The 142,870-nt window shown below is 48.2% G+C and overlaps 1 protein-coding gene across 1 annotated transcript; it reads left to right on the top strand.

Moving 5' to 3' along the window:
* The first annotated feature begins 64,558 nt into the window (after window positions 1-64,558).
* Window positions 64,559-142,541, top strand: EML1 (EMAP like 1). Its single transcript, XM_047079778.1, has 21 exons — window positions 64,559-64,736; window positions 77,066-77,201; window positions 92,150-92,284; window positions 104,410-104,438; window positions 107,796-107,925; window positions 110,833-110,982; window positions 112,253-112,322; window positions 114,097-114,207; window positions 115,041-115,136; window positions 116,738-116,872; window positions 117,558-117,657; window positions 118,580-118,734; window positions 120,467-120,592; window positions 120,832-120,963; window positions 123,928-123,995; window positions 126,238-126,326; window positions 136,997-137,094; window positions 137,200-137,287; window positions 138,678-138,773; window positions 140,223-140,353; window positions 141,004-142,541. Exons 1-21 carry the CDS (start codon window positions 64,580-64,582, stop codon window positions 141,127-141,129), a joined length of 2,358 nt encoding a protein of 785 aa, XP_046935734.1. The 5' UTR covers window positions 64,559-64,579; the 3' UTR covers window positions 141,130-142,541.
* Window positions 142,542-142,870: the final 329 nt, after the last annotated feature.

Here is a 142,870-nt window from a genome sequence, read left to right as displayed (position 1 = left end):
CCACAGGGCCCTCTTCCTGGCTGTGGACAGCAGACTTCTCACTGTGTCCTCACATGGTGGAGAGGGAGAGGGATTGGGGGGGCGGTGTGGAGAGAGAGATCTTCCTCTTCTTATAACGCCACAATCCTATCAGATTAGGGCCCACCACTATGACCCCAATTAACCCTAATTACTCCCTTAAGCCCTATCTGCATATACAGCCACGATGAGGTTAGGGCTTCAACATAGGCATTCAGGGAGACGTGATTCAGTCCGTAGTAGCTTCCTAAGCATACTTTTGGCTAATCCTCCTGTTTCCAGCGTCTCCTGTGCCCCTCATTCCCATAGGTGCTGGTGCTGTCAGTCCTTGAACCTTTGGGGGGCTCTGTGGTAGCAGATGGGGTGCTTCTTGGTTGCCCCAGCCTTACTGGCTTCAGTGGCAGCTTGTTGGGGGCAGATGAGCCCATACCTGTCCTGTCCTGCTCCCCAGCCTGTGGTTCTGTGGACATCCTCTCCTTCCATCCCCTCTGCCCGTGGGCATGAGAAGCTTCAGCAGAACGTGCTCGGTCCACCGCCTTTCCCTAGAAGGCCGCTGTTAGGTCTCCATCACAAGGGCGATTATGTTGCCAACAAAATATCTGTTGAACAAATAAAGGAAACCTCACGTTTTTTGTGGCTTTCCATGCATCTCGTCCTTCTGACCCTCCCTCCCAGAAGACGTGCCCTCCATCCTTCTGTCCAAGGAGACTCCCCCCGCACACCACGTCCTCAGGAAGCCTGTCCCAGCAGCCGTCTCTTGCCTCCTTGAATTGTCACCAACTTCCCTTCCTCTGACTCTTCCCACCCTGACAAAGTACCCTTCCCCCCACCCTGGCCATGCTGCCCATGAGGGAGTCACACGGTCTCCCTGTGTGACTGCTTGATCCTGGCCACTTCTAGCCCTCTGGCCTTGTCACTACTCAGCTGTCCAGCCTCTGGGTCCCCAGTGGTATCCTCATTGCCCAAACCATGGCCTTCTCCCCATACCCACCTCACTTCCTGCACCGCCCCCCCAACTCCCTTTCCCTTAGAAGACATCCTTCCTTGGTGTCCTCTGAATCAGCAGCCTGGTCTGGCCAGCCCATTCCTGACCCACCTGGGAGGCCGGTGCCCAGGGTCTTACCACTTCACCCAGAGGTACGCCAGGGGTCCATTAGATTGTTTTCGTGTCCCCGTGTCCCCTGGTCCAGTTTACCCACCTTTTCCAATCAGCCTTCCTAAGGCACAGCCTAACTGTGTGGCGTCCAGGGACTTCTTGTTACCCATGGGCCAAGCCAACCCCTTAGTAGGGGCGCCCAGACCTTCCACAGTGGGGCCTCCAGTTTGACCTCCTTGTCCCATGCTTGGATTGAATAGAGCTGGGCGGCCCATCATTTCCCAGACATGCTAGCCTCTTCTTGGACAGCTTCCCCTTGTTCTCCCACTGTCTCATCTCCCAGGCCATCAGGGCTGGAGCTCTGGGCCCATCCACCCCTGGCTCGTCTCCATCTGCCCAGCCTCCGGGGATGCAGGGATGTCAGCTTTTATTATCCAGCTTCTTGGGTAAAGTCTTCCCTTCCTTCCCCCTCGGCTCTCAAATGTCTTCCTGAGCTGCAGAGATGGTCGTTGAGAACAGTACAATGAGGGTCTGGACTTGAAAGCACCAGTTTTAAACCTTGCCTCCACCACTCACCAGCCCCGTGACCTCAAGCGAGGCACCTGCCCCTCTGCTCCCAGGGGAGTTTCCTATGTGTAAAACTGAGGCAGTACTACCCACCCTACAGACATGTAGCATGGGCTGGAGTTCATGCATGGGTGGCAAGTGGCACATTTCCCCAGTGAGCCTTGGTCCCCTCCTGTGTGTTTGGTGTGTTCCTGTGCATATGCTTCCTCCTGGACCATGAGACCCCCAGGGTTGGGCTGGGGCTTTATTCCCCCTCGTGTCCTCTGTTCCCAGCCCAGAGTGGTCACTCAGTGTGTGCAAAGGAGTGAGCCAATGGTCAGCACCCTGTCTGTGAGCAAGCCATGAGTGAGGAAGGAGCAGCAGTGTCTCACCACTGATCTCTCATCAGAAGACCCTTTAAACCTTTGCCTTAATCAGTGGGATAGCTGGAGTCTAAAGTCCAAAGGCAAACATTTTAGCAAGGCTTCCAGGACCCTGGGCTAATTACAAACAAGTGTTACGCGTCCAGCCCACAGAAATGTAAAAGCCTGTGATGGAAGTGGTGGGAAGGGACAAGGCAAACTTCAGAAGCAGGTCTTTTACTTGGCTTTCCAGATAAATAACTCAGATTTCTGGCAACTTTATTTTTTGCAACTTTGAGGCCATGAGGCAGCTTAAGGTAGCGCTTTAAATATACTTGTGTGAATCTCAATAATTTTTAAAATATACAATATGGAGAGATTCTAAGTCTTTCCATGCTAGCTAGGACTGCCATATAATTTGTCTTCCAAACCAGAACACCCCAGGGCCACAGGGGGGCTACTGCTGATCACCTAGGACACAGGCACAAATCCGGCTGCCCCAGCACTCTGGGATGAACAGCCGACCTGATATTGGTGTATTTACTCTGCGGTTAGTCGGTGGTATGCCAAAAACTGCCATAAAACCTTGCAAATATTCCTGAAAATGACACTGTTGAGTGGAGACGTTGCAACGGGGATTTTGTTTGTAATCTATTGCAACACCTGCAAGACTGTATGAATTACAGACAGTCACAATGTCGAGTTTCCTAAATCACACGTAACTCTAGAAAGGGAAAGCCAATCGAACATTACTCTAAATTTTCCACTTCAATTCAGACGCTTCAAAACTTGTAGATCATTTTGATGAATCCAGATCATCAAGAATACTTTTGAGTGACGGGGCGCCTGGGTGGCTCAGTCGGTTGAGCGCCCAACTTCGGCTCAGGTCACGATCTCACGGTTTGTGGGTTGGAGCCCCGCGTCAGGCTCTGTGCTGACAGCTCGGAGCCTGGAGCCTGCTTCAGATTCTGTGTCTCCCTTTCTCTCTGCCCCTCCCTCCCCCACTCTCTCTCTTTCTCTTTCTTTCAAAAATAAATTAAACACACACACACAAAAAGAACACTTTTGAGCAAATAACCTTCTGAGAGGAGAAAAGCCATGGGTTTCTCGGATAGTAAGAAGTTTTCAAATCCATTGGACTATTAACAAGTCAAGTGTGGACGGCTCAGAAGTTCATGATTCTCTGGTGCCGACAGTCCTGTGATAGCGGAATGAGGCTGGAGAGAGGCCCCTGATAAGGCTGTGTGTGCTGTTTCCCAGCCAGTGCGTCTGACCCGCCCCAGCCCGTCCAGGACAGGATGTGCACAGGTAGTCAGCAGCCAGCTTCCCCGAGTTACAGCCGACTCACCTTTGTGTCTGCAAACGTGAGGACCAGGTTCCCGGGCGTGAGACCAAGGAGAACGCTATGAGGACTCCACATTGGCTGCTGGGGGGGGGCGGGGAGGTGTTGGGGGGACTGAGGCGTGGGGGCGGGGCAGGTGAACAGACACAAAGCCAAGAGCAGAAGCCCAGCTCCCATGGTGTCAATGGTCCAGTTTCTACAGAGTTTCAAAAGGCAGGTTTGTTTGGCACACGTGGACGTGTTGCGTGCCCTAAGCAGCGGAGGAGGTGGGGACTCTGGCAGGACTCTGAGGTTATTGTATCTCGTTCAGGAGAAAAGAGCCCAGTGGAGCAGAGCTTACAGACTGAGTGGAAGGACACTTGCCGCAGTGGGAACCACACAGGGGGAGCCCCAGGGACAGCTCACTAGGGAGGGTCTGGGGCAACGTGAGCTCATTGGGGCGGCAGATGCATGAGCAGGGGGACCAGGGGCCTTGAAAGACTCTGAAAGCTGTCTGCATATTCTGCACTCTGCCTTGTGGGTTTCTTTTTCTCCCACAGGGAGAACAGTTGTAAAACTGGAGAGTGTAGAAGAAACATCCCCAGAGGAATTGCCAAGAGCCCAAAGATGGTGAGAAATGGTGGGCGCTCCTTAGTTACCGCGACCGCCTTCTCTGGGCCTTGACAAACCATCTCGAACCTCACCAGATGGGCATTGCAGAAAACTGGGAAGGGAAAAATGTCATAATTTTCCCCAACATGGAAGAAGTTGGCTTCTGGAAAATAACGGCTGATAAATTTGATGGGTTTAATATGGGTTCCGAGCAAACATTTTAACAGATCTTTGAAGAGGTAGCATGTATGATCTTGGAAGGAGATGCAGTTCCTAAGAGCCAAACCAACTTTGTTCTCTCTTTTCGTGGCGTTACCAGACTGGATTTACAAAGCACTGGTAAAGATCCTTCACAAAACACTGTGCATACTCAAGAAAAATAGGCTGGGTGAACAAACAATTGGGGCAATTGCATATTTAGTTGGACAAACATTAGAGTATTGATAAATACAGCAACGGAGATGCGGCTGGTGAGGCATCTGGATGGGTGCACGGAGCCCCACCCCCTCCTGTGCTGCTAACGTGTCTGTTGATTACAAGGATGAAAGAGGGCATTAAAGAGTTTGTTATGGCACACGCCCCATCGTCAGAAAGCTGATGCCTTAGATGCCAGATATCAGAGCTTAAAGATTTGGGTTGGCTAAGAGGATGGGTTGAAACCAACAAAATGACATTTAACAGCGTAAAGATAAATCCTGTCTTTAGATTTTTCTTTTTTTTTAATCGATTAGCTCAGTACAAGATGGAGAAGACCCAACAGCAGTTCATTTGAAAAGACTGATAGGTTTGTAATTGACCGGAAGTTCAACATGAACCAAGAGTATACATCCTGACTGCTCAAAAAAAAAAAAAAAAATCAATACAAACTTCAGTTGCATTAATAGAATCATAACATCCAAGTTGTTAAAGGGAAAGGCCACACCGGTCGGTCTGCTGAGGTTATTGTATTCAGTTCTCGGTCCAGGATTCAGGAGAAAAGAGCCCGTTTGAGCGAGGTGGTCATCTATTCAGACAAGGGGTTGAGAGACTACATCACAGGATGGATAGGGGGCTTCAGCCTGGAGAATGCAAGAGCTCTCTACAAAGCATTTGGAAGCTTATCGTGTGTTATGAGCAACCGATGTTGTCTAGCGGGTTCATTCATTCATTCATTCACTCAGCATTCACTCAGCGCCAACTACTTTCAACATTATGTCCAGCATGACCAGTGTCTGGAGCATCTAATCTCCTGGGAGAGATGGATGGACACACACACACACACACACGCACACTGGTTAAGGCAAGGCCAACTTAACATAAGGGATACAGTAAAGTACCAGCAGATGTTGGAAGTGTAGCAGACGGGATTACTCAGCCTCTAAGCTGGCGGGAGGGGAAGGCAAAGGCACACTGGGCTGGGGCATGGGCAGGGGTCCAGAGCAGTCAAGTGCATGGCATGACTGAGAGTCATGAACGTTAGCTGCCGATAGCATGGTGTGGCAGGAGCGTGTCAGAGGCCAAGGACAGCATTTGCAGCAGGAACACAGACACACTTGAGAGTCTGTGCCAAGATGCTTGCCCTTCATGGGGTAGAGGCCACAGAGAATGAAATGACATCGTTAACCCCTCTCTGGGCAAGTTAACCCTGGAGTCACAGAATGGAGCTGGGGAAACTGGGACACAGGCTGTTACTGCACGATTCCTGAGCAGACAGCCTACACCGGGACACCGGAGATTCAATCAACCGGACAAAAGTGCGGTCTATGAAGAATGCTTTGCGAAAGGCGATTCGGGATAAAAATAACCAACAATCTTTTCAATAATTCAAGCTCTTCCGCTCTGAGGTGGCCAAGAGACCATTTGTCAGGGACGTTGTAGAAAAAGTACAGGCAGGTTGGAGACCGAAGAGTTTAATGTTCTTTACTGATGCCAAGAATCTCTGATTACCTCTCATTTTATGGAGTGACAATCTTATCATAGAGTGTATTTTATATTTTGATATCAGTAGTGAATGGTGTCTTGAATCCATGGAAGAACCAACCCTTGACTTTGGGATTCTATATTATGTCAATTTGCCAGGGCGGCTGTAACCAAGTAGCATGCACTGGGGGGTGGGGGGAGTGGGGGAGAGGGTCTTAAGCAGCAGAAATTGATCACTTCATTGGTCTGGAGGCTAGAAGGCCAAAATCAAGGGCTTGTCAGGCTTGCCTCCTTCCGAGGGCCACAAGGGGAGGATCCGTCCCAGGCCTCCCTCCTTGGTTTCTGGACAACTGTCTTTTTCCTCTGTCCACTTTTCCTGTGTCCTAACCTTCTCTTCGTATATGGCCATCAGTCCTATTGGATTAGGGCCCACCCTAATGACCTCAATTTTTAGAAAATGTTTATTTATTTTGAGACAGAGAGGGAAAGTTAGAGAGCAAGGAAGGGAGGGGCAGAGAGAGGGAGACAGAGAATCCCAAGCAGGCTTCTCATTGTCACCCAGGAGCCCCACGAGGGGCTTGAACTCATAAACTGTGAGATCATGACCTGAGCTGAAATTAAGTGTCAGACGCTTAACCATCTGAGCCACCTTGGCACCCCCCTAATGACCTCAGTTTGACTTCATGACCTCTGTGAAGACCCTGCATCCAAATAAGGTCACATTCCGGGGTAGTAGAGGTTAGTCCTTCAACGTACGAATTTTGGGCTGACACAGTTTAACCCACAACACTAAGTGAAGGGCAACTTCTCTTTGCTCTTAGAATATAATCAGACCCTCCCAATTTTCAGTGCAGGGGTCAGCAGCAGTAAATACAATGATGCGGTCACGCGGCCATCACGAACATCTATCTCTAGAACTTTCTGATCATTCCAAACTGAAACTCTGTTCCTGTTAAACACTAACTTCCCACACCCCTCAGCCCCTGGCACCCCCAAGTCTACTTTCCGTCTCTATGAATTTGACTCCTCTAGGGACCTCATACAAGTGGAATCATGCAATATTTGTCCTTCTGTGTCTGGCTTATTTCACTCGGCATAAGGTCCTCAAGGTTCATCAGTGTTGTCGCAGGTGTCAGATTTTCCTTGCTTTTAAAAACTGAATAATATTCCATTGTACATATATATCACATCTTGTTTATTCATTCGTCTGTGACAGACACTTGGGTTGTTTCCACATTTTGGCTGTTGTGAATGTTGCTGCTATGAACAGGGCTGTGCAAATATCTCTTCAAGACCCTGCTTTCAATTCCTCTAGGTACATGCCCACTAAAGTAGAATTTTCTACTTTATTCTTTGAAGTGCACATATGACTCTTTAAATTGAGTACACGGCCACGCTGGCAGTTTGGAAAACACTGTGTTCTGTGGCTATATTCCCAGCCCCAAGCACGGTGCCTGGTACTGGATTAACTATTTTTGGAGAAATGCTGAATTAAACAATAGACACACGAGGCCTACGTTTCTGGGCAATTTCGTTTTTTATTACTTCTCTATGAATAAAGGCTACAGAGCTTCTATTTTCCTATCTGTTTTCCACACATTGTACGGTATGCTTCTATTAATGCCACGGAATGCTTTGGTTCTATTGTCCTTGAGAGTATACATCGCTTAGTACAATGGCAACAGTTTCTGGTCTTGGGCCACCAAGTATTTCAAAATGACACAGAACAACAGACTGTTTAAGTGTTTGGGTGCAAAACCCATACATCATTAATTAAGTGCTCAGAGATCTTTCTTGGACTCTCCCCATGGATCTTTTTCTTAAGTTGTTTTTTTTTTTAATGTTTATTTATTTTTGAGAGAGAGACAGAGCATGAGCGGGGGAGGGGCAGAGAGAGAGGGAGACACAGAAGGCTCCAGGCTCTGAGCCATCAGCACAGAGCCCGACGCGGGGCTTGAACTCACAAACCGTGAGATCATGACCTGAGCCGGAGTTGGAAGCTCAATCGACTGAGCCACTCAGGCGCCCCCAAAACATTGCTGTTTCATATTCTAGGTTAAGAGCGTAATAACGATCTTTATCATCTCTAAAGCAAGTGGACTGAGCTCCTGTTAATTTTAATTTTGCTCTAGTGCAAGTAACATCTTCTCTGAAAATCTCCAGCTCAATTTTTCTCCTGCCCCACTTCTGAATTTTCTTTATTCTTAACTCTCCTTAGTTGTGGTCAAAGATCATTATCTTTAAAGTCATAAATGAAGAATATTAACATTAATATTAATATTAATAGTAAGGGTAGGGTTAAGATGGGATTCGAAGGCGGAAGGGTGGGAAACGGGAAGACAGACAAGGGTAAAGGTCACAGTGCACCTGTGTTAAGTCTTGTCCTCTAAAACCCCCTTCTCTACAGCACCTGCCTCTTTTTTTCATGCACATATTTTATTGATTGCTTGATTTGATTTGATTTTTTATCATTAATTTTATGTTGTATTTATTTATTTTTTTAAATATGAAATTTATCGCCAAATTGGTTTCCATTATAGCACCTGCCTCTTGCAGTCTAGCTGTGCTGGTCGGTGGCCGGGGTGGCTTTCTGTGACCCTGCTGCCTCCATTGCCCTCTGTATTTGGCCCGCATTTCCTTTTCCTACCAAAATTCTCAAACACGCATCTACGTGTGCTCATCTTTTGATGACCAGCAGGCCCTGGCTCCTGTCCCCACTGGTCACCAAGATGCTCCTGGCCACCCAGCAAGCTCTTTGCTACCAGATGGAGGCCTTGCCGTTCTGCAGAGAATTCTGTGAAAGCGCCCACCTCTTTGCAACGCTCAGCGCTTACAGTTTCTTCATTTATTTTTTTCAGATGCTTGTGTTTTTTTTTTAAATTAGATATAATCTATTGTCAAATTGGTTTCCATACAACACCCAGTGCTCATCCCAACAGGTGCCCTCCTCCATGCCCATCACCCACTTTCCCCTCTCCTCCGCCCCCCATCAGCCCTCAGTTCTCCGTATTTAAGAGTCTCTTATGGTTTGTCTCCCTCCCTCTCTGTAACTTTTATTTTTCCCCCCTTCCCCTCCCCCATGGTCTTCTGACAATGTCCCGTTAGGTTTCCCTGTTTCTCTTTCCTGATGCTCCTTTGGAATTTCTTTCTCTCGTAGCTACCGCTACCAGTAGTCTCTGCCCTGCTTCTGTTGACTTTCCATTTTCACCTTTAGAAAGTTCGTTAACAACTTCTACCCAAATCCCATTCGTTCACTGGCAGGCCACCTCCTATCTCCATTTGCTCCAGGCATTTTGAGTGGGATGCTTGCTATCTGTCTTGGCTTCCCCGCCTCTCCAGCTGTCTGCCCTACAGGCACGTCCCTCTGGCCCATCCCTCTGGCCCACCCTCAGTCTCTGTTTCTTCCCTCTGGCCTGGCCTCACCCTGGGCCACTCCAGCTCCAGGCCCTGCTGTCCTGTCCACACACAGACTCATCTCTCTAATGCAGTCTTAGCAGCCACTGGCTTGTGTGCAAGCCTCCCACCCTCCTCCTGCCGGCTGTGTTCAGGCTCCTCCTCCGGCCCTCCGGGCCTCTCCTACCTGGCTCTCCCCCGCCTCTGTGCAATCTCATTTCCCACCTGTCTGCAATACAAGCCGTTCATTCCTATCAGACCAGCCCTTCGGCCCGTAGCAGACCCCAGATCACTCATGCTGTCTGTCCTTCCCATCGTCCTTCAAGCACTGGGACGGTCAAACCAGCAGTGTCCAGAGCCCTTCAGGGTCCCACACGTGTTTTTCCTGTGAACAATCCCTCTTGTCCCCCTGTGCTTGGTCTTCCTGACCAGGTCCGGGGTAAGGTCTTCAACCTCCCTTCTGCCCATGATGTCCAGTGATGTCTACTGCCAGTTGTCACTTGCAGGGACACTTGCAGGGACAGAGCCCCGGCCCTCACCACGCCCTCTGCTTCTGCCTCTGAACCCAGTGAGGCCCACACACCGCCCTGATGGAAACTTTTTACTCATTTCACCTAGTGTGTTCAACCCGTACAGGCGAATACTAACAACTTGCAACCCTTCAGACATGTAAGTGAATTAGAACATGTAAGGGAATCACATGTGGTTATATCATCTAAGTGAATTGTGACAATTGTGTGACAAGGAGCTCAAATGTTGGCAGTCTCTCCTGCGCCCGGGGGACCATCCAACGGAGACATTCTTCTCTCCTGCTTCCTCCTATGTTATTTACCAGCACCGGTACTTGACGCGGAGCGTGGTGGAACTCCAGTCATTAATGCAGTGTGTGAGTGTGTGTGAGTGTGTGTGCGTGTGTGCGCGCGCGCTGGGAAAGTTACACACTGGTGGGCCCGGGTGCCTCTCCTGCTATGGAACTTGTTCGGAACTCGCTGTCTTCCCGAGACGGAATGCACACGGCTCTCTGGGCTCCTGGAACCAGTTAACAAGTGTGTAATGTGACAAATCTGTACCGCAGGGGCCGATCAGAGGGGAAGGAGCAGAGCAGATGTTGTGGCTCCTTCCCAGGCCGCCCAGACTGTGCGGCCCCAGGTGCCCCGGCCTCCATTTGCAGCGGCAGGCCGCCTCTCTCCCCGCCCGCGAGCCGACGGCCGAGCGGAGTCACCACCCCGCGCTAATCCTCCCCGGAGGCCGGGCCTCGTGGCGGCGGAAAACGTGTGGGGAGAGGGGCGCGCCGCGGCCGGAGGACGCGGCCAAAAGCGGCGCGGCTGCGAGGGGGAAACGCGGCCGAAATGGGCTGGCCCGCAGTCCATGTTTGGGCCTGGAGCTGCGGGCGGGCGCGGGGACGGGGCCTTCGGGGAGCGCGGGCCTCCGCGCCCGCAGTGGGGGTGGGGAGAGGCTCCCCCCGGCCCGGCTCCCCGCGCGCCCGCCCCGCCGCTGCCTTTGTCCCCCGCGCCCCCCCCACCCCTGCGTCCCGCCCTCCCGGGGACGCCGCGGTCCCGAGAGGCGGCGGGGTCCGGCCCCGGCGCCCCCGCAGGCCCCCGGCGCTCGGGCACCCGGCCGCCCGGCCGCGTCCCCGGCCCCCGGCCCCCGGCCCCGCCCCGCCGCCCCGCCGAGGCCGCCCCCTGGCGGGCAGCGCCGGCAGCGCCGGCGTCGGGCCCGCGCGGCGGCGACGGCGGCGGCGGCGGCGGCAGCGGCGGCGGCGGGCCCGGGGTTGCCATGGTAACCGGCCGCGGCCGCCGCCACAGCAGGGCCGGCCCCAGCGCCAGCGCCGGCCGCGGCTCGGCTCGGCTCAGTGTGGGGGTGAGCGGCGGCGGCGCGGCCGGGCCGGGGGGGAGCGGGCGCGGCCCGGCGGCCTCAGCATGGAGGACGGCTTCTCGAGCTACAGCAGCCTGTACGACACGTCCTCGCTGCTCCAGTTCTGCAACGGTGAGGGGCGGCGGCCGGGAGGGCGGGGGCCGCGGGGCGGCGGGGGCCGGGGCCGGCGCGGGGGCGAGGCCGGGGCCGGGAGGCCGCGCAAAGTTGCGGCGGAGGCGCGCGGTTCCCGCCGCCGCGGGCGCATTGTGCAGGCCCGCGGGCCGCGCCCGGCTCGCCCCCGCCGCCCGCGCCCCGCGCCCCGCGCCCCGGGCCCCGCGTCCGCGCCCGCGCCGGGCCCGCCAGGGCGCGCGGGCGGCGGCCGGGGGTGCCGGGGACCCGCGGAGCGCACGGGGCCGGGCGGCGCGTGGGGAGGCCGGGGCGGCCGCGGGCGCGGGGACGTGTTGCTCGGGGCCGCCCGGTTCGCGTCCGCCTGGGAGGGTCCGCGGGAGGAACTCGGAAAACAGACCGCCGAGTAGCACAGCACTCCCTGGGGAGGTGCGCGGTGCTCGTGGCGGCCGCAGCCTGCGAAGCCGGTCAGTTCTACTTTGGGGAAACCGCCGCCGTGCAACGCGGTGCACAGGAGCGGCGAACCTGGCTGGAAAGTGCTCGCACTGTTTTGTTTACGGGCTGGTAGATCTTGTTGCATTAAAAAAAAAATTTTTTTTTACAGGAAGGAAACGGTAAATAACTACCAATATGACATCTTCAAAAGAAAAATGTAATATTCTCGTGCTTGAAAGGCTTTATTTAGTCTCACTAGCAGGGTTGAAAAAGATTTTCACACCACAGCATATTTTACGAGAACCCGACGTATGATAATTCATGCACAAAAGTTAACCAGTTTTTTTTTTTTGACGTCGGATTTATTGCTTTATCAGAGGGTCCCAAAAGTTTGGCAACGAAGAAACAATGTGTGTTGTATAGAATTTGCGAATAATTTGGCATTCTAGGTGCTTTGACAACTTGAGCAATTTATTTTTGCCATTGTAATTGTGGTTTAGGGAAACTTTTCTAGCTCATCAACACCTGCCTGCAAATAGGAGGTATTAGCTGTAGCAATGAAGATCCCTGGGTGTGTTGATTCTTCCTCTATAATGATAGTTTAATTCCTGGTGGAATCGATCTGTTTTTCGTGGAAGCGTTTTCCTGATGGTTTTAGCAGCCTATAATTTTCATGTTAATCACATGCAGGCCTTCATTAACTTAGTAATGCGCTCTTCAGTGGAATGAAAGTTTTGACTCTCCAGATGTAACAGCAGTTTCCCAGAGCAGAAGCCCTGTGTTTTCGGTCCTCAGGAGGTGTTGAAGGCAGATAGAGTGTATCTGATGCTCTGGGAGCCACTGGAATCCCTCACAGTTTGCAGTCGTGGGTCTGATTTTGCTCTCCCATAGGTTGAATAGAGTTCTCGGCAAAATTTTGAATAGTTTCCTTAAATGACCTACAATCAATCTTTTGAATTGCTATTTTTTAAGTAATGTTTATTTATTTTTGAGAGAGAGAGAGAGAGAGAGAGAGAGAGAGCGCGCGCGCGCGCGCGCGCGCGCGTGCGTGGGGGAGGGGCAGAGACAGAGAGAGGACACAGAACTTGAAGCAGGCTCCAGGTTTCCCTTGTCAGCACAGCGCCCGATGTGGGGCTCGAACCCACGACGGTCAGACACATAACCGACTGAGCCATCCAGGTGCCTCTTGAATTGCTGTTTTTGATGTGAAGGTAGTACAGCCTCCTACATGTTTTCGATAAAAATCCTTTTATGTTAGTTGTGAAAAGCATGTGGCTGAAAATTACATTAAGTGAATTTCAGGCAGGAAGGGTTTTGAAACATTAATATGTGGGCATATATGCTGACAGTTTGATTTAGGTTATGAAAACGAGCCTAGATATTTTTATTTGAGCAGTTGTTTGGGGGCCTGGTCATATGTTCCTAAATAGCAGCTCAGTTGTAAAGTTGACCTACACATCTATTCATGAGTGTTTTGGTTTTCTGCCTTTTTTTTTTTTTTTTTTGCTGTTAATTGCTCGTTTAGCAGTATTGATAAAGTATTTTACTGGAAATGATGTCTAGAAGCAAGTAAAGGCCAGCTCTTATATGTTGCATGGGTAACAGTTTAAGAAAAAATCACATTAAAATAGCTAAACTCCAACAGTAAGATCATTTCATCACACAAGTGAATGAATCATAACTGTTGAATTTCTTTCCTCAGACAGTTCTTAGCTCTGTTTTTATTATGTTTTGGTTACCATATGAATAAACTTTACAGCACGAGTAGTTTATGGGGGCAGAAATGGACGTGAACGGATGATGTCTTAAGCAACAGATGTTTTGCTGTGAAATTCTTCACTTTAAGAGGCTTCCATTAAGTGAAAATATAAATGAATACAATTCAGTTAATGACTATGATGATTCGATTAAAACACTGGATCGTAGCAACACTGTTTCCCCAAGAACTAAATTAAACGTGTGGGTATTTCATTAGCTGCCTTGAAAAACAGATTTTTTTTTTCTTTTTAAATTAGAGATTTACACGACAATGGCCAGGCTACAACAGTGTCATAGATGAACTCCTCTGTTTTCGTATGTTGCTGAAGCTTCCAGCTTTTGATGGTGACAGGAGCTGAAAAGTCATAGTTCGGTATTAGCTTCAGAAAATCCAGGCCATCCCTCTTCGTTGGGGGACGGTCACAGTTAGCATCCTCCTGGCAAGATAAATATATAAACGAGCGGGAAAAGAAAGCTTTGTTCGAATGAATGAAATTTCCGTCTTCCCCTGATCTGTTTTTCCTTGCTGTGCCCCCTAATTTGCAGCAGATACTACCTGTAAAGCCAGGCGATGTGTAGCTCATTCTCTTCTTTCAGATATTGGTACCCTGACTTTAGGAGAAAACTTGGGCAGCGTTTTTTTTTTGTGTGTTTTTGTTTCTCTCTCTCTTTTTTTTTTCTCCCAAGTACTTAGAACTCTTGTCAAACGAGCTAAAAACCGCAGACTTCTTTTACTGCTCCGGGAAAAACCTCACCAGTTGAAAAGTGAAGAAAAGTTATCATTGATAAGCCAGTTTAGGATTTGGGAAATACTTAACCGTTCTCTACTCCCTGGTTTCTCCAAAGCCTCTCGTTGAGGTAAGTGGTGTTACCGCCCTTTCTGGCACAGGAGGAAACTGAGGCTCAAAGAGATTTGGTGACTTTATAAAGCCACACGACTCGAAAGGCTTGGTTCTGAATCTTTTTTTTGTTTCACTAGCAGCTTTACTGAGATATCACTGACGTACCTTTGAAAGTATACAATGAAGAGCCTTTTCACGTCACAGAATTGTGCCCGCTTCACCGGTATCTAATTTTAGAACATGTTCATCAGCCCAGAAAGAAACCCCCTTGTCACTTGTCCCCCCCCCCCCTTGCCCGAGACCCTGATGACCAGTAATCTGCTTACTGTCTCTGTTGATTCTGAATGTTCTAATGTAAACGGAATCACCCCGACATTCGACCTTTTGTGTCGGGCTTCTCTCACTAAGCATCGTGTTTTAAGGTTTGTCCAAGGTGGTAGCATTTGTCAGTTCTTTGTTCCTTTTTATGGCTGAATAATATTCCATTTTATGGATGTACCGCATTTTGGCGATCCATTGTCCAGCTGATGGGGTTTGGGGCTGTTTCCACTTTCTGACTATTACAGAGAATGATGCTCTGAACGTTCCTATACAGGCGTTTGTGTAGACCTGTGTTTTCACTTCTCTGGGGCAGATGCCCAGAAGCGGAACTGCTGGGTCGTACGGGAGCTCTGGCTTTAATATTTTTAAGGAACCAATCTGAATCTTTTGACTTCGAAACTGTCTACCTCTTTTTACATCGCAGCACCTTGCGGATGAGAGAGGAGCAGAACTGGGGGAAAGAGGGAAGTGGGAGCAAAGAATAAAATGTTGCTATTTCATTGAGTCGCTTTGGATGCTTTCCATCAGTTGGGGCTCACCAGGAAGCATTGTGCACACCCTTGCTGAGAGGCCATGGGTTGGAAGATCTCAGCCTTTGAGGGGACCTAACAGGTTACTTCATCTTGTGGTTGACCTTCTTAAGCCTTTGACCTGCTTCTTCAAAGCACAGCTCACCCAGGAACCCAAATGGAAAGCAGATGAACACAGAGCTGCTTCCGCCGAGGTGGCACGAGTACAGCACCCTGGCCCTCCTCGCCTGCCCCCTGCCCTTACCCTGGTCCGGTGCCCCCCTCCCTCCAGGGCTTGAAATCTTGGTTGGATGGGAGGATGCTTCAGAAGGTATATAGCTACTGTTTGAGCCGTTCCGAGGGACTGGAAAGTCCTCTCTCTCCATGCAGTCCATTCCTTCTTTGGATAGTTCAGGATGCCGGTTCCTATGTACGCTCACAGTTCGGCCCAAGTGCTGCATCTTGGATCCACAGAGAATAGGTTTAATCTCTTTTCCATACACTAGGTTGTCACATGTTTGAAAACAATTGTGGCTGCTCTTTCTGAAGTCTTCTTCTAGCTAAACATTACCATCGGAAAAAAATAAGATACAATTTTAATCATTTTGGATTGCCTGATCTACATGTGTTTCCTTTTGTCTGTATGTCTTTTAAACTTGGACATGACTGAATGTGGTATTCTAGACATGGTTTTTAAGCAGAGCAGAATAGAGTAGGATACTTCACCTCCCTTATTCTAAAGTTTATACTTCTTGTAATGCAGCCTAAGATAATAGCTCTTTTGTTTTGTACTTCTTAATGATCTTCACCTAAAATTCTTGTCTGTTTTATATGTGTGATGGGTAAACTCTTTCTTTTCTTGGTTTTACCTTTGCTTTTTGAGGGTGAGTTTCCTCTAGCACGCAGAGCCCTATCAAGTTACAACACCGTTGTAGCCTGGGGTGTGATGCTGTAAATAATCCTGGTGCTCAAAAAAGATATTTCAGCGTTATCATAATATGGAAGTTGGTCATTGCCTTAAAGGGTTATGATTCTGGATAGTAGCCTTGTCTCTGTCTTCCCTTGGAAGGTGTCATGAGAGACCATCAAATTCCTTCTAAAGCCAGTACATAGTTTAACTACCGGTTCCCTGATCTTCTTCTCCTACAAGTGTTACTTTTTTTTTTTTTTAAGTTTATTTATTTTGAGAGAGAGAGAGAGCGAGCGCAAGGAGGGGAGGGGCAGCAAGAGAGGGAGGGTCCCAAGCAGGCTCTGCACTGTCAGCACAGAGCCCAGTGTGAGGCTGGAACTCGGGAAACTGAGGTCATGACCTGAGCCGAAATCAAGAGTCGAATGTTCAACCGACTGAGCCACCCAGGCACCCCCGGTGTTACTTTTTAATAACCGTGGCGGGTCAAGTCGATGGTACCTGCTACTTCCAGTCGTGTTGTGAAATCACCATTATTAGTCTTTTGAGCTACTGCTGTTTATATTTTCTAGTTTTGAAACAGAAAATCTTTTTAATTTCTAAGGATTTATATTTTGAAAATTAAGAATAATTTGTTTAAAATCTTGAACATCTTTAACAAAAATTTTTTTTAATGTTTATTTTTGAGACAGAACAAGCGGGGGAGGGAGGGGCAGAGAAAGAGGGAGACAGAGAATCCCAAGCAGGCTCTGCGGTTGTCAGCGCTGAGCCTGATGTGGGGCTCGAACCCACGAACCGTGAGATCATGACCTGAGCCATAACCGAGTCAGACGCTTAACCGACTGAGCCACCCAAGCGCCCCAAGAATTTCTTACTGGTACATTTGGTTCTCCACCCGGCAAGGAATTTATTTTATAGCCAAACCACAAGCATTTATGACATTATAAACAAACCCAAGCGTTTTGGTGGAAAATTCACAAAACTATGCTTAAAAAGTAACCGTTAGTTGGTTATTGCTTATTTCTGAGATAGTGTGAGCCTTTTTATATATTCTCTTAAAAAATAAACACTTTAGTTGGGTGGAAGGTAGATAAGGAAAGAGGAGTAACATCTTTGTTGGTAGTGTTGTAATCAGGTCAGGCCATAAAACTAGTAACGTGAAAAACTTAATCACAGCGGCATTAAAAACCGTACATTAAAGCGTTGACTTTATTAGTAAGGGCTTAAAATCGATGGTATTTGGTACTACTTATAAAAATCTCTTTCAGGAAAAAAATCTTTAAGCTTATTTTGAGAGAGAGCGCGTGCTCGCACGCACGTGAGCGGGGGAGGGCCAGAGAGCGAAAATCCCAAGCAGGCCCCACTCTGTCAGCACAGAGCCTGACACTGGGCTTGAACCCACGAACCTCGAGATCGCGACCTAAGCCGAAGTCAAGAGCCAGGTGCTTAACTGAGCCACCCAAGCGCCCCGCTTTTGGAAAAAAAATATTTCTTATTCATCTTTAAAGTCCTAGCTTATTAATAGGGGGTTTCTAGTATTAGCAAAATGTTTTAAACGCCAGCAGAAACTTCAGTAATCAAACAAAGTGTGCTGTAACCTCGCAGTGCTATGGAACTGTCAGTCCAGCATCCCGCCCCCAGAAGCTTCATGCTTTTCTCACTAGATGTTTGACACATAGATTTAATACTCTGCTGGAAGCAGCAAGTGGCTTGAATGCAGTCCAGGACTGGGGGTGTCCTGGGGTGCACACAGGAGCAAGTGCACATCCTCTTTGGTTTACTTTAAAGAAATGGCTCCTTGCAAGAGTTTCTCTTTCTTTAAAGAACTAATTTCTAAAAGAAGAGTTAGGGAGACCTACTTCCAATTTTGTTTCCTCTAAAGCTGTGTCCTTGTTGGAAAATACTCTTGGTGTGGAAAGCCACCTTTTTGCAGAATACTTAGTTGTGTCTTAAATTGCAATATTTATTCTGCCAGCTGTCTGGAAAAGAACTGAACTCTCCGGGCTTAATAAACGACCCTAGATTTCCCTGATAATCATCCTGGACTCTTCTCTCCCCGCTTCTCCAGTCTCATTTGGCGTCGTGGATTCTGCTGATCATCCATCCATCCCCACCGCTCCGTTCAAAAGCTCGTCGTTCTCAGCTGGGTTTTTGTTTGTGTTTTTGAATGGCCGCCCGAAGGGGGTACCTGGGTGGCTCGGTTGGTGAAGCATCCGACTTTGGCTCGGGTCATGATCTCGCGGTCTGTGAGTTTGAGCCCCACATCGGGCTCTGCAATATCAGCGTGGAGCCCACTTCGGATCCTCTCTCTCTCTCTCTCTCTCTCTCTGCCCCTTCCTGCTGGTTCTCTCCCTCTCTCTCTTTCTCTCTCAAAAATAAATAGATTAGAAAAAAATGGCAGCCCCAAACTTGTCTTTCTGCCAGTCTCAGCCCCCTTCAAGGTGTTCCAAGGGTGCACATTGTCAACGTGTTGCTCATCGGGAGCTAGACATTCAGTGCTGCCTTCACAGTGAGTTACTTAATGACCCCAGGGATAGAAGGTGCTAGGAAGTCTAAGGAACCTCGTAGAGGGTTGCAGGGCCTTGGACTCAGGGCATGAGTATTGGCGTCTCCTAAGGAAGGCCTGTGTGAGTTCTTCTTTCCAGGATGAGTGGAAGTCAGACACTGCAAGGGGGTGGGGGGAGTGGGCAGGGTCGGGAGGAGAAGAGCCCTCCAGACCAGGGCGAGGGATTAGGAAGTGGAGAGTGGAAGGTCCTTTTGGAAACTGAAAGGTCTCCTACGGAGAAAGAAAAAGGAGCAGAGTGGCTTGAGATGAAGGAGGGAGGGTCCAGTGGGGCTTCTCGGCCACACTGAGGGGTTTGATCTTCTTCTGAGGAGCAGAGAGAACGTGGCAGAGAATTTTGAGGCAAGGGAGTGACGTGGTCAGAGCCTCAGGGAGTTTTGAAAGGGGGCTCCCCCTGCAATGTGGAGGGTAGGCTAGAAGCAGAGGGGGAGGGGGCCGGAGCCCACTGTGTGAAGCCAGGGGATTGTGGTGGTGATTTCCACTCGAGGGGCACTTAGGGCCACCTCACCAGGACGTGCGTCATCGGGGTCAGGGAGAAGAGGGAGCCGGGGATGACACCGAGACTCTGGCTCATCTGAGCGCCATTTGCAGAGCTAGAAGGAGCTAGAAGGATGGGCAGGCAGATGATGGTGCGGCTTGCGGGTGTGAGGGACTGTGGGCCATACAGGCTGAAGGGCTGCGTGGGCTGTGAGCTGTGGGCTGTGGGGCGCGGAGCTGGGGAGGCGTCCGGAATAGGGATACAAAATTCGAGAGCCATCAGTACATAGCAGCTGAAACCACGGTAGAGATGAGCTCACCTAGGGAAGAATTTGACACTTGGAATGCTCTTTCTGGAAGGCAGACCTGATCGCAACAGCCTCCTGATTGAAAGTCTTTGGTGCCCCCCTGCCTCCCCGGGCACCCAAGGCCCTTAGCGGGGGCTGCTGGCTGAGCCAGCTCCTTCCGCCCCCCCACCTGCCTGAGTCTGGTGAGGCCTTTCCCCGGTGGCCACGTGGTCATCTAGTCCATAAATCTCTGTTACCACGATTATCCCAGAGGCCCGTCACTGTGGCTTATTTTCACGTGTCATTAGGCTGTCACCACCTTCTGGGCAGAGTCTTCTGGTGATCATCTCGGTAGCTGTGTTTCAGCAATGCCCTCCTGGTCCCTAATGGCTCTCCTGGTCAATGCTGGTTAAGTGGGATCAGGGACCACCTTCCTGGCCCCATCGCACCTCCTCAGACACATGCACGGGTACCCTAAATCGTGGTTGGAGAAAGCTGTCAGGCCACTTCTCTGTTTGCTTGAAATAAAGTCTGTGTTTATGTGTTCTTTATCGCATGTGTTTATAGATGACCCCGTGGCCACCGGGGAAAGGCCTCACCAGACTCAGGCAGGTGGGGGGGGCGGAAGGAGCTGGCTCAGCCAGCAGCCCCCCCTAAAGGCCTTGGGTGCCCGGGGAGGGAGGGGGGCACCAAAGACTTTCAGTTAAGAGGCCGTTATGCAGTGTGGGTGTATGACATCGTGTGACATCCAACTCTTCCCCTCATCAAAGAACGAGCGGACTGAGGCATTCAGAAGACAAGGCATTTCAGGCGAGGGACCTTACCGGCAAAAGGCCAGACACGCCACTGGCCCGGTGGCGTCCCACTCGTCTGCACAAACATCACAGAATGCCACTAGCTGGACGCCGGCTCTTGAATCCACAAGGAGAAACATTTGTCAAAAGCCCTTTGCGGTGCAGCGGGCTCCAAACGCATTATTTTCAGCCGAAGTAATTGACACGACGAGGTAGTTCTTGGCACAACCAGCATTTTTTAACATTACACGCGATTTGGCTCTTAAATCAGCCCCCCCCCCCCGCCCCAAAGTTGTTTTATGTAACGAGAATTTCACCATTCCTGGAAAAATACGCTCCAGTCGAGAAACCATCGGGTGGACTTCGGACTTGCTTCTGCTAGAGCATCCTTCCACATCTTAGCCGGAGTTACGGTGCCATCAACAGCTTGCAGATCCTAGGAGGCGAACTGAGGGAGGAGGCTTCGTCCGCTGGGGAGTCACTCGCGGTGCTTAACCGTTCCGGGCGTAAGCCGCGCAGACTGCTCCTCGGGGACCGCGTGGGAGCTCTAATACAGATAATCATTTGTTAGCGCGGCTCCACCAAATTAGTCCTTTAGAAAGTAATTAAGCAGGACTGCCCACACACCAGTGCTCCCAAAGACTGAGATCTGGCTCCGTGTGTGATAGCTCTGCCTTCCTTGAAAATGGGCTTTTGCTGAGTCGCTGTAATTTAATTAGATACAGATATGTGTTCATACCGCATCTTGTACATAATTATTACGCTCTCACCCCACGCTTGTCATTCCCAGACCGGACCTTGTGCTCTGGGAGGTGGGGCCGGGGCCCCTGCGTCTCTGGCTGCCCGGGTAGGCCCCGCTGTCCTGTGTAGTAGACCGTGGGGGGAGGGGAAGGGAAGCTCTCGGCAGGCAGCAACAGGCGGCTCGGGCCTGAGCGCTTTGCAAGTGTCCCCTTTGTCCTCGCCGTACCCCTTTGACGTGGTGCCTGTGATGATCCCCGTTTTGACAGGCCAGGAGCAGAGGCCCCGAAGTTTGGGTGACTTTCTTAAGGTCCCCGAGGGGCGCCCGGGTGGCTCAGTTGGTAAAGCGACTGACTCTTGATTTTGGACCAGGTCATGATGTCACGGTTTGTGAGTTCGAGTCCTGCATCAGGCTCTGCGCTGCCGGTGAAGAACCTGCTGGGGATTCTCTGTCTTCCTCTCAAAAGAAACTTAAATAATAATAATAAAAAAAAAAGGTCCCCTGGCTGACACTTTTCAGAGCTGGGATTTGAACCCAGGCACTCAACACAGCGTTGCCGAGTGCCCAGTTACACTTGATGCATAGTGATGGGAACCATCATGGACACAGAGGGGGCTTAGGAGACGGGTTCATCGTGTGCCTTGCGTGCCACGTACTGGCTCAGACCTGCGGGCCCTTCCCTGGCTCGCGGTGGGGTCTCCGGACATGTTTCCTTGTCTTCACCCCCGTTTCCCTTCCCATCGCCCCACTTCACTTTCTGAGACAAATCCCATTTATCTCTGATTTTCTCAAAGTCCCACGGAAGTTCCCCCATAGCTTGGAGGACAGGCCCAAATCTGGAACCGCCTCCCACCTGCCTCCCTGGCCCCCGGGGGCCGCCTCCTCCCCTCCCCCCCCAGCACCCTTGGATTCTGAAAAAGCCCAAAGGTGCTTGACATGCATCCTCACAGGCTGCGGCCCTGCCTTCCACGACCTTCTTCACCTGACTGCTCCTCACGTCCTTTAGAACCCAGCTCCCTGCCCGGGGAGGCCTGCCCAGCTCAGAGCTGCTTGAGGCCAGTTCACGTGGTGCCCCCGGGCCTCCGGTCTGAGTCTCGTGCACTCCAGACCAGCAGCTTCTTTTCTAGAGGTTGCTGTTACACATTCGGCACAATCCACTGACACGAGGGCCCACACCGCGGGCCTTGACCCAAGAGTGGGTCGTTTCAGGCTGGTAACTGCCTACTTAGGAAGTTTTAACCGTCTCCCTGAGTAGCCCCTGCAGCTGCGTCCAGTCTTTGTGTGAACAGCTCTGTTACCTTCAGGAGCTCCCCAGCACCCTTATCCTGTCATTATTTCCGTCCTTTTCCCGGAACAGCTTTTAAGAACTTGTAATCGTGGTAAAATACACATGGCGTGAAGTGCCCCCGCCTAACCGCTTTTCAGCCTACAGCTCAGGGGCACTAATCACTCTCCCACTGCTGTGTAGCCGTCACCACTGCCCATCCCCTGGACTCTGTCATCCTGCAGAACTGAAACTCCCGAGCCCCGCCCCCAGCCCCTGGTGCCACCCTCCCCCTCCCCCCCCCCCCCCCTCCCCCGCATTCACTTTCTGTCTCTGCGAGTTTGACTACCCTACAGATGAGTGGAATCCTGCCGGATTTGACCTTTTGTAACTGGCTTATTTCACTTGCTGAACCCTTTTTAAAACTATTGTTTCATGAAGTTCTAGAATCCCAAACTGAACAACGTCTAACTAAGGGTTCAAAGCTGGGCTTAAAAAAAAATGGGATTATTACCTCGAAGTTCAAGGCTGTCAGAGCCCCTGCTGGGTGTCACCTGATCCCCCCTGCATGGGATCTAGCAGCTCTCCTGTCTGTGTAAAGTCTAAGCTTCTTATCTCTGGAATCCGTGTAATAAAAAGTGTGTTCTTTCCCGGAGCTAGCATCAGTACAAGGCCAGGCTCCAGAAGGGCGGTGCAGAATTCGGGAAACAGGGCTCAGACTCTGGGCTGTCCTGTAAAGCCATCGAACAGCCACAGAGGCCCCTCTGACACGCAGAGAATGGTGACAAGTGTCTAAGCTCTCTCAGGGATGGAGGAGGTGGGAAAAAATGTTAGAGCAGTTTAGAAAAATGATGAGGGGCATATGTTTGCTACAGAAATTCCGTGACATATGCCTTCTGATCACCAATAGCATGCATTCTCTCGCAACTAGCTAAGAATCTAAGAAAGGAAACAGCAGATGTGAGACCCATGATCTAGGAAGGATTTGGGCGGGAGTCTTGGAATATCTCTTGAGTTTTTTCTTTTTTAGAGATTGCTGTTACACATTTGGCACAGTCCACTGACATGAATGTCTGGTTGAGCATCTCATTTGCAGGACTGTTTAAAAAGATAAGCAAGCATAGGCTGCCTGTGTGTAAAGTGGATCGTTAGCTCTTGCAAATTAGCACCAACGATCATGTGCATCTCTTTCGAGACCCTCTGTAGCCTATCAACAAATCACTTTTCCCAGGGTCCAGAGCGTGGGCTTTGGAGACGGACAGGTCTGGGTTGGACCTTCAAAGGAGCATGTTGCAGCACCCCGGTGCCCCCAGCAGCCTGCCAGCACAGAGAACGGGACGGAAGCGTGGAGGGAGGGTCTGGAGGGCAGGCGCCAGAGGTCCTGCAGCGTGGTCTAGAATGGAGAGGTTAATGCTGAGTGGTGAGTGTTGCCGTCCCGTTCTCTTGATGGTTGCAACACTGTTGATCTATCTTGGTTCCTGATGCTAAGCAGGCGTCCCATCGATGTTGGATTTGGGGTCTTAGCACATCCCTCTACCTACCATTGCGTTCCTCCAAGATGCCGAGAATTGCCACGGCTCAGTAGTCAAGCCTTGTCGACCCTCATCCCCTCCTGTTTCCGTGCTGAAATACAGTTCATCCCGGGCCCGGCCGAGACGGTCTCCTTCCGCCTTCCTTCAACTTTCCTTTGCACTTGCAGATTACGATACGTGCACCTCTGAGTGGCGCTTGGTTCACTCCATCTTGCACTGTGGCCGCCTCTGGTGCGGTCTTTGTTTCTGCCACCAGCTCGTGAGATCCTTTAGGGCAGGGTCCCTGCGTTGTCTGTTTATTTTGCTTCCTTCCTTTGTTGTGCAAGGTGCCTCACACGTAGGGTAGGTTCAGTAGACGCTGCTGAATGAAAACTCAGTAGTAAAATTTTACAAAGGGCCTCGCTATCTTTACATTATCATGAAAGGCGAAGGGAGAACTTCCTGGTGCTGAAAAGCTTTTCAGTAATACCAAAAACCCCTTCTTTGTTGTTCACAGTAGTGAAATAAGTGAGTCGTGTGTAGCAAAGCCCCTGGATGATGGCCATCAGCGTGCAAACTTCCAACACGCATGGCTTACACATATCGGTGCACCTGGTTGGTGAAACACTAGACCTGCGACTGAAACTGCATACGTGTGCAACTTGAGTTTGTTTCTTACCCGGTTGTTATTCGCCGTGGCCTCTACACAGCGTCCAACCACCGGAGTCTGTTCTCACACCGGAGGGACTTATGGAGAGACGGTGCACTGTGGACTAAGGGATTTTTCAAGGGTCATCGCGAGGCGATCTTCATCTCATTGACCGACCCGAAAGCGTAGCCCCCAGTGTAACACAGTCCCTGCTCTAGTGTAGAGTGCTTCAGATCTGTGTCTCAGTGAATACGGCCACACTCTAAGGTGAGTAAGACTCTATCACACTCATTTCAGAGAGGATCAGGTAGACGGAGGGATGCTGGGGAGACTCACCGCGGCCACGCAGGCAAGTCTCCCACAAAACCCAGGGCTCTCTGAACCCTGCCCCGCTGCCTTTTGTTCATTGTCTCCGTGTTAGCATCTACGTCCAGCTGGTCGTGTACCTCTTTAAGAGTGCTTAACTGAAAAAAGAAGATAAGACCTAGATAATTGCACCTTTTATTCTGCAAGTTTTGGTGTTTTCCTGGATCTCGGAAATTATTTATAGATACACTCTGCTTTAAGAAAACCTGACATTTAGAAATCCGGATGTATGAAACATAAGGCATTGTAAGATTATTTACAGGATTCTATCTCAGTTTCTTTTTAATTTTTGTTTTAAGTTTATTTTTGAGGTGGGGGGGCAGAGTGTGAGCGGGGGAGGGGGCAGAGAGAGAGGGAGACACAGAATATGAAACAGGCTCCAAGGCTCTGAGCTGTCAGCACAGAGCCCGACACGAGGCTCGAACTCACGGACTGCGAGATCATGACCTGAGCCAAAGTCGGATGCTTAACTGACTGAGCCACCCAGGCGCCCCCGTGCATTTTCTTAAATGTGTGAATTTCCCTATCTTTTTAATTTTTTTTTTCAACGTTTTTTTATTTATTTTTGGGACAGAGAGAGACAGAGCATGAACGGGGGAGGGGCAGAGAGAGAGGGAGACACAGAATCGGAAACAGGCTCCAGGCTCCGAGCCATCAGCCCAGAGCCTGACGCAGGGCTCGAACTCACAGACCGCGAGATCGTGACCTGGCTGAAGTCGGACGCTTAACCGACTGCGCCACCCAGGCGCCCCAATTCCCTATCTTTTTAAATACCATATTTACCAAATGTTGACCTTCACCGTCACGTTTAGGTAAAGTGCTATGCCTTTTTTTTTTTTTAACTCCTGTTCCCCTGAAATCACAATCCAGTGTTTCTTTCCTAAAGAGGTGGAGAAACCACCGGTCTCACAGTAGCACATCCTTATGCGTGCAGTTTTCCGTTCTCACCCTGAGGTGTGTCGGGCGCTCGGCCTGGTGCCCCGGGGCCTAGGCTGGTGCTCTGTCTGTTGGCCAGCTTCTGACCCTCGCGCGGTGCCCTGAGATCCGGTAGCCCTGAGGGAGCAGAGGCCGCTAACTCAGCCCACATCCCTTATCTGGGATTTCAAAATCCGCAAGGCTCTGCACACCAGATGTTTTTTGGTAACTTGTTACTTAGACTTGGCCTGATCTGAAATCATTTGGCGAAGGGGGAAAAAACAAACAAACAAACAAACAAAAAGACTACAACTCCTCTGAATTGAAGCATGTGGTTTTAATGGTTTATGTGTATTTCTTTTTGTGTGAGAGTTCTGCTTTTCTGTGCTTTTGAGCGTGTTTTTATGGGTGCTGCCCCAGGAGCTTCTGGGGATATTGGGTAATACATGTACCTGTTCCATGCTTCTGTTCCCAGGTCGGAATCTGAATTCAGAAGCGTTCAGGCACCAGGGGGTTGGGGGGGAGGGTTTGTGTGCCTGTGGGACCTGACGGCCAACCTGGCCCTGTGCACGGGGAGGTTGCTGCCGAGAGCGCACGGCTGGGCTCCCTCCTGTCCTGCATCCGTGGACACGGGCCTGCTGCTTGGCCAACGTTCAGGGAAAAGCCTGGCTTGTAGGTGAATGGCGCCCCTGGAGGGAACCCTGAAGCCATGATACTGCAGCCACCTGTCACCGAGTCTTCTAGAGCCAGCCGGGTGAGCCAGGCAGCCCGATGTGCCTAATGTTGTGCTGACTTCTGTCCCGAGGAAGCAAAGCTCAGGGAGAGTCTCCTGACTTCACTATATTCCTCCCTCCCTCCCTCTGTCCCATCCACAGGAATCTGTGTGTCTCCTTTTTTTTTTTTTTTTAAAACGTTTATTTATTTAGTTTTGAGAGACAGAGACAGCACGAGCGGGAGAGGGGCAGAAAGAGAGGGAGACCCAGAATCCGAAGCAGGCTCCAGGCTCCATCCAAGCTGCCAGCACAGAGCCCGACGCGGGGCTCGAACTCACGAGCTGTGAGATCACGAGCTGAGCCGAGGTCAGACGCCCCACTGACTGAGCCCCCCAGGCGCCCCTGTGTGTCTCCTGTTAAGGGGCCTGGCACTTGGCTGTGACAAGTACCCCATCTGCCTTGACATCTACTGTCTGCGGCTTGCGTATTGTTGTAGTTTCTCACCCGTGCTCACACCGTTCCGTGGCACGGCTGGGCCTGGCCTTCTCCATAGTGAGGGTTGTGCGCTTCAGCGAGGAACAGCTCTCTGTCTGCAGGCCCCACACCCCCTGTTTTTCTTAGCCTGCTGCCTTCAGAGGTCCTCTGAAAATTATTTGTCGATTTGGGCCAAATTTCTACCTTCCGAGACTCACCTTTTCCAAACCCAATCCAGATGGGGTGGTGGCTCTTCTCAGATTCCTGGGACAAGGCACCCGACTTCAGCATGTGCCTTAGTTCTCTGTGCTGAGAAATGGGCTTCCTGATCTCTGCTAGCAAGATGGTCTGGGTCATTGTGCCTTGTGGTGTGAACTCCAGCACTCTCCCCGACCCTGACATGCAGAGACATCTGCGGGGTGTCCCCCGATGGTGTTACCCCCCGTGCCTTTTGGGGTTCACCTTCTCTGCTCCTTTCTGACATGCTCAAGAGTGTTGCCTGGCTTCCTAAGTGAATGATAACTGTGGGTTGGAATTGATACAACAGAGAATAATTTTGGTGGTTTGGGCCTGCTGACTTTCTCAGTGGTGCCTTGGCAGGTGCCCCCCACTCCCAGGTCACGTACGCTCGAGGGCATTTCCGAGGCTGAAGACAACAAACCCCTCTGGGGATAGATAGCCTGAGAAAGTCAATCTAATGAATGTTGTTTAACTATATCCACATGATGAGTCCTTTTTTGATCTACTGTAACTAGAAACAGTAACTGTGAGGCTGGCGAATTAGCATCTGAACCTAGTGGCCTTTTGGAGGGACCAAATAGCATTCAGGTGTTTCTGGGAGTTTCTCCCCTGCTAGGAGCCTCTTGGTGACCCTTTCTGGTTGATTATGCACTCCCAGGGTGCACGGCCCTCTTCCCTGGCCAGACAATGGGTTCTACAATTTGTCTGGCTCAGGGATTTCTTCCAAACCAATGAGACTCAAGAGTGTCAAGATTTAGGGCCTGTTTGAAACGGGTGGGTTGGGAGGGGGAACACAGGCTTCTCCGCAGGGTTGCTGAAAGTTTCAAGGGTCAAGGAAATAATATAAACCTTTGAATAGAGGCTCCCGAATTGTTTGTTTGGAGTTCCCAGTGCCTAGCATCTCAGTTACCAACTGCTTTGTTACAAGTTGCTTTTCTTCAGCTAAACATTCTCACCGGAGGGATGAAGCTTTTCTAAGTGTAACAATTCTCTTTCCTGATCCATTGCTAGCAAGGGGAGAGTGGGCAGAGGGCCCTTTAGCCAGAGGATCTCTAATTCACTCTGCCAAAAAATCCGTTCCACACTGTCAGCCCCACGTCTTTCTCCTCAAGGCGGAATAAATTAGGTGCTGCCCTTGGAAACCAAGTACGCTGTTTGGCCCGGGACGCTTCGTTAGCTACCTTTCTTGAGAAAAGATGATTAATCTTGTTATGCCCCGAGAAAGGGTTAGGGGTATGGCTGAACCAGTTTTGCGTGCTTTTAAATACCAACTCTTGTCAATTTTGTGTTTCTTGGTGAGGAAGCAACACGTGACGGTTTTGTGCAAGAGAAATACTGGCTTTGATTTCAGGGGGAAAAAATACAACAGTTTTGCTTAGCTTAAAAAAAAATCTTCGGGGGCACCTGAGTGGCTCAGTCGGTTAAGCGTCCGCCTTCGACTCAGGTCACGATCTCGCGGTCCGGGAGTTCGAGCCCCGCGTCAGGCTCTGGGCTGATGGCTCAGAGCCTGGAGCCTGCTTCCGATTCTGTGTCTCCCTCTCTCTGTGCCCTTTCCCCCACTCATGCTCTGTCTCTCCAAAATGAATAAACGTTAAAGAAAATTAAAAAATATTCAAGGCAACAATTCAAATGGGTATACATTTGTATGGATTTTCGGTTGTAGAAGAGAGAATCTGACAGATTATCAGGACTGACAGATATAACTACCTGTTAGAGAGAGAGGTATAGAGATGTAAAAAGACTGTAAACTTGGCATATAAGTTATTGCGTCGAGTTATTAATTTGCATACTAATCCAAATCAATAACTAGTTATCAACTAAAGTGAACAAAACCTTGGACATCCTGAATACTTAGGTTTATGCTCCAGAACATCTGGCCCAGAGTCCCCTTTGCACGGTGCATGGAGGGGCTGGTGCCCGGGCTTTGAGGCTCTGCGGACTGCCAGCCTGAGGGCCAGCCGGGACCCAAGGGGGCCACCGTCCTGTGTCTGACACACCTGTAGCCTTCTGCAGTGTTTTGTGTTGCTCCTAAGTAACTTCTATGACACCACACTGTTCTCTCCCCAAACACTGAAGGATAAAGAGGGAAGGTGGCACTGTTTGCCATTTTCATGGAAATTCACAGAAGGAGAGGGCCTGCAAGGATTCAAGGCAGAGCTGATCTTCACTTTATTTCATTTTAAACGTTGTATTTATTTGTTTTGAACAAGAAGGAGAGAGAACCCAAGCACGGAAGGGGCAGAGAGAGGGAATCCCAAGCAGGCTCCACGCTGTCAGCATGGAGCCCAACGTGGGGCTCGATTGTACGGCCCTGGGATCGTGATGTGAGCCGAGATCAAGAGGTGGATGCTTAACCCGCTGATCCACCCAGCTGCCTTCCAGAAATTCATCTTTAAATAAGGACCCAACCGGGAGTTCGAGCCCCGCGTCAGGCTCTGGGCTGATGGCTCAGAGCCTGGAGCCTGTTTCCGATTCTGTGTCTCCCTCTCTCTCTGCCCCTCCCCCGTTCATGCTCTGTCTCTCTCTGTCCCAAAAATAAAATAAAAAATAAACGTTGAAAAAAAAAAATTAAAAAAAAAATAAATAAATAAATAAGGACCCAAAAAGAAGGTCAAAGGAACCGATTTTATTATAAAGCATTTTTTTTTAATTAGTAAGTCTTTTTTTTTTTAATATATGAAATTTATTGTCAAATTGGTTCCCATACAACAAGGAAGTCTTAAAAAAAAGAATGGAGTCTGTTAAAATACAAGTTAAGGCTGTTTTACAGAACATGGCTTGCAGCATGCAACCCATTCAAGCCCTTCCAATTCCCCTCCCCTCCCCTCCCCTCCCCAAGCTCCATGAATCCTACAGCACATAGACCAGTCAGCTCCCAGCCATGAGGATGTCTTTCCCCACATTCCTAGGCCATGACTGCACCTCTGTAGAATGGCCGTCAAGCAGGCGGGGGGTCTCAGCGGTCCTTATTATAGCAAAGACAAACTCCGAGTGACTTTGTGCTAGACTCCGAGTGACGGTACTAGGCCGATAGGCTCTTTTTTTAATTTTTTTTTTCAATGTTTTATTTATTTTTGGGACAGAGAGAGACAGAGCATGAACGGGGGAGGGGCAGAGAGAGAGGGAGACACAGAATCGGAAACAGGGTCCAGGCTCTGAGCCATCAGCCCAGAGCCTGACGCGGGGCTCGAACTCCCGGACCGCGAGATCGTGACCTGGCTGAAGTCGGACGCTTAACCGACTGCGCCACCCAGGCGCCCCTTGGCCGATAGGCTCTTTAATGTCCCAGCAATCCTGTGGCGGGCAGGCTGAGTTACTCAGCTTTACAGGTAGAACAGCTGAGGCTCAGAGAGGCAGAGTAATTTGCTCAAGGTCACACAGTTAGGGAGGCGCAGAACCAGCTGTTTCAGACTCTGGTTGGTTTGATTCCAGAACTGTCCTGTACAACCCACAGCTCTGAGTTTTGAGCATTGCCTCATCATTTTGAAATCCGTGAGTCTGAATTTCTCCCGGTGCTTAAACAGGTCTGTGAGGCTTTGTTTTAGAAACAAACTGTACGTCTTCAAATACGCTAACACTGCATCCCTTGTCGTGCCACGGTGAACACAGACTTATTTTAGAGAAAATTGTAATGATCTCTTTTTCGTGTACAAACAATGGTTTCTTCTTGTCTGCCTTTGTTAAAATGGGAATGAATAGATATTTATTTTCAGGAGCAGAATAGCAGCTTTGGAATACTTTCTGCAGCGTTGACTGGATGGCAGAATTAGAGATTCGTAGACTAACTCCTAAGTGATCGATGGGGGGACATTTCTGAGTTGCCTTTTGTTGGGTTTTCATAAACTAAGAGGGTGTGTATGTAGGGTGTTTGTGATTTATCTCCTTTCTCTGTATGGTCTGAAAGGTAAACCACGTTGGTGATGCTGGCATTGCTTCTGTCATGGAGATGCTTATGAGAGGAGCGTTTTGTGGGGTTTTTTTTTCATTCATGTGAAATTCACATAGAGTGTTCTGTTAGTTTCAGGTATGCAATATGGTGATTCAACAATTCTATCCACGACTCAGTGCTCATCATAATCCTAACCTATTTCACCCATCCCCCCACCTACCTCCCCTCCGGCAGCCATCAGTTTATTCTTTGTATTTAAGAGTCTGGTTTTTCGTTTGTGTCTTTTTTCTTTGCTCGTTTGTTTCTTAAATCCCACACCTGAACAGAGTCTGACTGACTTATTTCACTTGCCATGATATACTCCAGTTCCATCCATATTGCTGCAAGTGGCAAGATTTCATTCTTTCTGATTGCCGAGTAATACTCCCTTGTATGTATAGACCCCATCTTCTTTATCCATTCGTCTCTTGAGGGACGCTTAGGTTGCTTCCATATCTTGGCTGTAGTAAGTAATGCTGCAGTAAACATAGGGGTCCATTTATCTTTTTGAATTACTGTTTTCGTTTTCTCTGGGTGAATACCCAGTAGTGGAATTACTGGGTTGTAGGGTAGTTCTGTTTTTAATTTTTTGAGGAACCCCCATACTGCTCTCCACAGTGGTTGTACCAGTTTGCATTCCCGCCCGTAGTGCCCGAGGGTTTTTTTTTTTTTCCTACATCCTCACCAACACTTGTTTCTTGTGTTGTTGATTGTAGCCATTCTGGCAGATGTGAGGTGATATCTCGCTGTAGTTTTGATTTGTATTTTCCTGGTGACGAGTGATGTGGAGCATCTTTTCACGCGTCTGTTGGCCATCTGGATGTCTTCTTGGGCAAAATGTCTGTTCACGTCCTCTGAGTTTTTTTGAGGAGCGTTGAGTTATATTAGTTCTTTATATATTTTGGATATTAACTCCTTTCCAGATAATTTCATTTGTAAATTCTCCCATCCCATTGCCTCTCTGTTTTGTGGATCGTTTCCTTAGCTATGTAAAAGCTTCCTATTTTGGTGTAATCCCAACAGTTTAATTTTGCTTTTGTTTCCCTTGCCACAGCAGACATGTCTAGAAAGAAGTTGTTATGGCTGATGTCAGAGAAATTAGTGCCTGTGTCTTCTATGACTTTCATGTTTTCAGGTCTCACGTTTTGGTCTTTCATCCATTTTGAGTCTATTTTTGTGTATGGCGTAAGAAAGTGGTCCAGGTTCATTCTTTTGCATGTTACTATCCATTTCTCGGACTGTCTTTTTCCCATTGCATGCTGTTGCCTCCTTTGTTATAGATCAATTGACCATAGAAGTGTGGGTTTATTTCTGAACTCTCTAGTCTGTTCCGTTGATCTGTGTGTTTACTTTTGTGTCAATACCAAACTGTTTTGATTATTACAACTTTGTAGTATATCTTGAAGTCTGGAATTGTGATGCCTCCAGCTTTGTTTTTTTTTTTTCTTTTTGAGCTTATTTATTTGAGAAAGAGAGACTGTGAGCAGGGGAGGGGCAGAGAGAGAGGGAGAGCGAATCCCAAGCAGTCTCTGTGCTCTCAGTGCAGAGCCCAACGTGGGGCGTGATCTCACAAACCATGAGATCATGACCTGAGCCAAAATCAAGAGTCGGATACTTAACCAACTGAGCCACCCAGGCACCCCTGCTTTTCTTTTTCAAGATTGCTTTGGCTATTTGGGGTCTTTGGTGGTTCTGTACAAATTTTAGGATTATTTGTTCCAGTTCTGTGAAAGATGCTATTGGTATTTTGATAAGAATTACATTAAATCTGTGGATTATATTGGGTGGTATGGACATTTTAACAACATTGGTTTCCCCAATCCATGAGCATGGTATATCTTTCCATTTGTTTCTGTCATCTTCAATTTCTTTCATCAGTATTTTATAGTTTTCAGAGTACAGGCTTTTCACCTCCTTGGTTAAAATTTTCCTAGGCATTTTATTCTTTTTGGTGCAGTTATATAAATAGTGTTGCTTTCCTCATTTCTGTTCCTGCTGCTTCATTGTTAGTTTATATAAATGCAACAGATCTCTTTGTTAATTTTGTATCCTGCAACTTTGCTGAGTTCATTTCGTGTTTGCTGGGAGGTAAAAGGCGGCTCGTGGAACATAGGGATCTGAAGGAGCGAGAATGTGGGTATTGCCCTGTGGCAAGTACTTCTCACGGGATGCCTGCTGACACTTCAGAGCACAAATGTCCACATCACGTGTTCTTTTACTTCTCGCTCACCCTTGCCTTTTATGCGTCATTTCTCACACAGTGTTTGTTGCATGGGCTTTCGTTACATCCCCTCCTTTCGGAGGGTTATTACCGATATCAGATGCTGTCGGTGGAAGGTGAAGTGTGGCCTGGGGACATCTGTGGGCCGAGATCTGACTGGATTCCCACAACACGCCGTCTCTAGGCAGACACGTACCCCTGGTGCTGGAGATGCACACCCGGAGGTCTTGGCCCTGGGTGCTCAGCTTACCCGGCGCCTCTGGTGACATCTGGAGTCCACTTCTTGTGTTCCTGGTCCCCGGGTTTTCTCCACACCACCCCCCAGTTTGGCCCAGCTTTGGAGGCTGTGTATTTTGTTTGAAATGAGGAGAGCTTAGGTTGAAATGGTACGGTTGTGAGACTCCGGTACAAAACAGACTTCTAACGGGGAGGGCACAGAGCCAAATCCGAGGAGAGGAAGGAGTCCACTGCCGCGCGGATTTGTGTGCCCGTCTTTCTGCTCTGGGCCCTTCACTTTGACACTGGAGGTCAGGGGTCACACCCTCTGGTCCATGTTGCATCACCTGCGCGTGATTTTGTGATGTCAGGCTTTGACCACTTGAAACATACTGACTCGCTGGATTGCGCAGCTCTTGAGTTTGTGCAGACGCAGCGTGTGCCTTGGTTGTTCCTTCAAGTGGAAATGGTGTTTCCTGAAGAATGTTCGCAGCTCAGCTTTGCCACGAGACAACCGGTACGCTTTGGTCAGTACAGCAAATGTGCTGTATGTGCACGCGCCGTTTGTCACTCAGAAGAGTAGAGACGTGCTCTTAAGGGTGGAGTTTCAATAAAATTAGTATCTCTTGCGGCTTCAGCAAGGACATTCTTACATGCACATGGCATTTTTTCTCTAAGTGGCAGCAAAGAGCACGGTGACCCGGTGCCGCCACCTGGACCCGGCTAAGGTACCCGAAGTTCGACCCACTGCTCCTTTTCATGTGTGGACACAGGGACAGAGGCAGATGAAATCATGGTGTTACGATGGCAATGGTTTTGGCCTCATGGACTTCCTGAAGGGCTCTCAAGGGTCTTGGATCTTCCATTTATTGATTGATTGATTGATTGATCTATCTATCTATCTATTTATGTGTTTATTTCTGAGACAGAGAGAGAGAGAGAGAGAAAATGAGCGAGTGGGGAAGGGGCAGAGAGAGAGGGAGATGCAGAATCCGAAGCAGGTTCCAGGCTCTGAGCTGTCGGCACAGAGCCCGACACGGGGCTCGAACTCACGAACCGCGAGATCACGACCTGAGCCGAAGTCAGACTCTTAACCGACTGAGCCTCCCAGGTGCCCCAAAGCCAATCTCTTTTTTATTTTTTATTAAAAAAAATTTTTTTTAACGTTTATTTATTTTTGAGACAGAGAGAGACAGAGCATGAACAGGGGAGGGTCAGAGAGAGAGGGAGACGCAGAATCCAAAGCAGGCTCCAGGCTCCGAGCCGTCAGCACAGAGCCCGACACGGGGCTCGAACTCACGGACCGTGAGATCATGACCTTAGCCGAAGTCGGACGCTCAACCGACTGAGCCACCCAGGCGCCCTTCATGTACCCTTTAGAACCACTGCTCAAGTGTTAGAAACAGCTCTTAATGCAGCACCTCCCTGAAGAGTCAGCTTTGTGGCAGGTAATGCTGAAGATCCCAAAAAGGAATGTCACGGTCCGTGTTTTCAGGGAGGTCACAGTCTGATGGAGACTGGGTGAAGTAAGTGTGGTGATCATGCTCAGCCAAGGTGATGCTCTGCAGATACGCGGAAGAATCACCCAGCCCAGCTCGCTGCTGTAGCGCTGGCAATGAGAGGTGTTTCTCTGGGGAAATAGCAATGATGAGATGAGCTTCGAAGAGAAGGAAGCCAGGTAAGGGACAGGGGAAGAAGGTGTCCCCCAAAGGCAGGTAGCTTGGGAAAAGGCTTGAAGTACTTGGGGAACTAGAGGTGATCCAGCTAGGGCTGGAGCCCGGAGCTGGGTGGGTGGGGGGTTGCGTGGGGCTACACTTTACGCAGAAGCTGGGCCCCAAGAGCTGAGTATTTCATCCCAAAGACGTGGAGACCACTACAGGATTTGGGCAGGGCTGTGAGGTAGTCAGATCACTCTGACGTTACGAAGAACGGGAAGGAGGCCGGTAAGACTGTTGGTGGCTGAGCCAGCTGGGGCGCCCCCGGGAGCCCGGAGAGCAAACGTCAGGACAAACCAGGTGGGGATGACAGACCTAAGATCGGTGGACATTGAGGACCTATTTCATAGTCTAAACACTGAAAAATTTAGCGTGCGCACGATTTGATGATTGATTTGATATTGAGGGGAAGAAACATGGCAACTGTCAAGGACACGCCAAGACTGTAGATTAATGACTGGCTGTCAGTGGTGTGTTCAGAGGTGAGGGAGCCTGGGAGGGTGGTGACAGGCAGGACGGTGGGTGTGACTTCACAGATGGTATTCATCTGCACACAGACACGGATATGTACACGTACGCCCACGTCCGTGCCTCCGGGTGACGATGTCAGTGGACTGATAGAGCCAGGCCTGGAGGTGGGGGCAGTTCTGGGCCCGAGATTTCAAGGAGAAGCGGCCAGTAGAGGATGTGACCGAAGCGCTGAGAGTGGGCAAGACCACCCGGGAGGAGAACGGCTCAAGCACACAGAGATGTCAGGGTGGGGCAGCAGACTGGGGAGGGAGGAAGCCTGGTCTTCCTGGTCCTGACGCCTCTAGAAGAGAGTAGAGAGAATGTTGAAAATCAGCATCAACTTCCACTGAATGCTGCAGCGTGATCTGAGTGTGCTTCTAAAAAGTTTTGTAATGGTTTTATTTTTTTTGAGAGAGAGAGTGAGCGAGAGAGAACGAGTGGGGGAGGGGCGGGGGGGGGAACAGAGAATCTGAAGCAGACTCCAGGCTCCAAGCTGTCAGCACAGAGCCCGACGTGGGGCTCGAACTCACTAACCACGAGATCACGACCTGAGCCAAAGTCAGACGCCTAACTGACAGAGCCACCCAGGCGCCCCTATACACTGTGTCTTTTGAAGTCAGAGGGGGGTTAACCCAGTGTTTTATCTTACTAATACATTATTCTCATGTTTGTGCTTACCGACGATGAATTGTATGGCACGTTATTCTCGCTGTGATCAATGCTGGTGCGTCCCAGAAAAACGGTCACCCACCTCCTTGCAGGGGGAGGTACCTTAAGAAAAAAACTTGCATGCTTCTTGGTTCTTCTGGTGGCTGTCAATGCTCGGGACGTGGCAGCTGGCAGGGAGAGGATCTTGACACCTCCGCGGACCTTTCCAGACTTTGCTTCTGTATCAGAGTTTTACTCTTTGGTTTGAAACGACTTCTTAGCAAACCAGTCCCACACATATCCAGCTAGACAAGGGAGAACATCGGATCATCGTTTTCCCATGAACCTAATGCACTTTCTGCGAGCAAACTAAGTCCTCCCTGCCACATGGCACAGGGTACCCTCGCATCAGACGAGGATCCAGGGGTCGGTTCAGAACTGAACCTGCGGTTTGCCTGGGCTCAGCTCTGGTAACAATGGTGTTGAGGTGTCATGTGGGAGCAGTTGCTATAAAGTGGCCCGAAGGGTACCGATCAGGAGGAGATGAGAAGCTTGAGAAGACACAGCAGTGCTTAGAAGACACCCAGAGCCCCAAGGCAGGTTTGGGCTGTGATTTTTACAAAGCCAGCACACTTCCTAGCCGTGGAATCACCTGCTCCAGAAAGTTCCTTCCCCTTATATCCTTGGCCGATTGACTTCGAGGCTGGGTGATAACCAACCTGGTTAGGGATTCTTGCTTGAACTTCTAAATCTGTCCTGCTTTTATAGAAAGTTCTTTAAATTCAGTGTCTCGGCATTGTGACCCCGTGAAATAGGGTCATTGTCCCTAATGTACAGATGAGGAAATGGAGTCTAGGGTTAAATGGTCCGTTCAGGGTAATACGCTCATAGCCTGGGTCTTTTATGGGCTCTTTCTGTTTATTGCACCTGCTGCCTTCTGTGTCAGGAGGAAGGGGACACTTATCTCTTCCAACTCAAGAGATTCTATCCCATGTGACAGCGAATGATGAAATGGAATAGGAACAGATCTAAAAATCACTTAGGTTAGGATCGACGATCACGTTTCTATTTGCTTCCCCACGTGTTCTGTAATATACTTCTGTGGCTAACCACAGACCATTAACAGCAAGTGTATCTGTGGTTAGAAAACTACAACATTCCCTCCCTCTCAGGAGGGCTGTGAATCAGGAAGGCAGGTTGAAGCTTTAGATGATGGCACATCACTGTGGAACACTGACTAACAGGAACAGACAGCCTGGTGTGCAGAAATGAGAGATTGGGTTGCTCTTTTTTGAACAAAGGCATTTTGCAGCCTGGGAGGTGGTTGCAAATGATTGCAAATAGGAACTCTGGCATCTAACCAGAGGGCAGACTATATATATCTTCAGTAGAGTTAGGACTGCTTATCATTCTAGGGTTCTTTGTCCAAAAAATTCCACTTTTTTTAGACCATGGCACCATCACTGACGGTGTTTTTTTGAGTATCAAATATAGGAGCTGTGTATGAGAATATATGTGCAGGTGTGTGTGTGTGTGTGTGTGTGTAAGGGGGGACTTGGTGGCTGACAGATAATTATTTAATGAGCTTGTTTGAATAGCACTGGTAATAATTACCTCTTATATTTATTAAGTACGGTGGCATTTTCTTTTTTTTTCTTTTTTAATTTTTTTAATGTTTATTTTTGAGAGAGAGAGAGAGAGAACGCGCAGGGGAGGGGCAGAGAGAGAGGGAGACACAGAATCCGAAGCAGGCTCCAGGCTCCCAGCTGTCAGCACAGAGCCTGACGTGGGGCTTGAACCCACAAACTGCGAATCGCGACCTGGGCCAAAGTTGGATGCTTAATTGACTGAGCCACCCAGTCGCCCCTTTTCTTTCTTCCTTTTTTTTTTTTTAAGTTTATTTATTTAGTAATCTCTACACCCAATGTGGGGCTTGACCTCACGGCCCCGAGGTCAAGAGTTGTGTGCTTTTCCATCTGAGCCAATCAGGTGCTCCAGTGACATTTTCAAAGTGCTCTCACAGGTATCACGGGGGGCAGTGCTCCCGCCAGGGCTCGCAGGAAGTCAAGCCTGGCCAGGGGGTGAGGTGGGAGAGGAGATGTGTTCCCCCCACCCCTTCTTGCTCTGATGCCTGTCCTCGTCCATATCCATTCTCCTTCTGTGGCCTTCTCTGCGCATCACCTCTTGGATGGGGACCCCCGAAACCAGTCGCTGTCCGTTTTGCTTTAAAATGCCGTTGATTTCCCTTTTGTTATGATGTGGGTCCCGCGTGGAAGGCATCGGACTTGAATTTGCCCACACAGGTTAGCGGCCGAGAAGGCTCACTGGGAGCGACCTGCTAGGCGGCCACGCTCGTCTGCTTTCGCTCGTGTTTCTGATCATTTCCATTCTTCGGTCCCCATCTCAGCCTGCTGAAACCTCCCTCTAGCCTCCTCACGTTTTTCAGCTCTCCCTCTTCTTGGCCCACTTTGCCCCACCAGACAGGCTGGTTGTCACCGGTCCAGTCCATCTGTGTTTTCTGGATTCACACCGGAGTGTCAGAGCTGTGACAGGCTGGGTTCCCGCATGCCTAAGTGCCGGGCCCTCCAGAAGCCACGTCCCCTGGGAAGAAGACCAAGGCCCCCCTCTGCCGTTCCAGCTTGGACTCTCCATCCGCCATGCCTCTCAGTTCCAGGGGGGTGGCGGGGGGGGGGGGGCTGACTTGGGATGCGCAGCTAGCGTCTTTTTCTATTGACTCCATTTCTGGTTAGAAAATTGCCACTCAGGGGACCCTGCTGCCAGCAGAAGAGCTTCTTTTCTTAGGCGTGTGCTGGCTCCCGGCTCCCGGCAGAATCTGCCACGTTCGAGGGCCTCGTTGGCTGCCGACCTTGTCCTGGCCTCGCCGTGTCCCAGCAGGGGCATGGGAGCCGAGGCCCTTTCTGGCGGGGTGTGGCGCGGCAGAGAATCGCGGCTCTTGGTGTCACGCGACCCGGATGAGACCCTGGGCCTGCACGTGATGCATCCTCTCCCAGCCTGAGTGTCTGTCATGTGTAAGATTGGATCCGGTGATCGGATAATGCCCATGGCCGTGCTTTGCTCGTGGTGCAGACCAGCGTGCGTGGGAAGACTGCGGACCAGAGAATGCTAGTTCTTGTCCTCCCAGCATGTATTCCCTGAGTGCCTCCAGCGTGCCTAGCCCACTTCTAGAAAGAACAGTGAAGGAAACAAACAAAACACAGCGGTCCTTATAGAGGAGGAGCAACAAACAAGCAAGTAAGCAAATAAACAAGCCGGTGATTTCCCAGAGTACTAAGTACCCCCAGAGAAGGCAAACGGTGACTGAAATGACTTAGAGTGGGTGGTCCGGGTGACATTCCGTATCACTGAGGGTTAAGCACCGTTTCCTCCAGGAAGCTCTCCCGACTGCCCCAGGCTAAAACAGGAATCACCGAGGCTTTTTGGAAGGAGGACTTACAACACGCGTAACACTTTACAGTCAGGAGACCCAGGCTCAGAGAGATCCAGCAGTCGCCAGTATCTCATGGCCAGAACGTGGCAGAGCCGGGTGCCTGCCCGCAGCGTCTGCCCTTTGTTCCAGCTCTCTGATCTTCCCAGTTCCCCGGGGACCTTATGCCCACCTCCGCTCCCGCACTCGCCGTAGCCCGTGGACGCTGATGTTTTCCTGTGTCTTTCCCTGTTAGCTTCTGCGCGCCTCAAGGATGGGAACTGTTACCCTTAGCATCTGGAGCCGGGCTGAGCACCTCCTGGGAGCTTCTCCCAAGGTCGCTGAATTCATAACCAGCTCCAGCCAGCCCATGGAAAGGGTGCCATGGGTTTCCACTTACGGGTTCAGAACCAGAATTCTGCCCTGAGGACTGCAGTGGGAACGGTCAGGTGGGATGTGTTGGGAGAGAAAATAGGGGGAAATGGAAATGAAGTCTCTTTCACTTAGAAATAGTTGTTTTAGACCTTAGCATGTCTGTTCACAGGACCTATGACTTTTTTAACTGTCATACCTCTCAACTTTACTGTAAGCGAGCCGAGATCCCTACCCACGACGGCTGAAAGCCCTCGGCACAGTCGTCCAGGTGATTGTGCCGGCTTCAGCCAGTGTCCCTTCTTGCGAGGGGTGACCTTTTACACCTGGCAGGTCTGCAGCATTTCTTGTGTGCTTGCATGTGTCGATTTCAAGCAGGGATAGGGTACGGGTGAGCAGTGTGGGTGCACTGAGCAGGTGTCCGGCAGGGCTGGGGCTCCAGCGTGACCACTCCCTCCGCCGAACGCAGCCCCCCAGAGCATCCTAACGTGAGCAGCGTGTCACAGCCTTCCCCTGTTCCCACCAGTCTGTGAAAATGCTCGTGCCCCACCACGCACGGACACTCAGTGCCTTTGTTCCCTGACTTGAGCAAAACCGCTGCCACATAGCACCGTGGTGCTGTCCCCTGGTGATATCTCCCTGCTCCTTGGGAAAAACATCTTAGGGCAAATAAAAATGACTGTTTAGACTGTTGGAGAATTCTGTGCTATAAATGGGATTGCATTTTGGAGGAAAAAAAACTGAAGTCCACCTGATGCCAAAGAGGGAAAGTGAGTCAGGGACAGAAGGCGTGCAAGAGCTTGGTTGTGAGCAGGGATGTGCTACAAAACAAAGAACTGTGTATTGACCAGGAACAGAATGTGATTGTGGTTCAGAACATTGGAGAAGACTATTCAAGGTGGTTCCAGATACCGATTTCAGTGAGCTGAGAGTGTCAGGAGATTCACCCACTTGCTTTTTGATTCATTCCAAGCCAGGCACCGTACGTGACTAGGTGCAGAATAAATGTGGCAGTGGTGAGCACTCTGGTGGTCCTTCTCCACGGAGACCCATTTAGCAGCCCGGAGATACCCTGGCGGACCAGCCAGGCCTGGTGGGGACACTTGTGTGGTGTCTGGACCTGGAAGGCGTGGTACTATGAATACCGTTTTTGTGGGCTGAATTGTGTCCCCCTCCCCCAATTCGTGTGTTGAAGTTCTAACCTCTGGCACCTCAGAAGGTGGCTCTATTTGGAGATAGGGTCTTTAAACAGGTCATTAAGGGGGTACCTGGGTGGCACAGTCGGTTAAGCGTCCAAATTCGGCTCTCATGATCTCACGGTTCGTGAGTTCGAGCCCCGCGTCGGGCTCTGGGCTGACGGCTCGGAGCCTGGAGCCTGCTTCGGATTCTGTGTCTCCCTCTCTCTCTGCCCCTCTCCCACTCGTACTCTGTCTCTCTCTCTCTCTCTCTCTCAAAAACAAATAAAAACATCAAAAAAAATTGATGTACAAGCTCATCAGCTGTTGTTTGGAACGGGGCACTTCTTTGGATGCCATTCTCTTCCTGTTTGGCAAATTCCTTTGGCTCCTTTAAAGCTCAGCCACTTCTGTGTTCATCACCGGGAAGCCCTCCAGACCCTCCGGGCCCACCTGAGGGCCCTCGTTCATGCCTCCTGGGAATGCCTACCTGTGTTCTTGCCCTTGCCCTCTTGTTAGTGCTGTTGTCTGCGCCCACGAGACTTTGCATGTTCACCACCCAGCACAGCCTCTGGCACAGAGAGCGCGTAGATGCGTGAGAGTGTGGATACGGTCGACTCCTGAAACACGGGTTGGAACAGCATGGGTTTTCTCGACGGATACAGCCCTGTAAATGTATTTTTTCTTCCTTAGGAGTTTCTTAATAGCATCTTCTTTACTCTAGCTTACTTTATTGTAAGAATAAGGTATATATTACATACAACGCACAGAATATGTGTTGACTGACTGCTGACGTGATCAGTAGGCTATTAGTAGTTAGACTGTTGGGGAATCAAAAGTTATACGTGGATTTTTGACTGTGGGGGTCGGCATTGCCAACCCCCTGTTGTTCAGGGCTGCATTGTATTATCCGTTTCTTGAAAGCCCATCATTCAAAATGGTTGGAAAATTGGGGTACGTGTTTAATGCCATGAAACATACATAACAAAATTGGCAATTTTAACCATTTTAACGTGTACAGATCTGATGACGTCAGCTACATTCACAAAGTTGTGGAACCAGCACCACCATCCATTTCCAGGACTTTGTCCTAACCCCAGACAGAAACTCGGTCCCGTGAAGCAACAACCCCATTCTTCCCTCCCCCACCCCCTGGCAACCTCTAATCTGCTTTCTGCCTTTATGAATTTGCCCGGGCTAGATACTTCATATAAGTGGAATCGTGTAATATGTGTCTTTTCATGACTGGCGCGTTTCACTTGGCGTAGTATTTTCAGGTTCCAACCACCTTGTAGCAGGTGTCAAAACTTCATTTCTTTCATTGCCGAGTAATACCCATTGTGTGGATGCACTGTATTTCCTTTCTCTGGTCATCAGCTGGTGGAGACCCTGGTTGTTTCCATCTTCAAGCTATTGGTTTGTTTGTTTTTTTTTTTTTAACTTTTTTCATTTATTTATTTTTGAGAGACAGAGCACAAGTGGGGAGGGTCAGAGAGAGAAGGAGACAGAATCCAAAGCCGGCTCCAGGCTCCGAGCTGTCAGCACAGAGCCCGACGTGGGGCTCGAACTCACAAACTGAGATCATGACCTGAGCTGAGGTCGGACGTTTAACTGACTGAGCCACCCAGGCACCCATCATCTTCAGGCTGTTGTGAATAGCAGTGCCCTGCACATGACTGTGCAGATACCTGTTCGAGTCCCTGTTTTCGGTTCTTTTGGGTGTGCAGCCCACGAGTGGAATGGGGATTCTATGTGTAACTCTCTGAGGAACCACTGCCCTGTTCTCCGCAGTGGCAACATATGAGGTTTAATCTCCCCACATCCTTGCCAACGTTTTCATTTTCAGTTTTGTTGATTATAGCCATCCTGTCCTAGTGTGTGTGAAGGGGTGTCTCATTGTGGGTTTTTGTTTTTTTAGAGAGAGAGAGAGAGAGAGCATGAACAGGGGTGAGGGGCAGAGGGAGAGAGAGAGAGACTCTTAGGCAGTCTCCACACTCAGTGTGGAGCCCAACACAGGGCTCTACCCCACGACCCTGGGATCACGACCCGAGCTGAAATCAAGAGTTGGACGTTCAACCGACTGAGCCACCCAGGTGTCCCATCATTGTGGTTTTGCCATCTTTTTTTTTTTTTTTTTTTTAACATTTTTTATTTATTTTTGGGACAGAGAGAGACAGAGCATAAACGGGGGAGGGGCAGAGAGAGAGGGAGACACAGGATCGGAAACAGGCTCCAGGCTCCGAGCCATCAGCCCAGAGCCCGACGCGGGGCTCGAACTCACGGACCGTGAGATCGTGACCTGGCTGAAGTCGGACGCTTAACCGACTGCGCCACCCAGGCGCCCCCATCATTGTGGTTTTGATTTACAATTTCCTAATGACTAAACTAGCGTTAAACATCTTTTCCTGTGCTCAGTGGCCATTTTGTAAATCTTTGGAGAAATGCTTATTTAAGTCCCTTGCCCATTTTTTTTTTAAATCGGGTGGTTTCTTTTTGTTAATGAATGAAATGGTTGAAACTTTAAAAAGTGTGCTCCTAGAAAATGTGTACCCCTCCTAATACTTGGCTTTCTGGGAAGCTTATTCAATGAGGGTCTAGATGGACAAGGTCATTTTAATTATCTCCTATTCTTTCCCCTTCCCAGTCTCTTGGTTTCCTCCCACTTTTTTCTAGTATTCGCGTTTCAGATTAAACTTGAAATCGATCTTGAATAAAGAATCAAACTGCAAGGTTTCACTTTGGAAAATGCCACAGCTCAAATGCACCCATATCCTTGTCACATGCATTTAAGAAACTAGAGAACTCATGTTATTATTAGGGAATTCGTATTATCCCAAAACGCCCTTTAAAATAATAACATTACAGAAATGTACTCTGAGCAGTATTTCTCAACGTATTTTGGTTGGGCTTGGAAGCAGGGTTTTGAACGTGGAGAGGCAGATGTCTTCTTGGCTAGATCTGAATGCTCAGCTCCGTGGGTTGGTAGGGTGTTCAATGTCATTGTCCCCCTCTGAACACTCAGTGATGCAGCATCCTGTATCCCAGCCCTGAGGGCTGCTCCCGCGGGACCATCAGCAGCTGTGAGCCAGGGGTTGTATCTTTTGTGGAATTTGGAATGAGCAATTTCCAGTGGGATTTTGAAAGCTAATCTAAGAGGGTAGAAATAGGGGTGGGGTGGAGTGGGGTGGGAGGTGGGAAATATATAGTTCTGCTGCGATTGCTGGAATATGTAATCACTGGCTTTGATTACAAATATTTTTCTTTTGGGGTGCCTGGGTGGCTCAGTCAGTTGAGCATCCAACTTCGGCTCAGGTCATGATCTCACAATTCATGGGTTCAAGCCCTGCATCGGGCTCTGTGCTGACATCTTAGAGCCTCGAGCCTGCTTCAGATTCTGTCTGTCTGCCTGTCTCTCTCTGCTCCTCCCCTGCTGGCACTCTGTCTCTCTTTCTCTCAAAAATAAATAAATGTTAAAAAAGTTTTTTAATAGTTTCCTTTTTTTCCCCCCCAAGGAAAAAGCTGCTATCACCTTTAGGTCCAGAAGTAGTCCAATGTATATTGTTTCCTTTCTTCGTTCAAACTGAATATTTTCTTTTCTTTTCTTTTTTTTCTTTTCTTTTTTTCTTTTTTTTCTTTCCTCCTCCCCTTCTCCTTCCTCCTCCCCTTCTCCTCCTCCTCCTCCTCCTTCTTCTCCTTCTTCTTCTCCTTCGCATCCTGCCTCATACTATGAAGTGTTTTTGATATCTTTTAACATGTGAGTGTTTTGAGTAGGTTTTCTGGAATCATTAAGATACTTTCCTCCTTTTTTCTTCTTTTTATACTGTTCTTTGTTTGTTTTTGTTGCTTCCTTTCCCCTTAGAAAAAAGAAACTTTCTGGGAGTATCATTGACATACGATAATCTGAACATATTTTAAATTTTTTTTTCAACGTTTATTTATTTTTGGGACAGAGAGAGACAGAGCATGAACGGGGGAGGGGCAGAGAGAGAGGGAGACACAGAATCGGAAACAGGCTCCAGGCTCCGAGCCATCAGCCCAGAGCCTGACGCGGGGCTCGAACTCACGGACCGCGAGATCGTGACCTGGCTGAAGTCGGACGCTTAACCGACTGCGCCACCCAGGCGCCCCTGAACATATTTTAAATAAACAATTTGGTAAGTGTTGAGATATGCATATATCTGTGAAGCCAGAACCACAATAGAGACAATGAACATTATCATCCCCTAAAGTTTTTTGCGACCCTTTATCGGCCCCCTGTCTCCCCCCCCGCCCCCCGCCTTCCAAACACTGACCTCTGTCACTGTAGGTTAATTTGCATCTTGTGTAATTTTATATAAATGCAATCATAGAGCATGCACTCTATTTTCTGGCTTCTTTTTGCTGAGCATAATTATTTTGAGATTCATCCGTGGTGTTCCTTGTGTTAACATTAAAATGTTTTTATTACTGAGTCATATGTCCGTTATATGCACATATCACAGTTTGTGCATTCACTTAGTGATGGACGTTTGGGCTGTTTCCGGTGTGGGGCTATTACAAATCCCGGTGCTCTGATCTTTTGTGTCCAGGTCTTTGTATGGGCGTATGTTTTCGTTTCTCTTTGATAAACACCGGGGAGTGGAATGGTTGGACCAAACAGTGGGTATAGGTTTAACTGTTTTCCAAAGTGGTTGTACCATTTTGCATTCCCACGTCAGAGCATTGGAGATCCTGCTAGAGTTGCTGTATGTGCTAACCCACACTTTTTGGTAATATATCTGTCTGATTTTGACATTAGAGTAATTCTGACCTATAGATGAATTGGGAAATAGCCCCTCTCTTCAAATGTCTGCAAGAGTTTGCATATGGTTTGTATGATTTCTTCCTGAAATGGTTGGTGAAATCCACCAGTGAAGTTATCTGGGTATGGGGTTTTCTTTGCGGAAAGGTTTTCAACTATAAATTTAGTTTCTTTATTAAAACTATTTAGATTATCTATGCATTCTCTCATAAGCTTTGGTAGTTTCATCTTTCAAAGAACTTGTAGATTTCATCTAAGTTCTTGAATTTATTGTACAAAGTTGTACTTATTATTTCCTTAGTATCCTTTTAGTAGCTGTAGACCTGTAGTGATATTACCTCTTATTCCTGATACTAACATTTTGCCCCTTTTCCTTTTTTGCTGAGTAATTTGGCTACAGGGTTGTCAATTGTATTTATTGTCTCCAAGAACCAGGTTTTGCCTTCATTGATTTTCCCTACTGTTTTGTTTTGTTGTCCTATTTCATTGATTTCTGCTCAGAAGTATATCACTTCCTCTCTTCTGATTCCTTTGGGTTTTCTAAGTAGAACCTGAGGTCATTTTCCTTCACCTCCTCCTCTCCTTTGTCCTTCTTCTTTTCTAATGTAGGTTTTTAGTGCTATAAAATTCTAAAATTTTAGCCGCAGCCCACCAATTTTGGTATGCTGTGTTTTCATGTTTATTCAGTTGAAAATACTTTGTCCTTTCTATCCAATTTCAGTTAATTTTTGTGACGGTTTGTAAGATCTACATCTAAATTTTTTTTTCATATGGGCCTCCTGTTGTTCAAGCACCATTTGGTCAAAATCCTGTCCTTTCTCCATAGAATTGCTTTGCTCTTTCGTCAAAGACTAGCTGACTGTATTTGAGTGGTCTGTTTCTGGGCTATTCGTTCCTTTCGACTATATGTCTATTCTTTTCCCAATAACATGATGTCTTGATTACTGTAGCTCTATAAAGCTCATAAAGTCAGGTAGTATTAGTTCTTCGGTATCGTGTTGGCTATTCTGGGCCTTTTGCCCTTCCAAAGAAACCTTAGACTCAGTTTGTCGATATTCACAAAATAGCCTACTGGGATTATGGTTGGGATTGTGCTGAATCTATAAATCAATTTGACATTGATTGAATTGACATTATAACAATATTGGGGCTTCTAATCCATGAACATGGAACATCTATTTCTTTAGATCTTTTAAAAAAATTTCTTTGTAGTAATTTTACAGCTTTCTACATATAGATCTTGTACCTATTTTGCTAGATTTATACTTACATAGTTCAGTTTGGGGGCACTATTATAAATGACATTGTGTTCTTAATTTCAAACCCCACTTGTTCGTTGCAGGTATATAGGAGAGCAATTGACTTTTGTCTATTAACCTTGTATCAAGTAACCTTGTTATAATCACTTACTAGGTCTAGGAATTGTTTTGGTGATTCTTTCGAGCTTTCTACAGAGACCATCATGTCATCTGCAAACCGTTCTATTTCTTCTTTCCCAACTTGTGTACCTTTTACTTCCTTTCCATCTCTTCTTGCACTTGCGAGGACTTTCAGTGTGATGTCCAGTAGGAGTGGTAAGAGGGACATTGGTGCCTTGTCCTCGTTGTGAGGCAGAAAGCTGCCAGTTTCTCATCATTAAGTGTGGTGTAGCTTTAGGCTTGCTGTAGATGCTCTTTATCAAGTCGAGGAAGTTCTGTGTTCCTAGTTTGCCGGAATTTCTCTTTATCACTGGTCTTAAGCAATTTGATTTTGCTCTGCATGGTATGATTTCCTTCGTGTTTGTGGTGCTTGGGATTTACTGAGCTGATTGATCTGTGGGTTTATAATTTTCATAAAATTTGGAAAGAACTTCAGCCTTAGTTTCTCCAGTTATTTTTTGTTCCGTCCCCCTCCCCGCTCTTCCTTTAGGGACTTGAGTTACATGGATGTCCGCACACTTGAGCTTGTCTTACAAACTCCCTGGTGTTCTAGTTTCATATTCTCTCTCCCTCTCCCCCCATCTCTGCCTCTCTCCCAACCTCCTTCCAGTCTGTTTTCTCTCTGTATGTCATTTTGGATCGTTTCTGTTGCTGTTTCTTCACGCTTACTAATTTTTTCAGTTAATCTCATCTAGTAGACTATAGTTTTCACGTCTAGTGGATTGTAGTTTGACTTTTTAAAATACACACATCTTCCATGTGTCTATCTGACATGGTCCATCTTTCCTCTGACTCTTGTACAATAATAAGGTCATAATAACAATGTGATTGTCCCTGTGCACTCTTTTGTCATCTCCGTCATTTCTGGGTGAGTTTGCCTGCTCGATTCTTTTCCTTATGATGGGTCATGTTTTCCTGCTTCCTTGAATGCCTGGTCCTCATGTTTTCTTGGATACCAGACATTATGAGTTTTACCTTGTTGGGAGCTAGGTATTTTTTTTATTCCTGTAAATACTTTCAAGCTTTGTTCTGGGATGTGGTTAAGTCACTTGGAAATAGTTTGATCCTCTTGCGTCAGGCTCTTAAGCCTTGTTAGGAGGGGACCAGCATCTTAGTCTAGGGCAAAACCCTCTGGGTTCTCTACCCAATGCCCTGTGGATTATGTAGTTTTCCACCCTGGCTGATGATGACAGGAACTATTCGCAGCCCTGTGTGGGCTCTGGTGGGTGTCCTCTCTATTCTCTTTGGGTGGTTCTTGCCTCAGCCCAGGGTAGTTTCCTCACACGCAAGTGCTGACCAGTCCCCAGCTGAAGACTCACGGGTCTTCTCTGCAGATTTCCAAAGTGTCCTGTCTTGTGGCTCTGTCCCCTTCAGTGTTCTGCCCCGCGAGCTCACGGCTTTTCTGGACCTTCGGCCCTTTCTCCCCAACTTAGGGAGACCTGCGGGTTCACCGAGGTTCCCTCCCTGCATCGCTTCCAGGAGACTCCAGGCCGTCTGCAGGACAACTGTGGGGTCACGTCTTCTGCTTATCATATCTGAGCGATCGCGGTCCCTCATTGTCTGCTGTCCAGTGTCTTGAAAACCTTTGTATGACATATTTAGTCTGTTCCTCTTAGCTGTCTTAGGTACAATGGCACATATAGTGCCTTAAGTCCATCTTGGCTGGAAGCAGGAGTTGATGGCCCTTTCGAAACACAAAAAAAGTAGTTATGTGATATTGATTTAAAAAAAAAAAAAAGGACAGAAAAAGCATTTTCCAGTAATAGCAATAATCAGCAAAAGAATGTGGGTGGTGGAGGCTGGGCTCAGATGCCCTTTGGATTCTAACCCCGGAGTGTTGGGGCCCCACTTTTTGATGGGAAACTAAGAGAGAAGTCCTACAATGAAAACCTGGGTATTTTCCTTTTTAGTGTCTTCCAAGAGCCCAACCTCTCCACTGAAATATCCTGAAGACAGACCGCTAGCTTCAGTGAGTTGTACAAAGTTTTATCTTGGGGAACCAATTACGTGGCTTTGGCCCCATTCATGGATTTTCAACTACTTAAACTTTGCTCTTCTGACTTTCATCCCAACTATGGAAGGACAGGCTGTCACGTGTCTGAAACTAATGGAAACTGTCCAGTCTAGAAGATGACCCATGTTATGGGTAATGGAACCATAAAGTACTTTAAATAGAAAAAATTGTACACTAATAGAAATTAATACAAAATCATAAAAACAAGATTAGCTTTTATTTTTATTCTCTTTGCTGAAATGTTTTGAAACTATCGTATCAAACAAAAATTTGTTGAAGGGACCTTTTTAGATACTTTCTGGTTAAGTCCATTTAGGACCTGACCACATCTCATCTAGACGTGAATAACAGGGGCGCCTGGGTGGCTCAGTTGGTCGAGCGTCCGACTTCAGCTCAGGATATGATCTCGTTGTTCACGAGTTCGAGCTCCGCGTTGGGCTCTCTGCTGTGAGCAGAGAGCCTGCTCAGATCCTCTGTCTCCCTCTCTCTCTGCCCCTCCCCCACTGTCTTTCAAAAATAAACATTAAAAAATAAAATTAGATGTGAGCCACAAATGTAGCAAGTGAATATGACAACAGTCCCTTTGTAAAATGAACGTTCGATGACAGCCTTAGGTCTTTTTCAAGTTCTGTGTTATGCTCATTATTTTGTCTGCTCTCCCCTTCCCCACCTCCGTGACGTTTTAAAAAAAATTTTAACGTTTGTTTCTGAGAGAGAGAGAGAGACAGAGCACGAGCAAGGGAGGGGCAGAGAGAGGGGGAGACACAGAATCCGAAACAGGCTCCAGGCTCCGAGCTGTCAGCACAGAGCCTGACGTGGGGCCCGAACTCATGAACTGTGAGATCATGACCTGAGCCGAAGCCAGTGCTTAACCAGCTGAGCCACCCAGGCGCCCCTCCACCTCCATGATTTTAAGTTTTCCTTCTGTGGTTGAGATTGGCAATCCTGCGTGACTTGTGTTAGTCCCCTCCCCCCTCTCCCTCCTCTCCCCCTCCCCCAGCGGTCCCCGGGACTGGCTGTGCCCTCCTGCCCTCAGTGCTCCTCGTGCTGCTGGACTTCAGAACAAAGGCCAAGTTTTAAAGCATGTTGCTTCACACCTTATTGGGGGTTTCTTTTCTGCTCAACTGCAGGATCTCTTGTTTGCTTTAAAACTGTAAAGTGGGGGGCACCTGATCGGCTCAGTCGGTTAAGCATCTGACTGTTGATTTGGGCTCAGGTCATGATCTCACGGTTTGTGAGATGGAACCCCATGTCAGCCTCTGTGCTGACGGTGCAGAATCTGCTTGGGATTCTCTCTTCCTCTCTCTGCCCTTCCCCCACCGTCAAAAATAAATAAATAAACTGGAAAAAAAAAAACCCTATAAAGTGGAAAAAAAGAATTAACCATACAGTGTCTAGGTCTTTTAGTCTCTGACAGAAACAAGAAACAAAATCACTTCTGCAGAGGTGGTGTGTGTGTGCACGTGCATGCGTGTAAGTGTGCGTGCATGTGGGGGGTCACCAGTATGTGAGGTGTGTCTGTGTGTGTAAGCTCGTTGTGGGATAAGTGCATGTGAGTGCATGTACATGTGGGGGCATGTGTGTGTGTGTGTGTGTGTGTGTGTGTAGTATTAAATAATCATTTCAAAGATTTCAAGGAAGGGGCACCTGGGTGGCTCAGTCGGTGAAGCGCCTGACTTCGGCTCAGGTCATGATCTCACAGTTCATGGGTTCGAGCCCCGCGTCGGGCTCTGTGCTGACAGCTCGGAGCCTGGAGCCTGCTTCGGATTCTGTGTCTCCCTCTCTCTCTGCCCCTTCCTCCCTCCCTCCCTCCCTCCCTCCCTCCCTCTCTCTCTGCCCCTCCCCTGCTCATGCTTGCTCCCTTGCTCTCTCTCTCTCTCTCAAAAATAAACATGGGAAGTCTGTTGGCTTGATAACTCTGGTTAGGCAAAATGAAATGAGAGTATATTTCACGATAAAGTAATTAACCCATTTTCTGAATGCTCAACTGGAGAATTTCAAGGCTGTTCTTTCTGTAAGCGATTGTTTCTATTCTCCCTCTTTGCCTCATTCGTTATTCACTAGTTGAAACCCAGAAGCTCACCTGAAATGCTGCTCTTCCCGCTTCACCTGTGAGATGATCCAGGGGTGTCTTGTCCTCACATTGCATCTCTAGCTGGGCTTTTTGCCAAGCTTGGGGCTGGGGGCAGAGCGGGGACTATTTAATTGCTCCCTCATCTGTGTTCCTGTACTTCTGTGATGGTTATTTGTTGGCCAGTCTCCTGTGCTAGACCGAGCGGGCTGCAGTTGCGAAGGTCGTGGTGTTCACTGCATCGGCCGCCCTAGGTCTGGTCCCGAAGGGTGCTCAGGAACATTTATTGAACTGGATGGAAAGTCTGTTAGCTTTAAACCTCTAGATTTAACGCTCTGAAGCTCTCCAGATTCAAGAGGCTCTGCTGAAGTTCCTTTAATCAATAGACAATGGCAGTGGTTTTTATATCAGTCAAGGACTGCTGTAGATCCTTTCACGGCCAAGGATATGAGTGGTAGCACGAGCGTCCATAGAGACAGCTTTCCTGATGGACAGGGTCAGTCCTTGCAGGAAGCGATCGATTTCAGAGCCGGAGCTTAAGTGGCAGGTGCAGCCCAGGGACGAGCAAGACTTGGAGAGCCTGACGGACCCAGTGGATCACAGGAGAACCAGGACTCTTAGAGCACAAAAAAACCTGGCGCCCTTCCTCCAGGAGTGGTGGGCAGGGCAGGGAATCTGACAGAGCTGGGATCCAGACCTGAAGATGACAGAGGCCGTGTTGCTTCTTACACTGTTTCTCTATTTCTTTTGCTATTGGGTGCTATAGCAATCAATGTAACATAATAACGTGGAAGGCTGGCTTTTATTATGAAACGTCTGCCTGCAAATCATTGAGTGAGTGGTTGTTAGTCCTTACTGCTTGTACGATCTAAAATGCTAAAACCTTGTAGTGAGATCTTTTTCTTTTTAAAAATTTTTTAAAATGTTTATTTTTGAGAGCAAGAGAGACAGAGTGCAAGCAGGGGAGGGGCAGAGAGAGAGGGGGACGCAGAATCCGAAGCGGGCTCCAGGCTCCGAGCGGTCAGCACAGAGCCCGACGCGGGGCTCGAACCCACGGACTGTGAGATCGTGACCTGAGCTGAAGTCGGACGCTTAACCGACTGAGCCACCCAGGCGCCCCTTAAAAATTTTTTAAAATGTTTATTTTTGAGAGCAAGAGAGACAGAGTGCAAGCAGGGGAGGGGCAGAGAGAGAGGGGGACGCAGAATCCGAAGCGGGCTCCAGGCTCCGAGCGGTCAGCCCAGAGCCCGACGCGGGGCTCGAACTCACGGACTGTGAGATCGTGACCGGAGCCGAAGTCAAGAGTTGGGCGCTTCACCGACTGTGCCACCCAGGTGCCCCCATCCTTATTGTTTTAAATAATTAACAGAGAGAACATCTCAAGATAAAAGGGACAGACTCTAGGTTAACTGTTGGAAATTAATAGTCCCCTTTGACTTCCAGGAGCATGACGCAGACACCAGCGTCTTCGTATCACCAGAGCATGCAGAGCCAAGAGCCTGTTTCTCTCTAGATGATGAGGTGGTCATATGAACAGAGGACGAAATGCGCTTTTCTGCTCTTTTACATAGAATCAAACAGACAAGTCGCTTGATCTTTTTGCGCCACTTTTTACCGTGAAACAGGAGTTTAAGCTAGAAGTTGCATCCACGCGTGGCTACTCGGAGGTCTAGGGCCAGGGAAGAGCCACAAGGTCATCTTCTTGTCCCTGGAACCGGAGGTGATGGAGGACCTACCTGGATCTGTGACATCACTTGAAACTCAGAAGCTGGCATTCGGCTCCTCGGGAGACTCAAGTCAGAGAGGGAGGTGTGGGTGTGATGCGTGGTCCACCCTCTGACCACGAATCGTGTGCCATCACGGGAGGGCTTGCTTTTACGCCAGTGCAGGCCTCTCTCGTGGACCAAGCACTTACAGAATTTGTTCAGCAACTGTCGTGAACGCTGATCTCACTGAAGGCCGGTGTTTGCTTTCGGCTGCTACGAACAACGGTAGTCACAACGGCGAGCTACGGCGACACCACACTGCCCTTTGTGTCGAGCACCTGTCTGCCATCACTGTGTTAGATGCTCGTGTACGTTACCACCTACCCTCACAAGGACTTCCGGAGACGGGCAGTATTCTTCCGGGAGCGGTCGAGCCATTCGCCAAGACTGCACGGCGAAGCGACGGGCCCAGGGATTGAACCCTCCACAATCTGAACCCCAGAGCCGTGCTCTTCCTGGAGTCCCAGGGCCCAGGCAGCCGAGAACAGGTGACGCGGATTGCCAGCCTTCCTGAGAACTGGTTTTCCGAACCGTGTTTGGCCCTCGACAAAATGCCGTCACGAGGCTGGGATCTGTAGCCCTGAGAAGGTCCGTCGCTGGTCTAGGGTGCAGAGGAACTCGCGGAGCCCTTAGCCCGCTAAGACAGCTGCGTTACGGACTTCACGCCAGCGTGGGTTTGGTTCTGCGTCAGATTAAATCTCGTCTGTCGCTTTGCCCGTTCCGTCAGCCTGTGCAGCCTGATCGAGGACAGTTAGTTTCCTGAGGCTGAGATAAGGGACGCCCCGCCTGTCGTGTGTAACCAGATCCCCGCGCCTTCCTCAGGGAACGAGCAGGTGCACAGTCCTGAAGGTTCCAGTTCATCCAGAAGTTTAAAAAAGCCCCAGAGGTGAAAATACAAAGAATATTGTCTTTTTCAAACCTCCCTCTAACTCCACAAGGTGCAGTGATGCTGGACAAGAATGCAAACACTTTGAAAAAAAGATAAAGCTATTCAGTTGCTAGCACTGTTTTAATGACCTCCGTGGGTACATTTTGGGGCTACAAGCTGCAAGAATGAACATTACTTTAAAATATATAACTGGGTGGCTCCGTTGGTTGAGCATCTGACCTCGGCTCGGGTCACGATCTCGCGGTCCGTGAGTTCGAGCCCCATATCGGGCTCTGCGCTGACAGCTCGGAGCCTGGAGCTGCTTCGGATTCTGTGTCTCCCTCTCTCTCTGCCCCTCCTCCACTCATGCGCTGTCTTTCTCTCAAAAATAAGTAAACATTAAAATCAATCAATCAATCAATCAATCACATAACTTGGGGCACCTGGGTGGCTCAGTCAGGTAAGCTTCTGACTCTCGATTTTGGCTCAGGTCATGACCTCACAGTTCACGAGTTCAAGCCCCACATCAAGCTCTGTGCTAACAGTGCGGAGCCTGCTTGGGATTCTCTCTCTCTCTCTCTCTCTCTCTCTCTCTCTCTCTCTCCCTCTCCCCCCATCTGCCCTGCCCTGCTGTATGTGCGCACTCTCTCTCTCAAGTAAATAAACTTTAAAAATCTTAAAAAACAATAACATACATAACTTGCTAGGGGGGTTAATCATCTGAATTGCCAATCGGATAAGGTTTTTCTTTGATGGAATTCAGATCCCCTCTCCCATCTCGTGCCCCAGAATGCTGGGAGATGTTCAGGGGCTGGAAATGGTTTGTGTTGGTTAGACCAAGCTTTGGGTTTTGTTTTTCCTTTCGCCAGTTTCTTCGCGAGCTGAATTTGAATCTGTAAAGTCAGTTGAACAACACTGGCCTTTTCCATACCCACGAAGGTTAAGAACTACAGACAGCTGACACTGCTCCCAAGAAGTCCTCCGGTCTGTTCCTGAGAGTAGCTACCTGAGGAGCAGAAGTGAGACAATCCATACAGGTTAGTTAGGGTGGCAGTTCCGTCAGGATTTTCAGAGCACTGGGATTACGTCACGGGGACCACTTCAGCAAGTCTTGCAAATAGAGGTTCTCTTAAGCAGACAGATCTTCAGTGTTTAAAATTTTTCTCTTTAATGTTTATTCATTTTTGAGAAAGAGAGAGACAGAGTGCGAGCAGGGCAGAGAGGGAGGGAGCCACAGAATCCGAAGCAGGCTCCGGGCCCCGAGCTGTCAGCACAGAGCCCGACGCGGGGCTCGAACCCACAAACCATGAGATCGTGACCTGAGCTTAAGTTGGACACTTAACCGACTCAGCCACCCAGGTGCCCCTGGACCTTTCGGTTTGTAATCACTTGTATTTGAAGGTAGATATTGAGGTGGTCGGAGTTCTGTGCTTTGGGTTTGGGGAGGTTTTTATTTTAGGTAAAATGTTAAAATTGGGGTTTTTTTTTCCTGTACAAATTTGGCAGTATAATTAAAATGGAATCTGATTTCTGCACTTTTATGAAAGCCATCTATAGAGCACGCTGAGGCCACAGTGATCCTATTTTCCATTGTAAATTTTTAGATGTGTGTGGGGGTATGTCTATGCAAGGTGGTGTGGTAGCAGCCAACTTTGTCCTTTTCAGGGCTGTGCCGGCCCCCACAGCCAATGTGCACTGTCTCTCACAGCTGCTGTCTACGCAAAACAGCCCCCGACTCACAGAAATGCACGACTCTACGTGCCAGATTCTTTTATGACTTGGAAAACATGTTTTATTCATAAAACACTAATTTCCAATTGATTTTTTTTAATATTTATTTATTTTTGAGAGAGGGTAAGCAAGGGAGGGGCAGAGAAAGGGGGACAGAAGATCTGAAGCAGGCTCCACGCTGTCAGCACAGAGCCCGATGTGGGGCTCAAACTCACTAACCGCAAGATTATGACCTGAGCCGAAGTCGGATGCTCAACCGACTGAGTCACCCAGATGCCCCTCTAATTAATTTTTTAGTGCTATTTTGCATAACAGTGTTCAGACAACACATGGGGATTTTGAAGGAAAGGTTAACTTTGGTGATTTTTATCAGTGATAATAATTAACAATAACAACGACTGTAGGCTGATTGTAGCCTGCATTTATTTACAAAGCATTTACAATATGCAAAAATACATCCTAAGAGCTCTACGTATATTAACTAATTGAATAGTACAGCAACCTGCTGAGGTAGACAACTGTTGTTGTCCCTGTCTTACAAGTGGGGAAACTGAGGCACGTGGAGATACAATAACTTGCCCTGTGTCACACAGCTGGGAAGTGGCAGGGCTGGGATTTGAACCCCTGTGACCTGACTCCAGCGTCCGCACTCCTGGTGACTAGCGCGAATCCCTCTTCTGGAAGTCCTCTCCAACTCTACTTTGGCTCTGGAATGGCTTCACCCGATCCTTCTTCCTGAGGTCCCCGTGCGACAGTTGCTACCCGGGCTGGCCCTCCCTTTGAAAGATTTTATTCAGCTCTTGCCTTGCTTCTCAGGGGGCAGACAGAGCTAACCTACCTTTATATCCACCCCCCCCCCCAACTTCTCCCTTCCACTTGGCTTGCCCTGATGAAGTGGGACTTCCCTGCTTTCCCATCCAGGTCAAGGGACAGAAGGAGAAATCACACAGAACTGCTGTCTGTTCGCAAGAAGCGGTGTAGACCTTAGGGACGGTCTCTTTCCAGTGAGCCGCAGGTGTTCTCATTAGAATATGTCTTTGCTCAGGTCTCAAGGCGTAATAGCCACCAGCCTCAACAATCCAAATAGCAACCCCTAACTGACAAAGCCAATGGGTAGACCACATCTCCCTTGGACTCCCCAAAAGTTATTTTATTTTCTATGTTAACATTCAACAAATCTGCTCTTTGGAGACCGCTCTACGTATCTTAACACAATATAGATTCGTGTAACCCACCACCGCTGTCAGGATGCGGAACGTTTCCGTCATTCCCCAAAACTCTGGAGTGCTGTGCCCTTACCCCAACTTTTGGTAACCCCCGATCTGTTCTCCTTCACTGTAGCTTTGTCTTTTGGAAAATATCGCATAAATGGAATAACACAGCACATAACCTTCGGAGACTGGCTTCCTTCGCTCGGCGTAATACCCTCCAGATCCACCCAAACCACTGTATCAGTAGTTAGCTTCCTTTTTATTACTCTACGGAGGTGGCACGGTTTATGCGGTCACCAGTTGAAGGACATTTGAGTTGGCTGCAGTTTTTACCGCTTCCAACTTTTGTGTACAGGCTTTTTATGAATGTGGGTGTCCGTTTCTCTGGTGAGTCTGGGTCATGCGCTATGTGTATATTTAACTTTGTAAGAAACTGCAAAACCATTTTTCCAGAGCAAGTGTACCATTTTATGTGCCCACCAGCAACGTAAGAGGGTTTCATGTTCCCCATATTCTCTCTGCATCTTGTTTGGTCAGTAGTTTGTATTTTGGCCATTCTAATGGGCGTGTAGTGATATCTTGTCTCATTGTGGTTTGAATTTGCATTTCCCCAATGGCCGGTGACACTGAACATCTTTTCATGTGCCTGTTTGCAGTTTACCAAAGTGTCAATGAACTCTTTTGCCTATTTTTTAATTGGATTGTTTTCTGACTGTTGGGTTTTAAAAAGTTCTTTCTATGTCTCCATCAACTGGGAGAGACAGAAAGAAAAAGACATAGTCACCAGTATTCCCAACGAAACAATACAAATCCTACTTTAGGAGCGTAGAGAATGGAATATGTAGTTCTTGGAAGGCAAGGAGTGTGAGAAAAGATGATTTGCCAATTCTTACCTCAAGTTTGATTTCTTGGGAGAGAGAGGTCTGTGACGTGTTTTTAAAGAGTTATACAGTGTTTCCCTCATAGGATCTGTTAAGTTCTACATGTATGTGAATGCTTGATGAGTTCTTTGGGTTGTCCAGCATTTAATACCCGTTATTCTGTCTCAGAAGTACCATAGACACACTTGAAAAATGTTTGTGTATGAAACTATTATCTGTTACTTAGAACGTCGACAGAACTTGAATTTAGGGGCATGACAGATTTATATCCAGTAAGCAGAAGTTACAAAACGGTAGATTTCAATTTCAAAGGCCATGATTATCTGAGTACTTCTGATGCTTCTCAGTTCCCTTGTCTTTGTTTCAGTTGTTTCCGTTGTCTGGAATGTGGCTCTTCTTGCCTTTCTACATAAATGTTTTTATCCACCAAGGCCAACCCCTGCTTGCTCCTGTTTTCCCAGATGAAATCCAGATACCCATTTACGCATCTATTCATCCATTTTCCAAATATTTATTGAGTTCCTGCCCTGTGTTACATATTGGGAGAATAACTCGGTGGACCAGCAGAGAAGATTTCTGCTTTTATGGAGCTTACATTTGGTCGATGTTCTCAGAGAGCAGCCAGCTTCTGATTTGGTTGATTTTCTTTGTTTGTCCGTGTTTTATCCCCCTGACTTCATCTCTTTTCTTATTTCTCTTCTTTTTGCTTGATTTCGTTTCTAACATTTATTTATTTTTGAGAGACAGAGCAAGACAGAGCATGAGGGGGGAAGGGCAGAGAGAGGGAGGGACACAGAATCCAAAGCAGGCTCCAGGCTCTGAGCTGTCAGCACAGAGCCCAACGTGGGGCTCGAACTCATGGACTGTGAGATCATGACCTGAGCCGAAGTCAGATGCTCAACCAACTGAGCCACCCGGGTGCCCCTTGCTTGATTTTTTTTTTTTTTTAATTTTTTTTCAACGTTTTTTATTTATTTTTGGGACAGAGAGAGACAGAGCATGAATGGGGGAGGGGCAGAGAGAGAGGGAGACACAGAATCGGAAACAGGCTCCAGGCTCCGAGCCATCAGCCCAGAGCCCGACGCGGGGCTCGAACTCACGGACCGCGAGATCGTGACCTGGCTGAAGTCGGACGCTTAACCGACTGCGCCACCCAGGCGCCCCGCTTGATTTTGTTTTAATTTGCTCTTCTTTTTCTAGTTACTAGTGAAAGTTGAGAATCATTGATTTGAGGATTGTCTCCTCTTCTAACAAAGAGATCTTAAAGCTATTAATTTTCCTCAAGGACCTGCTTTAGCTTGTCCTTGTGTGTCCCACACATTTTGAAATGTTACATTTTCACTATCGTTTAATTAAAAATATTTTCTAAGTTGTCCTGTGATGTTGTCTTTGACTTAATGATTATTTAGAAGTATCTTGTTTAATTTACAAATAGTAGGGGTTTTCCGTGTGGTCTTGTTTTTGATTTATAATTTAATGCCACTGTGGTCAGAGAACATACTCTTCTAGTCTTTAAGTTTGTTCCAGTCTGCTTTTTTTGCCCAGAACCTGATGTGTCCTGGTGAATGTATCGTGTGCACTGCCATTGTTGAGTATAGTTTTCCATACATATCAGTTAAGTCAAACTGGTTTATAATGCTGTTCAAAACTTCTATGTCTTGAGTGATTTTTTAAAAATTAATTGTCCTATCAGTTGCTGAGAGAGGAGTGATGGAATCTTCAGGAATAATTGTGGAATTGTCTATTTCCCACATTCATTCTGTCAATTTTTGCTTCGTGTATTTTAAACCTCTGTTATTGTGATTGTCTTTCTGATAAATTGATCCTGTTTTCATTATGAAATGGTCCTCTTTATCTCTGGTAATACATTTGATTTGGCATCTATGTTATCTGATTATTAATATTTCCACTCTAGCTTTCTTATGCTTATTGTTTGCATGCTATGTCCTTTTCTTCATTCATTTATTTTCAGCCTGTCTGTGTCTTTGTATTTAAAGTATATATCTTGTAGACAGCCTATAGTTGGGTATTGGTTTTTTTTTTTCCTGACATTCTCAGACTTTTAATTGATGTGTTTAAAGAAATTAGTGCATTAATGTAACACCAGTGTTTATTGCTATGTTAGGTTTGGGTTTATCATTTTACTTTTTTTCTTCTATTTGTCTACTTTTTGTTCCTCTTTCCTTCTTTTCTCTCCTTTTGGATTATTTGAATATAGAATTTCAATGTAATATTTTTGTTGTTTTTGTTCACCTATACTTATTTGCATTATTCTTTAGTAGTTCCCTGGGGATTACAATATACATCTTTAACTTTTCACAGGTCTCTTCAGTTAATAATGTATAATATTAAAATCTTGTGTAAAATATTAAAATCTCATATAAAATATTAAAATCTTATAGATCCATATCTTCCCCATCCTTTGTGTTATGGTAGTTATATGTATTACATGTACACACCTATAAATCTTACCAGTGTTAACAATTTTCATCTTTATTTTTTTTAATTTTTTTAATGTTTTTATTTATAGTTGAGACAGAGACAGAGCAGAGCAGGGGAGGGGCAGAGAGAGAGGGAGACACAGAAGCCAAAGCAGGCTCCAGGCTCGGAGCTGTCAGCACAGAGCCCAACGCGGGGCTCGAACTCATGAATCGTGAGATCATGACCTGAGTCGAAGTCGGAAGCTTAACCAACTGAGCCACCCAGGTGCCCCTATAATTTTCATCTTTAAAAATTTAAAGGTTTTTAAGAACATTAACAGGAAACTGCAAAAAGAAAAAAAAGTCTTGAACTCATTCAGATATTTATCACTTCCAGTGATTTTCATTCTTTCTTGAGTATCTGAGTTTCCATCTTCTATAATCTCCCTTTACCCTGAAGAACTTGCTGTGGGACTTCTTAGAACATAGATCTGCTGGCAATGAATTCTTTCAGTTTCCATTTATCTGAAAATGCTTTTTTTTTTTTAAACCTTCACTGTTAGAGGCTACTTTTGCTAGATATAGAATTCTGGATTGGATTTTTCCATTCCGTACTTTAGAGATGTTGCATTCTCTTCTAGTCTCCATCCATGGTCCTTGCCCAGTATAGACCATGTCAGTTTGCTCGTGCTGCTTTCAGTATGTGCCCTTAATCTAGTTTTCAGCAGTTTGATTACGATATACCTTGAGGTGAGTTTCTTTGTGTTTATTTTGCTTGGAATTTGTTAAACATTTTGTTGTTTTCTGTTTCTGTCCTTCATCGAATTTAGGACTGGGGGGGAGTCCTTTATATTTCAGATTTTTTTTCTGCCTTGTCCTCTTTCTTCTTCTGTTCCAACTTAATGTACATTGGACTGGTTGAGGTCGTCTAACAAATCCCCAAGGGACTTGGTTAATTTTTTCCCCCAATTCTTATCTCTGTGTTCTTTACCCTGGATACTTCCTCTTGCCCCATCCTCAGGTTTACGTGTCTTTCCTCCATCACGTCCATGCAGCTGCACCCGTTCGGTGAACTCTTTACTTCCGAAAATGTGTTCTTCAGTTCTGAAATTTCCATTTGGTTCATTTTTACATTGTTTCTGTTTCTCTGCCAGTAATTCCCACTTCTCCACTGAAATTTTCATTCACTGGAAATAACCTCATTTTCCGTATCTGTTAGTTCCAATATTTTGTTCATCCTGGAGTTGGACTCCATTTATTTTCTTTTCTCTTGAGAATGTGTTCCGCTTGTTGATTCTTAAGTATGTTGAGCAATTTTGGATTATATCCTGGACATTATGAATCTTAGGTTGTGGGGATTTTGTATTCCATGATTTTCCTCTAAGAAGTGTTCTTTCCTTTGTCTTAGCGGCTGCTTTTCTTGGCTGGATTTGAACTGCTAACTGCTTCTTGGGCAGTGCCTCCGGTCTCAGTTCTGATCTTCTGCTCTTAGCTGTAACACTTGACTCTGTTCTATGCGGGTGTGATCCGCAGGTCAGCCAGAGATGGGATAGACAGAGTTTGGGAATCCCCCCGCTCTGGCTTCTTCCCTTCTGGGATTTCCCCACTCTCTTCAGTGGTCACAGTTTTTGGACTTCACGTTTTGGCTTTCTTAGCACAAAATGGCTGTGGGGGTTTCCCACATGTACCCTTAACCCCACCGCGAGTACCATTTAACTCTGGCTAAAAGCCATGGAAAGGAGTTTCTTGTATATTTTTCCAAGTGAGTGTAAACTCCCCACCAGAGTTTATATACCTGTGTCTCCTCTCCAGTACCTTCAAGTAGTTGCTTTTTGTGTAATTTCCAGGCTTAAAATTGCCTTCTGCAGGAAGGTGCTGTCCACAAGGGGTCTGTCCTACCTGGAAACAGGCACAACTCTGTGGTACTTACGTTTTATAGTTGGGATGTAGAAGATAATCAAGCAAGAGCACAGTAATGCTATGAAAGGAATAAATAAGGTTGACGTGATCGGAGCACCAGCCTTAGGTAAGGTTGTTAGGAAGGTTCTCTGAAGAGCTCTGTTTGAGCCGACACCTGAGAACAGAAAACAGAACAAGCAAAAAAAGCTTGTTAAGAAATGTTTCAAGCAAAGGCAACAGCAGATACCAAAGAGAGAGAGGTCAGTGTGACTGAAGCATGGAGGGAAAGAAGGGACGATGTGAAATGGGTTTGCAGAGGCCAGGAGACCTTATGGGACACGGGAGGCCTTGGTAAGGAACTGGCGATTAACAGCTCCGTACGAGAGGCTGGGATTGCCATCGAGGTCACGGGGTGCTTAGCAGACAGCTCATGTTACTTTGTCAGACTAGCCGGCCCTTAACAGGCATGACTGATAGATGGTGTAGTCTTGTTTCGTTTTCTTCCGTTATTTTAACGAAGTAAAAAATCTTATTTATGTGGTCTTAGATTCTGCATTGCAGCTAACTTTTATAACGTTACCATCTATCATGTTTTCATCGAATAACAAAGATTATCCATAAGTATCTGAAGGGGCTATTAAAATACTTCTTCCTTTCCCTACTGCGTGTCAGTGTGAGGCCAAATGTTCTTTATATACTTCAACCAAAATAACATATCACAGCAGACTGAATACATAAACAAATCTGGTTCTTCGCTAGTAAGTCAGCCATGAAAGAAAATTTTTAAACAGTCAAAGATGTCAATCCTTTCACAAAATTATTTTCGTTTTTAAAAAGATAGCAGTTTTTCCATAAAAATGGGCTACTTAATATGTGATACTTTTGTTCTTTGTAGCTAAGTCATGCTTACATATTTGTAAAATGCTGTTTTAATTTTCAGCACAGCAGATACTGATAGGCACAATTCGCACAAACAAAAGTTATTTGTGGTCCCCAGTAAGTGTTGCTAATGTAAAGGAGTCCTGAGGCCACAGTGTCTGAGAAGTGCTGTGTTAAGGCTATTTTATGTGGGAAAGATAATACATCACGACAATGGTTTTAACTTCAACTATGTGGCGAAGTCATAATTTTTAAGTTTATTTATTTATCACGAGAGAGAGAGAGAGAGAATGTGAGCAGGGGAGGGGCAGAAAGAGACGGAGAGAGAGAGAATCCCAACCAGGTTCCCCGCTGTCAGCGCAGAGCCTGATGTGGGGTTCAAACTCAAAAAACCATGGGATCGTGACCTGAGCCGAAACCAAGAGTTGGACACTTAACTGACTGAGGTACTGGGGTGCCCCAAGCCTTTTTTTCCCCAAATTTTTTATTTAAATTCCAGTTAGGTGGGGCGCCTGGGTGGCCCAGTCGGTTAAGTGTCCAACCTTGGCTCAGGTCATGATCTCACAGTTTGTGGGTTTGAGCCCCACGTCCAGCTCTGTGCTGACAGCTCGGGGCCTGGAGCCTGCTTTGGGTTCTGCGTCTCTCTCTCTCTCTCTCTCTCTCTCTCTCTCAAAAATAAACATTAAAAAAAAACCTTCTAGTTAACATATAGTGTAACATTGGTTTCAGGAGATAGTGTTGTCTTGGGATTATCTGGCCAGCCCTTCAGTTAGCATAGTCAGAACAAAAGCGAGACGGTGATGGGGGCGGGGGGTGGATTTCTGCCATGTGAGGGAGATGCACCTGGTCCCTCCTCTACCTCTGAGGTCTCCAAATGTCATGGGAAAGAACATTCATTGGCCCGTGTCTAGAATAATACAATAGCGCTTAAAACCTCAGCTAAGAGGGGCGCGTGAGTGGCTGAGTCGGTTAAGCGTCCGACTTCTGCTCGGGTCATGATCTCGCAGTTTGTGAGTTCAAGCCCCGCATCAGCATCGGGCTCTGTGCTGACAGCTGGGAGCCTGGAGCCTGCTTCGGATTCTGGGTCTCCCTGTCTCTCGGCCCCTCCGCTGCTCATGCTCTGTCTCTCTCTGTCTCTCAATCGTAAATAATGTTAAAAAAAAAACTTAAAAAAAATAAGAAATAAAACCTCAGCTAAGAGGAAATGAAAAGCGCGAACGGAATCACTAAAGACTAGAGCAGAGTGAGACGTTGTAGTTCTGTGTCGCACGAGACGGCCCGTGGTTTCTGCACGAGAGCAGTGGCCTCCAGGCTATGAACGGTACCGTGTCCCAGCAATACGCTCCGGGCGTGCGGGTCGGTCCCATCCCTCCGGGGGGCACTCGAGAGTCACTTGTTCCTCTCCTTTGGTTTAGATGACAGCGCTTCCGCCGCGAGTAGCATGGAGGTGACGGACCGCATTGCCTCCCTGGAGCAGCGCGTCCAGATGCAAGAAGACGACATCCAGCTGCTCAAATCGGCGCTGGCCGACGTGGTCCGGCGGCTGAACATCACGGAGGAACAGCAGGCGGTGCTGAACAGGAAAGGACCTACCAAAGGTGGGCGCCGTAGAGGCACCGGGGCAGCGCTAGACTTGGTCTCGCGGAGGACGCTTGCCCTGGCGGATGCAGGCCCTCCTCAACAGCGACAGAACCTCCGAAGATCAGGGAAGGGCTCTCAGCATTGCCCAAACCATCACACGAGGCGGGACAGGGTCTTTAACTTTATTTAGTTATCTTTGGCTTGACATGAGGGGATCGTTAGCCTGTGGTTACATGTGCAGGTGGCCAGGACATGCTTGTGGAGTCAAGGAGGGAGCCATCCAGGGGCCACCGCTGGGAGCACAGGTTTATCTTGCAAGGCAGAGCCGAGCACAAGGAAACCCCCATGATCCTCTGGGCGCCTGGGAGTCTGTTCCACCCAGAAACTTTCTGACAACTCTCCTCTCTTTCCGTGTACTCAGCTTCTGTGCTGCCATTCTGTTCGGCACAGCCACCAGTTAATGGTCCTACGCCACAGCGAAGCTCTGCCCAGGACTGGGGGCCCCCAAGGGGCAGGCCCTTCCCTGAGGAGCTCAGAACCCGCAAGCTAGGAAGCTCCTTCCGGGCACAGCCTGCTGTGTCCTTTGAATGTCCTGCTCTGCTGTCCAGGAGAGCGTAGCCAGCTACAGAGTCTGTATCTCGTGGGTTTCTGGCAAATTTATTTTTTTTTTAACTTTTTAAATGTTTATTTAGTTTTCAGAGAGAGACAGACGGAGCACAAGCAGGGGAGGGTTAGAGAGAGAGGGAGACACGGAATGCAAAGCAGGCTTCAGGCTCTGAGCTGTCAGCATAGAGCCTGACAGGGGGCTCGAACCCATGAACCGCGAGATGATGACCTGAGCCGAAGTCGGATGCTTAACCGACTGAGCCACCCAGGCGCCCCTAAAACATTTTTTTTAAGGTTTATTTTTGAGAGAGACAGGGAGAGAGAGAGAGCGCCAACACAAGCGGGGGAGGCGCAGAGAGAGAGAGGGAGACACAGAATCTGAAGCAGGCTCCAGGCTCTGAGCTGTCAGCACAGAGCCTGACGCGGGGCTTGAACCCACGAACCACACGAGATCATGACCTGAGCCGAAGTCGGATGCTTAACCGACCGAGCCCAGGCGCCCCTGGTTTCTGGCAAATTTAAATCATTTCATTTCCCTGTGACGCCCGTGAGTGAAATATAAGAAAGCACTATTTGTGTTGGAAGTAACTTTGTAGTGACCCTCCTCTTAAAATTTTGCAAGTACGACGCCTCATAAAAGTTTCCTGCTAATCGTACTCGGTTGCCTGATGTCCACTTTCAACCCATAGACCTTCCTCATCTTTTACCAGATCCCCGCTCCTTGTGGCTAACTTTAGAAAACAGAATTCATCTTGGCTGTCAAATTCCTTTACTTAAAACATTGCAGATCACACTGCTATGTAAATGTCCCTTTAAAATTAGCTTTGTTTGTTTGTTTGTTTGTTTGCTCGGATTTAACGAATTATTTCACACTTTCCATGTTTTTCCTGGAGTCAGGAGAGGGTACTGTCTGATGTCACATATGCTAGTTTTCTCTCAAGTCCTTGGCTACATTTTCCCATGTCTGTAGGAAAAAATGTATTTCTTCTTCCTTCAGGGTAATCGTCACCAGCTCTATGTGAGATATACTTGTGGACAACGTTGACATGTTTTCTGTAATTCTTGTATCTGAGCATAGTTGCTACGTGATGTTACAATGTTACGTTAATTTCAGGTGTACAATTTGTACCTTACACCCTGCTCACCACAAGTGTAGCTACCCTCTGATACCATACACGGATACATCTCCAAGAATCTTTTTTTAAAATGTTTATTTATGTTTGAGAGAGAGAGAGAGATCGTGAGTTGGGGAGGGGCAAAGAGACAGAGTGTGAGCACGGGAGGAGCAGAGAGATAGGGAGACACAGAACCTGAAGCAGCTTCCAGGCTCCAAGCTGTCAGCACAGAGCCCAACACGGGGCTCGAACTCATGAGCTGTGATATCAGGACCTGAGCCGAAATCGTACACTTAACCAACCGAGCCACCCAGGCGCCCCTTGAATAATCTTTTTAAGTACTGTTTTTCTCCTTCTAAGTTACAAAGTCATTAGGGAATTTTAAATAGAAACTAAGTTATTTTAGGTATTCTTGACCTACTCAGCTTTCCAAAAATAAATCTGATGACTACTATACCCTAAAGGGTACATTTGAAGTCGTTGCTTTATATAAAACTTCAGACTTCCAAAACGTCTATTTTTAAAAAAAATTAGGGAAAAAAAATAACGCAAGAGGCCTGCCTGTGAGTTTCTTTTCTTGATTAAGAGTAAAGTTTTATGAAACTTCCTCTAAGAGAATAGTTTCTTTTCATGGTGAGATCTGATGTGTTTTTTTTAATATAATATTGTTTTCATAAGTAAAAGTAAATCACGGTATAAAGCCAGAGGGTCACGCCGAGAAATAGAACAACGGTCATAAGAAAGCTGGTGAGTGGGGTGGCATCCCCCACATGGAACGGGCCATGACTTTCCCGCCTTGTAAGCAGTTAATTACAGGACAGTGGAACTGGAGGTGGGGAGGTGGAGAAGTGGGCCCATCAGAGGCTCTGGGTCGCTGCTTTCCTTCGGGAGAGAGCCGTGTTGGTACATGTGCACCTGCCGCTGGGTAGCTGGCACTCAGTAGCCATGGTTCAGTTGGGGGATCTTTCAGACCGGACGGATCTGACACAAACCTCCTCTGTGTGTAAAAGGCCGCTTCACGTTATTTTGGCTTGCTGTCCTCCTACAGGCTCGAAGCAGACAGGACTCAGGGCATTCTAACTTTTAAGTAGTAAGTGATGTTTCCCCCCCAAGGTCAGCTGTCTGAACCTTAGGGTTCAATGTTCTGAGCTTTGGGCACCTAACTTCGTGCTGTTGGCCCAGCGACGGGAATGGCGGTGCAGCAAGAAACAGGCCACGCTGGTAGGCAGTGAGCTCTCCAAGTGCTCAGCACGGCTCAGCTCGAAGGAAGTGTGTGCCGCGTCTGTGCCACAGTCACCCCGATGGGCAGACTGCAGAGTCTGTACAGTAGCCCCAGGGTTGCCCGTGAGGCTGTAAATCCCTTTCCATGGTAGTACTTCCCTTTGTTCGAAGATCGAAGCTTTGACTTACTTTATTCTTCTTCGTATGACTTCACTCGCGTAACAATGAGAACTGCCGTCTCGGGAAAATAATTCACTAACAGATCAAGTTCGTGGCCTCCTGAGACAGGGGGGAGATTGTGGCCAAGCCATCAGATGCTGGGCCTGTGGACACAGAGTTTACATGGGAGGGAGCTGTGACTCACACCGCTTTTCCCTGTCAACATTCTCCTGGTGCCGGGGATTTTTAACCAGTGATGCCGTCCTGGGGCTTAGGAGTCACTAAGTCTCCACCGAAGCCCCTCAGACGTTGTTATTCGTGTTTTCTTTTGCCTTTGGGGTTTTTTTTAAGTATTGAGAACGGGTTGCCCTGCCACACTTCTTACCTACAGACAACCTCAGCCCACAAAGGTTGCCCTGCTTATGTCAGATTGACCTTCAGATGCGGAGATTTGGTATGTTTTAATTTTGCTGAGCTTGGGTTACCCTGTACTGGGGAGAAGAGAATCAAATAGTTTTCCCTGCTACCTAACAATGCGGTAAGAAGACCCCCGTGTATATTGATTGCTGTTATGAGTATAAATACAGAAATGTGTTTTATGAATAAAGGAGTTCATTGCAACAGCATGCATATTGGAGAATACTTGGATAGGAAGGAGCAGAGGGAGGGGCGCCCAGGTGGCTCAGTCGTTAAGCGACCCACTTCAGTTCAGGTCATGATCTCACGGTCCGTGGGTTCGAGCCCCGCATCAGGCTCTGTGCTGACACAGCTCAGAGCCTGGAACCTGCTTCAGATTGTGTCTCCCGCTCTCTCTGCTCCTCCCCCACTCACGCTCTGTCTCTCTCTGTGTCTCAAAGATGAATAAATGTTAAAAACAAAAAAATTTTAAAATAAAGGAGCAGAGGGAGTGCAAGCTACAGGGGCCGAAAACTGCAGCACTGTGTATGATCGAACACTGGGTCCTCGTTAAAAACGTTCACGTTACTGATAGCAACAGGGAAAGCACCTGTGTGTTACATTAAGAGTCACAAGCAAGATAGAAAACTGTATACACTGTAAAATTCAAGTTAATAGACAAAATCTACACAAAAAGACTGCAAAGAAGTATAACCAAGTGTTTTCATTGACTTTTTTTTTTTCCGGAGTGGTGGGATTGTGACCTTTTTTTCTTCTTTATACGTTTAGTTGGTTTCTAAATGTTCTTTGGAGTAATAAGCAGAAGAAATTCGTGTTTTAAACGTGACACTTTTCTGGGGCGCCTGGGTGCCTCAGTCGGTTGAGCATCCGGCTTCGGCTCAGGTCATGATCTCACGGTTGGTGGGTTCGAGCCCCGCGTCGGGCTCTGTGCTGACAGCTCAGAGCCTGGAGCCTGCTTGGGATTCTGTGTCTCCCTCTCTCTCTGCCCCTCCCCTGCTCATGCTCTGTCTCTCTCTGTCTCTGAAAAATGCATAAACATTAAAAAAAATTAAAGTAAAAATGACTCCTGTTTTACCACGTAAACTGATCTTCACCTGCCCCGAGGACAGCAGCAAGAAGCAAGTGCCCAGAGGCTGGTGGCCTGTTCTCAAGAAGATAAGGAGTCCTGATTTGGAGTTAAATTCACAATAGACCCATTGTATGTATGCATGGCTGATTTCCATCTCAGTGCAAGGGGAGTGCTGTGAGATTTTAATGGAACACGTAGTCCTTGTCCCCCATATCTGGAATTGTCCGCTTTGTTCCGTACTCACCAGCAAGTAATTCACATTTACCACTTTAAATGTTGCTCCTGTATTCAGGCCTAATTAACTCTGCCTCAGGTATCTCGGATCACAACTGAAATGCTACGTTAATTCTTCCCACATCACATTCAGGGTACCTGACTGCACCCTGATGTCCGAAGCATTCTGTCCTGGATGTAGCCGTGCCCGTGGGATAATAGCTCCCACTCCTCCCGTGCCTGCTGCGCCCGGACACGATGCTAACACCTTTCCACTCCTCACTCCCAGTGCTCTAGCAGTCCTGCAGGGTGGGCGCTGGGATCCTTATTTTTAAGAAGCGAAGGCCCGGAAGGGTGGTGACTTCTCTGAGGCTCCGTTGAAGTAAGCCGCGCTGAGTCAGGCCGGTCCTGTGTGATTCCTTTATTGCTCTGTGCTTCCCAACATCCCTTGAGATGTGAGCTCCCAACCATCCTGCCCTCCCCCCCAATGAATGCATTCCAAATACATGCCATTCATCATGCATTCTCTTTTGATTTTAGAAATTCTTCTTTCGTGCTGTGTGTCTACGTTTTGCCCCTAGGAACAATTGAAATGTTATTTAAAAAATCCCGTTTATGAACCAGCAGAATGTCTCCTATCTTAGTGTCGTGTGGCAACGGAGGAGTCATTTATCTCAGCACCTGATGAGCGGAAATTGCGTGTGAGCCCTTCCCTCGGTGCAGTTTCTCCTCCACAGTTGTAAACGTTGCCCGTCTGAAGATGACGCATTGTCCTACAGGCTGCTCTCGTATCCTCCTGTCCTCCCGCTCGCAATCCAGGCTGCTGCCTGTTCACACTGGACGTTAGCAGGTGTTTTTTCTTCCAGAACATTCCCTTTATGGCAGCCGCCTTTCCTCCTCGAGTGGCTAACCACATCCAGATGGGCAAACCTGGCAGCGACCTGAGGAGGCGTCACGTGCAAAATACGCAGTTACTAGGCATGTTGGTGGCAGCTGTGGTGCTCTTGACCAAGCCCGTGGCCGTGACAGCCTGAGGATGTTACCAAGAGCGGCACAGCCAGCGAGATCTTGCCAAAGTAGGGGTCTCTCCACCTTCTTTGCCACTCCGAGGTGGTCACCATGCCTCCCTGCCATCCTGTGTTTTCTTTCATGATTGCATTTTTTTATTTTTAGAAACTTTTTTAATGTTTATTTTTGAGAGAGACAGAGACAGAGCGCGAGTGGGGGAGGGGCAGAGAGAGAGGGAGACACAGAATCCGAAGCAGGTTCCAGGCTCTGAGCTGTCAGCCCAGAGCCCGACGCGGGGCTCGAACTCACAGATGGTGAGACCATGACCTGAGCCGAAGTCGGACGCTTAACCGACTGAGACACCCAGGCGCCCCTTCTTTCATGATTTCTTATCAGAGCTTTAAGAATTCTGTTTGTTTTGAGGACACTCTGTGACAGTGTGACGTACAGGATCCATTACACCCTGTGCGAAAGCCACTGCGCGCAGCTGATATCCTCTCCGTGGGTTTCCACAGCCCTATTTTCCCTTTCGGGAGAAGGACAGAACGAGGTTATGACGAGACTGGATTTGAGATCAGTGCGGTCTGATGGACACATACTTGTTGTGTTCCTTCTGTGGGGGCATCACAGCAGGTCCCACCATCAAGGAGCCTCCCGTCGTGGATGGAGAGGACAGGTGAACAAACAGACGACTGCCATGTGGTGTCCTGGGTGTGGTGACACAGGACACCCCTGGCACAGGCCAGGGAAGTGGGAGCAGGGAGGAGGCTCACCCAGCCTGGTTTGGCGGGGTGTGTGTGTGTGTGTGTGTGTGTGTGTGTGGTGGGGTGGGGGTCCTGGACGAGGGGCCAGAGAGGAGCTGGGTACAAGACGTCCTCCTTGGGCCCTCTGGGTCCTGTCTTTTTTATTTTTTTAATGTTTATTTATTTATTTTTTGAGAGAGAGAGAGAGAGAGAGAATGTGAGCAGTAGCGGAGCAGAGAGGGAGGGAGAGAGAGAGAATCCCGAGCAGGTTCCCCGCTGTCAGCGCAGAGCCCGGCTCGGGGCTCCATCTCCCAAGCCGTGAGACCGTGACCTGAGCCGAGGTCAAGAGCTCAACCGACGGAGTTACCCAGGCACCCTTGTGGGTCCTTTCTGCAGGGACCACGCCGCCAGGCCCTTGCCCTCCCCCTCCCAGTTAGGTCTGCGCACGGGGAGCCCTCGCTGGGGCTTGGAAGGAGGGGAGAGAGGGGGGCCTTACTTCCTTGGCTCCTGCCGCGTGGGGTCCCTCGGGTCGGCTGTGTCCCTCCTCTGAATGTTGCTTCTGCTCCCAAAGCAGTTTCTCTCCCTTTAGGTTCAGGTGACTGCTCCCCCCATCAGCCCCTGGGGCCCAGGAGGGGTGACTCGCTCTCTGCTGTCAGCCCAAGAGACAGAGCAGCATACCTGGCCGGCCTGCCGCCGGAGCAGGGTGTGCAGAGATCTAGGGGATACCCCTCCCAGCTCAGGCATCGTCTGCGACCCCCTCTGCTCTGCAGAGTGAGATTAGCTCATCTGGAACAACAGTGTGTAAGCCAGTGCTCAACTGGGAGGCCCAGACTGGTGTAGGAGCTGGGAGAGGCCATCCGGGAGGGCAGAAATGCCCAGGAGAGGACAGCGGCATAGCCTGTGGGTCTCAAAGTGGGGTCCCCGGAGCAACGGAGGCATGCCCTGAGAGCTTGCTAGAAAGGCAGATTTCTCAGGCTGCACCCCAGACCCAGGATCGGAAACACTAAGGGCCGGAGCCCCGCGTTGTGTACCGTAGCACGCCCTCCAGGTGAGTGCACACACCCACGTTGCTAGCCCAGCAAGAGCAGAGCTGAGGAGGTGGAATTGTTTGGCTTGTTGGTTTGTGGGGGGCACACGGAAGCACCTGGGGACACGGTGGGAAAAATACAGTCGTACGGATAGAATGAGAGCAGATGGCTGAGGTTACAAAAGCCCACATCCTAACTGGCCGGGTGGCGGGGAGGTGCACTAACCCAGGAGTTGGGATGGTGTCCTCTCCCCTCCGCGGGCTGGTTGTGAAGTAGGAGCCCCCAGATGTGCAGGTCCCGTGTCAGTCCTGGTTACATGCAACATGGTGCGGTGGCTCCTGGGGGCCGTTGGAGGTGGCGGCGAGGGACATCAAGGTGAGGGTCATGGGGAGGCGAGCCTGGACCCGGCTGACGGAGCGCCCCGGAGACCCACCCTTGGGGCTAGGAGTCGTGCTGCAGGGACAGGCTGGACAGGCAGGAACGGAAGGGACAGACAGGCTCACATATGCGTCGTTCTCATCTCTAGGGCTGCCATGACAGGTGACCACAAACTGGGAGGCTTATAACAATGGACGTATTCTCTCCCAGTCCTGGAGGCCGGCAGTCCAAGATCAGTGCCGCTGGACTGAAGTTGAGGGGCGGGCAGGCCTGGTTCCTTCCAGAGGCTCTAAGGGAGGCTGTCCCAGGCCCCTCTCCCCACTTCCGTGGCTGCTGGCCATCCTTGGCATTCCCTGGCCTCTGGACGCTTTGCTCCAAGCTCTGCGTCCACAGGGACGTGGCCTTCTCCCCAGGGAGGCTCTGTGTCTCTTCTCTGCTCCTCACAAGGGCACCATCATTGGGTTCAGGGCCCACCCTAATCCTGTATGACCTCATCTTAACTAATTACATCTCCAAAGACCCTACTTCCAAGTAAGGTCACATCCTGAGGTTCTGGGTGAACATGAATGTGGGGGACTCTGTTTAACGCAGTACATGTACTTAAAAAAAAATAACAACCCAGAATGGGGCCAAGATGGCGGACAAAGCAGAGAGAGGAGGAAGAGCGGCCGTGACGGTGCCTGTCTTCCCGCTGGGGAGAAGGGTCCTGGGGACCAGCACGCTGTGTGCGAGAGAAGATGGGGAATCGTGGTTTGGGAGCCGTGCTGCCTCCACTGAGGAATGCTAGCTCCCAGTGCGCCCCAGGCCCTTGAGTGAGCAGGTGCTCGGGAGATGAGGAAAGAGAGCATAGAGGGTGGCGAAGGGCTTCATGCTCTGGCTGGGGAGCCGCCTGTGGCTTTTGCCATTTTCGGTCACATTTAACAAAAGAAGGAAGCTGGGACGCCGGGGTGGCTTTGTTAGTGAAGCGTCAGGCTTCGGCTCAAGTCATGATCTCGCGGTTCGTGGGTTCGAGCCCCATGTCGGGCTCTGCGCTGACAGCTCGGAGCCTGGAGCCTGCTTCGCATTCTGGGTCTCCCTCTCTCTCTGGCCCTTCCCCTCTCGAGCTCTGTCTCTCTCTCAAAAATAAATAAACATTAAAAAAAAATTTTAAATAAAAATTAAAAAGAAAGAAGGAAGCCTAGCCTTCTGCTTTAGGGGCCGAAAAGTTCCGGTTCATTAAACACTTGGCATTCTAGGCAGTTTTGTTAGTGTTTTCAAGAACATAAATTGAGGCAGATTTAATTCTGTGATGGACAAAACAAATTCTGCTAGCATTTCAAATGATTTTGTTTTTTTAATTTCAGAGTAGTGTTAGATTTACAGAAGAGTTACAGGGATAATACAGACAGTTCCCATACACCCCGCACCCAGGTTCCCCTACGATTAACGTTCTACATTTAGTATGCCACCACGGTGATACATTTTTATTAATTAAAGGCACACTGTATTTAGATTTCCTTAGTTTATCCTTAATACCCTTTTTTGCTGTTGTTCCAGGATCGATCCAGGATCACATTTGTCTCCTTAGGCTCCTCTAGACTGACAGTTTCTCAGACTTTTTCCTTGTCTCTGATGACCCTGACAGTTTTGAGGAGCCCTAGTCAGATGGCTCATTGTCCTTCACCTTGGGTTTGGGTAGGTCATGGGTTTTGGGGAGGAAGACCGTAGAGGTAAAATGCACGTCCCTCACATCCTGTCAAGGTCACGTGCTATCGGTAGGACTCATCACTGTGACGTTGGCCTGGACAGAGTTTGCCAGGTTTGTCCACAGTGCAGTGACTCCCCCCGTCCCCACGCTGGACAGTGCAGAAGGCAGTCACTATGCCGCCCACACTTCAGGAATAGAGAATTGCACTCCACCTCCTTGAGTGTCTACGTAAATTATCTGGAATTATGCACGGGAGACGTATCTTTTCTCCCCCCATTTAATCATTTCCTCTGTTATCACCTTGTATCGGTATGGACTCATGGATACTTGTATACCTCAGGCTGTGACCCAGTACTGCCTTGTGTGGTTTGTTCCTGCGGGTTTCCCAGCTTTGGCTACGGGGAGCTCTTTCAGTTGGCTCCTGAGTGCCTCTGACTTGACCCCATCAGTAGAGGGGTTGGGGTTTTATTACTGCTTTTGAGCACTTCCTTTCTCTCTGGTAGTACAGGACGCTCCAGGCCCGTGTCGTGGGTGCCCTGCCCCAGCCCCAAATGTGGGCATTTCCCCGAGGAGTCCAGGCTCCCCTGCTGTTGTGGAATCGTGTTAGAAACCAAGGTTTGGGCGCCGGGTGATACTGCTTTCGGCAGTCGTAGCGGGCAGAGCTAAGGCATGTCTGTGTTTATACAATATGTGTTTACATACGCATGTATAATTGTGTATCTGTGGCTGTTATCAGGCTGAACCTGGCTCATTGCAGCCTCCCCCTGGCTTGTCTGTAGCCTTGCTCTTCAACAATGAAGCCTTGCTCCCACCATCCTTCACCCGTCTCTTAATTGTTCTCGCCCTAGTGTTCATGATTGTGGTTTCAGAGGTATAGACCATGCCCTGTGGGAAACAATGTTACTGACTGGAGCACAGTGCTTACCATGTGCTCCCGGGTAGGCAGACAGTCTCTCCCCATTTCCACAGCACCTCTCCTGCCCCACCCCCTTCCATGACATCGTAGTACATACTGGTAACGTAGTTTGATTCTTTTATCTGTCATGGGTTCCCCCCCCCCACCTCCTAACTGATTTTTCTTTGCAAACGTTCAAGTTCATTCTTTGTGCCATAAGAGCCTGTAAGTTTTGACAGATGCCTGATCTCACATAGCCACCATGCAGCATCACATAATCATTTTACCACCCTAAACTTCTCCTAGGTCTTACCTGTTCAGCCCTCCGCCCCCCACCTGGCCAACCTCTGGCAACCACTGATCTGGTTTTTTGTTTCTGTAATTTTGCCTTTTATAAAAAAATTTTTTTTAATTTTATTTATTTTTGAGAGAGAGAGAAGAAGGCAAGTAGGGGAGGGGCAGAGAGAGAGGGAAACACAGAATCCGAAGCAGACTCCAGGCTCTGAGCTGTCAGCACAGAGCCCGATGAGGGGCTTGAACCCACAAACTATGAGATCGTGGCCCAAGCCAAAGTTGGATGCCTAACCACCTGAGCCACCCAGGCGCCCCAGTGTTTTGCCTGTTATAGACTGTCATATAAATGGAATCATACAGAACACAGCCTTTCGAGCCTGGCTGCTCTCACTTGGTGGCATGGATTTAATAAGCCTCAGCCCTGTCCTTGGCGTGGATTTCTTCCTCACTTTTTTCTTTTCTTTTTTTTTTTTTTGCTGAATCATATTCCGCGGTCTGGACGGACCACAGTTTGTTTTTCCACTCACCCATTGAAGGGCATCTTGGTTGCTTCCAGTTCCTGACAATATTATGAAAAAAAAAAAAAACTGCTATAAATATTAAATGCAGGCTTTATACAGACATAAGTTTTCAAATCAGTTGAGTAAATAAATACCTAATGTCACACAATGCCTGGATCCTACCACAAGACTATATTTAGCAACTGGCAAACTGTCTTCCCGGGTGTCTGTACCATTTTGCATTCCCACCAGCCATGAATGAGAACCCCGCGGCTCTGCATCCTGGCCAGCAAGTGCTACTTTGTTTGTTTTTTTGGATTTTAGCCACCCTAATAGGTGTATAGAGATATCTCATTATGGTTTTAATTTGCATTTCCCTAATGACAAAAGATGTGGAGCATCTTTTCATATGTTTATTTGCCATCTGTAGATCGTCTTGGGTGAAGTGTCTGTTCAGATCTTTTGCCCATTTTTTTAATTGGGCTGCTTGTGTTCTGACTGTTTTAAGCATTCTTTCTTTATATTCCAGATACACGTCCTTTATCAGATATGTGATTTGTAGATACTTTCTCCCAGTCTGTGACTTATCTTTTCATCCTTATAACAATGCATTTCACAGAGCAAGCGTTTTTATAATTTTAATGAAGTCCAAGCAATCTGTTTTTCTCTTTCATGGATCATGCTTTTGGTGGTGTATCTAAAAAGCCACCAAACCCAAGGTCACACGGATTTTTCTCCTGTGTTTTCATCTAGAAGTTTTATAGCTTTACGTTTTACATTCTGGTCTTGGGTCCACTTTGAGTTAGTTGCTGTGTAAGGGGCGAGGCTGGTGTCTAGGTTCCTTGTCCCAACATCCTTTGTTGAAAATCTCTGCTGAGTTCTCTTGGTGCCTTTGTCAATCCTGCCAGCATTTTAAAACTGATACCCTCTTCCTTCCTCCCTGTCTTAAGTTCTGTAAAAAGTTACACTGACAAAGGGGAAAGTTCTGATTACATTTTCTGCTCATCTCACAGCAAGACCACTGGTGCAGACCTTGCCCTTAAGAACCACCATCAACAATGGCACCGTGTTACCAAAGAAACCTAGTGGCTCTCTGCCGTCCCCCTCCGGGGCCAGGAAAGAAACTGCTGTGGCAACGGCAGCCAAAAGGTAGGTGGAGCGCGCCTTAAGGGAACTCCGAAAGGAGTTCCATCTCAGACTTAAAATCAATATCACCTTTTCATACGACCCTTGTTAATTTCTTGTGTGAATTAAAATTCATAAAAGTATAAGATTTGGTGTGTTGACATATCAGGACCTATATAAGTTTTTCTGCCTTTTTTTTTTTTTTGACTTAATCTTACTGTCTCTGAAATCCCATTGGCTAACAGCACAGTGTGCCATTTTGTATTTTAAAGTTCTCTTTTAAAAACACAAATGGGAGTGTAACCTGTGTGCAAATGAATATGCTCTTCCCGAGTTCCTCTCTGGCACAGAGCAAAACTCAGGTCTCCAGACCAACCTCAATTATTTACCTGTAAAATTTGGATAAGCTCATCCTTTTAAAATTTTTTTTTTTTCAACGTTTATTTATTTTTGGGACAGAGAGAGACAGAGCATGAACGGGGGAGGGGCAGAGAGAGAGGGAGACACAGAATCGGAAACAGGCTCCAGGCTCTGTGCCATCAGCCCAGAGCCTGACGCGGGGCTCGAACTCACGGACCGCGAGATCGTGACCTGGCTGAAGTCGGACGCTTAACCGACTGCGCCACCCAGGCGCCCCAAGCTCATCCTTTTAAATTGTGCCAAACGGTGATGTTCTAGATACTGATGTTGTCTCTCAGAGCATAGTTTGCTCTTAACTTTTCTATAATTTCATAATCGTCATATGGAAAGTTTATCTTTTATGTAAAAATTTTATATAAAAATCTTTTTATCTAAAAATTTTCTAAATTTTTAGGCTCTAGGAAATTCAATGCCTGATGGTAATGTAGCCTAGAAGACCCTGGCTTGTTATGAGTACACCGTGGAAGCCATAGAACTTTTTACGATACTAACTGGCCAGTAGGTGCCCAGACACAGAGCGGAGCAAGCTCTAGGGCGCGCTGGGGCCACCATTGGGCTTGTAGGTGTTAGCTTGGATGCTGGGTTGGGACTCGGAATGAAAACCTAGCGATCTCATCTTCTGTTTTAAATATGTAGGTTTGCACTCTCCCTCACCAAGTGTATTTTCATTGTGTTTTGATCAAATAGAGTTTCATGTACTTGTTGTTTGAGAATTTTAAGAAAATTGGTTTTTTGGGGCTTTTTAAAACTTAAAAAATGAAATTCTTAGCCTCATTTTGTATCTGTTTCTTAAAGTATATTTATTTATTTTGAGAGAGAGAGAGAGAGAGAGAGCACGAGCATGCGCATGGGGGAGGGGCATGTGCCTCTCATGAGAGAGAGAATCCCAAGCAGGCTCCGTGCTGTCAGTGCAGAGCCCGACACGGGGCTCAATCCCACGAACGGGGAGGTCATGACCTGAGCTGAGATCAAGAGTCGGATATTTAACCAAATGAGCCACCCCGGCGCCCTCGTTTCTGTTTAATACTTACTTGAATCATTTATTTCTAATCCACGTGAAATGCCCTTCTAGAGTCTAATTGACAGTAGTAGATACGGACTTTTTTTTTTTCATCTAGATGCTGAAGATTGTCAAGGCTTTTTATTTCAAAGTTCAGATTGCCATGTGTTATAAAGCACATGACGTTAAATTTATCGCCTTAATCGTTTTTAAGCATACAATTCAGTAGTCTTAAGTACTGTTGCACGTTGTTGTGCAACAGATCTCCAGAACTTTTTTGTCTGTTTTTGTGTGTTTGTTTGTTTGTTTGTTTGTTTGTTTCTTTCTTTCTTTCTTTCTTTCCATTTTAATTCCAGGATCGTTAACACACAGTGTTATATTAGTTTCAGGTGTACGATACAGCGATTCACCACTTCCCTACGTCCCCCGGTGCTCATCATGACAGATGCCCTCCTTCATCCCCATCACTGACTCCCCTCATACCCCACCCAGCTCCCCTCTGGTAATCATCAGTTTAAAGAACCTCATTTTGCAAAACCGAATCTCTACCCATTAAACAGTAATTCCTATCCCCAGCCCTTCACAGTCACCTCTCTGCATTCTGTTTCTGTGACTTTGACTACTTTGGATGCTTCCTCTGAGTAGAGACATACAGTATTTGTGTGTCCCTTTGTGACTGGCTTATTTCACTTAGCATGATATCCTCAAGCTTCATCCGTATTGTAGCATATCACAGGATTTCCTTCTTTTTTTAGGTCTGCATAATACACACACACACACACACACACGTCACCGTTTCTTTATCCATTCAACTGTCGATGGACACTTGGGTTGTTTCCACCTCTTGGTTATTGTAAATGATGCTACAATGAATATGGGTGTGCAAATAGCTCTTCAAAATCCTGCTTTTCATTCTTTTGGATACATACCCAGAAGTGGCATTGCTGAGTCATAAGGTAATTCTATTTTTAATTTTTTGAGGGAGTGCCATACTGTTTTCCATAATGGCTACACCATTTTACATTTCCACCAACAGCAGGCAAAGGTTCTCATTTCTTCTCATCCTTGCCCAAAACTTATTTTCTCTTCTTTTGCTGGTGGTCATCCTAATGGATTTGAGGCAATATCTCATTGTGGGTTTGATTTGCATTTTTCATATGATAAGTGATATTGAGCATCTTTTTAAAAATTTTTTTTCAATGTTTATTTTTGAGAGAGAGAGAGAGAGAGAGAGCGCGAGTATGAACAGGGGAGGGGCAAAGAGAGAGGGAGACACAGAACCTGAAGCAGGCTCCAGGCTCTGAGCTGTCAGCACAGAGCCTGACGCAGGGCTCGAACTCACTAACCATGAGATTGTGACCCGAGCCGAAGTTGGATGCTTTAACCGACTGAAACACCCAGGCACCCCTTGAGCATTTTTTGTTAAGTAATCTCTATGCCCAGTATGGGACTTGAGCTCACGAACCTCGAGATGAAGCCTCACATGCTCTACCAACTGAACCAGCCAGGGGCCCCAACATTGAGCATCTTTTTATATGCTTGTTGGCCATTTGTATATCACCTTTGGAGAAATACCTATTCAAGTCCTTCGTCCATTTTTTAATCAAATTACTCATTTTTTAGTTATTGTTCTTGAACTGTAGAATTTCCTTTTGTATTCTGGATATTAACCCCTTATCAGATCTCTGATTTGCAAATATTTTCTCCCATTTCATAGTTGCCTTTCATTCTATGGATTGTTTACTTGGTGCACCAAAGTTTTTAAGTTTGATGTAGTCCCAAGTGTCTGTTTTTGCTGTTGGTGTCACATCCAAGAAGTCATTGGCAAGTACAGGACCCCGAAGCTTTTCTCCTGTGTTTTCTTGTGAGAATTTTATGGTTTTAGGTCATGTGTTTAGGTCTTTAATCCCTTTTGAGTTAATTTTTGTGTATAGTCCAAGGTAAAGGTAGAGCTCCATTCTTTTGCATGTGGATGTTCAGTTTTCCTTTTGCCATTTGTTGAAAGACACTGTCCTTTTCCCATCGTGTGGCTCGGCTCCCTTGTTGACAGTCATTTGGCTGAATACTCAAGGGTTTATTTCTGGACTTTCTATTCTGTTCCATTGGTCTATATTTTTGTCTTTGTGCTAAAGAAGATACCACACCAACTTGATTACTGTTACTTTGTAGTATGTTTTGAAATCAGGAAGCTTCAGGCCTCCAACTTTGTTCTTCTTTTTCAAGGTTCTTTGGCTATTTGGGGTCCCTTGACATTCCTTTTTAGGATTTTTTTTTCTGTTTTTGCAAAAAATACCATTGGGATTTTGACAGGGTGTGCATTGAATCTATAGATCGTTTTGGGTAATACAGACATTTTAACAATATTGAGTCTTCCAATCCATGAAAGTGGGATGTGTTTCCACTTATTTATGTCTTCTTTGGTTTTTTTTTCAGCAACGTTTTCTGTGTGCAAGTCTTTTACCTCTTTGGTTCAGTTTGCTCCTGAGTATATAATCCTTTCTGATTCGATAGCAATTGTTTTCTTAATTTCCTTTTTGATTTAGTCATTGTTAGTATAGGAGTGCAACTGATTTTGTTGATTCTTTTTATATCCTGCAACTTTGCTAGAATTGTTTACTCGTTTTCAAATGTGTGTGTGGAATCTTTAGAGTTTTCCACATGTAGGATCATGTCGTCTGCAAACAGAGATAACTTGCCTTCTCTCTTTCCAATTTTGATACCTTTCATTTGTTTTTCTTGTCTAACTGTGCTGGCTAGGATTTCCAGTAGTGTGTTGAACAGGGGTAATGAGACTGTGTCTCCTCACCCTGTTCCTGATCTTAGAGGAAAAGCCTTTAGTCTTCACTGTTGAATGTGGCGACAGCTGTGAGCTTTTCATTCATGGCTTTTATTATGTTAAGGTAGTTTTCTTCTATTTCTAATTTGGTGTGAGTTTTTAACATGAAAGAATGTTGAGTTTTGTCGAGCGCTTTTTTTTGCATCAATTAAGATAGTGATGTATTTGTCCTTCATTGTGTTAACATGTTATTCCATTGATTTTCATATGTTGAACCATCCTTGTATTCCATGAGTAAATCCCACTGGGCTGTGGTGTATGCAGTGGTCCCCTCTCATCCGTGGTTTTGCTTTCTTCAGTTTCAATTGCCTATGGTCAACCTCAGTTCAGAAGCTCATGACTGTCCTTCTGACATATCATCAGAAGGTCAAATAGTAGCCTAACATTATGTCACAATGCCTCCCTCCCTCACCTCACTCTATCTAATCATGTAGGCATTTTATCGTGTCACATCATCACAAAAAGAAGGGTGAATAGAGTAGTACAGTAAGATATTTTGAGAGAGACCACAGTCACATGACTTTTATTACAGTGTGTTGTTATAATTGTTCTATTTTATTATTATGCCTAATTATAAATTAAACTTTATCATACATACGTATATATAGGGAAAACTCGTATAAATAAGGGCACTCTTCACAGTTTCAGGCATCCACTGGGGGTCATAGAACATATCCCCTGTGGATAAGTGGTGGGGGGTGGGGTATTGGTCTATAGATTTTCTTGTTGAGTCTTTGTCTGGTTTCGGCATCTGACTAATGCTGGCCTCATAGAATGAGGTTGGAAGAACTCCCCCCTTGCCCCCCCCCTTTAATTCTTTGAATGACTTTAAGGAGAATTGATATTAATTCATCTTTAAATGTTTGGTAGCATTCTCCAGTGATGCCATCTGTCCCTGGGCTTTTCTTTGCCTTTTTTTTTTTTTTTTTTTTTTTTTTTAGTTACTGCTTTGATTTCCTTCTGGTTACTGATCTGTTAGAGTTTTTATTTCTTCATGATTCATCTTGGTAGGTTGTATGATTCTGGGAATTGATCCATTTCTTCTAGGTTATCCAATTTGTTAGCATATAATTGCTCATAGTAGCCCCATAGAATTCTTTTTACTTCTGTGATAACAGTTGTAATATCCTCTCTTTCATTTCTAATTTTCATTTCTACTTTTGGTTATTTGAGTCTCATTTTTTTTCTTAGTGTAGCTGAAGATTTGTCAGTTTTGTTGGTCTTTTTAAAAGAAATTTAGGGGCACCTGGGTGGCTCAGTCAGTTAAATGTCTGACTTTTGACTTCAGCTCAGGTGGTAATCGCATGGTTCATGAGTTCCAGCCCCGTGTCGGGCTTTGTGGTGACAGCACAGAGCCTGCTTGGGATTTGGTCTCTCCCCCACACTCACTCACTCGCTCTCTCTCTCTCTAAAAATAAATGAATACATAAAACTTAAAAAAAATTCTTTAAAAATATTCTAAAATTATGGTTTCATTGGTTTGTTTTCTATTCTCTATTGTGTTTACCTCTGCTCTAATCTTTATTAATTAGCTCCTTACTTTCACTAGCCTTTTAGTTTATCCTTTTCTAGTTCCTTGAGGTAGAAAGTTAGGTTGTTGTTTTGAGATCTTTCTTCTTCTTCTTCTTCTTTTTTTTTTTTTTTTTTAGATCTTTCTTCTTCTTAATGCAAGTCTACTGCTATAAACTTCCCTCTTAGTATTGTGTTCTGCATATCCTGTAAGTTTTAGTATGTTTTTATTTTCACTTGCTTCCAGAAATTTTCTAAATTTCCTTGTGATTTCTTCTTTGACCCATTGGTTGTTCAAGAGTGAGTTTTTCTCATTTCAAGAGTGACTTTTTTTTTTTTTCAACGTTTATTTATTTTTGGGACAGAGAGAGACAGAGCATGAACGGGGGAGGGGCAGAGAGAGAGGGAGACACAGAATCGGAAACAGGCTCCAGGCTCCGAGCCATCAGCCCAGAGCCCGACGCAGGGCTCGAACTCACGGACCGCGAGATCGTGACCTGGCTGAAGTCAGACGCTTAACCGACTGCACCACCCAGGCGCCCCAAGAGTGACTTTTTAAAGTAGCAAATTATCGCAGCACCTGACTGACTCAGCCGGTAGAGCGTGCGACTCGCGACTCTTGATCTTGGGGTTGTGAGTCTGAGCCTCATGTTGAGTGTAGAGATGACTCAAACAAATAAATCTTAAAAAAAAAAAGTAGCAAATTATTATTGAAAAGATGAGACTCTTTACCTTTATTCTTGGATAAAATAGAATTCTATCATTTATGTCTCTTATATTTTGGAATTTAAATAAAATAAAAACGTCTTTCAGAGCACAAAGGTAAAAGTCAAAGTCGAAATGCAAATATAATTTCTAGCTTTCAGTTCATTCTGTGAGAGCTTGAGTCCAACATTCTTGCTCTTTGATTTTACAGAAGGTCTCTATGTTGAGTCCAAAGTAACTTTGACGTAGTGTCATAGTGCCCTTCACTTCATGGAATATTTATGGTTTTCTTAGACCTCATAGGATTAATTGGCATGATTGCTAGAACTCCTGGCAAATTGTGTTTTCAGTTCTAGTGTTTGAAACATTTATTCAGGGTAGGATAAGGCTGGGGAATGAAGTTTCTGAAACTGACTGCAGAAACGAGGCTGGGCCGTGGAATCGGATGGACGCTTTCCCCAGGAAACAGCAGAGACCTCAGTGGGTAGTTGAGGGCCCCTTTAAGTCCATGACAATGATAGAAATCATTCTTTAATGATAATGAAAGCCTACGAAGTGCCAGTTTATTTAATTTAATTTAATTTAATTTAATTTAATTTTATTTTATTTTATTTTATTTTATTTTATTTTATTTTATTTTATTTTACATCCAAGTTAGTTGGCATATAGTGCAATAATGATTTCAGGAGTAGATTCCAGTGATTCATCCCCTACGTGTAACACCCAGGGCTCATCCCAACAAGTGTCCTCCTTAATGCCCCTTGCCCTTTTAGACCATCCCCCCACCCCCACCCACAACCCCTCCAGCAACCCTCAGTTTGTTCTCTGTATTTAAGAGAACAATCTCTTATGTTTTGTCCCCCTCCTTGTTTTTATATTATTTTCGCTTCTCTTCCTTATGTTCATCTGTTTTGTATCCTAAATTCCACATATGAGTAAAATCACATGATATTTGTATTTCTCTAATTTTTCTAATGTTTATTTATTTATTTTGGAGAGAGATTGAGAGCGGGCAGGGGAGGGGGCAGAGAGAGAAGGAGACAGAATCCCAAGCAGGGTCCACGCTGTTGGCACAGAGCCCAATTCAGGGCTTGAACCCACGAACCGTGGGATCACAACCTGAGCTGACTCAGCCGACTGTCACCCAGACGCCCCGAAGTGCTGGGTTTTTAATATGTTGTCACTAATCCTCAAAATGGTATTATTATTCCTATTTTCTGAGAAGACTGAGGCTCAGAGAAGTGAGGCAACTTCCCCAGGCCCCACGGGCACAGAGCTGGGAACATGGGCTCAGACCCAGGTTCTGGTGCATCCAGGGCTAATGCTCCTGTCGCTGTGTTAGGCTGCTTCCCGCAAAGCTGTCCAGGTCAGCACTTACATCAGCTCATAAAAAGTGCTTGATGTAATTACTGTTGGGAAATGATCCCTCCTGTATGTCCCATGCTGTGTGCTGCTGTCAGGAGCGGTGACGTTCCAAGAGGCCCCTGTGGGTGCTGACGGAACAGAGGCAGTCCTGAGGGTGACTCTAAACAGAGACTTCTGGCAGAGAGTCTGAGAGACAGGACTGCCTGGAAGGAAGGGACTGCGGGGGCTGGGCTCCAAGGACAGAACTGGCCATGTGCTACGAGCAGAAGCCTGGGTCTCCTGCCCCCTTTTGTCAGCCATGTGCGTGCAAGGGCTCGTGGTTAGTTTCTGCTCTCAACAATATTATCTTAGGAAGGAAAGAAGGGAGGGAGTGTGGAGGGTTGGTTATCTGCAGCCATCATATTGTGTGTGTATGTACATGTATACGTATTAACATTTAAACACTAACCTTCCTTGCAGAAATTTTCCAAGGCCTCTGTAGATGCTTCTTTTTAATTTACAGAATAATGAGTTTGGTTCCTCCGATAAACTGTTGTAGAACAGCCAACCAGAAATACATGGCTTTCTAGATTGAGTCTAAGACTCTTGGTTTTCCGGGTAGAACTTAGTGATTCATTTATTTTGTTTCTCTGGCTTTTATGGGCTTCCAGGGATGTTAGTTCCCATCCACTTGGAAGTTGGAAACCCAAACAGTAGCATCTAATTATTCCTCCGTGGTCAAGTTCCTATAGATGTCTCATTAGGAGAGAATTCCGAAAAGAGAAAGAAGCTTGCTGGGCATTCTGAATATTAGGATTAAAATAGCTTCCAGGACGTTTCAAATATGTTTACAATCATGCGGGAATTTTTCTGTAATCAGAGTTCCAAATTAACCAAGTCGGGGCATCTGCAGCGTGTGGATGGGTATATGTTTGTTTTCTTTTCTCTGGGGTTTTTTCAGCCTGGTGCTTAAGAACAAAATCTCCTTTGGAACTTGTCCAGCACCCAGCGGCTGTGCTTTGTGTTGCCAATTAAGACTTCGATTGGGGGCTTGATTTGGAATCCTTGGGAAAAGCTTTGTTTCCATTAGTCAAAGGAAAAAAGGCAGACAATCCGGGGGAAGACATTGTAGGTCATACCTTGCTCGGTGGGGATGCTGCAGCACAATAGAATAACATTTCCACTGGCTCAGAACAGAGACAATCACTCATTCTTTCCGCTCCAAAGTAGAGTTTTACAATAGGGCAGAGCTGTGAGAAGACAGATCAAAAGAACAAAACTGGTACAAAACAGAGCATTACTTAAAAAGCGCTCCGTTCCAAGCATAAGATAGGGTGGTAAACATCTATCGCTTCCAAATAAACAACGGACCGTCCTTTGGAAAAAATGGTTACACTTGTTAGAAATACGCATTTGTTTTTTTTTTTTTTTTTAACATTTATTTATTTTTGAGAGAGAGAGAGACAGAGCATGAACGGGGGAGGGGCAGAGAGAGAAGGAGACACAGAACCGGAAACAGGCTCCAGGCTCTGAGCCATCAGCCCAGAGCCTGACGCGGGACTCGAACTCCCGGACCGCGAGATCGTGACCTGGCTGAAGTCGGACGCTTAACCGACTGCGCCACCCAGGCGCCCCTAGAAATACGCATTTGTAAGTGCACCAGTCTGTGCTGGACAGACACACGATTTCAAAAGTTGGGTTTAAAAAAGGTTGTTTTTTTTTTAAAGTTTATTTATTTATTTTGAGAGAGAGAGAGAGAGTGCGAGCAGGGTAGGAGCAGAGAGAGAGAGAGAGAGAGAGAGAGAGAAGCCCAAGCAGGCTCCGCACTGTCAGCACAGAGCTGTTGAGGGGCTCGAACTCATGAGCCGTGAGATCATGACCCGAGCTGAGATCAAGAGTTAGATACTTAACCAACTGAGCCACCCAGGCACCCATGATTTTATGGGTCTTTAAAAATTATTACTTCTTTTTTTAAATTTTTTTTAACGTTTATTTATTTTTGAGACAGAGAGAGACAGAGCATGAACGGGGGAGGGTCAGAGAGAGGGAGACACAGAATCCAAAACAGGCTCCAGGCTCTGAGCGGTCAGCACAGAGCCCAACGTGGGGCTCGAACTCACGGACCGTGAGATCATGACCTGAGATGAAGTCGGACGCTTAACCAACCGAGCTACCCAGGCACCCCTAAAAATTATTACTTCTAATATATTTCCTCATCACTCGGAGCTATTGAGATGTAGGCGTTAAACTCATGTTTTGAGTCTGTTTCTGTAGCAAAATAGAAGTGGAAGTGTTCTGCTACTGCACGGAGAAGATGAGTTGACACCTGTCCCTTTCTCAGAAGTCCTGGAGTCACCCCTCTGGGCTTAGGGAGTGGCTTCACATGTACGAGAAAAGCTTCTTCTGATCTGTCAGATTCTAAGTGACCAGGCTTCCTAGGAAATGACTTGATTTCTGCCACAAAGATACAGCAGAAGAGAAAGATCAGACCATTTTGTGATTATTGAAGTGGGTGGTCTCCTGCAAGCATCATAACTTGCAAGACAAACGGTCAATGCCTGATAAGTATTTGTTGAGTGGCTAATTGTTTTAATTGAGTATGATCACCCCGGTTCTCAGGACAAATGACGTTATCAGAAAATCTCTAGTGGTACACAGGAGTGACCTGTCAGATTTCTAGTTGTTTTTTTTTTTTTATGTTTTCATTTTATTTCTGAGAGAGAGAGAGAGCGTGGGGGAGGGGCAGAGAGAGAGGGAGACACAGAATCCGAAGCAGGCTCCAGGCTCTGAGCTGTCAGCACAGAGCCCGACACGGGGCTCGAACTCACGGACCGCGAGATCGTGACCTGGCTGAAGTCGGACGCTTAACCGACTGCGCCACCCGGGCGCCCCTCTTTTTTTTTTTTTTAATTGTAAAAGTTGGAGATCTTCTTGCAAAATGGTAGAAAACTGACCCTTGATTCCAAATCACATAATGAAAGAAAGACACAATTGTCAGCTTATCATGCTTAGAGTTACTATCCAACCAGAAGAAGAAAGCTTGCCACTCTCCTCTGCTCACCAGTCACCTTGCAGAAATTTTATTATGTCTGAAATTTCATTTGAATTGGCAAAAACGTTGAATGGGTACATAATGTAATGTAAAGAACCGTTACATTTTCAGACCTTAGAAGGTTTTTGGTTCAGGAGTGGGGGTAGAGACCAGAAGGGAAAAGAAGAAACCGTATCCATGGGGTTCTATACCAAAACTACTTTCCTTGCCCTAAACACTAGAAAATGTACTCCACGGTGTGCAGTCTCTCACCAGCCAGTCCCACCACTTGCAAAATGAAGGGATTGTTTTTCCCTTGCTGTCCGGAGGGAACCTAACTTCTTTGATATTCCCTGCTGGTTATTTAAGGAGGCTTCTCGCAGTGAGTATACAGCGTTACTCCTTCTGGCTGCCCTTGATCCTGCGAATGTCTGGTCTTCCAGCTTTATTTTCTGTCCTTCTCTTTGAGTCCTGGTAAATCCTCTTTAATTCGTAAGAGCCCTTGGCTCTCAAAAGGAAATATCTTGGTTCCCCCCCCCCCCAAATGTATACAACAATAGTAGATTTTTTAAAAGCTTAGCATTTTAATGCAAATGTGGGCATGAGAGATATCTGGGTAGAGCTGGGATGAATTGTATCCAAGTCTGTGTATGCAGATGGAAGTGTTTTCCGTGTCGATGGGCGGTGTGCGTTCCGTTGTTGATCGAAGCTTACCAAAATATTTTTCCACGCTTTTGTTCCCGCGCTCGGTTTAGTCCACTGTGTCTCTGGGCCTCTTACGCATAGATTGAACAGGTGTGTGTCTTCCAAAGGCACGCAAACAGCACAGCTGGACACACAGGTGAGGGTACTTAGATTTGTTTTCACCACCCAGAGCGCCGGGTCCCTTTAGCGTGCAGCGTTCAGGTTCGCAGTGTCTCCCGTTGGTTGAGCCTCAAACCACCCATCCATATTAATCGTTGACCTTTGTTGGATTTTTAGACGTTCAGCAGGCCCTCCCACCCATGTCCTTGGGTGTTTCGTGAACTGTCGCCCTTCTTCAGCAGGAAGCCCAGCAGAGAGAACAGGGTGGGGGCGGGGGTGGGGGGAGTACCCTCACGAAGTTCTTCGCGTGTGTGGCCTGTCCCTGCCACCGCTGTTTCCACGTCTCCATCACTGGTGTCCCGTTAGCTCTTCCAGCGACCCAGCTCAGCGTCGTCAGAAAACCGGTTAATGTTTGCCACCGTTGATTAATAGTCATGGTTTCTCAGCTCCTTAAGGGTGTTTGATACAAGTCTTTAAGTGGCCGTGAACTTGCCATGAACTCCCCCAGGGACACCATGCGGGTGACGCTCTGGGCCGGTCACCTGCTGCTGGTGCCTTCCGGGGGCCCTCCAGGGGCCAGGCAGAGAAAGATCCCGCGGCGTTAAATCAGCTTGCTGTGTGTCGTCGCTGGCAGAAATTGAACTTCGAGCGCAAGGGTTTCTGTAATTTTTAGACCTCAGTCCCAAATTTCAGAAATGTCGTGCTCTCCTAAGATCTGTAATTTCCTGGTCCCCAAATTGAGCCTTCTAAAAATGCACGTTCTGACCCCGAGGCGTGCCCATTTGGATCCGGCCGTAAGATTCAAATCCGACTGCGAATCCAAAGCTTCCTCAGTCACCAAGGAGGCTGTGCAGACAGCATATCACATCCCCACAATTATGGTCACCTTATTTATGTTTGCTCACCCAGAGAGCGAGATGGCTTTTCAAATCCGACACACCGTGAGGTTTTAAAAAAACATGCTAAGAGATTCTTTGCTGAGCCATCGGCAGTTCCAACAGGGAAAGGACTGGAGCTGGCCTGAAGGAAGGGGACGAGGACAGAGGAAGAAGAGAGACCGGGGCACGGCTGTGCTGTGTCGTCAGGAGAAAGGGTTCCTCCCAGGGGCCTGGCCTTGGCCTCACGTCCTTGGCACCTGTGTCCCAAAGTGTGGCCTGGTCTGCCCCCTCCCTGGGGCTGAGCTCTCACAGCCACCTGGCATTTCTGTCACGTCCCCGTCTCCTCCTGCGGCCCCAGCGCCACCTGTGCCCCGCATCCTCCCACCTTCGGCCCCTCTCTCTGGCCTTCTTTCCTTTCTCTGCTGCCTGGCTCCCACTCCCCACTCCCTGGGCGGGCCCCTCCCCACAGCCCCTGCCCGGGACCCGCACCGCCAGCCGGCCCTCTCCTTCTTTCTTACTGGGCCGGTGCTAAGTTAGAGCCCTTCATGTCTCTTCCTGTGACGGGCTCAAAGTGTGATACTCCGTTCATTTATTCATTTTTTTTTCATCTTTTTCATGTAATAAGTATCTGGCTTCTTTACTAGGCTCTTGAAATATGTAAGAATGATCAAGGAGATGGGATCCCAAGGAATGTGTGGCCTAGTGATGAGGACAAAAACTTTACAGGGAGGCCTGTAATACATGTATGTGCTCCAAGAACAGCACGACTTACCCTTCATGTCCACAAACTACCTGTGCACGGGCCATCCTTTCGTGTCCGTGAACCTCCCACACACGGGCCATCGTTTCGTGTCCGTGAACTACCTGTGCACGGGCCATCCTTCTTCCTAGAACAGGCTCTTCCCTACTGTGGAATTATAACATGTTCAAGCCATTTGTTTGATCTCCCCCAGAAATCTGCAGGATTCAGGAGATCTTCACAGCTGTCGCACCCCAGACCCTCAACCAGTCTAGCCCTCCCCCCCACAACCGGCTATACTTACATGGGTACTACCTGCAAACAAAGGCATCATACGTGGAGTGGAATGTTTCTGTCACTGCCGGTGGCACTCTGTTTGCATTTGTCTTTAGACCAGAGTTCTTCAGCACCAGCACTACCGACTTTGGGGGCCGGATCGTTCTTTGTATCAGGATGTCCTGGGCATTGCAGGTGTTAGTAGCATCCCTGGCCTCTACCCACTGGATGCCAGCAGGAGCCCTCCCCCCCCCACTCGTGACAACCAAAGGTGTCTCCAGACATTGCCCAATGTCCTCTGGGGGTGAAGTCACCCCTGGCTGAGCACCACTGGTTTAGACTGAAGCCTGCTCAAGGGCAGGATACTTCCCATGAAGCTGCTGGAGCGCTCACAAGGTTGTTGGGATGTTTCCTTTCAGTTTCTGCCATGACTTTGCTGTCTTTTAAAAAAAAAAATTTTGGGGGGCGCCTGGGTGGCGCAGTCGGTTAAGCGTCCGACTTCAGCCAGGTCACGATCTCGCGGTCCGTGAGTTCGAGCCCCGCGTTGGGCTCTGGGCTGATGGCTCGGAGCCTGGAGCCTGTTTCCGATTCTGTGTCTCCCTCTCTCTCTGCCCCTCCCCCGTTCATGCTCTGTCTCTCTCTGTCCCAAAAATAAATAAACGTTGAAAAAAAAAATTAAAAAAAATAAAAAATAAATAAAAAAATAAAAATTTTTTTAATGTTTATTTATTTTTGAGAGAGAGAGACAGAGTGCAAGCCAGGGAGGGGCAGAGAGAGGAGGAGACACAGAATCCAAAGCAGACTCCAGGCTCTGAGCTGTCAGCACAGAGCCCGACATGGGGCTCGAACTCATGAACTGTGAAATCATGACCTGAGCCAAAGTCGGACGCTCAACCGACTGAGCCTCCCAGGCACCCCTGCTATGACTTTGACCCGGACTAATGACCACAGTTCCAAAGGCAGTGAGCAGAGACATTGATCCCAACTGCCATTCTGCAGAGAATAACATCCATCCATACACACACACACACACACACACACACACACACACACACACACACACGCTTACACATATTGTATAGTTAGGGCTTTAGAATCAATCCCTTTAAAAAAAAATTTTTTTAACGTTTATTTATTTTTGAGACAGAGACAGAGCACGAACGGGGGAGGGGCAGAGAGAGAGGGAGACACAGAATCGGAAGCAGGCTCCAGGCTCTGAGCCATCAGCCCAGAGCCTGACGCGGGGCTCGAACTCACGGACCGCGAGATCGCGACCTGAGCTGAAGTCGGACGCTTCACTGACTGAGCCACCCAGGCGCCCCCCTTTTCAAATATCCATATAGAAATATGATCTACGTGTATATGTTTGCCCTCGGCAATAAAATAAAATCACTGTTAAGAATCTCATTGTCATTTCTGTGTTGCCTCAGTACCATCAAGAGGACCAGCTCCTCCGAGCGAGTGTCTCCTGGCGGTCGAAGGGAAAGCTGCGGAGATTCCAAAGGAAACCGAACCCGCACGGGATCTACAAGCAGCACTTCCAGCGGCAAAAAGAACAGTGAAAGGTAAGGGCATCTTCTCTGCTGGTCCCACCGTTCAGAGGTTTCGTTACCTCTTTTCCCCCAGCGACGAATCAGAAGAGCACCCAGTGTGTACGCGCTCCCGCCCGCGGAGCGCCCTTCTCCTGAGCGCGGTGGGCGCTACTCAAGCCCCCACTTGAGGCGGCTGCTCATCACCCTTCACACCGCTCGTTGTCCAGGTGGAAAACCATAACTGCACGTCCCAGCACCCTCGTGCAGGCCGAAGTAGCTCCTGAGAATTTGCTCGGCCCCAAGTCCGTGGAATCGGGGAAGCCATTCTGAATTTCCCTACGGAACACTTCACACTTCTGGTACCTTCTGCTGCCATTCAGAAATTAATTTCAGTGGGTTGTTTAAGTGCGTCGACAGTGTTTTCTAAGGTAGACCGACTGGGTGAAAAGCTGGAGTTTTAGGATTTGTTAGAAACCATCTTGAATATCGAGCTAACACCAGAAATGGGAGCCATTTCTTTGCGGTTTCCTGAAATACGAATGCTTATAATTGAGCATTTCCCTTTGAGGTTAACTTATAACGGATTACGACCAACACCTCTACGACTAACAGTAACCTTTTATTAGTGAAAGCTCCTTGTTGGCATTTTCAGAGCCTGTTTTATGTTTATGAATGTGCGTGTTTGTGAGATCGTTTCTCTGTGTAGATACCTGCCTTTTTAAACCTTGTGCTTCCATTCTGTGCCTTCATTCTCTCTGTTGAGCAAGGCTGAGGAAGGAGTCTCAGCTTCACAGGCTAAACGTGTCCCCCCCGCCCCAAATGTTTATGTAAGGAGAAGGCTTAGTCATAAAGCAGCGGACTCCAACCCACAGGCTGTAAAAATTCCAAGTTTGTAAATCTATTCTGATTCAGTCCCGTAAGGAGGCCTGAATTGGTTTTCAGTTTTATGCCTAAAAGATAGCTTCTGTAGGAAAGATGCAGGCAATGCTAACATCAGCAGGTTAGGGCCACAGTTGATTAACAGTCCCGGAGACCACTGATGTGGGGTTCTGCCTTCTAATTTAGGCTATTAGTACTTCTTATCAGAAGATTATGCTAATTAGGTGATAATACCTTTGAAATAAGGCCAAGTGGTTACTATGACAGTAGAGTATAAATGGGTCATGCCGTGTGGCCTTCAGGCTTCTTGAATGTAGGGTAAGCTTGGAAGTTGACCTGAAGTGTCCAGATCTGGGCAGTTCTTAAAACCTTGGCTCCTTCTGTGCACATCTGATTTTTGTTAAGAATTTCCAAAAAAGAATCCGCATTGTGCAAACACCAGATCTGTTTTATCTCTTTTTTTTTTTTTTTTCAACGTTTATTTATTTTTGGGACAGAGAGAGACAGAGCATGAACGGGGGAGGGGCAGAGAGAGAGGGAGACACAGAACCGGAAACAGGCTCCAGGCTCTGAGCCATCAGCCCAGAGCCCGACGCGGGGCTCGAACTCACGGAGCGCGAGATCGTGACCTGGCTGAAGTCGGACGCTTAACCGACTGCGCCACCCAGGCGCCCCTGTTTTATCTCTTAAATCCTATGGCTTTGATAAATGTTCTGGGTAAATATTTCCATAAAAGATATTTGCAAAGGGGTTGTGTGTGTGTGTGTGTGTGTGTGTGTGTGTGTGTTTTGTTTTGTTTTGTTTTTAATGCCACAGCAGGAGTGTTCGACTTAGAAATGAGGGGCCAGGAAAATCCACCAATCATTTTCTAAAAATAATTCAAGCAACTAAACATGTCCATTTAAAAATAAGCCCCGTGCCTCATTGAGACCCAGGAGTAGTTGAGGCCCACGTAGCCCCGAGCTGGTTGAGTTGCTCCCACACACCTGAGGAGTTTCAGAAAGAAAGTTCTTGCCTTCTCTTAGGGAATTGCTTGTCCTGGCAGATACCTTCAGGGGCCCGTAGAAATATTAGCGCAGTAACTCAGACAGAAAGAAACAGCTAAGAAGCAATAGCAGTGAAGGTCAAGTTGGTGACTCAGCCTCTGCCTGACCCTCTCCTTCCTTCTTCTCCTCCCTTCCCGCCTGAGCAGCCCCACCCTTGAGCTGCCTCGACCCGGCATCAAAGCAGAGGTCGCGTCTCGTTGACCGATGCCTGGACTCTGGGACTTAAAGCGTGCAGAGAAAGGTATAGAAAGGTGGCCCTCACATAACCCCCTTCGAAACACCGTGGTACTCAGTGGTCGAAGATAGTAAGATCTCTGGCTCGTTGCTCTGATATTGGTCTGTGGTTCCCGGATGCTGGCTTACATTTCCAGAGCTCGTCTTCTTTGGCTACCGGGGGCAGCAAGACAAGGTGGAAAGGGCACGGGGTCTCTGGAGTAAGAGAAAGGTCTGGGTTCGTCAACCAGTTCTGCCGAGTGACGCCTTGGAGCCTCCTCTTTTGCCGCGGTGCCTTAGGGATTAGTACATCCCTAATTGCCTCCCATCTTATCAATGAACTGACTGGTGGGAAAGCACTCAGCACGAGGCTTGGCACTCAGTCACGGGCCTCGTGTCGTGGCAGCTGTTACAAAGTGAGACCTGCGCCAGGCAGAGGAAAACCATTTATGAGGCTTTCCAAAATGCTGAGCTTTTATTCCCTGGCTCGTAAGATAAGGGCTCGTAAGAGAAAGCGATTCATCTTTTCTCTGGTCTGACACGCGTTGCATGGTGTTCACGCGAGCGATGCGGTCCTGCGAGCACAACCCGGGTTCTGGCAAGATCTAGAAGCGCTCGGGGGTGGGGGGGGGAGCGCTAAGTATCACACGGCTTCGCAGTTGTCCACGTGGCGTCAGGATGAGCCAGGCGAGCTCGCCAGGATGCTAGCGAGGGAGAGGCAGAGCAGGGGGGGCGGCTTCGGTTGGGTCCTGTTTGTGGAAGGAGGACGTCCGCACGCACGACGGTGCCGTGACTTGTGTGAAACAGACTCGCTCCAGATCTCCCATTACCGCACGCCATATGCAGCGCTGTCTTCAGAGCATGTGGCACTTGCGCGAAAATTAGAAAAAGCCTCCTCTTACTCAAGGAAAACAGTTCCACCTCGGCATACAGATTTCTCAGTAACAATTACAGCAGCCGTAAGCTCCTCCATGCATATCGCACGAACCTTAATGTTGAACGTAAAACGACCTTAATGTTGAACGTAAAACGATAGTGGTTTTGAGATCTTCGGCATTCACCTCTTCTAAAATAGACTAACGTACTTAAAAATTTATCTATGAAAATAGAAACTGTGTTCTTTTGTGAGTTGCAGTCCTCTTGTGCCGGCTTCTCATCTTCTTTGGAAATGGTCGCTGGATTTGACAGTCATTCTTGTGACATTGGGGACTTTTATCTTCGAATGTTTAACATTTTATTATTTTTTAAATTTTTTTACATGTTTATTCATTTTTGAGAGACAGAGTGTGAGCAGGGGAGGGGCAGAGAGAGAGGGAGACGCAGAATCCGAAGCAGGCTCCGGGCTCCAAGCTGTCGGCACGGAGCCTGACACGGGGCTCGACCCCACAAACTGTGAGATCGTGACCTGAGCTGAAGTCAGACACTCAACCGACTAAGCCACCCAGACACCCCAGAATGTTTGATGTTTTAGAATACTTTGCTTGTATCAAAACACAAAATTTTTTTAATGTTCATTTATTTTTGAGAGACAGAGAGAGTACAAGCAGGGGAGGGGCAGAGAGAAAGGGAGACACAGGATCTGAAGCAGGCTCCGGGCTCCGAGCTGTCAGCACAAAGCCTGATGTGGGGCTCAGACTCACGTACCACGAGATCATAACCTGAACCAAGTCGGACGTTAAACTGACCGAGCCACCCAGGTGCCCCTGAAACCAGAAATTTTTAACAGCACTTAATCTGTGTGCTGGCAAACTTCTATAAGAACAAAAGCAACATAGGATGTTTATTTCATGTATTGTTAATGATAAATATTAACAATTATATAGTGATTTTCTGTCATAGTGAAGCACTTACTAAATTTAAATAGGAAATCAACAGTAACATTCTGATGAATGACCTGTGCTATCTAATGTAACCAGTGTACTGAGGCAATAGGGAATTTTTTTTTATTAAAAAAAAAGTATTTTGTATCAGAGAAACAGCTACTACTTAGAATGCAATTTATGTTGGATGTTGCCAGACTGATTAAGTGTTTCAGTTAGAAAACTGCCCCCCCCCTTTATAATTCTGACTGGACTGACATATATCAGATTTGTAAATAAGACACTTCGTTCCCAGCAAAAAGTTGTCGTAAAGGAGTTATTTTGTTAGAACTGGAAATGTTTCAGCCGTCTGCTGGAAACCTCATCAGAACACACATTTAAACCCTGCATTTTAGGGGCGCCTGGGTGGCTCAGTCGGTTAAGCGGCCGACTTCGGCTCAGGTCACGATCTCGCGGTCCGTGAGTTCGAGCCCCGCATCGGGCTCTGTGCTGACAGCTCGGAGCCTGGAGCCTGTTTCAGGTTCTGTGTCTCCCTCTCTCTGACCCTTCCCTGTTCATGCTCTGTCTCCCCCTGTCTCAAAAATAAATAAAACGTTAAAAAAAAAACCCCTGCATTTTAGAGTCAACAAATGTGGGGGGGTGGGGGGGGGGACGCTTCAAAATAACAAAGATGTGAAAGTATCCCCTTAGATGCTCTTTTGTATTGAACAACCTCAACATCTGTGCCAGCCATTTTATAGGGTCCAGAACCCTGAGCTGGAGACTCTGAGCTCTGTCCGTCCCGAAGCTGTAACATTCCACGAAATAGTCTTTTCAGTGACACCTTGAGGTCCTCAGGGCTCAGATTTGTTCTTTTATTTCACCATCACTGATGGTGCAGTCTGGAGCTTCATCCTCAGCCTGGGTTTCTGGCCCCCCATGTGCTGGCCCCCCAGCCTCTCTTGTGCCCTGATATTCATGGCTAATACCGGCTCTCGCTTGTCCCCAGCAAGATTTTTTTTCTTTGAGGTAATTTACTTATTACACAAGTAGCATGTGTGTCTTAGGAAATCCAGATGTCCAAAAAAGAAGTGAAAATCTCACTACTTAGAGACCTCAGAGCTAACGTTTTATTCCGTTTCCATCTAGACTTTACTTCTAGGGTACTGTGTGTCTGGTGTATCATTTAAATACATTTGTCACCTTCTTCTTCATTTGCTTCGTAGCCATGTTTTTGTGGCAGTAAATATACTCTGACAGTGTAACTTCAGAGGCGGAGCATTATTTAGCTAGGCAAATATACTTCAGTTGGACATCAGGTGCCAACAAGGTTTTTCTGATCCAGTCAGGCCAGCCCGACATCTAGAACAATGCCCAGATGTTTGCAAGAACCCTTAGCACGGAGCTTGCCTGCTGTCTCTCCATCCACGGTGGCCGTGATGATTACCTTCTACCCCAAGTGTTGGAGCTAATGTCGGTGTGCCTGCTCGTCCTGGCAGTGCCCCTCTTCTTTGGGACGTTCTGGAATTCCCCAACTCCCGTTCCCACCCTCACCCTGACCTGAAAAGGGAGGAAGGAATCAGAAATCCTGAACAATTTTGTATCACCTTACCCCTTCCCTCCCACAGCACTGCCTAAGTTATTGAGCACGTACGGTGCACAGAACACAGTGTAAGGCGAAGTGGGACGTGGAAAGGCCCGGCACACACACAGACCCATTCCCTCCACAAACGTCAACGACACATTCAACTGAAAAGGGCCAGTTTCCTTAGTTTCCAAAGGACTCAACACAAACAGAAAAAAAGACAATCAGCTCACTAGAAAAACGGGCAGAGGATTTGAACAGGCAGTTTGCTGAGAAGGAAGTACAAATAGCCAACTGACTAAAGAAAAGATAATCGGACCCACTCTTAATTAAAGAAATGCAAATCTCAGTAAGAAGATAGTATATGGAGAAAAAGCTTTATTATAAAATAAAACAGATACGAAAAGAAAAAAAAAAGGAAAGAAAGAACACCCCACACAAGCAAATGCGGAGCTTAATGAATTATACCTTCTAGCACTTATTAAGTGGAGGGTTTTTCCTTCTCCTGAGTGACATGTGTATGTGTCTGGAGATTTGGTGGCGGTGGATGGTTGGATATATTTGGAGGAACTCTAGCTGATCCTTCAGGACCCAGCTCAGGACACCCCTTTCTCTGGGAAGCTTGGCCTGGCCCTTGCGTCTGAGTCCGTTGCCTTTCAGATTGCTTTGCACCTGCTGGTTATCTTTATCTATACCTGTAACTCCGTCCCCACTCGCCCCATGCCCATACATAGCCCTTGCCCTCCCTTAAGCTTCGGGAAGGCAGAAGCTGTTGTTTATTATTCTTTGTATCCCTAACTCTTTGCACAGGGCCTGGCACACAGTAACTGCTCAGTAAATGTTTCTGGAGTGAATGAAAGAATATATATTTAATTTAAAACAAAACAAAACAAAAAAAACCATAGTCATTTAAGAACTATGTAAACAGCACCACCTATTGGTAGATGATTTTAACGCTACCCTTCAGATTCTGAAACATTTTGCCCTGGAAATTAGGTGTCTTAAGTTAAGCATCTTCGCTTTACTGAAAGGGTTGTTCACTCCCCGAGCCTTGGGGTCATTTATCTTTTAACACATGTTAAAATAATAAGTGCTCGTATTCTTTATATTTTAGTTTTGAGGCTGGTAGGCAGAGGGCCTGGAGGTTACATGTAGGTTCTCGTCAGCAATGTTGGGAGCAAGAGGGGAGTGAAAGAAGTGAAAACCGCGTATTGGGCACTCTGTTACATGCGCAGCTTGATCTTGCCAACACCCTGGACCTTACGGTGGTTTTAGTCCCATTTTGTAGGTGAAAGAAACTAAGACGTGGAGGTAGAGCGACTTACCCAATCCGAACGCAGACCCAGCTGACTTCAAAATCTGGGCAGGTTCTGCCGCACTGAGCTGGAGGTGTTGGCTGGAAATGTCTATGAAGCAGTCTTTGTCCCCAAGTAGGGTCTCCAGTGACTTCCAAACTCTTTGAGATGTTTCCTCCGTGACCCCATTTCTAGTAGAAAGCTGCTTAAGGGCATTTATGTAGAGAATCATTACTTACATAGTAAAGTATTTTGATTGCCAGCGGGAATATTATTTCATCAAGTGAGATCGTTTCAAAAGGAGTCCTGGTACGTATGTCAAGAGCTACGGTTTTTATAGGTGAACAAATGTCAGGGAGATAACATGTTTCACTTTGGAATGGCGTCCTTTCTGATCGAGCCTCGTTAATCATTTTCGAAGGCAAGTATCTCTGCTCGAACAGCATTGACCCCTGTTGGCTGTGCTCTAATCCTGGTCACCCAGGGGTCCCTGTTACACGCGTCCCCCATGTGTGAGATTGCGGCGTGCAGGACCTGGGCTCCTGAGCCCCCTTTCAGGCACGTGGGGTAAATTAGGTAACAGAGTGGGGAGGTGCGGAAGTTCCGAGTGCAGATCCCACTACGGAGCGGGCACAGCGCAGGGAGTGCCGTTAAATCGGAGTCTGAACCCCTGCCCGACTCCCCTCCTCGTACACACCCAGCCTGCCGTGTGGCAAGGTGAGTGTTAGCAGATGAAAAGAAAAACAGCCACTAGGAGACCACCCTGTGCCCAGAGTCCCCGGTGAACGTTATCGGGGAGTTAACAACATGCGATGTAGACTCAGGTGGTCGTAGCCGCTGCATGGTTGTGAGCTCACGGCTCAGGGTGGGGGCTTTTCCTCAGCTCAACTGTTTGATTTTCTCTTGCTGCCCCCAGATCCAGCCGCCGGTCTGGCACAGGCTCCCGGCTGCCTCGCATCCTCCGTGAGTCCCCAGGTACCGCTTCCTTATGAGAACCCTTGACATGGTCTCCCGAGCCAACCAGCTCAAGGAAACACACAGCCAGAGTCTTTCCGCAAGTCGTCCTGCCAAAACAGAGCAGTAAAAACCATACCCGACCGTGACACTGTTCACTCGGGAGGTATTGGCCACTGCCAAGGGCACATTGGCCAAGAGATGAGGGTCTGCTCACCAGAGGGGAAACCCTTCCTCTCCGCTGGGCTGATGTCTCTCGTGGGCTTCCGGGGGGAGGAGGGGGGGCATCTGTGTCAGCTCCCCACGGGGACAGGGATGCGCGAAGCCTCACGCCTCCCCCCACGGAACCACACCCTGGCTGTGCAGGGAGCGTTAACGTCACCCACTCACGTTTTTCCACTTAGCTCACGCTAAGGAACAGGTGATCAGAGACCCACTACGCGGCCCTGGGGCGGCGGTCTCCTCCCGTACCAAGTGAACTTGCAGCCCGGGCCCGTTTTCAGCAGTGTCGGGTTCCCAGGGTCCCCTTTCAATCTACTGGCAGTGAGTTCTGGAAAGGGCAGGTGTTCAGCGTGCGGCTCCGGTTGAGAGATTTTGAGCGGAGGCCGCAGCATCTTTAATCCTGCATCACGGCTGTCGTAACACCTTCTACGGGTTTGCCCCTCTGTTACTACTGCTCCAGAGGTTTGTGCTTAAAAGGTTTGCACCGAGTGGAGCTCCCGTTTCCCTGGCACTGTGTTGCTGTTTAAGAAAGGTGGTGGTGCAGAGGCAGGAATAATGGATTCAAGAGTAAAGACAGTATTTTTTTTTTTTTTGCTTTAAAAATGTAGCTTTCTGGGGCACCTGGGTGGCTCAGTCGGTCAAGTGTCCAACTCTTGATTTTGGCTCAGGTCATGATCTCGTGGTTTATGAGTTCAAGCCCCACATCGAGCTCTGTGCTGACAGTGCAGAACCTGCTTGAGATTCTCTCTCTCCCTTTCCCTCTGCCTCTCTCTCTCTCTCTCTCTCTCTAAAAAATAAGTAAACATTTAAAAAAGAATATAAGAAAAATGTAGCCTTCTATAAAAGTGGGGAAAAAAATGTAGCTCTCTCAAAGAATGGAACACAGCAATAGCATCCTTTCTAAATACAATATGCCCAAAACGTGATGCGCAGTTCAGAGCACAAGGTGAGAACAGTGCCTTTCTCCATGACCCTCAGCTGTTCACACCCACACTGCCTTTTCTAGTGTTTTAATAGATAGATCTTTTTTGTTTTAAGTTTTTATTTATTTTTGAGACAGAGAGAGACAGAGCATGAGCAGGGGAGGGGCAGAGAGAGGGGGAGACACAGAATCCGAAGGAGGCTCCAGGCTCCGAGCTGTCAGCACAGAGCCCGACGCAGGGCTTGAACCCACGAACCGTGAGATCACGACCTGAGCTGAAGGCGGACGCTTAACCGACGGAGCCACCCAGGCGCCCCTAATAGATAGATCTTTGATTCTTCCTGTGATGTCACAAGCCCGGCCTCAGGAGTCCACGGGCCTCCCTGTGTCTGGAATTCGAACTGCCCTACGGATCGTTCTTTCTAAGAGGAACATAGTTCATAATTGTTCTTCTCAATCTCCAGGGAAGGTTCTGGATTGCTTGTTCCTGCGTTTGGGGCTTTTGTGTCTTTCCACTTCTGTGATTAAAGTCATGACGGAAAGATGGCTCTCGTGTCTTCTGATTCCCTACCTGGCTTCCCCGTCATTATGTTCCTGTAGCCGGTAGGCTTGTGCTGTCGTCTTCTGCTTCGGCCCTTCCTCCCGTGTCCTCACCCTGCCTGTGACTCTCATCATATGTGAAAGTCGGAGTTAAGACCTGTGTTTCCGCTTAGATGATCACAGGCCTGTCACTCCCGCTCTGACAGCGAGAACAAGCCGGTGATCGAGAAGCATGGCTATTTTAAACCCACCGTGGAGCTGAGGTCACAAAGTAATGTGATGAACTAAAATCCACACGGCGACGAGCCTGTCTTAGGAGAGACGGGTCCACGGCTGCTTTTCTCCTGGGCCGAGCTGCAGAGGAGACGGGCCGTCGGGGATCACGTCAGAAGAAAGCAGCCGAAAGCTCACAGAATAATTCAGCCGGGTGTGGACTGTCGTGGTCGTTTGGAATTTTTGCAAGCCCCATGCACAGGGGGCGCTTCGCACACACACACATGTGCGTGCACACACACACGTACGCACGCACGCACACCTTTCTGCAGACCTTCAGTGAGCTCGTGACAGATCAGGAGCAGGTCCGGAGTGCAGGAAGGAAGACATCCCCTCTGAAACACAGGCACATCAGCTGCTGTCGTACGAGGGCAGAGCAGGGGAACCGAGAGAAATCATCTACCCTGTGGACCAGGTGCCTGCAAGAACGGTCACCCCTGAAGGAGGGACAGGAGAGCTGACAGAGAGCCCCGGAGACACAGCCCATGGTCAAGTCTGAGGACCCACTGGGAGAGCCCGGGGAACCCTACACCACCCACCCCCTGCCCCCGGCCTTGCCATCACAGCAGCAAGCAGAGCAGAGACCCCCGCCCTGACTGCGTTTACCCGCCTCTGGGTGAGGGAGGAACAGCATGAGAGGGCTGCTGGGAGCCGTGCAGAGAGAACTGCCACTGGCTGGGGCACAGGGTGTGTCGGGAGGACCCCAGGACGTTGCAGAGCCTCAGAGGCCTCCCTGGGAAGAGGCTTGGAGCACAGACAACACGGGGGCCGTGGGACGGTGTCCAGGAGGAGGGGAAGCCAGGCCAGTCACCTGTCACAGGAGCTCCGGGCACGTGGGAGGGACACCAGCGATGGGGCAGCTAGACTCGTCGACCAGGGGACAGCAGAGGGAGATGCAGACAAAGAAATAAAGTTGTCAGGAGAGATGGCACTAGGGCCTCGAGGCCAGTGTGGCACTTCGAGTTTTGTGTCATGCTTTCAGAGTAGGTTTTTTTTTAATATCTTTTATTTAAAAAATTTTTCTTTTAAGTTTATTGAGAGAGAGAGAGAGAGAGAGAGAGAGAGAAGATGCATGGGAGGGGCAGAGAGGGAGAGAGAGAATCCCAGGCAGGCTCCACGCTGTCCGTGCAGAGCCCGACATAGGGCTCGAACTCACGAACTGTGAGATCGTGACCTGAGCTGAAATCAAGAGTCAGACGCTTAACCGACTGAGTCCCCCAGGCACCCCTCTCAGAGTAGTTTTCAATGACCAAAGGCGAGAGTCCTGAAAACTAAGCCCACAACAGCCCCAGCTACATAAAGCACACTTGAACAGATTGCCAAGCACTTCCAAAGCATCAGTCAGGAGTTTACCCCCTGGTACGGCATCAAATTATCTGGAAGTCCAACGTATTGATAATATTATTTATTATATGCTGGGGTTAAGGCTGATTCTTACTGGTGGTGTTTCTGAATGTATTTCAAGAAAAAACTGGAGGAGAAATGTAACATCGGGACTATATCTGCTCAGGTACTTTTTGGAAACTACGCACACACACCAACCTGTGCGCCTCTGTGGCTCTCTCGGGGGCGGGTTTCGTTTACGTGGTCGGTCTTGTTCCATGTCTTAAAGCAGGAGGCAAATCCAGGAAGCAGGGTATACGGGGCAGATGGTGTAGACACCGGAGTCTCGCAGACCTGGGTTTGAACGGGAGACACTTCCTGCCCTGCCTGAGGGTCCCTTCCCTTGTCTGGCAGGCAGGTGGTGACCTCTTCCGGCAGGTGCTTGTCCTGGGAAGTGGTCGCATGCTCTGCTTCTCATGCCAGCTCATCCCGGGGAAGCCTGCCCCTGGGGCTGTCCCTAGTCCGTCGGCGGCGTGACCTTGAATGCTCTGGGGATTTGGTTTCCCGGGTGCAGTCGTGGGGTGGTCCCAGCCCGGCAGAAATCCGCGGTGGGGCCCCCACAACACTGATGAGATGGCCACGGCCCCGATATTCCTTATGTTTTCCCTCTTTTCCTTCTCACGGTAGCTACCCTGCCAGGAGCTGGGTGTGTCAGCAAGTCCTACGTCAGGAACTCTCTGGTTTTAAATAAGTGCTTTCAATCATCCGTGAGAAGAGCAAACCTTTGCGTGTGTAGATGTGGCCGTTCGCATCCCGACCAAGCACATTTTCCTGCCGCAGACACTTACCTGCTCTCATAAACAGCTCAGTTGTGGTGGCAAAGCGGGGGCCACAATCTCTTGCACCTGGTTTTAGACGTTCTCACGTACATTTGTCCCTCTCTGCAGTTGCGTGGTTTTGTTTCTCTCGTTAGCGAGAATCACCGGCACAGCGTCAGTGTGACCGGCCTGTGCTGCCACCGGTGAGCTGGGGGGTCTTTCATGAATGAGGTTAAGCACCTGCCACACCAGCCTCCCTGTAAACCCCGTTTCTGTTTTGTCTCCGCAGCAAACCCAAGGAGCCCGTCTTCAGCGCAGGTAAGTCCCGTTCAACTTTTGTGCGCGTGCCCCTCGGTCCCCTCAGGACTTGGGGGACGCACGCGGAGCGGTTCCGGGGGCCACTTGTCACATGCGGAGTCCGCGTGGCGGGGCTGACAGGCTGAGGCCCAGGGAGCCCGTGCCCACGGGTCGGGGCTCAGATCCCAGGCACGGCCTGTAACTTGGTCGCAAAGACTAGACCCTTTCCCTTACCCCCTTGAAGACCGATTCAAGATGCGTCAACAAGGAGGAAGAGTGAGACGCCACCACACGTGTGAAAGCCGAACTTCTAGGTTGAAGATCGTGTGTGGCCTTTCTTGTTCCTCCCTCTCCCCTGGGGCTCCCGAGGCAACGCCTCTGATAGGAAAGCTCTCTGATGCGTTCAGTGATCACTTTGTCCAAAAGGAGCTTTTTTTTTTTTTTTTTTTACTCTCTCTTTCTGCCTTCAGTCTCCTAAACTGCAAACTAATAGTTCATGATGTACCTTTCCATATACCTTTTCTTTTTTCTTTTTGTTAACCCATTTTATAATAAGGTAGATGCTATTGTTAGGATATTAACCTTCTTCAAAAGCACATCGAAAATGCAAAATCGTTGACGGGTGTGTCACCCGTTAAACAAACCCGTCTCATTTTAACTTTGGGTTTTCCCCCCTTCGATTCGGAACTGGAACTGATGTAAAAGTCAGCCCCCCGTAGGTAGCGGCATGTGCTTTATTTAGGATTCGTTTCCTGTTCGGGAAGCATGAAATCACGCGCTGAAAACTATAATCGCCCTACGCCTGTGGAGCCAGGTCCTGAGCCCCCCATAGGCTCCTCTGCAGGGGCGGGGGGCCACCCCCCCCAAGAGCTAGCTGCCCCAGGTCCCTCCTGCAGTTCTCGCTATCTCTTCATCTAGCGCTTCTGTCCCTGTCTCCGAAATCACAAGGGAAACGCCGGGTGATACACTGCAAAGGTAGGCGGCATTTCTGAAATCTCACAGCTCTCTCAACAAAGCTGCTACCCAGGCTGCCGAACCCTTTTCCGTACGGCCAAGCAGATACTCTCCTCGTACGAAAACGTGTCCATCACACAAGCCACTGCACCTGAAGTTAAACAGCAGTCCTGCGCCTTTACTTGGATGGGTTTTGATAAGTAGCTGTACATTCGATCTGGCTTGGTTACCAGCTGGTTTTGCAGGAACTCTGAAGGATTCGTAGAAACCCTAAGAGAGCTATAGGGCGGCCCTGGATGTCCCGCTGCGGCTGGCCTCTCGCTCCGCACCTTCCGGTGGGCGGCTGCGTGCTGTGGTCCTAACCTGCCTGGAAAATTCCATTGCCTTCCCTGGCTGTGTTTCGATCTTAGACATAGAATGCCCAAATTGCCAGGGCAAAGCAATGCCAAGGCAAAATTCAGGGCTTTTGGGGGGGCCTCGTTCAGTGGTTTAGCATCGTGCGATAAGTAAGCCTCGGTCCCGAGGATTTAACCAGCACGCGGCTACGGTGCGCTCAGTGTTTCACACACACTGATTATTACAGCCACGGAGGGCTCTGCCGTGCTGCGGAGATGGCATCATAGCCTCTTTGTTACCCATCCACGTTCTGTGCCTCCTCGCGTACAAAGACAGTTGAGGGAACCGCTTGTCCTCAGCTCTGTGCTTTGCTGACATCTGCTTTCTTCTCCCTTCTGTCCTCTGCCGGGCGCTCCTAGGTCCTGCCGGTGTGGCGGCCACACCGTCCGATGAGCCCAGATTAGGGGGAGGGACTAAAGAAGAGAAGAGGTTTGGGGCGAGGGGAGGAGCCGGGGCCTGGAGCTGGGTAGATGTGTAGGGCGGTGGAGACACTTCCGGCCAGACAGGAGGGTCCAGGTGGGGCGCTCAAGGCCGGTGCGGCCACTTAGGGGAGAGCAGGCAGGATGCTAGACGTTCGGATCCAGCAGGTAAGAGGGCGGGCAAAGGACATTGCGTGGAGGAAGGACTTGGTGGAATCCACTTGGGGCCTCGACGGGTTTGGCTGCAGAATATAAAATGCCCGGGGTGGGGCAGTGACAAGACAGCCTCGGGTACCAGGACCTCTGCTCGGCTGGTCCCGGCGGATCTGGGGAGGACGGACCCTGTGGCGGCATCCTCATGGAGCGCCCACGGAACAGAGCGCCTGGCACGCCGTCTGCAGGCTGAGCGTGTATTGCCCCTTACTTAAAAGTCAGACTTAATATGTGGCGTGAAGAATGCATCACACGCATGTGAGGCCTGACATGCACGTGTGCACTAACATAAAACTGGGACGGCCTCTTAGTGTGTGGGGGGGCTCGCATGCGGCATTTGAGGGTCCTTAGGAGCAAGATTTACAAAAGTAACTTGTAAATGTGGTGCTCACGGCACCATAGTTATTTCGTGACTTTTCCTCACCGATGTCCCCTCCGCCGATGTTTCTTCTCTCGAGTTAATGTGCCGCTATGGCTGGAGCGACCCAGTTTAAATGCCGTGGAGGCCTGGTCCTGGGATCGGCAGTGAGTTCTAACCGAATTCGTCAGGAACTCACAGGACATTTTCCTTGGTCTTACTATATCCTGAAAGCGAGCAGAAACCCCCACCTTGTTTCTTTTTTAAAACTGCACGTGTCCCAGGTTGATGTATTACTGGGTTTTACTTTTGCCCCCGTAATGACTTCTTGAGACGTCAGAAGTTATTTTATTATAAAAATGCTTGTTCTAGAAGCTTCTGTTTCTCAGCATCTCCCCCTAATGGGTCTTTAGTCCTTCCGTTTTCTTTCAAGCTTATCTTTGAGCATTTTCCTTCTTGTGTGTACCCCAGCATGCACTCTTGCTGATTTTGTGTTCTTTATACTTGAAAAATGTGTCCAGCGGCTAAGATACATAAAGGAATATTTTTACATTGCGATATAACAAAAGGATCTAAGTGTCGAAAGATGCCTTATGAATTTCGCTACTGGAATTGTATATACATGGAAATCACTGACAACTCTAAGTGGATTTTTTGCATTGGTTGTAATTTTGCGAGGTGGCATTTCCCCGCGCCCCCCCCCCCGATGGCGAAGACAAGTGTAAGCACTGAGTCTCTCGTGGAAAAACAATGGAGTCTGGCTCTTCCCTCTGTATTACAATTTCTCACGTATTTCACGTACTTGAGGAAGCAGCACGTCCAACGTAAACAGGGTGAAAACTTTGGTTTTCAATGGTGCGACTTCAGGTTTCCGTTATTTCCCCCCCCCAACCCCACCCCCAACACGTTAATTAGAAATCACGTAAAGAGTAGCTAGACCCTTTCCTGGGACATTAAGAGGAGAAAGAAAATAGACATTTGTTTTCAGATCCACCGGGCCCAGAGGCGTCTTAACTGATGTCTTTGTTCTTGTTGTAGAAGAAGGATACGTAAAAATGTTTCTTCGCGGACGCCCTGTTACCATGTACCTGCCCAGAGATCAAGTGGACTCTTATAATTTGGAAGCAAAGGTAGAGCTTCCCACCAAGAGACTGAAACTGGAATGGGTGTATCCTTTATTCACCGATTAGGCCAAATAGTCTATCCACACTGAAATTTTTTTTTTTTTTTTTGATTTAACAAAATGGGCCATATGTGAGAACCCCGTACGGTGTCCTTGCAAATAGGCTCCGTGAGTGCTGCTGGCTAGGGGGACACTGACCTATCATTCCTGAATGAAAGATGGTGGTTCTTGCTCAAATACGTATGCATTTATTTCCCGACAAGAAAATATTAAGGTTCATAGGATTGGCTGGATGGTTGGGGTTTTGTTTGTTCGTTCGTTTTTAAAGAGCCGTGAGATGGGGCGCCTGGGTGGCGCAGTCGGTTAAGCGTCCGACTTCAGCCAGGTCACGATCTCGCGGTCCGTGAGTTCGAGCCCCGCGTCGGGCTCTGGGCTGATGGCTCGGAGCCTGGAGCCTGTTTCCGATTCTGTGTCTCCCTCTCTCTCTGCCCCTCCCCCGTTCATGCTCTGTCTCTCTCTGTCCCAAAAATAAATAAACGTTGAAAAAAAAAAAATTAAAAAAAAAAAAAAAAAAAAAAGAGCCGTGAGAAAACGCCTCACTTTCTGGCTTGAATTTTAATCTTTCCAACAGAATAAAGGTAGTTAAAAACTGGGCTGGTTGCCTGGGTGGCTCAGTCAGTTGAGCGTCTGACTCTTGATTTCAGCTCAGGTCACCATCTGACAGCTTGTGAGTTCCACGCTGACAGCGACGAGTCTGTTTGGGATTGATTCTCTCTCTCTCTCTCTCTCTCTCTCTCTCTCTCTCTCCCTCTCTCTCTCTCTCCCCCTCTCTCCCTCTCTCCCTCCCGCCCCCTTCTCACTCATGCTTTCTCTCTCCCTCTCAAAATAAATAAATAAACTTTATAAAAATAAAGGTAGTTAAACACTAAGAGAAAAGCAAGCTGAATGAAAATAATCACAAATGCGTAGAGTTTAGGGTTCTAATGAGATTGAAAGCCGGTTATTTGTAACACTAGTTGGCCCCTGCTTAGTGAGCTCTGCAGGGGCACACGGAAACAGCATGGAAATTCAAGAAGATACTGAACTTGCAAACTTATGAAAATGAGAATGTCAGAAATTGAACTAAACCGTGCTGGCAGGAGGTTTTTGAACCCGAAGAGTGCTACACTGGAAGGAAGGACAGGCATTCCCCCCTGAAACCAGGTGGGGGCCTGGCCAGCCCTGGGAACCTAACAGCAAGGTCAACACTAATTAAAGGAGTAACATCAGACTGGGAATAATACCCCAGTCCTGAAGGAAGGGAGTAGATACAGGCGTAAAGAAAATCCGCATGTGGTGTAGATAGAACGCTACTTTAAGAAAAAGAAACAGCCTCCCCCACCCAAATGTAAATCTCAGAAATGAGTCAGCCCTATGACTGACGTTCTTGAGATCAAGCTGCTGGAGACTTCATACTATGAGATTTAGAAAAGTGAATGAGCTTCCAGAGAGAAAAACCTGAAAGACAAAGAAATCGAGCCTATGAAAAGGGGTGAATGAAGCGTTGGGGTTTTTTTTAAACTTTTACTTTAGTTTTCCTTATTTATTTTATTTTATTTATTTTACTCTAAAGGAATTCTGCAGAGGCCACCTTCCGGTCCATGTGGATTTTAAGACAAAGAACAAAAATCCTCTCTTCGCCCTCAAACAAATTTCTATTGAGTACCTGTTTAATGCCAAGCCCCAAATATAAATTCTGAGAAGTTGGTTTTTTTTATTTTTTTTAATTTTTTTAAAATTTTTTTTAGGTTTACTACTTTGAGAGAGAGAGAACACGAGAGGGGTAGGGGCAGAGAGAGAGGGAGAGAGGGAATCCCAAGTGGGTCTAGAACTCACAAACCGTGAGATGGTGACCTGAGCTGAAATCAAGAGTCAGACAGACACTCAACCGAGTCAGCCACCCAGGCGCCCCTAAGAAGTTGGTTCAAACTGATGCTGTTGTAATCAGTTGGAAGAATTGCTATTTGAAAGGATGGTATCATATTCTTTGGGAATTTTCTAGAATTCTCATCTGTACCTAAGTTTCTCTCCCAAAACATCTTCTTTATATTTTCAGATTCAGATGTCCTAAGCATTCACCAGGACATCTGTTTTGGCACATATAATTAAAGTGATTCTTCTTTAAGTCCATAATGGTTTAAATTTTAGGGTAAATCACGGCTGGAAAACATTATTCGAAGCACATTTTTTTCGGCCTACTCTCTGTTCATATTTTAAAAGATGTGAAACAGTGGAATTTACTTCAAATCAATAAATGGTACTTTTGTTAGATTATTTTTTCACATTCAAATTCAGGTGAAGTTTTGCTCTCAAAATAGTTTTCAAGGTTTGGAAGTATACATTCCAAAATCCTAACTGAGGTAATTATCCCCAAGAAGCTGGGGATGTTGGGGCAAGGAGGAGCTACATTTTTTCACCTTTTACGTAGTATGTGGGAGTGTCCTTTGCACCTTTTACAAGTACTTTCATAACATAAAAAAACTTTTTAAGTAAAAGATTTAGCTCCTAGATTACAATAAAAATAAAATTCACTCAATAAGGTATATACAAATCAATTACCAGTATCTTAAAATTTATTTATCTTTTTTTTTTAAGGCTTCTTCATTTTTCAGAGGCAGTGGGAGAGGGGCAGGGAGAGAGGGAGACACAGAGTCCGAAGCAGGCTCCAGGCTCCGAGCTGTCAGCACAGAGCCCGACGCGGGGTTCGAACTCACAGACCGTGCGATCGTGACCTGAGCCGAAGTCGGACGCTTCACCGACTGAACCACCCAGGCACCCCACAGTTTAAAGTTACTTCAATGAGAGACATTGATGGTATTAGTCTTAGGGAATTTTATTGCCCATTCCTGTTGAATAAAGCTGATGTCTTGTCGGGTCTTAAAGGAAATCAGGTTTATCTTGACGTACACAAAGCTATGGGTACCGGGGTCGAGACTGTCGTAACAACCTGTACTTGCTTCCAACGGGGGAGACGGTGTACTTCATCGCCTCCGTGGTGGTGCTGTACAACGTCGAGGAACAGCTCCAGAGGCACTACGCCGGCCACAACGACGATGTGAAGTGGTGAGTCCTCACCCCTGTAGAAATAGCATCAGCGGAAAGACGTCGGGGCTGGGATGTAACGAAAGAGAGGAGAAGAGCTCTGGGGAAATAAGATCTTTTGGAAAAGTTCTTTATGTTCCACGTTGTCTGTACCCGGTGGTCTGCTAGCTACCCATCTCTCTAAGACACTACAGACTAGTTTTTTTGTCCTTATAACACATCCGCGTAACCAACCGTGTCACCCGAACAAATAGTTCTCATAGACCCCTGTTTGGAGTCCTTCTTAACACAAATGGATTCTAATGTGGGACTTTATATAAAAAAATCTACTACTTAACACTAGTAGATTCTAATGTGGGACTTTATATAAAAAAATTTTTTTTTAATGTTTATTTTGGGGAGAGAGAGAGAGAAAAAAACAGAGCACAAGCAGGGGAGGGGCAGAGAGAGAGGGAGACCCAGAATCCGAAACAGGCTCCAGGCTCCGAGCTGTCAGCACAGAGCCCGACGTGGGGCTCAAACTCACAAATGGTGAGATCGTGACCTGAGCCGGAGTCGGACGCTCAACCGACTGAGCCACCCAGGCATTTTATTTAATAAAAGTAAAAATATCCATGTTTGTTTCTGGCCTTGCTGTAATTCATTCATTTTAATTCATTCATAATCCACTTACAGCTTTTGGAAGGATGGGTGATAAAGCAGGTGGGCTTACCTATTTCTATTTGTCCTAGATCCCTGATCAATTGTAAAACTCCTGTTGGTAAAAGATGATATTTTGGGGGCGCCTGGGTGGCTCGGTCGGTTGAGCGTCCGACTTCAGCTCAGGTCATGATCTCGCAGCTCGTGGGTTAGAGCCCCGCATCAGGCTCTGTGCTGACAGCTCAGCGCCTGGAATCTGCTTCCGATCTGTGTCTCCCTCTCTTCTGCCCCTTCCCCTGATCACGCTCGCTCTCTCTCTCTCTCTCTCAAAAAAATAAATAAACGTTAAAAAAAAACTTTTTTAAAGGTATTTTTGCTGTTTAACATACTTAAGGTTGTTGTAGAGTTGGTATTTTCCAAGCAAAGGCTGCTTTTTCCTTGCGTTTGGAAATTCTCGAGACAGAAGGGCTGGATGAAATAGGCACTAACTGCCCAAGGTCATTGGGGTGCGCAGAGACACTCTGGTGACTCTGTAAGAGGTCAGGTACCATATAGTTCTTACATTTAAAGTTTTGACTAGACTCTGTGTGGCCAAGAGAAAAGTAAAGCGTACTTTTAAAGCGTGGATGTTTTATCAATACCCTCTTTTTAGCCTAGCAGTTCACCCTGACAGGATCACGATAGCAACGGGACAAGTCGCTGGTACGTCTAAGGATGGAAAAGTGAGTTGCATTATCTTTCACGTTTTTATAACAAACCGTTAACTCAGTATAATATGGAAACCTTGCGTTGATGACTAAGCCTGCCTAGGTATAAAGTAGCTGAATGCTTCTTAACCCTTCATTAGAATTTTTTTATCGCAGATTTTCTTACAGTGACCTTAAAAACCCCTCGAACTCACCTTAATTTCAGCCAGTTTTTAAACAGCCTTGGTCTTGCCTAAGAATTCAGCGATTCTTAAGATATTTCTTTACACACGTGACGAACACGAACGTAGTAAGTACACATTTAATAAGTAAAAGTCATAATGAATAGCATTTGGATATGGGGCATTTTGCCTCTTCAGCAGACTTCAGGCACCCTCCGCCTAAGTGCCCCGAATTCCTGACGTCACCCCGGAGCGCGAGTCTGCACGTGACCCTCAAAGGCTGCCAGAGAGTTTGGGCACAAGTTTTATAAGCACCTCAGCAAGACTTCGCCTGGAATTTTAAGGAATCAGGAGGGAACTAGTGGGCTCTAACAAATAGAGCACAGTGCGAAACTGGCTTCCAGTTCCTTCTAGGCTGCAGTCTGTGGTCGCTGCCATGTCTTAACCAACACCCCCTGTAGCTTTTTTGATCTCTACTTGCACAGTATATGAAAGGAACCTAATGACACGGAGTATTTCCATTTTTACCAGCATGTGTTCTTCCAGAAAGCACGGATGCTGGCTACCAATTTTCAGAAAATATTCTAATGACGTCATAACTTTTCAGAAAATAGTTTAGTAACATCGTATTTTAAATATTAACTTTATGCTATTTCCCATGAAAATTCTGCACTTAAAAAGAAGTCACAGGAACAGTGGAAATCAGTTTACTATTACATAAATGCACATAAATGGCACAGGGCCTTCGTCCTTTTTTAAAATGTTAAACAGCTTTTTAAAGTCTTCTACGTGAGTAGCAAAGCATTTGCTCTTCCCTCTAGTGGACTCATAGTGTATTTCAGTCTCTGGCCTTGACATTGAATCCGAACTTTAGAGCCGGGGAAAACGTGATAGTCATCTGAGCCCGCCCTTCAGTGCACGTGCCGGCAATGCCAAGCCAACAGTCCAGGTGAATTGTCTGCAGACGCCCAGCTCCTCAGACCAAGTCAAGGCTAGAGCCTGGCCTACTGCCTCAGCCCACTCTGTCCACTAACTAGGTATAATGCCAGTCCTTTTCCCGATTAATCTGTTCAGGGCTCTAAGGAGAAAAATTAGTATCATTCACGTTGGAGCACAATCGAGAGCGTTTGCAACTAATCGTGACAGTTCTAAATGTCATCCGTGCGCGATCGTGATCGATTGCCTGTTTTGCTCCCGTGAGGCCCGAGAATGTTAAACTGTCAACACTATTGGGTGGTGACCGTCTTGCTGAATTTAGACTGATTTATACCTTAGTGATAATACAGACTTAAAGGAATACGAGGTTCCAGGTTCCTCGTCATTTTTCACTTTTAAAACTCAGATGCATCTAGACGTACCAGTCAGAATATCAGCTCCTGTGGTACAGTTATGAAGACTTGGCTATTCCAAACTTAAACCCTGGTGGACCTCCCCTAAAGTCACGTTGGCCACAGGGGCCCTGATCTCCTGAAGCCATTTGGGAATGTTTCATTTATGTTAAAAGGCAGAGCCTTCAAATGCAGAAAAAGACTTTTTGTTTGGACAGAATTGAAGTAATCCTGCAGCTTCGAGGTAAAGATGAATCTATGACCATCACAGTGGGCGACTCTGTATTTCCTTCCAAACAGCAATTGCCCCCACACGTGCGCATCTGGGATTCTGTGACGCTGAACACACTGCATGTCATTGGAGTTGGGTTTTTTGACCGAGCCGTTACCTGTATCGCGTTCTCAAAATCTGTAAGTATGGGCCCTGTGGGTACTGGTGTCCTCGTCCCCAGGGAGGAGAGAATCAGCTCAAGGTTGAAGAGGGAGGAGGTTAACACGCTCCGTAGCCGCCTGGGTGCGTGCACAGATTTGCATGATGAAACTGTCCCGCGTCCCAGGTCCCCTCATTCAGAGGTCACACACACCCCCTCGGGTCGCACACGTGATGGGCAGAGGCCCTGCAACACCAGCTGCATGTTCCTTGGGGCACTTTTGCCAGCTCTGGCCTTGAATTTCACCTGCCCCTTGGTAGGCGGCCCCAGTGTGCCTCCGTCATTCCCACACGGGCTGCCTGTCCCTAAGCAGGAGTTGGAGGGGACTCATGGTCTCCCAGGCCCCTCAGGATGTGCCCATGCGACAGATCCACCCTATAAGCCGCCGTTTCAGAAACTTAACATTCACACACACGTGCACGTGCTCACATCAGGGCACCACAAGCCTCAGCCCCGGAGGCTTTGCTCCCGCACAGCCTCCCGGCCTATGTTTGTCACACACGTGTGCTGCGTGTGCCGTGGGCACCGGCTCCTCCAGGAGGGGGTCCTGCAGCCCCTTCACAGGCTGGTCTTAATAGAACTGATGAGGCAGGGCCACCCCCAACCCCTCTCTGCCGCTCCTGTCCCTCCATCACCCCACATCCACCTGCCCTCCCCTGGGGACCAGGGAAGCAGGTCCCCAAAGTGGTGCATACATATTCTTTGGCCAAAATGGACTCCTTATTAAAAATAAAATTAATGTTGATCTTTAATGACTTTTAACCTATTTTATTCTCAAATGTAGTCTTCCTGTGAATGCCTTTTCTCTTCCAGAATGGAGGAAGCAATCTCTGTGCCGTGGATGACTCCAACGAGCACGTACTGTCCGTGTGGGACTGGCAGAAAGGAGAACGGCTGGCCGACGCAAAGGTCTCTCTCCAAGTCTCATGTTGGGCTGTGTTATAATTTCCCATTTTGGAGCCTTCTCCTTCCAGCTGCCTCCCGGGTCCCTTTCCTGCTTCTGAGTGGGCCAGTGGGCTCCCCATTCCCGACGCGGTCCCCAGGCGTGACGCGTGACCTGAGATTCCCTGACCCCCCGCCCACCTCCCCTCCCAGGGTGCCGTTCCCGAGCCCTGGTGGGGTTTCTTCCTCTCGTCATGATATCTGTGAGGTTGTTTTCTTCCTCATTTGACAGCCCCTACCCTTTTAATCCACTCCATCGTTTGCTGTTCTCTGCTGTTTCGTTTCATTCAGCAAACGTGCCCTTTCTTATTGTTGAAGGGGGCACTGCACATGTGATAAGTGAGACGTGCCCACTGCCCAGCCAGGGAGGGGACAGGTCAGAAGCAGCTGAGGGCTGAGGGACAGGGCAGCACAGCCGGCACGGGGCTTGTCCAAAGCTGAGTAGCCTCAGGAAAGGCGAGCCAGATCCCAGGCCCTCCCAGTGCGACTCTTCCTGTGGGGTGTGCTGGGGCTTCCCTTTATGGTCCCTTTTTTGAAGCTTTCTTATGTTTTCCTCCCATTCAAATCATGAACGAATCCCAGTTTTTGCAGAACTGACTTTGGATTTTTCATCCTGTCATCCATTAACCTTAGATCACCTTCCTTCCCTAACATTAGGATTACCATCAGATCACCGTACCTTTCTCTCTTGAGTGTCTGGGATGTGGCGGTCTGTATTCTAATCCGGCACCTTTCCTAACACCTGTTTTCATGCTAGAGGCACGCCTTCTCATATTCTGGTCAAGTGTTTCAGTTCTGGCTATGTTGCTGGGTTGGAAGTAAACAGAGGCAAGTTATTACCCAGGTTTAAGAGCATATAACTGAATTTCAAGCAGAAGAAACAGGGTCAGCCAACAAAGATACAGGTTCTGGAAATCAAGGTGACAGGGTCGGAGTTGATAAAGTGGCACCAAGAAAGCCAGATATCCAACCCTAGAACCCCAGCTTGGTCACGAGACCACCAGCAGAATGCTAGGAATTAAACCAGGAAGGAATCCCAGGGCAAACAGGGCAGCCAGAGTCAGCCAAGAGTGATAGAGCTGTATGTAATCCAGATTCCTGGGCCCCTCCCAGAGATTCCAGTCACTAGATGGGGATGAGGCCTGACATCTGCATTTTAACACACATCAGGCGATTCTGTTGTTCGGCCACGGCTGGGAATCTGAGATGGGAAGATGAGAGCACATTCTTGTGGTTTTTGAGTCTCCACCCACCCCTAACCCAGCCCTTCAGCAAAAGTGTGCTGTGTGCCAGCTCTGTGTGAGGTCCTGTGGGGGGCCCTGCACAGACAGAGGACCTGTGGTCCCTGTCCTCAGGGCTACTGTCCAGTGGGGGAGACAGACAAGGAGAAGTTAAGGCATGCAGCAAACATACACTGAGTGTTCACGGAAGATGAGTTCAAGGGGGAGAAAAATCAAAAGGCATAATGCTTAACCTGAATGAGTTATTTATTTGTGGTTCCCATGTTATTTATTTTCTTGAGTGTCCTAAGAGATTTGAGACATTTGATTCTCCTGTTTTGCTCAAAGTGTTCTAACGAAGCTGTATTTGCTGCGGATTTCCACCCCACGGACACGAATATAATAGTTACTTGTGGAAAATCACATCTCTACTTTTGGACCTTAGAAGGAAACTCCCTTATTAAGAAGCAAGGACTGTTCGAGGTAACGTCAAGTCACACTTGTTTTATTCTTCCCTGAGCGGTGCGTGTGATCAGCTCGCTTCTAAGGGAGCTTAGAATTTGTTTTAATTGGCAAATGTGCAAGTGTCTCTGGGGGAGGTAGCAATAACGACTATTCCCGCGGATTCCTAACAGAATTGGGGAGCTCCCTGTGTCTCTGTTGGTAACGTTGGTCATGCCAAGAAGGAAAGATGGACCAACACAGGGAGCAGCTCAGGGAAGGATGCCCTGGGGGCAGGGCAACCCCCTCCCACCACAGGGTGGTTGCAAAGAACCACCAAGAAGACGCTCAGGCCTTGTCAGTACCAGGGACAGCGCCTCCTTCCCTATGGGGCCTTTCCCTGCACGGAGTTGGGACCGCGTTATTCTGGTGCCAGGGCCCTGTTCCTAAAGCTCTAGTCATGACAACCCGGCCCGCCCCCCAGCCCTTCCAGCCCCCTCCTCTGCTCCAACTGTCTGCAGCTTTATAATTACCAGAAATGTCTCTATTTTAGAGCAGGTAACCTCACGGCCTAAGTTATGTAACGGGGGATAAAAACGAAAGGCGTATGGTGGAGTAGCAGAAGCTAACACTATGCGGCTTAGGAGTAGTGTGCTTCTGGGTGTTATTCATACAAAGAAGGGGATGTCTTGACTAAATGTGTACATATATTTACAACATTTTGCAGAAGCAAGAAAAGCCAAAGTTTGTCCTCTGCGTGACTTTTTCTGAAAATGGCGACACCATTACTGGAGATTCAAGTGGCAACATCTTGGTGTGGGGAAAAGGTAACACGTGATTGTTCCCAGAGCACAAACTTCTAGGGGGATGTTATAAGAAGTCAAACGTGACTTCTCTAAGAACTGTCTATTAATATAATCGATAGGATTACAGTAAAATCCCAAGTTTTTTGGGTACATACATACATGCGTAACTTGAGACCTTAAGACTAGAACAGATGAAAACAAGAATAGTCACTTTCTATCATTACAAAAAGGTCTTTAAGCCCAGAATAGGTTGATGGAATAGCTTTATTAGGAGATTAGGAGATCTCTTAACAGAGTATAATGAAGAAGCTATCAACGACTATTTATTGAGCTGTTAAATAAATTTCTGGTCCGTGTGGCCTCTGGGAGACAGCTATTGAGAACCAATCACATGCAGGGCAGTGTGCTAAACACGGAAAGGAAAAACACACCATCCCTGCCCTTAAAGGACTTAGAGTTTGGGTTGGGGTGAAGGTGGAAAGAGACCCATGGATGTGATTTCAGACTAATGTGGCAACTTCTCTAGTATCCCTACTATTGTGGGGGCAAGTCTTCACACATCGCTCCATTTCAGCCTTAGCACGATCCTGAGGGGTGAGCGGGAGCCCCATTACACAAAGGGGAAACTGAGGGGTCACTGAGTCACTCGTCAAGTGACACAGAGCACGTTAAACTCAAGTCCCTGTTTTCCGCCATGTGGAATCCCGCCATGCTCTCTCCCTCCATCCTGTTCTTCCTTCTGGCATGTTCTCCTGAACTGTAAAGTAACCCAGGGCATGCTTTTCTGGTGCTTGGTGTGCTTCTAGAAATTGCGTCCCCTGGAGATTCGCACTGCAGAGGTGTCCTAACCAACAGGATCACGTTTTAAAACAAAAATGAGATGCGAGGGAGAGAGGCAAGTGTTTTGATAACGTACTGAGGATGGTTTTCTTGGTGTGTTTAGGTACAAATCGGATAAGCTATGCAGTTCAAGGGGCCCACGAGGGTGGCATTTTTGCACTTTGTATGTTAAGGGACGGCACACTGGTGTCGGGAGGAGGGAAAGACCGAAAGCTCATTTCTTGGAATGGAAACTATCAGAAACTTCGTAAAACTGAGGTAAGACAGCAAGCAGCAGTATTGAAATTCACTTTGAACCTAAAACTGCTATATTAACCAGTTTCCTTGTTCGTTTGAAATCTTTAGCTTATAGTTTTGAAAATGGTTTAGATAAAATTTTATTAAATGGGGTAACATTATAAACTTTTTTTTTTTTAATTTTTTTTTTCAACGTTTTTTTTATTTATTTTTGGGACAGAGAGAGACAGAGCATGAACAGGGGAGGGGCAGAGAGAGAGGGAGACACAGAATCGGAAACAGGCTCCAGGCTCCGAGCCATCAGCCCAGAGCCTGACGCGGGGCTCGAACTCACGGACCGCGAGATCGTGACCTGGCTGAAGTCGGATGCTTAACCGACTGTGCCACCCAGGCGCCCCTATAAACTTTTTTTAATGTTTATTTTTGAGAGAGAGAGACAGAGCATGAGCAGGGGAGGGGCAGAGAGAGAGAGGGAGACACAGAATCTGAAGCAGGTTCCAGGCTCTGTGCCCCGATGCGGCGCTCGAACTCTGGAACCGCGAGGTCATGACCTGAGCTGAAGTGAGTCGCTTAACCGACTGAGCCACCCAGGAGCCCCAAATGGGGTAACATTTTATTAAAGTCATGGAGGCAGTTTAAGTGTAACAACTAAAATGGAATTAGGTTTATAAAAATTTAGGTTATAACGTGTTTGACATTTAGAATGTCTTTATAATTGGACGGCCTCACTTTTCCAAGGGAATATTATCCATGTTATGATTTTTCATTAAGATCTTTCTTCGCTTTCCACTTTAATTTCTAGGTGTTACTTTGGAGGCGTTATCACTAGTATTTACTGAGTATTTACTTTGTATGTGGCTGAGGGCCAACACGTTCTCTAAAGCTCTAACTCCTTTTAGTATCTACTTTACCTCCTCATGACATGGCCAGCAGCCCTACACACCAGTAGGAGCCCCAGACAAGAAATTTAATATGCCTTCCACACCCTCACGAAATTTTCTGTCTCAATGAGCTCCGGGAAATTATGAGCAGACAGACATTAAGGTCGGCATCATTCTGAAGGTTGATGGTCTTTATCCCCAGAGTAGAATGGACACATTCTAGAACTTTTCCAATTTCTTTTTTTTTTTTTTAATTTTTTTAATGTTTATTTTTGAGACAGAGAGAGACAGAGCATGAGCAGGGGAGGGGCAGAGAGAGCGAGGGAGACACAGAATCCGAAGCAGGCTCCAGGCTCTGAGCCATCAGCACAGAGCCCGACGCGGGGCTCGAACTCACGGACCGCGAGATCATGACCTGAGCTGAAGTCGGACCTTTAACCGACTGAGCCACCCAGGCGCCCCAAGAATTTACCATTTTAAATTACAAATAAATTTTATGGCATGTTATTTTAGTCTTTGTTTTCCAAATTTTTACCTGCTACTGCTGTCCCAATGCCACAGCAAGAAAAGAGTGAACTAACCAGTATTATTTCTTATTTTTCAATCTTATCCAGAAAAAAAAATGCTTCATTCTTTATTGTTTTTCTTTTAACAGCCTTACTCTTACTGATTCTTTTAAGGTACATGCGTGTTTGGAGTTTAAAAGTCAGATTGGGGGTTCTGATCATCCACTCAACAAACCCTGGCCGTGAACCTTTCTCTCCATGTTACGTGTATGGGGGGCGGGGGGAGCTGTCATGATACACAAACAGACATTTTGAATGGCGGAGCTAACGTTTCATGACATCTTCAATCTTTTCTCTTCAACGCAGATTCCAGAACAGTTTGGCCCAATCCGGACGGTGGCCGAGGGGAAGGGGGATGTGATCTTGATAGGCACAACCAGAAACTTTGTTCTGCAAGGCACCTTGTCAGGGGACTTTGCACCCATCACTCAGGTACGTTCCGGCCCAGCAGGCCCGCCTCATTTTCCGTACTGTCAGAATATAACAAAGCGTCACGAGGAGGACGACATTCCTTTTTTTAAACCAACATGACCTTCTTCAGCACCAGCACTTGGGTTCCCGCCGTGACTTAGGTGGGGCAGGAAGGGAAGACGGTGTGAAGTGTGCATTCGCCGTGGGTACTCCGCCGCCAAGGCTCCCGAGCGTTGACTGGCTGTCTCGGTCCTTTGCAGGGTCACACTGATGAGCTCTGGGGACTGGCCATCCATGCCTCAAAACCTCAATTCTTGACCTGTGGGCATGACAGGCACGCCACTCTCTGGGACGCTGTTGGCCACCGGCCCGTCTGGGACAAAATAATAGAGGTAGACGTGCACGTTACATTCCGTTTTTCTTACAACAGTTCATCTGGAACGTGTTCATTTATTTATTTATTTATTTTTTTGCGTGAAATTTTGATAGTGATGTAAAACTGTCCCAAGGTAAATGTCGCCAGGTTTACCTCCTTCGAATGGCACTGCTTTACTTGCCTCACGCGGTTCGTCCATGTAATTCTGAAGCGTGCTGCTGAATTTTTCAACAGCAAGTTAGCCTTCCGGAGTTGGGCTTTGGGGTCTCCTGACCGCAGAGTTCCTTAACTGGCTTCCGTGCTGAGAAACGCTTGTGACGAGCCCGCGTACCATTTACGGTGTACATTTTGAATGAGAGCGTATGCATACGACTTAATTTATCTCTACAATTTGAGTTTGATGATGATGCTTTAGTTTTTTTTTTTTTTGTTTTTTTTTTTTTAATGTTTATTTATTCTTGAGACAGAGAGAGACAGAGCATGAACGGGGGAGGGGCAGAGAGAGAGGGAGACACAGAATCTGAAACAGGCTCCAGGCTCCGAGCGGTCAGCACAGAGCCCGACGCGGGGCTCGAACTCACGGACCGTGAGATCGTGACCTGAGCCGAAGTCGGATGCTTAACCGACTGAGCCACCCAGGCGCCCAGTGCTTTAGTTTTAAGTCCGCAACTGCGTGATCTTTGCCAAAGGAACTCAGATTACATACCAGAGTGCCGAAATACCTTTGCCCTACGTGGAACACAGCAGCGGCTACAGTTACTGAGCTCCAGGCGCCGTACGTGTATTATCCTTGATCCCGGCAGTAGCCGTGGGGGGTGGTGTTACTGAATTAGAAACTGAGGCTTTGAAAAGTCAACTAGCTTGCCGTGATCACTGCCTTCAGCAAGTAGCAGAGCCGGCTCGGTCTGATTCCCAAACCCGGGGTCTCCCGCCGCATGGTGCCTCAGTGAGATAAAGTACGTCCCGTGTGACCTGTGCCCTCGATGACATGGCCGGTCCGGGGACAGGGGCAGCCGCTCTGCAGACCCCACTCCTCCTTGTAGCCACCACAGAGGTCCCGGCTTTTCCTGGCATGCCGAATCGGCACTTCCGCCCTCTTGCCCCTTAGTTTCGGAGAAGGTCACCAAGGGTCGAGAGCTGGCCGTCACCGGTGGAGCTGAGCACGGAGGTGACAGGGCCAGCGCCACTCGGAGGAAAGAGTGGATGCGGCCCAGCCGGCAGGAGGGGCTGAAGGAAGCGTTGTCCTGTGTTGCACCTGTCCCCTGGGGGGCCTTGCGGGGACAGGTGGGGAACACCCGAGGGGGCTGCACAGAAGTGACGATAACCTCCAGGCATGGCGGTGGCCGTGGGGGTCCGGGAGGGCGGCCTCCCTAGCCCCACTGGAAGCAATACCAGGTGCCTCCTCCCCCTCCCCTGACTGTTCACCCCTCAGCCTGACATGGGGGAAGGGGCTCAGAACCAGACACCTAAAAGCTCTGTGCTGAAGTCCTACCGCCTTTGCCCACTGGCTGCGTGGGTTTGGACACACCCACCTCAGGGGCTTCCTCTCCAAAACGTCCGGAGCCTGAACGAATCACACGGTAAAGCTTCACGTGGCGGGGGTGTCTCTCCATGTATCGGTGGCGGCCCCAAGCTTGGTCACGGCTCCCGCTGTGGAAGAACCATTGCCACGACAGAATCAGTCCCTTAAGAGTTTCTGGTCTCTCATTCTCTGAGTGCATCCGGTGGTTTCTAGTGCCTCTTTCTGTCCCCACTCCCGTGGGAGCTTCTTTCTTACGCTCACTGTGCTTCACGGCCTGTCACTGCAGTCCGTTCTAACCGAGCGATCTATAGAAAACACAGATTCAATCAAGTCACACTTTTTTTTTTTTTTAAGATTTTACTATTTTTCAGCGACCCTTCCACCCAACGTGGAACTCTGACTTACGACCCTGAGATCGAGGGCCGCACGCTCCACCGACCGAGCCAGCCAGGCACCCCGATCATGTCACTCTTTTCGTGGAAAGAAAAGTAATCACGTCACTGTGTTACTATTTTCCGGTGATCACAGCCCTTAACGTGCTGGTGCAGCTTCCATCCTGCACGCCATCTGCCACGCTTTCCTGTCCCACCGGGAACATTCCACGTTGTAAATGCCCTGACTCTCTACCTGCTATTCCTCGCATCTGCCCCCAAACTGTGTTGCTTCTCCCTCTTCGATCACGCTCTTGTCCCTTTAACACCCGATCCAAGAAAATACCGGTTGGGGTGTCCGCCTCTACCTTCACCACCGATGATTCTCTACTGGACGACCTGGGGGATCTCTGCACCCGGAAGCCTCCACCCAGCCTCCCCATCCAACTTCATCTAACTCTTTCTCTCCTGGGACTTGACCACTTGCTTTTCCCTCTGTCATTGACCCCATTCTACCTTGTGTCAGAGTTAGTGACGAACACATTAGTTGACAAACGCCAGATCCAAACCTGGACGTGCCTTACCCATCTTGAGATCCTTCCAGGGCTCCCATGGTGTCCTTCCAGTGCTCCCGGCGGGCACTCGTCCAGTGTCCACTATGGGCACTGGGCACGCTGGCCATGTTTCCAGGCAAATGAGGCATACCATCAACAGGCTTACCGTTCAGTGTGGGGGTCAACCGAGTCTTCTTCCAAGACCTGGAGGGAGAGCGTTTACCTGTTGGCCTGTCATCTGATACCTGTAGGTCTGAAAAGATAAAAGACAGGAAGAGAACAATTCTAAAGGGATACAAATTTCATATTATCGACGTGTGACCTTCCTCTAAGTAGGAAAGCGGTTTCCTCTCTTGGAGGGAAAGGAGACGTCTAGTTTAAATGGGACCACGTAGCCCTTTGGAAGAGCCGTGCGTGTGTGGGTGTGGGTGTGTGTGTGTGTGTGTGCGTGCACACGCGTGTGTGTGTGTGTGTGTTTTCTGCAGTCGTGCTGTGTCTGGCCATCAATTTACACTTCCTTTAAAATATTTTAGGATCCAGCTCAGTCTTCTGGTTTTCATCCTTCAGGGTCTGTGGTTGCAGTTGGAACACTGACTGGGAGGTGAGTCCGCGTCAGCACAGCTCGTGCTCTCAGAGTGCATGGAAAAGAGGCCGCGGTCTGTGTTTCCCTGGGGACGGGCACGGCCTAGCTCTTGCTGTCTTCTCTCAGCTTCTAGCAACTGACCAAGGACTAAGTCACACCTCGAAAGTAACAGGACAGACAGGGGTCCTTTGCATTTGGGACCGTGGGAGAGTCTGAGGAAAAGCTATGGACCCTCCTTCTAGAAAAGGCACCCCCCGCCCCCGCCATCCACACACACGCATGTGCTTCCCGACAGTTTTGGGGCTCCGTGGAGCTCCTCAAGCCCTGACCTGCAGGCCGTGGGAGGAACCCCAGCTCTGGAATCGGGCGAGAAAGCATTTCGAAGCGCTGGGAATTTACCAGTGCTTTCTCTTGCTGCCCTTTCAAAATTGTAGAAACTGCCCAGATCCTGAGCCTCAGATTCAGACTCGGCTAGCACTTCTGTACCAAGCGCCTCCGACATGCCAGGCCGTTGGTCTGCACTTGAATCCCCGCTTTGCCACTTGGCAGCAATGTGTCTCTGAGCCGGTTAAACAGCCTCTCCGAGTTGTTGCTTTCTTATGAATTGTGACAGTATTATGTGCCTAGCCACACGGTGCTGATGACTGAAGGCGGTGTCTGGAGCACTTTATGGGCTTGCCTGGCAGGCAGGGTCGGTGGTTACGGTTATCGTTGATTTATATATTTTGGATTGCACTTTTAGACTATGTGTCATAGTATATGTACTTATTGTGGTTTAATCCAAATATGTTTGGTGGTTTCCTACCATCCTCCCTCTCTAAAAAGCAAACCCCTTAGGCTCTGTTGTGATGACTACGGAGTGTGTATAAGGAAAGAGTAACCATTCATAAGTCACAGGTAGCCGTGTCTTAAGAGTTGGGCATTTCGTAGCCAACAGAATTCTTCATGAAAATGTCTGCATACACATATGCACAGACACACACACACACACACACTCACTCACTCCTTCCTGTTACCTCTCCTGGGGCCAGTGGACGCTTCAGACTCAGCTCTGATGAATGGCTGACAGCTGGTTATCACCAGACCTGCATGCTGACTATGGCAGCAAGACAGGGGATGGTGACGGTGTCAGGATGCTCAGAATCACAGATGAGGTCCTGCGGGCGGAATAGATGGCACGCGGAACCTGCTCCCCGCCCCCGCCCCGCCCCCAGTTATGCCTCCCACATCTCTGGTCCAAGTGCCGGCCTTAGCTCTGGAGGGGACAGTTCACGGGGCTGCAGAGCAGCGCCTGGTCAGCCCCAGCCTCTCCACTTCTGACGTTCTGACCTCTGTTAACGTTAAACAGACGTTAACGGTGAATGGTTGTTGAGGACGCAAGGAATCAGAGTCGAGAAGCCAAACCCACAATCCAGGGGCTGGCCCGTCCCATTGAGTGGTGGTGGTTGGGCCCAACTAGAAGGCAGGAAAACAGTAGTGCCGTGTGGCGGGCATGCCCGTGGAACGCACGCCACCGGGGGTCACGTCACCGAGGTTTGAAACTGCCACAGCCGGGCACCCACAGTCCTTTTCGCCCCTGAGAGCCCTGCGGTCCAAGTGACTGCCCCCGCCTGAGAACACACAGGCGGGAGAGTGTGGTCATTCCACAGCTCACACTGAGCGAGTACCGTGTCCTTGTCGGAGGGGACGAAGCTCGTCTGTACACGTCGTAGTTTGCTACACAGCGTACCTGGGCCCCCATCCTCATTTTACAGTTAAGGACCCGGAGCCCAGACCAGTCCTGCCCTTCCTCCGCTCCCTCCACCTTGCCGTCACCCGGCTGGTGCACGCCAGTGTTCACGGACGTTCAGACACCACGACGCTGTCCCAGCCCCAGCTCTGCACCCAGGCCATGTCTCGGGCTAAACGCCCGTGCAGGCAGCCCCCTCACTGCTCCCTCTGGCCAGGCCCACCTTCCCTGCCCAGGGCTTTCCGCCCTTTTACGTGTAAGTGACAAAACTCAGACACTGAAGACCTGTCTCGACATTGGAACTGAATTGTTTCGAAGGGAAGCCAGCGTGCTGCTGCTTTCTTTAGGAAATGCTCGGGTGAAGGAACTTTCCTTTAAATAAAAGCTGGGAACAAGCATTCTTGTTGAGCAAAGAGTATTTTTCAGCAAGCCCTTAGAGTAATAGTTTTTAATAGTTACTATCGATTGTAATCGTCTTCCTTCATTGTCTCACCAGACAACTTATTGTGCTTTTTCTCATGTTTCCGACAGGTGGTTTGTGTTTGACACGGACACAAAAGATTTGGTCACCGTTCACACGGATGGAAATGAACAGCTCTCCGTAATGCGTTACTCCCCAGGTCAGCGTGCAGACCGCCCCGCTGTGCGGCTGCAAAAGATGTGTGAAATTCCGTGTAGATGTCTTTTAAGGAAAAACTCTCACAAGACTCCTCAGAGCAAGTTTATACTGCACACGACTGTGGCATTCGGGTGTCCTCGTCCCCACTGTGGGTCCCTGTGCTTGGGGGTTTTTACCTCCTTACTGTGGAAAATGTCAAACGTAGACAAAACTAGACCAGTTTGCATAACGAATCCCCGTATATTCGTGACCGGGCTGCAGAAGTTACGGACTCCCGGCCGACTTGTTCATCCAGAGCCCCACCCACCACCCCTTCCCATGTGATTTTGAAGCAGTTCCCAGACGTCTCGTCCTTTCATCTATTAATGTTGCTATATATAGTCTTAAAAAGATGAAGCCTCCTTATTTTTTAAGAGCTTTATTTAGTTGTAATTTACAGACAGTACTTTACCCATAAGAGTACATTCAGTGAGTCTGGGTGAAAACATGCAGTTGTACAGCCGTAACCACAAATCAATTTAAGGACCTTTCCAGCACCCCAAAAGATCCCCCCCCCCACTGCCCCTTAGCAATTACTCTCTACTCCCACCCCTTAGCCTTAGGCAACCGCTGATCTGTTGTTCTGTTCTATAAATTGCCTTTTCTGGACGCTATCATATACTACACAGCCTGTAGCATGTGGCTTCCTTTCCCTAGAATACTGTTTTCGAGATTAATTCATGTTATTATATGTGTATCAGTAGTTTATTCCTTTCTAGTTTTTTTTTAAGTTTATTTTTTTGAGAGAGAAAGAGAGAGCGTGAGTGGGGGAAGAGCAGAGAGAGAGAGGGAGACACAGAACCTGAGCTGTCAGCACAGAGCCCGACGCGGGGCACGAACTCATGAACCGTGAGATCATGACTTGAACCAAAATTGGACGTTTAACTGACGGAGCCACCCAGGCGCCCCAGTAGCCTATTCCTTTTCAATTGCTCGATAGAATAGATAGTATTCCATTCTGTAGACGTACCTCCGCGTGTTTATCCATCCATCAGTTAGCGGTCGCATGGGTTGTTTCTGGGTTTTGGCTGTTCCGAACAGTGCCGCTGTGAACACGCATTATACGTTTCTTTGTAGTCATTTGTTTTCATTACTCTGCGGTAAATTCCTAGGAGTAGGACTGGTGGATTGCATGGTAAATTTGTGTTTAGCATTGTATGGAGCTGTGCCAAACTGCTCTCCAGAGAGGCTGCACCGTTTTCCGTTCCCGCCAGCAACGCATGAGGGTTCTGGTTTCTCCACTTTTCCACCAACACCTGGTAGTGCCCTCGTCTTTTAGGACGGCCGTTCTGGTAGGGGCGGAGTAGTATCCCAACGCGGTTTGATTTTGCATCTCCCCCACCGCTGTCAAAGATGCTGAGTCTGTTATCCTGTGTCTGCCAGTCACTCCTGTCTCTTTGGTGAAATACCTTTGCAGATATTTGGCCTGTTTTTTTAATTAGGTTGTCTTACTCTTGCGTTGGAAGAGTGCTTTCTAGAGTCTACGTGTAAGTTCTTTTTTTTTTAAATTTGTTTATGTTTGTTTATTTATTGAGAGAGAGAGAGAGCAAGCCAGGGAGGGGCAGAGAGAGAGGGAGAGAGAAATCCCCAGCAGAGCCTTGATGCGGGGCTCGAACTACCGAACCGTGAGATCGCGACCTGAGCTGAAACCAAGAGTCGGACGCTCAGCTGACTGAGCCACCCAGGGGCCCCTACGTAGAAGTTCTTTCCCAGATGCACCGTTTGCAAATATTTGCCCCCAGTGTGTGACTTGTCTTTTCATCTTCTCAAAGGGGTCTTTTGAAGCAAAAGCTTTCAATTTTGGTGAGGTCCAGTTTGCCGTGTTTTTCTCTGATGGATCGTGATTTTGCTGTCAGACTCCGGTCATGAAGCGTTTCCCTGCTGCTTTGTTTTAGAAAGGTGTTTGTTTTGGCCTTGACGTTTAGTTGATTCTTGGGTATTGCAAGAGGCAAATGTTTAATTTGTTCTGTGTGTCGTTATCCACTTGTCCCAGCACCAGTCTCTCAAAGGACAATCCTTCCCCTGTCAGATGATCTTCACACGCCTGTCAAAAACCCTGTGTTTATCCCATGCCAGTACTATGCAGTCTCAATTAACGTCAGTTCGGAGTGAGGTGTTTTTTTTTTAATGTTTATTTATTTTTGAGACAGAGAGAGAGAGAGAGACAGTGCAAGCAGGGGAGGGACAGAGAGAGAGGGAGACACCGAATCCGAAGCAGGCTCCAGGCTCCGAGCTGTCAGCACAGAGCCCGACACGGGGCTCCAACTCATGAACCGCGAGGCCATGATCTGAGCCGAAGTCGGACTCCCAACCGACTGAGCCCCCCGGGCGCCCCATAGTTCAGAGTGAGTTTTAAAGCTGAGCCGTTGAACTCCTCCAACTTTGCGGTGCCTTCTCAGAGTTGTTTTGGCCATTATAGGTCCTCACCATTCGTATATAAATTTTATAATCAGCTCATCCATTTCTAACTTTAAAAAGTCTGCCACTGGGGCGCCTGGGTGACTCAGTCGGTTAAGCGTCCGACTTCAGCTCAGGTCACGATCTCACGGTCCATGAGTTCGAGCCCCACGTCGGGCTCTGGGCTGACGGCTCAGAGCCTGGAGCCTGCTTCCGATTCTGTGTCTCCCTCTCTCTCTGCCCCTCCCCCGTTCATGCTCTGTCTCTCTCTGTCTCAAAAATAAATAAACGTTAAAAAAAAATTTTTTTTTAAGTCTGCCAGGATATTAATAGGGGTTATGTTGAATTTGTAGATCAGTACGGGGAGAAGCTGCTGTGACAGTGCTGAGTCTTAATCCTTGAGCACAGAATGTCTGTTTATTCAAATCTTTTTTTCTCGGCATTGTTTCCATTTTCAGTGCACAAGTTACACTTCCTTTGTTAAGTTTATTCCTAAGTGGTGTTATATCTTTTTTTTTTTAACATTTATTTCTTATTGAGAGACAAAGACAGGACATGAGCAGGGGAGGGACAGAGAGAGGGGGAGACCCAGAATCTGAAGCAGGCTCACACTCACAAACCGCAAGATCATGACCTGAGCCAGTCAGATGCTTAGCTGACTGAGCCGCCCAGGTGCCCCTAAGCGGTATTATTTCTATGCCATTGTGAGTGGAATTATTTTCTTAACTTTATTTTCAGAATGTTGGCTGCTAGCATAGAGAAATAAAATTGACTTTTGCACATGGATCTTATATCCTGCAACCTTTTAAACTCCTTTATTAATCTTAGTAGTTGTGCGTGTGTATGTAAAATCCTCGGGATTTTCTTCATACAAGATCACGTCATCTGCAAAAAAGAGCGTTTTGCTTCTTCCCTCCCGATCTGGATGCCTTTAATTATTTCTTCTTTATTACATTAGGCAGACCCTCCAGTACAAGGTTGGAGAAGTGGGAAGAATGCAGCCTTGCCTTGCTCCCAGTTTTCGGGGAAGAGCTCTCGGTCATTCACCATGAAATATGATGTTACGTGCCCTTTAGCGTGATGAGCAAGGTCCTTCCTACTCCTAATTTGTTTAGGGTTTTTATCAAGAATGGGTACAGGATTTTATCAAATGCTTTTCTTTTGTCAAATACATCTATTAAGATGACAAGGTGATTTTTTTAATATGGTCTATTATATTAATTTTCAAATGTTAACCCAACCTCGCGTTCCTGGGACAAATCCCACTTCATCTTGGCATATCGTCCTTTTTAGATATCGCTGGATTCCATTCGTCAAGGATTTTCGCGTCTCTGTTCATGAGGGCTGTTGGTCTGTGTCTCTCTTTTCCTGTGATGGTTTTGTGTGGCATGGTTATGAGAGTGCTGCTGTCTTACAGAGAACGTTGGGAGATGCTCCTTCCTGGCTTATCTTCTGAAAGCGTATCTTAAGGATTAATGTTATTTCTTTATTAAATATCTGGTAGAATTCACGTGAGTTTTGTGAACCATCTGGGCTTTTCCCAGATGTGGAAGGATTTTTAGTTATTAATTACTAATCCAGTTTCTTGTTGTAAGTCTCTTCCGAATGTTTGTTACTTCTTGAGCTGGCTTTGGTAGATTGTCCGTTTCATCTAAGTTGTCATAATGTGTTGGCACGAAGTCATTCCTAATATTTGCTTACAATCCTTTTAATTCTCTTGAGGTTGGCAGTGGGGTCTCCTCATTCATTCTTGATTCTGGAATCTCTGTCCTCTCTTTTCCTCTTGGTCAGTCTGTCAATTTTGTTGATCTTTTCAAAGCACCAACTCCTGTTTTTATTGACATTTCTTTTTTCGCTGTTTTTCCTGTTCTTTATTTTTTTCCCCTTCCTCTGCTTGATTAATATGTAGTTTGCCCTTCTTTTTTAGTTTCTTAAGGTAGATAAGCTTAGGTTACTGATTGGAGACCTTTCCTTTCTGGTATAGATGTGTTTAAAGCTATAAATTTCCCCCATCAGCTCTGCTTCAGTCACATCCCATAAACTTTGATACATTGTGTTTTCATTTCCATTCAGTGAAAAATATTTCCTAATTTCCTTAATGATTTCTTCTCTGGCCTGTGAGTTATTTAGACGTGTATTGTTTAATTTCCAAATAGTTGGGGGATTTCCCATATTTTTTCCTGTTCTCTAATTTGACTTCATGGTGGCCATAGAATGTATTTTGTATGACTCTAATCACCTTCAATTCATTGAGACTTGTTTTTATAGCCTAACATGTGCTCTATCCTGGGTGACGTCCCAGGTATGCTTGAGAAGAATGTGTATTTAGGGGCACCTGGATGGCTCAGTCGGTTGAGCGTCCGACTTCAACTCAGGTCACGATCTCACAGCTCATGAGTTCGAGCCCCGCGTCGGGCTCCGTGCTGACAGCTCAGAGCCTGGAGCTGCTTCGGATTCTGCGTCTCCCCCTCTCTCTGCCCCGAACCCACTCACATTCTGTCTCTGTCTCTCTCAAAAAAATAAATAAATAAACATTTAAAAAAAAGAAAAAGAAAAAGAACGTGTATTCCACACTCCCGGGCGGAATGTCCTAGATAAGTCGGTTAGGACAAGGCGGTTGATGACCTTCAGAGTTAATGGATGGTGTTGTTCAGTTCATCTGTATCCCTGCTGATTTTCTGTCTGATTGTTCTGTCATTTGTTGAGAGGGAGGAACTGGAACCTCCAGCTGTTACTGTGGAATCGTTCATTTCTCTTACCTGCTCTCACAACTTGGCTTCATGTAGTTTGAATGGACGATGGGACAGAGCTGTGCTCAGACACCCCAAGCCAGGAAGGCATCCTCTGCCAGTGGACGTGTGGGCAGGTGGAACGTGGCCAGATTCGGGCTGTTTCCAGGTCTGCCCGGCTTTCGCTTCTGCTGTGCAGCCTCGGTGTGGCCAGGAGCGTCTGGGTAGCTGGGGGCTCCTCCTGCCTGCCACACGCCCGCACGCAGCCTCCCGTCACCGGCAACAGGCTCGCTCCAGCCACAACCGTAACCGCAGGCTGGTAGAGCCCTTGGCCCTCTCCACTCAACCACCCTGGAGATCGTCACTTCCGCCGACGGGGTTGCTGGGCGTGAGCGTCACCCGGGGCTCTACGAGGAGCGAGCCGCTTGACCGTAGAAACAAAGCCCCTGGTCCTCACAGCCAGCTCTGCCCTGCCAGACCCCCTGAGCCAGCCCGGCTGGAGGGGTGAGAACAGCCCCAGCCCCAGGCGGGCACACTGCAAGGCTCATACCGTTCTCACCCCAAATTCAGCAGTTTCTTTTATATATACGTGTTTGCTTATTTTTGAGAGAGAGGGAGGGAGAGAGCGAGCTAGTGGGGGAGGGGCAGAGAAAGAGGGAAACAGGACCCAAAGTGGGCTCCGCGCTGTCAGCACAGAGCCCAACGCAGGGCTCGAACCCATGACCCACGAGATCATGGCCTGAGCCGAGGTCTGACGCTTCACCCACGGAGCCACCCACACGCACCCACCCCCCCACCCAGATTCAGCAGTGTTTTAAGCATAAACACTCCTCAGGTGGTTTTATGTCTTTGGTCAATTTCCAGAGTCCTGACATGGTTATTTTTGTCGGTTTTGTGCATCTTTATGATTGCCGTATGGGGAGAGGATCTGCCAGGCTTCTCACTAGGCCACAGCTGGAAGTCCTGCCCGCTTATTTTTAGCGCAGACACGGGATCACTGTCACCTCCTCAACCCAAATTAGCGACAGCCTCTCCATATCATTAGCTATTCAGCCAGTATTCCAATTTTCAATTGGCTTTTTTTTTTTTAATGGTTTAAATTGGGTTCCAAAAAAGGCTCACACACAGTAATTGCTTGATATGTCTCTGAAGGCCCTTTTAATCCATAGTTTCTTGTGCTCGTTCTGTGCCCCTCCCCCACCCCACTCTCACCCTCGCCCTCTCCTGTGTGCACTGTTGACTGGTTGGAGGAACGGGCTCCGTTTCTCCCGTAGCATTTCCCACACTCTGGGTTTTGCCGAGTGCATCCCCATGGTGTTGTTCAACGTGCTCCTCTGTCCCCTGTACCTCCTCTGACGTGCTTTTTGGACCTAGAGTCTGGATTCCATTCAGGTTCAACATGTACCGGTGACTTCCTCCCACGGGAGACCCCTGTCTGCTCGTCTCACGTTCTGTGATATTAGCAGCTATTGGTGTCCAATGCCTAGATCCATAAGGGGCAGCAGGTGAGTGGTTTCCCAGTGTTCGATTTTCTTGTTCATTCATTAGATACAGTATTTCTGTAAAGAGAAACTGCTTATCATCTCTTTTGTTACCCAACAGTATGGTAGCAGTCATTGAGGAAAGGCAAGGTAAACGCCTGGTTTCTTTTGCTTTGTTTATCAATTTCGGAGATAATGAGTTTGTCCTCTGTACCCTCTAACAGTGACCAGTCGGGGGGGCACCTGGGTGGCTCAGTCGGTTAAGTGTCCGACTCTTGGTTTCGGTTCAGGTCGTGATCTCACGGTTGGTGAGTTCAAGCCCCATGTTGGGCTCTGCACTGACGGTGCAGAGCCTGCTTAGAATTCTCTCTCTCTCTCTCTCTCTCTCTCTCTCTCTCTCTCTCTCTCAAATATAAACTAAGTGATATTTATTTAAAAAAAAAACAAAAAAACCAGTGATCAATTGGTGATAGTTTGGGTGCCGTTGTGAACTTAAGTGCGTTTGCTGTGTTTCAGCCTGTGATAGTTATGGGTGGAATGGTTGATTCGCCACGCCAGTGGAAGCCACTTGGGTTTGGCCCCTGAGTCCTTCTGACCGCGTGGTGCCAGGAGCGCTCATTGATGCTGGGCAGGTCTTTGCTTCTAGGCCTTGTCGTTGTATGCTTGTGTCTTAGGAAGCGATGTTTTCCTGTGATATGCAGGATATTCAGCTCTGTGAGCACTCTCGGAAACAGCAGTTTTGGGGGCGCCTGGGGGGCTCAGTCGGTGAAGCGGCCAGCTTCATCTCAGGTCATGATCTTGTGGTTTGTGGGTTCGAGCCCCACGTCGGGCTCTGTGCTGACAGCTCAGAGCCCGGGCCTGCTTCGGATTCTGTGTCTCCCTCTCTCTCTCTCTGCCCCTCCCCCACTCACGTTCTCTCTTTCTCTCTCTCAAAAATAAACATTTAAAAAAGAGAGAGAGAAATAGCAGTTTTGAACTGCTGCTTCTCTGTATGAATCCTCTGTTTTATAAGCTGATTGATAGCAGTCCCTACCCCATGGTAGGGCTGTGTCCTTGATCTCTACAGGTAATAACGTTGTAGAAGGAGCACCCCTTCCAGACGTGTTTTCCATGCGCCCGAACAAAGTTCGTAACTCCTCACCCTAAACAGACAGCCTGGAACCTTTTCTCGATGTTGAGAAGGAGCTTACTCAGCTCAGAATGCCTTTCGTTCTTGATGTTTTAAGTATCGTATTTCGTTCTGTTAATTCTGGCCGATATTCTGCCTCCTTCTCTGTGTTTTATGTCGTTCTCATCATTTTCTTGTTATTTGGAGTGTCTGTGAAGTGGAAAAGGCCCTCATCTACACCCTCTTGTCCTAGAAAAGCCCTCAGATACCTGTCAGCTCTTGCTAAGACGAGCAGAGTCCTTTGGGGAATATGTTTGCATTTCTTGTCAGTTGTGCGAATGACCATCCCCTGGAGATCAGAGAGCCCTTTTTACAGTAATTCTGCTTCTCAGGCTTTGGAGTCATTGAGTAGAGGCTGTGTAGGGGCAAGATGATGGCCCTAGGCCAGGCCAGCGCAACGTTTCTTCATTAACCAGGTGACCCTTGTCTCAAGATGGCTTCGTACACCCATGTTCATAGCATCATTACTCACAGTAGCTAAACTGTGGAAGCAACCGAAGTGTCCGTCAGTAGACGGATGGATAAGCAAAATGTCGTATAAGCATTCGACAGAATATTACCCAGTCTTTATTTTTATTATTTTTTAAAAATTTATTTACTTTTGTGAGAGAGAGTAAGCAGGGGAGGGGCAGAGAGAGAGGGAGACACCGAATCCGAAGCAGGCTCCAGGCTCCGAGCTGTCAGCACAGAACCCAATGCGAGGCTCAAACCCACGGACCATGAGATCTTGACCTGAGCCAATGTTGGACGCTCAACCGACTGAGCTAACCAGGTGCCGCTATTACCCAGCCTCTAAAAAGAGGGAAATTCTAGGGCACCTGGGTGGCTCAGTCGGTTAAGCGTCCGACTTCGGCTCAGGTCATGATCTTGCAGTCAGTGAGTTCGAGCCCCGCGTCGGGCTCTGTGCTGACAGCTCGGAGCCTGGAGCCTGCTTCCGATTCTGTGTCTCCCTCTTTCTGCCCTTTCCCCACTCACACTCTGTGTGTCTCTCTCCCTCAAAATAACATAAATGTTAAAAAAAAAAAATGTTTTTAAAGAAGGAAATTCTGACACCTGCTTCTCCAATCGGATGAGGACGTTACACCGAGTGGAAGAAGGCAGACACAAAAAGACAGATGTTGTGTGATCCCACTTACTTGAGGCACTTAGAGTGGTCAAAACCCTAGAGCTGGAGCCACCAAGAGTGTGACAAATGGTTCCATTCTGAAAGCGACCTCATTATTTTAGAGTTAACAGATGGTAAGGTAGATAGTTCTTATCTTGAGATCATTTGCCAAGGGATGTTCAAGCCAGCACGCCGACTCGTCACATGGCAGACTTTCAGCCTTTCTTTACCCTTGAGCTGGGTCACAGGGGCAGTGGAATTAGCAACAAAATGCTGGGGCTTTGGAGTCCGACTGCCCGGGTTCGAATCCCAGCTTCCATAAACCTGTATCACCTTGAGCAAGTTACTTTACTATGAATGCCTCCGTTTCCTCTCCCGAAAATGGAGATGTTAGTGTCTACCTGTCGGTCGGGTTTATGAGGTTTAAATAAATGGGTGTGGGATGAGTCTAGAATAGTACGTGGTGGACACTTAGGATTCGGTAGTCGTTGCCATCGGCATTTAGCGTCTGTCATCAGGATTGTCGGGGCCCGGTCACTTGGAGGAGTCAAGTCGATGTGGTTCCCATGCGGCTCTCCGGCCTTCTCGAGAACTGTCAGCAGCTGACCGTGCCCTTCTCCAGGCCCCTGCTGTCTTGGCCCAGTTTACTCTGTTCCATTAGGATTCCTGCTCTGGATGGGCTGACTTGGTGTTGCCAACGCCCTTATTTTGCGCTGGCCTGGGCTAGGACTCCCGGCAGTGCCGTTCCCTGCAGGACTCCGTATCTTGGGAGAAGGAAAATCTGATGAAGGAGGTGGGGGCGGGCGCCTTTATTGAAGCCTTATGATGGGCCGGTGACCTCCAGGACCTTTACAAATGCCGTCAAGGGAACCCTCTGAATTGCTTGGAGAAAGGCACCGTGGGCCGTGCTTTGTAGATGGAGGGACTGGTGCTCAGAGCAGGGGTGCGTCCACAGCCCCCAAGCTTGTGTGCAGAGCCCCCCGCTACTCTACGCCCCATTCTGGGCCTCAGGGTTCTCCCCACACACCCCCCCCACGCGGTTCCTGTCCCCTTCCTTCTGGTTCCTGCACTCAGGATAGTCTGACCGTCTCTGGGTTAGTGGCTCCCGCCTCATTTCCTTCCCGGTATTTCCATTTCTCCCCCCTCTGCCTTCACACGTGGCAAGTTCAGCTGCCGGCTGCCAGCGCTGGATCTGCTTTCGTGTTACATTGACTCCTTCCTCCCTGTGTTTCCACACAAGCTCCAGAGCCCAATCCCTTAGTCCTTCCTGAGGCCAGAGACCCAGGTGAAAGTGGCTACTGGAAGGGAGGTGGGAGGGGCCTTCCAGGCAGAGGTGAGGCAGGGCACGGGGTGTAGGAGGGAGGACAGCGCGCAGAGGTGAGGCGAGAGGCACCTGCAGGGTAGGGGTGGGTGAGAACAGTGTGTGCGGAGGTCCGAGAGCCTGGCACATGGTGAGGAGCGAGGTGGCCACATCCCGGAGGGCCCTGTGGGCCACCAAGGGAATGAGTCTCATCCTTCTGTGTCGGAGGGGCAGGGATAGGGTTCGTGAGGGGAGAGATCTGGTCAGGAGCAGATTTTCCAAAGACAGCTTTGCAAGGTACAGGACTCCCTGAAAAGCAAACTTTGCTCTCTGAATGGAGTCATTGATCTGGCTATTTTCTTTCTAAATCTGTCACGCAAACTAGCATCATCCCTCGTCATTGATGAGAGTTTATTTTTACCAATGGAAATGTCACCTGCGTATTTTTGCAGACGGGAACTTCTTAGCAATCGGCTCCCACGACAACTGCATCTACATCTACGGGGTCAGCGACAACGGGAGGAAGTACGCTCGCCTTGGCAAGTGCTCGGTAGGCATTCTCACCGTTTCCGTGGAGACGGCTGTGGGCCTCACGGGTCAGTAGTGCCAGGAACGTCCGAGGCAAGTGACACGCACCCTGCTTTCTCTCTCCCAGGGTCATTCCAGCTTCATTACTCACCTGGACTGGTCTGTGAACTCACAGTTCCTCGTGTCCAATTCCGGAGACTATGAAATCCTGTACTGTGAGTAGCACCCCGGGACGTGTCTGCGTTCAGATCACAGACAGCGTTCACTCTCAGATGACTTCCCCGACGTCCTGGGCACGTAGCATCATCTCCAGGCCTCGGTTTCTTTTTCAACAAAACGGGAGTTGGGCAGGACGACCTCCAAGGTCCTTCCCGCCACTGAGATACTTGGGGGCTCGGGCCGACCCGGGCCCCTGTGGAGCAGAAGACCCAAGGCTCCAAAGAGGAGGAGGCCAAATCCTAGAGGGAGAGGCCCGAGGGGGACGATTGTGGCAGAAGCGAGGGGGCAGAGCCATCACAGCAAGAGGGACCCTTGTGAAGGCATCCCTCCAAAAAGGCAGAGGCAGTGACGTCTCCCCTGCCTGGGGGTCGGGGGGCTGGGGCGCCCTCCTCCTTCTCTCCCCACCCCTCCTGGCAGTGTCTGTGTCCAGGCAGGACCAGAGAACGGGGAGGAGGAGAAGGGCCGGCACTCACTGAGCACGTGTAACATACGGTGCTCTGCTTCCTCAAATGTTTGCCAAGCACCTGCCGTGTGCCCAGCTCCGGGCTGAGCACAGGGCGTCACGGGGCATGAGGAGGGCCCGTGAGGGCATGAGGAGGGCATGAGGAGTTTCCACCCCGCTAGGTGATACTAAAAAATGCCCCCAAATTTACTTACATGTCCTGTCGTGATCCACAGCTCTCTCAGGCCTATCCCATCTTGTAGACGGGAAATCTGGGTTCAGATACGAGGCCGTAGGCATCGAGAGCCACTGGTTCAGAGGCAGCCGTCCACGTGCTGAGGGAGCCGGGCAGGCGGGGCTGCTGGCGGTGGAGGAAAGAGGGAAACAGCATGTGCCAGGACCACACCTCCCCCCCACAGGCCAGGCGGCACGGTCCTCCCTCCCCACCCTCTGAGGCCCGGCCTGACACAGGGCAGAAGTGGGGGGACACAGGTCAGGGGTCTAGAATCTTCTCTTCTCAGACATGGTCTCATACTTTGAGTTCCCATTTGAGGAATTAATAAATCGCCTGGGTATGACTGGTGTCCGTCACTAACTCAGGGCTGAAGGGTGTGTGTGTGTGTGTGTGTGTGTGTGTGTGTGTGTGTGTGTGTGTTGGGGGATAGCTGGAGGCACCCAGGACAGTCAAAGGACAGAGAAACCAGGCTGCAGGAAACAGACCCAGAGAAGGAGGTAGGAGGTGCTGTCCCCTCAGCCCCGCTGAGTCCCCAGGGCTTGGGCACAGTTCCCGCTGTGAGCACAGCTCCCATGGGGCCGGGAAGGGGCAGGGGTCGCACTCCACAGTCCTCTGTAGCGGCCGGGGCACGGCTGTAGGGCCAGCCTGGTCAGGGGAGGAGAGGGGACTTGGGTGTGGGTGTCACCAGACCTGGATTTGCTTTTTCCAGGGGTGCCCTCTGCTTGTAAGCAAGTCGTAAGTGTGGAAACCACGAGAGACATTGAATGGGCTACGTACACCTGCACTTTGGGGTTCCACGTCTTTGGTAAGTTTTCTACGGCTTTCGTTCAGTTCAAACATAAGATGTATCCACTTGCAGAATATTTCTCTCATAGTCGTGAACTCTCACGGCCCCCACTTCTGTCAGACCCCTCCGATGCCACGTGAGCCCTGCAAGGACACCCGCCCTGCGGCTCCCAGGGGAAGGGCCAGGCGAGAACCGGGAAGATAGGTTTTCACCCTTTTCAATTGTATGAAACTAGTCCTGACATAAATGCTCTAGGATCTTCTCATCCGAGGTTGTGCCAGACTTCCTGGGGAGATGGGCCAGATGACACTCAATCCACGTATTTATCATTTGTTAGAATTATTATATTGTCTCGTTTCTTTAACTGAATTTCCTACTTCCTTTAAAGGTCAGATCGGGGGGCGCCTGGGTGGCTCAGTCGGTTGAGCGTCCGACTTCAGCTCAGGTCACGATCTCGCGGTCCGCGAGTTCGAGCCCCGCGTCGGGCTCTGGGCTGATGGCTCAGAGCCTGGAGCCTGCTTCCGATTCTGTGTCTCCCTCTCTCTCTCTGCCCCTCCCCCATTCATGCTGTGTCTCTCTCTGTCTCAAAAATAAATGTTAAAAAAAAAATTTTTTTTTTTAAAGGTCAGATCGGAATATATTTATAAACGATCTCAAGTAAATTACCACCGTTTAATAGAATAAGAAAGAAAAGACGGTATTTATCGTCTCTTTATGTAAGACCGTGAGTCAGTAAGTTGATCAGAACTGCACAAATTTCTTTAGAGCTGGCATTTTGTCATCCTCTGGTATAAGTGCTAGGGACCCCGGGTTTACCCTCCAGTTGAGAAACGGATGCACATCCAGCTGTCTCATATCCAAAGTCATTGGGACCAAAAGCGTTTCCCGGAGCGACGGTCAGGAGACACTACCCCGCCCCGGACCAGGCTCCAGGCCCATGGCAGGCAGACACTGCACGTGCCAGATGCTACCAGGCAAGCCGCAGCCCCAGAGAGCTGACACCAAGGCCCAGGCAGGGTTAAAAAGTCCTTTGGAGAGACTGTCACATATAAAGAGTTACCGCGAAAAAACAAAAGTTAGGAAACTGCAGGCTGAGGACTAGTCGGCTTCCTCTCAGGTGCTTTGGGAATAAAGGAAAGGCACTGGGTCCAAAACCAGGGTTTCTGGCACTGCCTCTGCTGTAGGGTCAAGAAGGGGCCCCTGAAAGATGTGATGGCCCAGAAAGCCCACCGTGGCTGCTCCCATGCGGTGGAACCGACTACGCGTTGAGGGGTGACCTGGGAGAGGTCTGGCACGAGATGACCGCGGACAGGCTAGGAGCCGGGTCAAAGCGCTCTTTTGGCCCTGCCTTCAAAACCCAGGGGCTTTCGGCCATCTTATCTCCTTGAGAGCTCGGTGGCAGTCCCCGTGCAGTGTGGCCTAGTGCTTCTGGAGTTTTCGGTGCTCTGTCTGTGGTCTTCATTTTAGGAGTGTGGCCAGAAGGCTCGGACGGAACCGACATCAACGCTGTCTGTCGGGCCCACGAGAGAAAACTCCTGTCCACCGGCGATGACTTCGGCAAAGTGCACCTCTTCTCTTACCCCTGCTCACAGTTCAGGGTAAGGTCCTCTGGACTGACCCTGCCCTCGGGGCGCGTGCGTTCTGGCCTGAACTGGCTGTTCGGTAATGGATAATTGATAGAAAGGCACCGTGAGGGAACCTGCCGGTCGCACGTGCAGACGTGACCCTGTCATCTCGCTGTCCTAGAGCTCTTCCGGGCTCCCCGCTGCTCTCTGGGGAGAACCCGCACCCACGAAGCCCTTCGAGCTGCCTTGTCTACCTCGGTGGCTTCCTTCATGGCCTCACGCCTCTCCCCTCACCAGGCTGTCCCTGCTCCTGCCCCATCCCTGCTGAGCTGAGCCAACACCAGTGCCCAGAAGCCCCTTCCTTGTCCTTCCCAGACCTGACGTCCTCCGGCCTTCACCCTCAACCCCTGGCCCTGCTGGGTCCCTCCCTTGGGCTGGCCCCATGCCTGGTACAGCCCCCTGGTACTGAACATGTCCCAGCCCAGAGCAGTCATCTGCCTGTGTCTGTCCCCCAGCCAGGCCAGATTCTCGGCGTACAGGGAGGGCCTCTGTGTCATTTATCTCCGCGTCCCTCCTGTGCAGGTGCACAGGTGAGAGCTGCTGAGTGAGGGAGGAATTCTAGCACCTTCCGACTGCACATGGTGCGCTCTGCGCTAAGCTCTTTCTGTGTCCTTCTTCCCCAGGCTCCTAGCCACATCTACGGTGGACACAGCAGTCACGTCACCAACGTCGACTTCCTCTGTGGCGACAGCCATCTCATCTCCACGGGTGGCAAGGACACAAGCATCATGCAATGGCGGGTCATTTAGTCCCGGCGAGAACCACGGGGAGCAGAACAGGGGCCGGCACGGACTCGTGCTCCGCCCCGCCACTGTGATTTCTGTTTTGTTTGAGAAGTTCTGACAAACCTCAGGAAAACCACTCCCTCTACCAGTCACCTTAGCTTAGCGCACCAGTGAGCGTCACACCGGATCAGTGGTTCACGGTTCTCCTCTGTTGTACAGTCTATAAAACAGTGCACATTTAATATTAAAAAAGATGCCAAGGTTTACATTACGGCGATAGCAACAGAAGTGACTGGCATATCCTTCGTAACTTTTCTACGAACCCTTCAAACCTGGTCACAGAATGCCTTTTAAAATATTGTACATAGGCTTTCCTATTTCACCATCTAGCTCGCCAAGTCAAGTATTTATGAAAACGATGAGGTACCGAATTGTGATCGCTGTTGGCTAATTGGTCCTGAAAAGGATAAACCGAATGTGAAAGGGAGTGGGTGACTGATTCGCACAGCCGGATCAGGCAGGGCAGATAGGACTTCATTGGGCTACATTTTCTAAGGGTTCGCTCAGTCCTCCCTCTGGGAGGCTGATGAGGAAGGGGTTGTATTCTCCTTGTGTTAAGCAGATTGTGCTCCAGGTCAATTAAGTATGTCAGCAGGGCATATAGGCGTTGCAGAGTTTCAGTCACACTGTCTGCCTGACCGGATGCAGTCAGCCGCTTCACACCCTTCTGTTCCCCACTCACGTGGCCTGGAGAGTGGCAAAGACATTGAGCCACCTTCCTCTGTATAGTAATTGGCATGATACGGTATTGTACTTGTATAGGACTATAGCAATTCCTAATAAATACAGAAGGCTAGGCTTTACTATTTTATGCTCATGGACACTGTATATTTGTATTTTAAGACCAAGTAGACCAAGTCAAAACGGTATCTCTCAAGTGTACAATAAACCCACAGCGGGGAGAAGTTCTGGAAGGTTCCACCAGGTACCGAGGGCAGCTTCTTTTCCTGCCTCTTGTGCCTGGGTGGCTCATCACGCTACAAAATAAGGTTGCGTTCTGACGACTAAAACACAGATGGCATACATTTGTCAAGAAGGCCTTATCCATTTGGACTGTGTGACAGATTGAAATTTATTGTTTACATTGGGGAATGTATCTCAGATTTTAAAATAGAAGAGTAATAAACAGACTTCAAAACAAATGCTAAGATTTCTACTTGTTCTAGGCCAGGAAATGAGTGGAATTATCTGACCTCCACGGTGCTGGTTGTTCAGAGTGGCTGATTAAACACAACACTTGGAAGCATTTCTATCACAGCTCCCGCCTGCTGCGGACGGGCAGGGCACCGGTAACCAGCGTCTATTAAAGAGGAATCTGTTTGTATGTATCCTTATCAAATATATTCTATGATGAAATTAAATCTGAAAAGGATTTCCTATCGACCTATAACCATGAAACTATATAAATTAAAAGATTTAAAATTAGATACGATTCACACTATATTCTGTTCCACATACATATTTTTTTTTTCTCACCTGGGTCATTGGCAAATGACACTGTAGTTTGCGTATGGTGTGGAAGCCAGTGATCAGATCAGATGCCCTTGGGGAATTCGGCTTGCGGTCGCCTGGCTGGCTCAGTCGGAGGAGCACGTGACCCGTGATCTCGGGGCTGTGCGTTCGAGCCCCGCGTTGGGGGTAGAGACTGCTAAAATAAATAAATAAATAAAAACTTTTTTTTTTTTTTTAATTCAGCTGACTTACC

This window comes from Lynx rufus, unplaced genomic scaffold (assembly GCF_022079265.1).
Source record: "Lynx rufus isolate CCGP_SWC_20201006 ecotype Redwood Valley unplaced genomic scaffold, mLynRuf1.p SCAF_17, whole genome shotgun sequence".
Taxonomy (NCBI): domain Eukaryota; kingdom Metazoa; phylum Chordata; class Mammalia; order Carnivora; family Felidae; genus Lynx; species Lynx rufus.
This window is presented reverse-complemented; position numbering and strand designations above follow the sequence as displayed.

Coding starts and splice junctions, on each gene's coding strand:
- EML1 (XM_047079778.1), top strand. CDS start 64,580: ATGGAGGTGACGGACCGCATTGCCTCCCTGGAGCAGCGCGTCCAGATG. Junction 126,327..136,996: donor CGTAATGCGTTACTCCCCAG/GTCAGCGTGCAG, acceptor GTATTTTTGCAG/ACGGGAACTTCTTAGCAATC. Junction 137,095..137,199: donor CTCGCCTTGGCAAGTGCTCG/GTAGGCATTCTC, acceptor TCTCTCTCCCAG/GGTCATTCCAGCTTCATTAC.